This window comes from Atractosteus spatula, chromosome 2 (genome assembly GCF_055471065.1).
Source record: "Atractosteus spatula isolate fAtrSpa1 chromosome 2, fAtrSpa1.hap1, whole genome shotgun sequence".
Lineage (NCBI taxonomy): Eukaryota > Metazoa > Chordata > Actinopteri > Semionotiformes > Lepisosteidae > Atractosteus > Atractosteus spatula.
Window position 1 is genome coordinate 1918024 of NC_142707.1, and position 124746 is coordinate 2042769.

General features: G+C 47.5%; 4 protein-coding genes across 7 annotated transcripts; all 4 read left to right on the forward strand.

The window, feature by feature from the left end:
• Window positions 1-15738: 15738 nt before the first annotated feature.
• Window positions 15739-21466, forward strand: LOC148838966 (leucine-rich repeat neuronal protein 1). Its single transcript, XM_088909587.1, has one exon. The coding sequence runs from the start codon at window positions 15755-15757 to the stop codon at window positions 17984-17986; it is 2232 nt and encodes a 743-aa protein (XP_088765713.1). The 5' UTR covers window positions 15739-15754; the 3' UTR covers window positions 17987-21466.
• Window positions 21467-24969: 3503 nt separating this feature from the next.
• Window positions 24970-84813, forward strand: otud5a (OTU deubiquitinase 5a). Of its 4 annotated transcripts, none has more exons than XM_088928789.1 (9): window positions 24970-25869; window positions 30114-30207; window positions 64983-65047; window positions 65287-65443; window positions 71422-71570; window positions 79064-79252; window positions 83001-83205; window positions 83829-83945; window positions 84371-84813. In XM_088928789.1, exons 1-9 carry the CDS (start codon window positions 25270-25272, stop codon window positions 84490-84492), a joined length of 1698 nt encoding a protein of 565 aa, XP_088784915.1. In that variant the 5' UTR covers window positions 24970-25269; the 3' UTR covers window positions 84493-84813. The 4 variants fall into 4 exon arrangements, with proteins under 4 accessions (XP_088784915.1, XP_088784926.1, XP_088784935.1 ...); XM_088928800.1 differs by having other exon boundaries at window positions 79067-79252; XM_088928809.1 differs by having other exon boundaries at window positions 30117-30207.
• Window positions 84814-89697: 4884 nt separating this feature from the next.
• Window positions 89698-95593, forward strand: pim2 (Pim-2 proto-oncogene, serine/threonine kinase). The gene is made up of 7 exons (XM_088928833.1): window positions 89698-90032; window positions 90487-90593; window positions 90951-91001; window positions 92182-92402; window positions 92501-92670; window positions 92761-92937; window positions 93503-95593. The coding sequence occupies exons 1-7, from the start codon at window positions 89969-89971 to the stop codon at window positions 93649-93651; spliced, it is 939 nt and encodes a 312-aa protein (XP_088784959.1). The 5' UTR covers window positions 89698-89968; the 3' UTR covers window positions 93652-95593.
• Window positions 95594-104097: 8504 nt separating this feature from the next.
• On the forward strand, window positions 104098-118921 carry slc35a2 (solute carrier family 35 member 2). The gene is made up of 4 exons (XM_088928847.1): window positions 104098-104441; window positions 107543-107725; window positions 108614-108765; window positions 111333-118921. Exons 1-4 carry the CDS (start codon window positions 104366-104368, stop codon window positions 112080-112082), a joined length of 1161 nt encoding a protein of 386 aa, XP_088784973.1. The 5' UTR covers window positions 104098-104365; the 3' UTR covers window positions 112083-118921.
• Window positions 118922-124746: the final 5825 nt, after the last annotated feature.

A 124746-nucleotide genomic window follows, 5' to 3' on the forward strand; every position in this document is an offset into this window, starting at 1 on the left:
CTCCCATCTCTCTGTCCACTCGGGGGAACACTGTGTCTCCCTTCTGTCCGTTTGCTCAGGAAAAATGCTGTGTCTCCTCTTTCTGTGCCCAGTCAGGAAAACACTGTGCCATGCACTGCAGGGTAATCCAGTCTCTCCATGGCCAGGGCAGTGGTCTCTGTTCGGTCTGCAGTTTTGGAAAAGGAGCAGCTGCAGTGCTGCCAACGTTTCACATGCAGACAGGGACAAGATCTCCTCTTCAGGACATGGCTGATGTATTCAACAAGCACGTACCCTGAGTGGAGCCACACACTTTCTGCAGATTAAAGTGCATAATGTCGCCTGGGAAGATGCATTATGCATTAATTTGTAGAGCTAACAAATGGACAGTGCAGAGAGTTTAGCATTCAGGGCGTCTGTAGGCGGAATGAGAGCTGGATATTTGTCATGTCCCAGTGAAAACACAGATCCAAGAGCCGAAAAGTCTGTCTTTGTGCAGAGCCTTTTAATTCTCAGATCATTGTGTTTGTACTTGTAACTATCCCAAAACACTTCGTCGTGCCTCCAGTGAGCCGTGCATGGAGAAGGAAACTTGAGGTTGCAGGGAGAAGTGAAGCAGTTCACAAAATCCACTGCTGTCGTTATTTTCTACAATTTTTTTTACAAATGGAATAATGCACCAAAAAGTAGAAATAATAATAAATAAAGTAAAAATAAATAATACTGTCGTATGTAAAATGACATCAGAAACTGTTCATTAGTTTTATTGTAATTCACTTAACAGTAATTGTTCTGTGCTAATAATAACTTATCAGCACTGCGGGAACTGAGGAGGTGTTTCATGCAAGTCTTCAAGGAACTGCTGAAAAAAGTCACTTTTCCTGATCCGAACGAGTGAAACTCAAGTTTTTTTCTATCCATCCATTTCCTAACCACATCTTCCAGTTCAGGGTTGTGGTGGAACCAGAGCCGAGCAGTCATGGCAAGCAACCCGCACAAGGCAGGATACACCCTGGACAGGACGCCAGTCCATCACAGGACACACGCAGACGCACACACCCCACACTCAAGCCACCCCAGGACCAGTTTTCCCCGGAGCCAGTTAATCTGCTAGCATGTCGAGGGGAGAACATGCACACTCCACACAGACAGCACCCCAGGTCTGGACCTGAAGGCAAGGCAGCAATGCTGACCCCTGCCCCACTGTGCCACTGGACTGAGAACCAGTTACATCATTGAAAAGGACAGAAAGCCTGTAGCACCTTCTGAGAGGCCACGGCAGACAGAGTGAACTGACATGTGAGTTGGAGGATTAAGAGTGAAGGGAACGTTGGTAAATAGATCAGGCACCCAATGCTGTGCTGTTTGATCCAGGTTAGGGTTGACAAACTATCCACTCAGGTTCAACCCTTCTATAAGGGCAAAAAAGCTGTAGACTAAATATCCTTATAATTTTGTGTTCTGTGGTAACAGATTCACTCAAGGCACCAAGTTTGAAAAATCTGCCACTGGATTACATGCATACAAAAGAGCCACTATCTGGTAAAATCTGAAATGGATCGGACTGCTCTGCAACTGGAGCGTTGTTTCTTTCTTCTTGCCAGAGTTCAGTAGCCCTGGAAAATGTGTTTGACATCACCTGTAACGTGCTTTTTAACAGTGCATATAGCCCCAGTTCTGCAGTTTGAACATTGCTCTCATTTTGTGATTGGGAGGCACTGCTTTCTGTATTTGAGTGACAGAACAAAGACAGCATCTCCACAGCTTCAGTGTGAAGAACACCTCTCCACCCTCCTGCTTCTCCAGGGGCTTGGATTGCTGTGGCTAAGTAGCTCAATTGATGCTGCTGCATCGTTCAGGCGGGGCCGATGAATTGCTGTCAAGTGTGGCCTTTAGATAGTCCTCCAACAAAGCACTAATCAATAGGCCACTCGATATTTCCTGCTCGGGGGTACTCAGTGCTGTTTGTGGATAGCGCCTATGAATTTACAGTTTTGCTTTTCAGGCTAAACACACAGACATTAATTTAATTAGAGATACTGCTGTCTCTCTGCTTTAACAGAAGCCCCAGGGGCCCGTGGCAGGGGGTGCTGCCGTGTTCAAACAGCATTCATTTTCCATCAGTTTCCCGAGAAGCGGGGTGTGGAAGCAAGCAGTTTCCTCTGAAATAGCAGGGTGTGAAGTTCTGTTTTCCCTGCTTGACTTGAATCACACCTCGTGTCTGTTGCTTTGGCTTCTGGTGGCGTTGGGGTAAAAAAAGCCACAAACACAGCCCGGAGCGCAGGCTGGGCTGCCGCAGATGGGAGTCGGGAGGCGATTTCGAAAGGTGTTGATGAACACCTGTTACCTTCCTGACCTCCAGCCGTGCTTTTAACGAGCTCGCTGCAGACGCCAATTAAGAGCTTCCCCTTGTAAGGCTTAAACGAACAAAACAGCAGCTCTCTTCATAATTAATAAATCACCCATGAATTTTTAATTCCCTTCTACACAGCTGAAGATGTGGGGATGATTCATGCAGAGCAGTGAGAATCCAGTGACAGAGTCTCACGAAGAGGGTTAAGGACCGCTGCCGGCATGCGAGGGTGAGGCTACTGTTGCTGTCAGGGATTGTGCCTAAACTCCAGCGCTCATGAAAGCAAGGCCATCCGGAACTGAGTCTGCACTTTGCTAGCCTCTCCCCTGCCAGCTCACGGAGGCTCCAGTAGGTGTTTGTTGTGCATCTCGAGCGCTGCTCAATATTTCCTGAGGGCAACTGTTTCTGGGCTCGGAGCCCAGTTGGAGCCCTCTTGGAAAACACAGGCAGCTACTCTGTTAGAGCTCTCCTCACTGAGGTCTCTCAGTTCTTCCCCATCAGCACATTTTTTATGTACTGCAGTTCAGGATGGGTCTTTAAAGTGTGTCCTACACTGGCATAGGAATTGCCAGTGACATTAAGTGGGAGTCGTTGGAAGTAAAGAGAGACAGGCCTTATGGCTTGAAAATACCTGAGATACCAGCCAGAGGAAGCCATTTTGGCTGTCCTGCTTCTTTGGTGGATACAGGTTTTGTGATCCTGGAATTTGATTCCAGGCTCCTGCAGCCCTCTGTACAGACGTCTCTCCGGATTTCTGTCCTGAATGTTCCTGCTCTTGATTTCCACTTGGAGATGGTTTGCCAGTGGCACTGGGGCTCTGGGTTCAGTTCCGGACCTGGAGAGCTGTCTGCGTGGAGTTTGTGTGCTGTCCTCGTGCTTGTGTGGGTTTCCTCCCACAGTCCAGTGACATGCTTGTAGGCTATTTGGCTTGTGGTGCGGGAAAACTGGCGCTGGCGCGAGTGTGTCTGTGTCTGTGTGTGCCCTGCGATGGACAGGCGTCCCGCCCAGGGTGTACCCTGCCCTGTGCCTGTTGCTTGCGGGGACAGACTCCAGCTGTCCCGCGGCCCTGTACTGGATGAAGCGGTTGGAAGATGGATGAGTATTTTGTCTGTTTTTCAGATCTGTGCACCGGGCTGTGGGGGTGGCTCTGCCAGATCTTATGCAGAGTGTCCCGGTATCTCGAACCTGCGGCAATGACAGGATCCGGGTTTTGAAGGCCGGGCTCAAGGAGTCCCGGTGAACGAGAGAACATGAGCCTTATTTGAGATGTCCTTGTTCTCTCCACTGGAGCGGAAACCAGGAGTTTCCCCTTTGGTGCAGTGCTCACTCAGAACTTCGGACATTAAAAGGCCAGAGGCTGAAATCTCGAAATTCCACAGCCTGCGTGTGAGCCCAGCCTCGGTCCCGGCTCCAGAAGCACAGATCGGGTGGGCGGTTTTCAAAGAAAGGCTCTGGGGAGCCTGCTGTGCGTCCTGAGCCGTCAGATTATGCAACTTTAATTGGAAAATCTTAAAAGAATTCATCCTTGATCTTTGAGCCAAATTATTCCTTTGTTCGACAAATAAAAAAAAAACAGAGGAGAAAGCCAGAAAACGTCATTAGTTACTTCTTTCAAAGGGGACACGGGCATTTCATTCTGCTGAACTGCGAACCTCCTGGTCTGCACCATATCGAATCCCAGACCTGTGACAATTCATTCAAACCAACAAGCACTAGACAACAGCCGGAGCTACAGAAGCTCCGTACGGAAGCCAGTATCCTGGGTTCCTTCAGGAAAAGCTGGATGAGCCGTGTGATCTTTGCTCTATCACCCTGCACCTCACAGCTGGCAGCCCCCTGAAGCTCTGCAGCTGTGAGCCTGGCCAGTACCTGGATGAGAGACCTGCAGGGGGGGCTCAGGCTGCTGCTGAAAGAGGTGTCAGTGGGGTCAGCAGGGGGCACTCACCCTACAGTCTGAGTGGGTCCTAATGCCCCAGTATAGCGATGGGGACACTACACTGTAAAAAGACACCGTCCTGACTCTCTGTGCTCATTAGAAATCCCAGGGTGTTTCTCGAAAAGAGTAGGGGTGGTACCCTAGCATCCTGGCCATATTCCCCCCTGACCTTTACCAATCATGGCCTCCTGATAACCTCAATCTCTGAACTGGCTTCACCACTCTGCTCTCCTCCCCACTGAGAGCTGGTGTGTGGGGAGCAGACTGGAACATCATCCAGGTGGGGCTGCACACTGGTGGTGGAAGGGAGTCCTCTCTTTGAGTGAAGTGTCCATTATTATTATTACTATTATTATTATGCAGTGCAGTGCAGTGAAATAACGCACAGTGCACTAGGAGTTCCCAGCAAATCCAGGGCTAAATAAAGAAGGGGGCTGTCTGAATTAGTCCAGGAAGCTTGCCTGGCTCTTGGATCGCTTGCCGAGGTGGCTGAGCTCTGTGGCGTGGTGGTCTTGAACTCCAGCGGAGCTGTGTGACCGCAGGCCTGTCCAGTGCTTTCAGCTGGGCTTCCTAACGGCTCGAGGCGCGATGTCAGGCGTTCAGTGAGCACGTGCTTGTTCTTTTTGAATATTTCATTCCTTCTTCAGCCCTGCTCAAAGCGTCAGGGGATGGGAGGAGGAGGAGGCCAGGCGGCGGCGCTGGGACTCTTGAATTTTGCAAGGAGGGAATCAAATTTTAAAGACGTGGGGCGGAGCTGAAAGAGAAAGTGCTTAGTGGAGACGGGGGTTTCGTTTACCAGCCTGAAGATCTGAACGTTGCCTTGACTCAGCACCCCCCCCTCCCCGGTGCCCCGAGAATTTCTGATCCTGACCCCCCCCAGGCGTGAGGCTGGCACGAGTCCCTCGGCGTTGTTCTGTACCGCAAACGCACGTGCCAGTCTCAGGCTTCCGACAAATCAAACCAGCATCAAACCTTCGACTGAATATCGTCCTGCAAGCACAACAGCAGTCAGGTCGAAAGCCATATAAGAGTTCATCTGTCCCCTGTTACTCTGGATCTGCAGTTCCCGTCATGACTGAATAAACTCATCTCTGACCCAGCTCTGACCCTTACAGAAGCGACACTGAGCAGCGCTGCACTGTTTCACAAGGCACGTTGTGGCATGGGTGGGCTGCCCTGATGCATACAGTAGAGGGCTTCATTTCACCGGACCTGTCAGTCCTTCCTCTCCCAGATCTCCACTTCATTCCATCTGCTGATCTGCTGTTTTCACCGTCCGCTCCTGGTTTTGTAGTTGAGTTTGTGCTCAAAACCTCAGAGTGCCAGGAGCTGTAGAACCCAGGGTGAAGCTGGAGTGATCATTTTAGTTGTTTTCCCATGCAAATGCCAAATAAACCTGTTAATTACTGCATGACTCATTAACGGTAAACATATGACTGTAAAGAGCCCGCACTGCTGCTTCTGAGCCAGCTGACAAGGGCTGGCTTTGAAGGACATCCATCAGCGCTGAATGACTGTGCGTGCTGGTCTTTTGAATGCACAAATGGTGTTTTTCATTGCAGCAGAGGCAGGCCTGCTATTATCACAGATCTCCACAGCACAAGACTGATGCCTTGCGGAGACAGAGAAGCTGTGAAACAAACCTCATCACAAGCTGTGAGCCCCTGTCACAAGTGCAAACATAGGATGTCATTTACAGAGCAGGGGGAAGAGTGGGGGGCCTGATTACAGGGTTTATTTCTCCTCCTTTACTGAATGTCCAGTAGCAAAAAAAAGCATCCTAGCTTCTTCAGTGTCATTTGCAATGAGCTGAAGCCACTTTAACACGCTTGTGGGCAGCGCTATACACTTGCAAATTTTCCTGCGTGTGTGAGAGAGAGATAACCTTGTCCCTTGAAGCACAAAACATCATTGCTGTCATATAAAAACACTGGCCAGCTGTTCTTGCATAATGAAAGCAATGTAACACAAGGACGTTGCAAATGAGAGGAGGCCAGTCTTGTGGTTAGTAGCTAATTGATCTGAGGAATCGTCCTGAAAGAAACCAAGGTATCACCCTCCGCAACATGTTCCAGCCACCTACCACCCTTTGCGTAAAGTGCCGCCTCTTCTCAGTTCCAGAATCAGTTCCTCCTCATTTCCATTGGTGTTCCCTGGCTTGTGCTTTGATAATCATTTAGAAAGTATTATTAGTCATATAGCGGATTAGGTCTTTTAATGTCCCTTTCGATGTCTCAGCTGTTTTTTCCCCCTAGGGGACAATAAAAGTATTTCTTATCTTTTGCCTTTGAGGATGTTGAACACTTCAGTCACATCCCCAGTAGTTTTCTCTGTTCAAGATAAATGTTCTCTTTGTTTAGACTGCCAGGAAGGGACAAGCCTTTGAGTGCGGGACGTGGTTCTCCAGTTGATCTCCTCTATCGGCTTCAAAAACGAGTGCATTGTTCAATTGTCAACACCACTCCCCGATTTCAATCTGACACTTTGATCTGTATATCCTAACAGTTCAAAATTCATTTTGCCTTTTTTAATGGCTTCCCCGCCTTGTTTAGAAGGTCGTGGTGATTTAGTGATATTTCAGCCCAAGACTGCTTAATCACAGAATCATCAGTGATTTACATTCCATATCTGCAGTTAGGAAAAAAACAAACTATAGACAACCTGCACTTGTCTGCATTCAAGGTTATTTACCAGGTATTGTTACCCAGTCCTGAAGTTGTTTTGAATTTCATTTGCTGTTTTACAGCGTTGGCTAAACCTGCTAATTGGGTATCACCTGTCATCTTGGTGAGTTTACTAACTGTACCATAATCTAGATTATTGCTGCAATTCAGGAAGAGCAGTGGTTCTCATACAGACCCCTGTAGTACTCCACTAATTACATCACTCCAACTCTTCACTTGTCTTTTCTGGTTTTTGTCCATTAACCAGTTTTCAGTTCACGTTTCCTTCAATGCCTACTGCCCATAATTTGGGAATTAATTTGTTTAGGATGGACTTTATTACAAGCTTTCTAAAAATGTATGTAACAGGGCAGCTGGATCTGGAGTATCAGTTAAAGGGCTGAACCACCCGAGGGCAGTAGTGAGACACTCCGGACACAGGGGAGAAAGGATATTCGCTCGAGGACATGAGCGGATTGGCGTCACCTGTGTCTCCCTGTACAAGGGTTTAGTGGGTGAATGGCTCAGGCTGCGGTCATGCCCTCTCTGTCAGGGGAACAGCGAGGAAGAGAGTCACACGGGTTAGACTCCTGACAGCATGAAGGATCAGCTCGGAAAGGGGGCGGAGAAATCAGCACACAGTCTGTTACAGTGGAGCTCCATTCATCCATCCATTTTCTGACTGCTTTATCCAGTAGAAAGTCACTTGGGAGCTGGAGCCTTTTCCCAGCAGGCAACGGGATGTCAGCAGATCACAGGGCACACACAGACAGGGCAGTTTTCCCAGAAGCCAGTTAACCCACCTTTGGACTGTGGGAGGAAACCCACACGAACATGTGGAGAACATGCAGACTCCACACAGACAGCACCCCGGGTCTGGAACTGAAGTCCAGGCCCCAGCATTGCGAGGCAGCGATGCTAAACTCTGCGCCACCGTGCCAGTGAGGCAATTTCCACTGCTGCTTTTTCTTAAGTTACAACAGAGTTAAGGAAGGCGTGCAGTCACAGACTGAATTGGGGTTAAAGATGGTTAAAATAAAATCAGTCTGAGCGTTGCCATATTGCCATAAAGGATTGAAGATTTGGGGATTTAAGGTATGGAATTAGCATCCGAACTTTCCAGAAGTAAATGTGAACATCTGGCTCCGTAATCCCTAGTGCCGGCATTAGAACAGGACGGATCACCGGACAGGAAATGCAGCTTAAACCCTTTGTTAAAGAACCGAGGAGAACATCTGTCTGTGCTTTCTGCTCTAATGTGTTTGAGTGCTTTTGGTTTTGTGTTGCTTTTTGCTTACTGATTTTTTTTATTTTTATTTCTGGAGTTCAGTTTTTCCAAACCCTGCGATGGACTGGTGTCCCGTCCGGGGGGTACCCTGTCTTGCGCCGGTTGCTTCCCCGGCTGCCCCCGCGACCCTGTGCTGGATACAGCAGTGGGCATTTCCAAAACTGGCCTGTACCCCCGCGTGCCCCCCAGCCACAGTCCCGTTGAAAAGCCCTCTCTGAGTGCTCAGCGCGATGATGACCGAGCACGCAGTCCGTGTTTGGAGAGCGGGTCAGGCCCGGGCGCTTGACAGCGTCGCCGGAGTTTGTGCCAGGAGAGGGAGAGGAATGGAAATGGGCTTCTGGGACAGCAGGGGCTGGGAGAGACCGGAGAGTGGAGTGGGTTGTTCTGTGCCGGGCTGTGGGAGGGAAGAACGAGGACTGGAAGCAAGGGCCTGCGGCTGTGGGCCTGATCTCGGCGGAGTGGTGCGCTGTCCTGGCCGTGTGTGACACAGGTGGGAGGACCCTCTTCTGGGAGAGAGCAAAGGGACGGGGCGGGCGGGTGGGCTGGGTACGTGCGTGTCTGTGCGTGCGCGGTGTGGAAGCAGAGACCGGGCCTGCCCCGTGTGTGCAGGGGGACAGAGCAGTACAGCAGCAGTGCCCGGCCTCTCGCCAAGCGTACTGAGCGCCCCAGCAGGGGTATCTGGGAGACAGACCAGGGGCAGCTGAAGGGCGGGGGGGGGGCACTCTGCCATGCTGTTGCTGCCGGAGGTCCCTGCAGATGCTGCCCAGGCCCGGGGGGCACTTCTGCCTGCAAGTACGAGCCATCAGTTGCCGTGGTTACAAAATTGTATTGACAAGGTGACAGAGCACACTGTGGTTTGGTACAGTAGCCTGGAATGCCAGGCCTGTCAGATATCATAGCTCGGCAGCAATGCACTGCGAGGAAATGCTCGCCCCCAGATGACACAGGTCTCTGTCTTCATTGTTCTACTTATTGTCAAAATAAAAACCTATAACCCTGCTGAAGAAACGTAAATACGACATGGAGGAATGGAGGCCAGTGTGTTTCTCTGTGCCGCTATCATTTTGTCTGAGAGTCCCATTTCTGTCTGTATTTTTCGTGGACAGGAATAAAGATACCTCCCCTCCCAGTGTGATGTTGTCACTTCGAGTTAAACACATGACCGAAGAGTGCAGGACGCGTCGCATTGGCTGCCTGACTTAAAAACAGGCCTGTAAGGAGGGAATAGCAAGGGCTACCAGCATGAAATTCAACTAGAAGCTTAAAGAGTTTAAACAATAACAATAAAAGATTTTTGGCAAAATCATAGCTTCATACACAGGGCAAAAGAACGGGTGTCTGTTTGAGGGTTCATTAGGCTGAATGCTAGCCCCCTGTGTTCTCTTACATTTAGAATTTTTTGAAAGTTTTGAAATTCATTTTATTTTATAGGTTTATAATTTACCTCTATTTCTCCCTCTCCCTGAAACATGTGAGGTCTGAACGCCCAGCAGGCCACACACGGCACACCTGGGGACTGAGTGTTAGTGGGCTCGCCCCCTCTTACCTTGTGGCCCCTGTGTCCACTGGCTTAAACCTCAGAGCCACCATGCACGAGACCATCAGAAAGGTCACAGACAAGAATAATTAGTAGTTAATTGATCTGAGGATCCCATACAACGCTTTCATGAGCGAAACCAGGGTACCGACTTCAGCAACATGGCTGGGCAGCTTGTTCCACACTCCCACAAACCTCTGTGTACAGGAAGCTCCCCCTGTTCTTAGTTGCGATTTCACTTCCACAGAGTTTCCGCTGGTATCCCAAGCATCCCCTTACCCAGCACCCTCCTCTCAGCGGGGCCTTGACGTTGTGTTGTAACGAACTGCAGGCGCCGTGTCGGCAGAGGTGCTCAATAGGGAGGCAGACAGGGAGAATGCGGGGAGTCACTGGACGCAGAGGGCGGATTCAAGCTGATTCCTGTACTTTTGTGACAACTGTTCGACTTATTCAATCAGTGCTGTTTAAAATAATTTAAAGCCAGTCCATTACTGCTTTAATTATCATATAAAGGAGAGTTAGTTCAGTCTTTTAGTCCTACATGCTGTATACTGCAGTACTTTGTGCGAAGCCTTTGGGAAGGACATGGTTATGTGCGACTTTGGCTCTTCGTGATGGTTCTCTGCCCTGAACCCCTGCACATGTCGAGACCCTGTTGTGCCTGGATCAGGCCCCATTCTCATCTTCTCTGTGCCAGACTAAACATCCTGCCAGTGTGGCCTGTTGCTTTGTATCTGTACTCTCCGCTCTGGACCGATCCCAGACCAGAAGCACCCTTATTGTAACATGGCCACCAAAATTGCACGCAGTATTCTAAGTGAGGTACAGTATTAGTGGGCCATTGTATCATTTTAACATGACTTCACTTGATTTATCCTCCACTTTTAGTTGTATATCCTAGAATGGTGCTTGCCTTTCTCATTGCCTTGCCTCATCGTGCACTGTATCACAAATACAGTTCGACGCAGGAAGTTTAAAGACATTGGGAAGCCAGCTGCTTTCAGCACATGGCAGCCGCAATTCTGCTGGCAGGCGATCTGCTGGAATGGAGCGGAGGAGCCAGGGGTTTGGGGCACAGTCCCTCCCTTGCAGCCCTGGGGCAGGAGGATGAACAGTTTCGCCTCTGGGAGTCCTGTCCCAGAATGAGCTACCAGGGCCGGAAACCTGAGCATCGTTTTTCAGGAGATCGAAATATGTATTAGATCTACTTCCTACATACTTGTACCTTCAAAATGTGTCCTAATGTGAGTTTTCCAGAGGTGTGGACATGTGTGGACGTGTGTTCAATGTGAGCAGAATGAACAGAAACCTGCCACGCAGCCCAGGACAGTCCTATGCTCATCTGGCCTGGATGCTTCTGATATAAATAGTCTGGTAATAGAGATGGCTGCTGTTCGCTGTCTTCGTCGCACAGGAGTGCTCTGTCTCATCAGGGTTATTTCCATCCATCAGCACGCAGACAGATCTCCTGCCGCTGATTTAGCCCATCTCCCACTCACTATGCTGTCTTAAAAGCAGCAGGACATGCTAATCCAAAACAGCATCTGTTTTGTTTTTTTATGTGTTTCGAACAATGGGAGTTTTTTTTAAACGTTGCCCGTGCCACGCCATGGACGCGGTAGGCGTAGGCTAAGCCCTTTCTGAGCGGCGAGTTCAGCCTGCGCTGGAAGGGCCCAGCCAGGCCTTCAAGGCGTGTCTGTTTCCCCGAGCCTGGGGGGCAGGTCCCGTGCTTCCCCGGTGGTTGCCATGGCAGCCTGGCGAGGTGGCCCCGTTTCCTGCTGTGCTGAAGGCCCCTGGGGGGCGCCTGTCTCTGCTCGCGCTCGTTAACTAAATCAGACAAGCGTGGCGGGACTGTCGCACTCCCTGGCAGCCTGGCGCTGAAAGGGCTGAGAGAGAGAGGGCAGGGGCATGCTGGGATAGAGCGAATGTGTGTGTGTCTGTGGGTGAGTGTGCGCTGTGGTTAGAGAGCTCATTCCCCCCAGAAAGGCCCAAGAATAAGGATAAGAATTCCTTACACTTATATAGCGCTTTTCTGGACTCTCCACTCAAAGTGCACCAGTCGGCTCCCCACACACCAGTGGGGAGGAGAGCAGAGTGATGGAGCCAGTTCAGAGATGGAGGTTATTAGGAGGCCATGACTGGTAAAAGGCCCACGGGGAAATTTGGCCAGGACACCGGGGGTAACACCCCTTCAAAGATCAAAATAATAATAAAGATCAGAAACACGTATATGAGAAGTCTTGCGAAATTAATACAGCTAATCTCAGAATCCAAAATGTGCAAAGTCTAGAATACAGTTAAAAGGAGCACAGAGTCTTGGAGCCAGACAGACTCCCATCTCATTGCAATACCCTTCTCAATGCAGGCACCTTCGAAAGTCCAGCCCGGTCAGTCTGTCCTGGGGGAAATCCTTCTCACCTACTGCACTGCACTGAGGCTGCTGCGGGCTAGGACCTCATGGCTGGTCTTTCTGTGCTGTTCTGCATTTCCACTCAGTTGATTCCAGGTGCTTTTCTGGTCTGTTGGTATTTGCTATTCCAGGAATGTGTGAACTTGTAATAATAATAATAAGAAGAAGAAGGTTCTCTCTGTGAGTTTTTCTCAATTCATGGTTGCAGGGGAGTCAGAGCCTATCCCAGCAAGCAACAGGTGCAAGGCAGGATACACCCTGGACAGGACACCAGACCACCACGGGCATGCACAGACACACACACACACACTCACACCAGGGCCAGTCTCCCATAAAGCCCAGCAAACCACCGGCATGTCTGTGGACTGTAGGAGGAAGCCCACGGAAAACAAGGAGAGATCTAACAAACTGAGAGCAGAGAGCACCCCAGGACTCAACCCCAGGCCCGCAGCGCTGAGAAGCACTAGTGCTGACTGGTGTGACTGGTGTGACTGGTGTGCCGTCTCGACATACAGGGAACAAAAAAAGGATCAGAAGAGGCAGAACTGGACATTCTCGCGGGAAGCCTGTTGAGCGGATCTATTGAGCCGTATCTAGCAGTACTTTCCCACTCCGTGTCGCCACCATGGGGGATTCCAGTGTTGTCCTGGTCCCCTAACCTGTGTTGGAAGGTGGGCTACTGACGGCTCTTCAGAGTAGGTCCGTGATCCAGGAGCTCCTGAGATGACGCTCCTGCAGTGTCCGGGGTATGAAGTGAGACGCTGGTCTCTGAAACTCTGTGTGGCAAGGGGCTCTGCCTGTACTCAGGTGTACTTAACGTTATTGGAGGTGATTCACTCGCCTTATTGGAAGCAAGCCGTCCTGCAGGACTGCGATGAGGAAATGTTGTACCTGGTGAATGTGGTCTGTGGAATGAGTGAATCTCCGGGTGTCTTGGAGGTTTTGTGTCTGTTGCTCAGTGTTACGGACTTTAGGTGTGATGGGAATTTTTACCAGGCAAAGAGGTAGAGTTTACATCTTTAAAAGGCACTAGGGACACACGGTCAGTTGTGTGGATTGCTGGAAACTGGTACTGTCACTCCTGAACTCTGGTTGTGATCGATTGTGTTTAAACAATTAAGCGTTTTCACTTATTTTTTGAGTAAAGACTTTGACATATGCTGTTAGTTTGCTTGGGTTCAGAGGGAGCAGGAAGCTGTGGAAGAGAACGTTCTGCCCACAGCTCTGTTTCTCTGAGTGAAGCAACATGTCACAAAGATCAAAAAGCTTTGAACTTCAGTTGACTTCACACCTTTAATGCTCCAACATCTGTTCCTACTCGTCCCTGTTGGTTCATTGTCAAGTACCTTCAGATGATATATCATGAACTGTATTACATCAAATAAATATTGTTATAAAATTGCAAGCAGTAAATTAAAAATAAAATTATCATGATGATCATGCTGAAGTTACTATTGTTGATAATCTTATTATTTTATCTGATAAAGTGATGCTAATAATTATATTAAGTAATCAATACCATTAATGATATTAATAGGAATAATAATAATGATATTTGTAGAAATATATTCATACTCTAATTCAGAATGTCTGACATTTAAATTTAATTCACAGTATTGCAATATTTCAGTCAAAAGATATTCATGAGGCTATACAGTACTTTTCTACGAGCCTTAAGATACTAGATACTAATTAATGACACTCAGTTGATTAAAAAGTTGTGGACCAGAATCCTCCTCTTTATAAAATGTGCAAACCTATACTGTAAACAATGTAGCAGTTGCCAGGATGATAGCACTGGAAAGAAGAATGTACGGACATATTGTAAGTAAAAACAGTAATTTTGAGGGAAAAAAGGTGCTCAAGTGATTATAATATAATTCCTCTGAACATAAATTATCCAATGTGTAAATCCATACAGGACTCTGTTTTTAAATCATCCCTCAACTTGGGGACTAAACTTTCAGAACCTTGTCTTCTGAATCCATACATTCAAAATTGCAGCACTTAATTCTGACAGTCTCGTACATTTCCCTGCATGACTGGTCCACAATTACTGACCATAGTCCGTGAAGGAACAGTCTTTACAAAATGATCAGTAATTTGGAGCAAACATGCTTGTAGCTTTGACTGCATAAATTTGCACAATGAAATGAAGAGTAATATCTCAGTGTCAGAGGGCTGGGCTGCAGTGTGTTCAGGAGCTCAGTGTCAGGGTGCTGGGCTGCAGTGTGTTTAGGAGTTCAGTGTCAGAGTGCTGGGCTGCAGTGTGCTCAGTGCTACAATATTGGGCAGCAGTGTGCTCAGTAGCTCAGTGTTACAGTGCTGGCCTGCAGTGTGCTCAGTAGCTCAGTGCTGCAATGCTGGGCTGCAGTGTGTTCAGTAGCTCAGTGCTACAGTGCTGGGCTGCAGTATATCTGTTGTTTTGGTGGATATTGGAACTCGGTGCATTCTTGAAGGGACATGTGAAGTGAGAATTGGGCACTTTGTTCTTGCTCTGAGTGGGCTGGCGGGGGTGCGTGACTGATTTTAACCCTGAGCTCCAGCTCACTGCGCCCCCCATACTAGACTCAGCTGTTGTTGAAAACGGATGTGTGCTTATTGTAATGGAGAGGCCATGTAATGGAATTGTTTTAATGGATATGGAAAGAAAATACTGAGCTCTAGTGGTGGCAGGGTGTAATGGCACCATGGATGTTGTCTTTCTTGGAAAGCTTCGGGAGATGTGAACTTTACTTATACAAACACATTGAATACATGACTATCCATCCTTTTTCAAACTACTTCATCCAATTCAGAGTCGCAGGAGAACTAGAGCCAATCCCATCAAGCAATGGGCTCAAGGCAGGGTAGACCTGGACGCGATGCCAGTGCAGAACAGGACACACACATGCGCACCAGGGCTTCTGCCAGTTAACCTGCTGTACCAGCATGTTTCTAGGTTCTGGACGGAAACAAGTCCTCTCGGAGGAAACGCACGTGAACACAGGGAGAATCCAGGGCGCCAGCGCTGTGAGGCAGCAGTGCTAACCACTGCGGCACTGTGCTGCCCTTACTTAATGATTGATTACTTAATTAATACAATTAGAAAATAAATTAATGGCAGTTTTGTACTCTTTCAAGTCTGTAATCAGTGTGCCTTGTTCTTTAGAATTTATCATTCACATGCTGCGCTCTTTAGAATCAGTATTCAGTGCACTGTGGTTTTTAGAACTGTTAGCTGCCATCAGACATACCAAAGTCACTGTTAAACGTAAGGTGTCTCCTGTAGTTATATGCCAAAAGGTCTACAGAATCATCGTTTTGATGATTAAACTTAGGAAACTGCAAGAACACCTGACAATGAATATTTCCGTAGGCTAAGAGTGGTGGGATAATTTAAAAAGTCAGGGAAAAGGAATGGCCAGGAACAAAGTTCAAAGTTAATTGTGCGGCTGTAGAGCCGCAAGTCTGTATTAACAGGAAAGAAGCAAGGTTAGCGCGGGACAGTAACATGACTTTTCTTACTCCAGCAGGTCCTGAGTGCTAGAAAGCCGTGCTGCTGTGCAATCCGAGGAAGAAAGGACTGTCCCGGTGCTGCCCGCTGCCATGGGAAGACCTGAGGACAGTGTGCGGCTGGTGGCAGCCTGCCTCCTGCTCTCTCTGTGCCTCTCCTCCCCCGCCAGCCCCCACTGCCCCCCGCAGTGCATCTGTGAGACCCGACCCTGGTACACCCCCCAGTCCGTGTTCCACCAGGCCAAGACCGTGGACTGCAATGAGCTGCAGCTGAGCAGCATCCCCTGGAACATCTCGGGGGACACCCAGGTGTTGCTCCTGCAGAGCAACAACATCTCCAAGGTGACCACGGAGCTTCAGAGCCTGATCAACCTGACCGAGCTGGACCTGTCCCAGAACCACTTTGCCCGGATGCAGGACATCGGCCTCTCCAACCTGACCCAGCTCATCACGCTCTACCTGGAGGAGAACCAGGTGAAGGAGCTGCCGGATTTTTGCCTGAAGGACCTTGTCAGCTTGGAGGAGCTCTACATTAACCACAACCAGATCTCCACCATCGGCCCCAAGGCGTTCGCCGGGCTGGGCAACCTGCTGAGGCTGCACCTCAACTCCAACAAGTTGGCAGCCATCGACAGTCGCTGGTTTGAGTTCCTCCCCAACCTCGAGATCCTCATGATTGGGGAGAACCCCATCCGGGGGCTGCAGGGCATGAACTTCCACCCTCTGTCCAAGCTGCACAGCCTGGTGCTGGCTGGCATGGGGCTAAAGAATGTGCCAGCCAACACTTTTGAAGGCCTGTCCTACCTGGAGAGTCTCTCCTTCTTTGACAACCAGCTCACCGCTGTCCCCAAGCAGGCCCTGCGGGGCTTGCCAAACCTCAAGTTTCTGGACCTGAACAAGAACCCCATCAGCCGGGTGCAGGAGGGGGACTTCAGTCACTTCCCCCACCTGGAGGAGCTCAGCCTGAACAACATGGACGAGCTGGTGGCCATCGAGCGAGGGGCCTTCGCCCACCTCCCTGACATGGCCAAGTTAGAGATCCGCAACAACCCCCGGCTCTCCTACATCGACCGGGGAGCGTTCCTGGATGTGGCCGGGCTGCGCACGCTGCTGGTCAGCAACAACGACCTCAGCCTGCTGCCCCGCGAGCTCCTGGCCTCCTTCCCCATCCTAGACGAGATCAGCCTGCACAGCAACCCCTTGCGCTGCGATTGCCTCTCCAACTGGGGCGCCATCCTGGGGAACCAGTCCACCTTACGCCTGCTGGAAACCCAGATAACCCTCTGTGCCACCCCACCACAGCTGAGCGGCCGTCTGCTTCAGGAGGTGGTCACGACAGGCTTCAGCCTTGCCAGCAACACCTGCCTGCCCCTCATCTCCCTGCACACGTTCCCAGCACAGCTCAACGCCACCGCTGGACAGCGCCTCACTCTGAACTGCTGGGCAATGGCTGACCCGGCGCCCCAGTTCTATTGGGTGACCCCAGCGGGAGACAAGGTCACCTCCGGCCCCACCTCTGCTGCGCTTGCCCCCTCCTCCAGCAGCCGGAAGCACAGGGTGCAAGGACAGGGCGCCCTGGAGATCCTTCGCGTCGAACCCGAGGACGCGGGGCTCTACACCTGCGTGGCGTGGAACTCCGAGGGGGCGGACACGCGCAGCGTGAGCCTGCACGTGTCCGGGGGCGGGGGGGCGGCGCCCGAGGGCGGAGAGCCGGGGGCAGGGAACGCCACCGGGGGCCTGGTGATCCTGGCCAAGGTTGTCCACTCCCGCTCGGTGGTGCTGGCGTGGAGGCTGGCCCCGTCCGTCACGGCCTCCGGCCGCGAGGCCCCGCCACCCCGGTGGGCCACCGCCACCATGAAGATCGACAACCCGCAGGTCAGCTACACGGCCAAGGTGCCCGTGGACATCCAGGAGTACAACCTCACCCACCTGCTGCCCTCCACCGAGTACGAAGTCTGCCTGACCGTCTCCTCCTCCACCGAGCGCCAGACCCAGCGCTCCTGCGTCAACGTGACCACCAAGGAGGCCACCTTCGCCGTGGAGATGGTGGCCCAGCCCTCCAGTGTGGCCCTGGCCGCCGTGATGGGCTCCATGTTCGCCATCTGCATCATGGCCCTGCTGGTCTTCTACATGGGCCGCCGGATGAAGCAGAAGGCCTGCCACCACTCGCTGAAGAAGTACATGCAGCACGCCACCGCCATCCCCCTGAACGAGCTGTACCCCCCCCTCATCAACCTGTGGGAGTGCGAGGCGGAGAAGGAGAAGGAGTGCACCCTGGATGCACAGGCCCCGCAGATAGACACCTCCAAGACCTACCTGTGGTAGCCGGTCGCAGCGAGGGGCGAGGGAAAGCTGGACGTGTGTTGGCGTGACCATGGCGGTGTACGTGTGTGCACACATGCGTGCGCGGTTTCCATCACACGTTAAGTTTAACTTAACTTATTTTGCCACCTAACCACGCTCTTCCTCCCAAAATGACGCGGCTGCTTTTCCCCTCAGCACTTGTGAAAGTCTCTGGATGGCCTATTTATTTTATTTATTTTTTCCAGGGGGTGCGACACAACCCCCAAATTCCCCACTCTGGGATTTTATTTTTATATGAGAAGGGGGAGATGCTCACAAGAAATGTTTTAATAATCCCTTGGTGAAACACACATTATCTCCAAAGTGTGCATTTGTGTATCAGTAGACATAGAACAGTAGTCGTAGCACTGAGGAGTTTGCAACAGGCATTTTGAAGAACGCAGCAGGGCGAAAGACCGGGGACAGTCGACAGCCGACCGGCCGGCCTCGCTGACACACTTGATGTCAAACTAGACCTTACACCTCGATGCCTGCAGGAATTGGTAGCTGTGTTTACTCCGAGACAAGTTCTACCCTGCGCAATGTGATCATGCCTCTTGAGGGGTTTTTCTAAATTGAAATTTGTTTTGCAGAGGAGCTAAAAGTAGCCTCACAACCCACAAAGATGTGTTTCTTAAGACCTGAACTTCTTCTGTCATAAGGAACTATGCAGAAGTAATAATAATAATAATAATAATAATAATAACTGATGAAGCACAGAATAAAAAGCTGAATATCTCAGAGGCTGTGTTCTGCATTTACAGTATTTTTTGTAAATAGACTTTGTGTTCCAAAATGCCTGGCTGGTCCACTATCAGAGTTCAGGAACCCCTCGACAACGAACTTCCAGCACTAGTGCTGCAGTGACAGCCTCACTCTCCAGCTTGCAGACTTGCAGACATGATCTCCTGAGGCTCGTGTTAAACCCTCCACTGAAGATGTCAGAGCTACCAATACCCCACATGATGCTCTTTATTTTTAAACAAATTGTCAGAATGTTGTTTCTTTAACTTGGTCCCTGACACCGTGGTCTCCTGCCACAACTGCTTCGCCCATCAGTCTCTTGAAGTGAGACACGGCTGGGAACTTGCCTACTTTCTCCCGGTACCTTCAGCCATAAAAGAGATTTTAAATGCTTTCGGCTTCTGCTCCACCCCAGTGCCCATTCTAACCTTGTGCTAAAACACTCGGCAACATAACGAGAATGATAAAGTGTTGTTCTGGAGCATACAGAAGAACAGAAGTGATATGAAACATTAGTAGTCACGTCAGAGACCATGGGCTGCTAAAGCACTCAAGTTATCTGCCAGCCGTGCGAACCTCCTACTCGTTTTCAGGCTGAATGGTCCCCCCCTCTTCCTGGGACGATGGTGAAAGAGCAGGAACCTACAGCGTTCATTCAGCCAAACACTGCATCAATACCAAAGCTGAACACTAATGTGCACATGAGAACAGGAGCTTGGATTATGCGTCCGCCTGCCGAGTCACTTTATCGCATACATTTCTACATACAAATCGGCACACAATGCTGTCTGCTCATGTTGATGCTTTCTGATTTTCTGTGGTTTACCTTATCTGCCGAATACCACTTACTTGTCATTACAGAAAGGAGGCAGCAAAAATGAAAGTGCACAAAAGGGGACACAGCTACTGTATATTCCGAGTGATGGGATACTCCCAGACTCTGTATTACTGGGTTTCTTACAACAGCTAGTTACGAATCCCATGGAAAGAAAGAAACTATTTGTGGTATAGTAAGCTATTTTTTTATTGTAGCATTTCTGAAACCCTATCCGGACGAAAGTCTGCTGTTTCATGTTTCGCTCTTTCTGTCCAACCCTCTCCCGAATCTTGATTGTTCAGTCATATGTCTTATGTCTATCAGTCGATCTGCATCTATACCCATCATCCCCTATTTTTCTAACCAAGCATACATGCAGTCTATATTGTTTTGTTCATTGGACAAACTGTTCTCATATTTATGTGTATATTGTGTTCTGATGTTGCATCACCTTCCCCGGGTTATTCTTTTTGAAGATTAATGAACTAATTTTTCAAATCCCATGTTCATTGCCCCATTTATTAGCATTAAGATTAGTAGAATCATAATAACCTAAGGCATTGAACACATCCCAAAATAAAAAAGAACATTAAGAATCAAGATCCAGGGGGAATTATGCCTGTTTTATTTTTCCAGTGGGTGAGGGAGTGGTAATCTTAATATTTATTATTGGAATTTACCACACATTCTATTAAGCTTTTTCCTGCTCCTTGTAAATTGGAATGACACTTTCTGTCATTTCTTCTGCCAGCACTGCAGCAGCTGTGGAGTACGCAGGGAGAACAGAATATCTGCTGCAGAGCTCTCACCACATAGCCCAGGACACACAGCGGCTACAGCAGGTTTAGTGGATGATCAGCACCTTGAAGATGTGGTGGAAGAAAATGTTAATGAATAAGCAGGTTTTGACCACTTTAGGCCTATTTAGAAATTATTATTTTTTTAAATCTTTTGGTTTGTGTTTCTTTACTGGCGTAGCTCAGTCAAACTTTAGAGCCCAGATGTGCATTTTAAACACGCTGTAACACTGAGGACAGTTTGGATCACAGAACAAGATGTGTTTTGTCCATCTTCAGGTGTCAAGGAAAGCATTTTCTAAATGAAGAAACAGAAATACTTTCTCCTGATTTTTTTCTTTTCCATAATAAAGTAGGAGTATTGAGAAAGCTCTCATAAGCCTCAGATCTCATGGAGGAGCTGATGGGGATTATTAGTCATGTCTTCGCTACAGCTGGATTACGATGGGGCAATGCAACTTTAAAGTAAATAGGCACCGCAGTAGGTTGGCAGTGATACACATATCGTTCAAACAATAGCAGGGTATTTTTGGAAATGCTGTATAAGATTGAGGCTAAAAACTACCATCAAAACTCCTTCACAAACAATACACAACACGATCAAACAACAAACATCACAGAAAAAAATAAATTTCACAGTTATACCAGGACCACTGCGTCTGCAGAACATCCTTGTCAGCTCTCAATTCTTAATTCCATCATTTTCACCTGACTTCTCTCTACCTGGAGACCTGCTCTTAGCATTCGGCTGAAACGACTGTATGTTGCGATCTGAACTACTATGAACAGCTGAGTGCAGGTAATGTCGTTTGCACGAATGGTTGTAAAAGATTGTACGTGTTGTTATAACATGTAGTGTAGTGTTCATGAAGGAGTAGTGGCAGTGATTTTTAGCCTCGGTGGAGTAAAATGTTATTGTATTTTTTGATAAAGCTAAAATAACACATTCCTGTAATATTTGTACGTGAATAATCGAATGTGCAGTGCAGTTCTGTATTTCAGAGCAAATAATGAACAGATGAAGATGAAGCACAGTGTCACTTGTAAACAGAAATGCAGTTTTTGTCAGGATGATAATAAACATTAGAAGACGAAATCTCAAAAGTGTGTTTTCTCCGTATATTATGTGCTATCGTATATTGGCAGGGACAACATTTAAGACAGTGTCCTCACATACACAGTCTCTCAGGGGTCCTTCACTGGATTAAAGAATTCCAGCAGGCACAACCTTATTGGAATGGAAATTTTTAAGTTGACATTATATATCGACGATCTGATATGTCTGTTGAGCCTTTTAGCCTGCATGGACAGGCTGAAAAAACTCAACCTTTTTAGACAGAGAAGACTACAAGAGAACCTCGGGCCCGTATTCCTATAAGGCACGGACAAAGTCACTCTGGGGGATTTCTTCAACATCAACGGTCAAACACAAACCAGAGGACACAAGTGGGAAATATGTGGAAGAGCATATTACATTGAGAGCAGGAGGCACTTCTTTACATAAAAGGTTGTGGGAGTGGGGAACAACTTGCCCGGTCTTTCTGTTGAAGCTGGTAAATGATTTCACAGGAAATTTGGAAGTGACTTCAGAGGCATAATAATATTCACAAAAAAAAGGTTGTCCATAACTGCTAATTATGTTTGATTTACAGACAAGATATTACACCCCCTCTACTGAACATATACTTTATTTTCCTGATATAAGACATCTTAACAAGAGGACAGAGCAAACAAAAGAATTACCATCTAATTACATGCAAAACCAAATGCAATCTCTTTCCATCTCGAGAGCAAGAGTTCACACGATAGCACATTAAATCCAAGATTTTTTTTTCCCCAAGAAATTTCTATTGTGGGACAAATATTCAAGAAGCCGCTAGAAATTATCATCTGCCATCTTAAATAAATAGATACAGATTATTTCCTTGTCTTATAAACCATCATATCTCTATTATTATGTACTGGATATCTCTTGAAATTGCTCAATCTACACTACTAGAAGCTTAAGCATTATTTTATACATCAACATCAATTTTTATCATGACATACCAAGCTATAAATTTAATTCCAATAGAATAATTTATTGGTCGTGTCCAAAAAAAAAAAACTTGGCAGAGAAATCCAAAAATGATAATGGAATTACTACTCATATAGCCTGTATATTTTTTGTAAATAGGCTACAGGCAGTTTTGATATTCTTCAAAACTTAGGTCGTGCAACATTTACCGATGTAATCATTCTTGCGAGGCAAGACTCTTCTGTTATTGAGGCGTAGGTAGAATGTAGCCGAAGGAAATGAGTTTTTTTATGCCCATTTACCTGTCCGTCTGCCGCTAGTTGTGACCCAGTTGTGAAGCGATGTGCTCCCTTCAGCTGCCTCCCTAAATTTTCTTCTTCTATTTTCTGAAGACATACTCTCCTGTTTCTGTGACTGAAACATATATATATACACGACAAAGAATATGCATGTTAGAGGTTTATATCAAATACAAAAAGACTGGGTTGTCTACTCAGTTAACTACATTTTCTTCAGGACATCTCAACTCTAGCTAGCTAAGCCACAGGTGAATGCAAATAGTCTTTCTTAAACAAACAGTGCTCAATATGACACCCTTGGTGTGTTACTTTTGTACAGTCCTTCTGAAAAATCCGTGTTATCTTCTCGCCATTCACGTTTAACGTTTAACAAGACCCCTACAGGTGGAGTAGCCTACAGTACGTTGCTTATCGCTGCTTTTTTCCTCCGCTTTTTGCAACGAACTGGAGGCGGGCATTGGCGCTCCGATGAGATCAATTAGGTCCAACGTTTTTTTCTTTCGTAAATAAATACAGAAGCAGAATCGTCAAGAGGCGAAAAAAAAAAAAGAAAATTGGTTGGACTCTTTATCTACAAGCACAAAAGGACACTTGGGCAAATGAGGGCAAAGGGGCAGGGGCAGCAACCCCGCTGTCTACGTCTCTGCATTAGATGTTGCTCTGCAGGAGGGTGGGTTCCTGTGTGTCTCCCTGGTTGTTTTTTTAAAAAAATGTATTAAACGTATAAAGAATTTACAAATACAAATACAACCAGAGGATCAGAAACGTTATCAGAATCAAAATCAGAAATTGTTAACACAATTGTTAACACAATTAACTGGCAGAGATATTGAAGTAAATGATGTGATCAAATTGTATTTTGCACATATATCAAATGTTTTCTTTGCTTTAACATTTTTCAAAATTTTTAATAGAATTTAGTGTTTCAACTCCACCTCAAAAGTATTAAAAAGGGGAGATTAGACCCTTTTGATTTATGAATGTGAAATTTACCCAGAATGACTAATAAATTTACTATAAATAAATGCTCTTTTTCCAAATTTTCTATTAAACAGTACAATAAAATATCGAAATCCTTACATCTAAAAAGCACCTTTAACTGTCTGCAAACAAAACTCTGTAAGTCCGTCCAAAACAGCTTCACAAACCTACAGCTAACAAATAACTCCACTAGATTCCCTTTCAGCCCGACAAAAAACACACACAAACCATCCTGCTCATGCTTAGATTTAGAGAGCACTAATTTAACCGGATTAAATTAATGAACAATTTATAAAGATATCTGTTTAACTTTATTTGTAATGCAATATCTATCAGGAGTTGTCCAAACTCATTACTCGATATTTTATTGTACCTGTGACTCTCGCCCTGAGCGAGTAACCGAACCGCAGGACCTACGTGCTTCGGGTGAGACCCGAAAGGTACACGTCCAGACCCACAGCCCGCCCCAGACTGAAAACCGCTAATTGTAACTGGCTAGTCCACAGTTTAACCTGATAGGTGCTGTACTTCCAAAAGCACCCCAGACACGAGAAGCTTAGATAAAAAAAATGCAATTCCTTTCATAACTACAAGATAATGTTTATTTCATTAAAAAAGTTATTTTTCTATAATAATCGACTGTGGTAAACGTGTTTAGTAGGCTTGAGAATCTGAGTAAGAACAAGAAGAAATGCTGTCCGTTTAATCTAAAGGTGTTGTGAAATATTCTGTGATTATGAGATACTAAAATTGAATGTAAACCCATTTATTATACAGGAGCTTTCCATAATGCTCATTATAATTACCAAGCACACGGTGATTTGATTGTAGTTACGGTATAAATAATTGCGTTTTGATAATAACCCCCATAGTGTATGCAATGATAAAATTCCTTTCTATAGATACAAGGATCGGTTTCTAAATCCTCGAACTACAGTACGGATTCTACAAAGGACATTGTACTGACACGAAATTTCCTTCTGGAAGAAAAACGTTGTTTTTTTTAAAACAACAACTAAACTCATTACTACTAATACGATATTCAGGAAGGGCCACGTGGACGGTTCAATCCCAAAAGTCACGAAATCTAAACACCTAGTAGATTACAGAAAATGTAGCCGGGGGAGATATAAACATATATTTATAAAACCCCGTAGCTGTTTGTTTTGTGCAGGTACTGTCCCCTTGACAGCGGCTCCGCGCCACTCGCGCGGGGGCTGCTGGTCCCTGGTTGCTAGGCAGGGTGACGGACGGGTGCGGAAGGGGAGCTGTCAGCGGCTGCGGGAAGTGACGTCGGCGTGTCGTCAGCAGTGTGTGTGTGTGTGTTGATGTTTTGTGGAAGGCTGGAGGACGGAAGGAGGGCCGGCTTGTTTTTGTTCTCCGAGCGAGAAAGCTCCCGGGGTTGGACTGGGGTTTCATTTTTTTTTTTTAAAGGAAAAAAAGACAGAGATAAAACGACGCTTTTGGAAATCGCGAAGGGGCTACGCGCGGTCCTCAGACAGGGGGGGGGGTGCTGCTACTGCAGCTGCACAACACAGCGCACGTTAACGGCAACCGCTTGAAAGGAGGAATCGTCGTTCCCCAGCTCCCCCCTGCGAAAGCAGACAACCATGACGATTCTTCCGAAGAAGAAACCCAGCTCGACAGTCGGGGTGCCTGACCACCCGGACGAGAGTGACCGGCGGAGCGGTCCGGACTCCCACCCCCACTCGCACCAGCACCCTCATCCCCACACACACGGCGGCCGGGCCGGCGCCAGACCCAGGGCCTCCCCGCCGCGCTGGCCCTACCAGGCCGCGCCGCCCTCGTCCAGGGAGGACCGGAGAGGCGAGGCGAGCTCCCGGCCGCAGCAGGCCTCCCCGCCGCCCGTGGGGTCGGGATCCCCCGTGGGGCCGGCGGACGGCAGCGGGGCGGGCGGGGTGTCGTGCGGGGCCGGCGGCCGCGGGGAACTGTCAGGCGGCGTGGGGTGCGGCGCGGGGGTCGGGGTGGGCGCCGGAGTCGGGAGCTGTTGCTCTGGGCCCGGCCTCAGCAAGAGGCGGAGGCAGGCGGCCTGTGCCGGCGGTGTCGCCGGCGGAGGGGTTGTCGGAGTGGCCGGGGGAGGCGGAGGGGGACCCAGCCCGGACCCGGAGGAAGGAGCGGGATACAACAGCGAGGACGAGTACGAGAACGCGGCCAGGCTGCAGTCCCTGGACCCAGCGACCGTCGAGCAGGTACGGCGGTGCAGAAAGCGAGTTGTCGATTGCTCGTCCCTGCCCGGGGAGAACCCTCTGGGTGGCGGCGTGGACAAGCTGACAGGTCTCGGACACGAGCGTTGTCAACACGCGTGGCGTGTGATTGCGAGTATCGGGATCTCCGTGACTGACGAAACGGATGCTTTGCTTTATCCTGTGATTCGCTTCTGCACTCGTACATCATGGCCGGTGTTATATGTCACTTAATGAATTCAGCATATTTAAATGTTAAAGCCCGAAATACCCAGCCAGATACAAGCTTTTATTGTCACCTCCTGTTTGCAACGAGTTTTCGCGAATTTAAGGCAGCCTTGTTTTTTCGGTGGCCCTCGTTTAAAAGTGACCTCTTGGAGGTTCAGACATGACGTTTGTCTTATGGTTAAGGTTTGTGTAGAATGAATTTACATCTCTTAAGTGCTAAAACTTATTTCCCATAATTACAGACTTTGTGTAGAAATAAGCATTCCACTTTTATCCCAGTCCGGAGTAACACGTTAGGAACCTTCAGTCACCCTGGCTAGAATGAGTGTCAAACCTATCATATCCCTGTGTATAGAGATGACATCCTGCTGTATGTCTGAGCAGCCCACGTTTAGTGTATTTAATAAATGAGAGAACCAGCTGGAATGGAGATAGAGGGTGTCAATGCTCCTGTGAGTCTGTCGTATTGCAGCTGTCATGACAGATAATCATTTAATAATAAGAAACTTTTTGCAGCTGCTCTGTTAGAAGCCGATTCATACAGGTGCTGTGGCCTGGCAGAGCTTTAGAAAGCGCTGAGGCTGGGCTCTGTGTGGGAAACGGCTCTACAGCCGCTGCTTGAGTCGGACCCGGTGGTGGGGTTAAAGGCAGCACTCGGACATCAGGCTCCCCCTCCTCCGTGTTGTTTTTTGCGATCGCGTGTACTGGGGTGCAGAGCAGGGGTGTGCGGGTGTTGGGTGTGTGAGATGCCCTCATCCGCACCCTGACCTCTGGGCACAACAGCTCTCTGCACCAAGCCAGTTTTACGGCATCCATCTGCTTTCACGCACGCACCTTGGGGTGCATTTTTTTCACCGGGCGCCAATCACCGCCTGGCTTTCAGCTCCGGCGAGCAGTCGCTCCCCACCCCATTGCACCCACATCTCCCAGTACTGGGGTGCGGCCTTCGGTGTGCCTCCTTAACAACAGGCACCCTGGTCACAGCGAGGGCTGCTGCTGTCTGTCTGCACCCCCGTGGGCTCCCCTTGATCGCTGAAGAAGCCGGTCAGACTGCTCCCTGGCTGGTTCGTGTTTCCCTGCCCCGCAGCCCGGCTCCCGGTCTCTGCTGACCGCGTGGGAATGTGAGGGCTCTCCCCGGGGAACAGACCCGGGCCTCTCCTTGGTCTCGTTTGCAGCCGGACGTGCGCGTTGAGCCGTGATCTCCGGAGGGGGCAGGGGAGGCCATCAACCCGTCTTGTGTGTCAGGCCTGGGCAGGCCGCATCGGGCCGGGAAAGCGAGTGTGTTTCAGAGGAGCGTTGCCCCATGAGAGGACGTTAACTTCCCTGTCTCCTGCAGCACAGAGCCCCGTGTGCTCATCCCAGGGGAGAGTCCGATCCCTGACTCCTCAACATTTTCAGAGGCGCTGTCCTGCAGGGGCAGTCAGGGTCGAAACTCTGAAGAGCTCATTCTCCGGATGTGACTCCCAGTAATATCCCAGTCTTCTTTAATCCCAAGCCGTTGCCCTTGAAGATCGGGACTTGGAGGTGTCCGCAGTGCCGCGCCTCTGCTCGCGGGTGGGGTAATCGAAGCGCTGCAGAAAAAACGGAAGCTTCGCATGAGGCTTCTGAGCCTCTGTGAGTTTGGTCAATGTAGCCGTAGTCCTACGTGTTTGTTTTGGCTGTGTCTGTCGGAAAGCGAATTAGAATTAGAATCATTATTAAACTAACCGCGGAGAGGACATCGCACGTGCCTCACAGCGCTCTGAGTGAGCCGCTCTGTGGGATAGCCAGCGCTTCAATCGCTGCCAGCTTCCTGTTGGAAAGCGGGGAGCAGCCAGGGGAGCCGCTCATGGCTTCCTGCGGTCCTCTGGACAGTCGGAGCCGATCCCCAGGGCCGAAGGTGTTGTCGCGTGTGGCCCAGGAGGAGAGGAGGAGAGAGGACGGGACGAGACCAAGCTGAAGCCATTGTCCTGGTCTCTGGATTGAGTTCTCTCTGTGCCTTGTTTCCACTGCGCCACCGCCGGCCCCGTGGCTGTGGTCTGTGCAGCGAGCGCAGCCCTGCCTTGCCATCTAACAGCAACACACGAGGCCGGAGCTCCACCCGTCATGGAAATGTCATCAGGCCGATGCCAGTGTCCGATTACTCATCACTGAATAGGCTGGACGAGCATCTGATTAATCGCAAAGTCCATATTTTTACAGCTTCAGGGGTCTCATCACTCTCTAAACAGGTTTAGTTTATTTGATGCCACTTTTGTGGTGTGAAAATGATTTCCTAGGTGCACAATAAATGTGTGTCAAAAGCAGTCTGAGATTGTTGATCATATGAGATTGGAAATCAGATAGTTCTGGTGTCCCTGTGTTGTGTTTGGGAAGCATCAGTTATTGCAAGAAGAAGTTTGTCTTAGCAATGTATAGGATATTTGACTGTGGCTGTGCAGAGTTATTGTCCATGCATTTTGTCAAAATCCCGACAATATTAGAATATTATTGTCATGATTCTGTTTCTGGACTGATAGAAAGAAATCCTGTGCCTGTCAGTTGGTGTAGTAGGCTGACTGCCTGTGCCTTTGAGGTCCTGAGCACTCTCAGAAGGCTCTAGCTGTGTCTGCGTTGTGCTTTAGAGGCCCTGGGCAGACTGGCAGAGAGACCTGACTCAGACACCAGTGACCCACACCTTGGAAGCCAGAGACATTTTTTAAAGGCACCGAGTTAAATCACCCTTATTTGCTCATCAGACCCAGGATCTCTACCCATGATCCAGCTCTCTATCCCTCTGTTTATCAGCTGTCTTTAATAGCAGAGAACCCTTGCAAACCAGTGTGATGTCATTTACAGCCATATTCACTATGTGTGGCTTCAAAACAGTTGTAGAGCTGGCCTAGAAGGCTTGCCGTTTTGCTGGAAGAATGTTAGTAACTGGATGTTTCTTCTCCAGGAGTTCAGGGACGTGTTTTTGAGGCTGTGTACCACTGATTAACCTCAGTCTGTAATGGTAATAGTGTGATTTTGAGTTTTTACAGCTCCACAGAGAACTGATAGAAGACAAAGGGGAAGTTCTGGCCTTTTGACGTTTTTAAGGATCTAATTAAAACTTTTACAACTTTGCAAAAATAAAATCTAAAAATTCACTTGATATCAATGATTGCAGTCTTTGTTGATTTCTGTTCTTCAGCTTTAGAATTAGTTGTACTGTGTTAAGTGATGGGTGGGTGTTTGTGTAGTGTTTGCTGTTACACTAAGTGCTGCGGTGATGGGCTGTGCTTCAGGCTTTTTAGAAGCATGCATGTTCCCAGTGGCTCACATTCTAGAATCTATTCACCTTGCCTTATGTATTAATTAATTTGTTCATTCAAGTCATTGAGAGCCTGACTAGAACAGCTGTAGCTCTCTAGGTTCTCCGCTCAAGTCATCCAATGCAGATTGTGGTGCTTCTTACAGAACTGTGGTTGTGAGGCACTTGCAGCATTTGTTACCCGTTTAAACTATTATTAAAGACGCTGGGGCTTTTCTTAAATGAAATACATCATTTGCAAACGTGCAGGCGCCATCTTGTATATCAGGCGGATGCTTCCTGTTACAGTTAAAAAAATGAAACGATAAGTCAAAGAATCTGTTGAATCTTGTTTTTATTTAGCCAACTTTACATTTAAAGCCGTTTAAAGAACTTGCCTTCATTTTCAGTCTTCAGCTTCGGAATGACTTTAAAAAAGGTGTTACACTGCTTTTCATATTTGAACTCTTCAGGTTTCTGTCAGAAAATAGTGTTTGCAAATTTGAATTAAAGTGTTTTACTCCCGTTCGAGTCTTTACAGCTCTGTTATTTACTCGGAGATGTCAAACGTAATTAAAGAAAAGCGTATTACTTTGATATGACTTCTTAGGTCAGAGTTGCGTTCTCGAAGCAGATGCGGTCAGGAACCCAGGCTGTCCAGCGGGAAGGACTGGAGACACGAGTCGGCACGTGTCTCGTCTCGGGCGGATGCGACGAGCCCTCCTCTATCTTCCTTCTGTCTTTTCAAGCGAGTTTCTCTTTCTCGCAGCAGGAACACCGCTTCGAGAAAGCGCTGGGGGAAAAGAAAGGATTCGTCATTAAAAAAATGAAGGAAGACGGAGCGTGCCTCTTCAGAGCGGTTGGTAGGTTGGCGTCTCTTTCAGTTGACACCCAAGTCAGGGAGAGGGGGCGCGCTGCAGGGGGCCCCAGTAGGTCTGCCTGCAGGAGCCCCTCTCAGCGTGGACAGTCATGGCGGTTTTGTTAAAATACCCCAGTAACATGTTAGGGCCCTCAATCAACCCATCTCACTTTCTGATTCCTTAGGAATCCGGCCCTCCTCATTTAAAAACCCCTTTTTAATCGGGGCCAGGGTCGTGCAGTGTAGCAGACTGCTTGTAAAGTTAGAAAAGGTGCAAAACCACTTCTGTGCCACCTCTAGGGTTTCGGACTTTCCCAGAGCTCTTCAGACCCTTGTCATTTCTGTGTTGTCCAGAAAGACTGCTCAGTCCTATTCACATTCCTAAGCAGAACCAAATAAAGAGTGTTTTGTCCATTTGAGTATGGGTGGAATTAACTATATTAAGGTGTTTTTATGTCTTTTTTTTGTGATTATGATAATGTGGTGTTTTGTGTAAAACCCGAGGAAAAACAGATATCAACAGTTTTGTATCAAATTCCTCTGACCCATTGATCTCAATCAATTGTCCTCTTACGTATTGTTTGTGAATTGTTCATAAAGGAAATCCTCAAAGCCTGCAGAGCTCATGTTGAGTTGAAAATTATTTTTCTGTTGTTTGGTTGATACAAGTACAGTGGACTTCGTGCTGTTCCAATACCAAGTAGTTTCAGGAATTAAACAATTCTCACAAGACGACACGAGAGGGCGCTGTTCACTGAAAATTTCTTTGATGTTATTGCCTTTGACGTCTAGAAATCTCAGGGTAGATTTCTAACCTGGGGTTTTAGGCTTTTACAATTATGGTGACTCTCACTGCATTAGTTTCACACATGAATCCACCCTTGAATAATTTATTTAAATGTATCTAAGATTTTATTGAGAGCTAGAATAAGTCATGGGAAATGTTTTAGGTAATGTTGCGGCAAATTAAAAGTGTGTAAGAACATTTTAAGAAAGAATACAAATAAGAGGAGGCCTTTCATCTTTCATTGCATCTAGGTTTTATGGTCATTAGTAGCTAATTGATCCAAGGATCTCACCCAGCTGTTTCCTGAAAGGAGCCAGGATATAAGCTTCAGCTATATAGCGGCTTGTTCCACGCCTCTGTCCCCCGAGCTGTGGAGTGTTTTGTTTTTGCAAATGAGAACTCTTTATGTAGGCCATCAGCTGCTTCTCCCTTGGGCACCACAGGTGTCTGAACCGTTGCCGAGGAAGGGCAAATCCGAACTTCATGCCCCCAGACTGGGGGTTTCTCCTATTATAGGTCCCTAGTCTTTTCTCACGGGCTCTAATCAGGAGCCTTCAGAGGAGCAGTGGACAGCTCGTTAATCTGTATGACTAAGGCAGTGGCGCGGAGCAGTTCTCTGGACGCTGGACTGGACGATGGGCAGGCCTGTTCTGCCCTGAGTGCTGTGTGCTCCAGAAGTTGCCTCAATAGAGGCCCTCCTGTGCAGTATGAATGGGCCTCCAGGTCATCCCTGTGACTGTGAATAGCGTTTTTCTCGATTGACCGATGAGGTAAAATAAGGAAATAAAAAAAATGCTCTTCCAGGCTGGCCGTATTGTGATTTGCCGGAACAAAGGAAACTTATTCTTTGGCGAGAGCGCTGAAGATCTTGGCTTCAGAAGAGACATGTCTCTCAGACAGATGGATAAGACTTTATTGATCCCGGAGCTAAAATTGAGGTGTTACAGCAGCCCAGCCCAAGCAAAAACAGACATCGGAATAGACTAAAAATTAAAATAAGTACAGCAGTACAAAATAAAATAAATAGTTAGGTGTGTGCAAAATATGCCAGTAGTCAATGTAAAACAATAAAATATGTGCAAAATGCGCATAGGTATATACAGATTGAAAGTACCACAGTATAAACAGTATATTAATGCAGTGTCCAAAAAGTACATTAGTGCAACATGCTGTCCATAGAGGAGCAGATGAAGGGTAGCAGTCCTAGCCTAGGGCAGCGTTATACACCCTGACAGCCGCCGGGAGGAAGGACCTGTGGAAACGTTCCCCTGAGCACCGTAGCTGGAGCAGTCCGTTGCTAAAAGTGCTCTGCTGTCTAATAACAGAAGAGTGGTGCCAAAGTGCACAAATGCACTACGCTGCTCCTAAGCCCCGTTACACGAGATTCCTATGAAGAGTTCCCTTTCTTCCCTCATTTCATTTTTTAAGAAAAAGTTTAAAGGAAGAGTTCATCATGGAGATGTGTGACTTTTACTTCTCTGTCGTTCATTCACATGAGAGCTTTGCCCCCTCAGCGCTCTGTATAAATGCAGCATTTTAATAGGCTCTTGTCTTGATTGGGCTGTTAGATGCTAGTAAAAGAAAATGCATGCCTGTGTTTAAAGTATCAGAAGTCTGTTTTCTCAGGGCTTGGCTGTCACGGATAGAGCTCAAAACCCTTTTTTTTTCCTCTTAATGCTTTGTCTGAATCGTTCTGAGCCCCTGGTTTTTCTTGCAGAAACAAGAACCTGTTCTTCTGGCCTGTGGGTGCTCTTTGGGGGGGAAAAATAAATGCATGATGGTTTTTGTAGAAAGGGGCCATTATTTTAAGACATTCCCGTCAGTGATGTCGCTTCAGAAACTAGAAAACTAATTTTACTTTGCTGAAGAAAGGCTGTGCTTGTGGTCAGGGGAGGGGGGTAGCGTATCAGATTGACAGAGCTCACGCTTGGTTCCAGTAAGACCCTCGTATCGGATCTGCCCTGCGGTTTAGTCGAGTTTCTAAGAAGTGAGCTCTGATGTGGCTTCGCTGGTGGCGGCCACTTATCAGGCGTTACACTTACTCTGTTCCGTTCTCTGGATTCCGTCCAGAATGGAGCAGCCAGACACAGTCCCTGGCAGGGTAAAGAGTGGGCTGGTGGAACTGACGCGCTTTTTGAACGGGGAAGACCAAGAGGGAGACCTGGGTCAATCAGTCAGAACCCTCTATTGGGCATCGACTAAATCAGCCCAGTGGACTTCTTCAGTCCACAGCAGGGAAAGCTGAGTCTGGGCCCACAAGTGGGAACTAGATGGACATGCGGACAGGGCTCAGTTCTATACGCAAAGAGTAATTGGAGTGTAAAACAAAACAAATTCAACTGTGTTGCCAAAGCTGATACTCTGGTTTCTTTCATAAAACAGATGAATGAGATCCTTCAGTCACTCAGCTGCTAGCAACCAAAAGGGTTGGGATAGGGCTTCCTTGGTGCTGTTCATTTCTCTCCTTCCATGTCCCTTTACAGTGAAGAGCCTCATTTATGTTCCTGGTGTAGTTTATTAATGCTTGATTTCCGTTTTATGAATGGCATTTTAAAGATGAGTTCTGGTCGTATTTTTTTTTATTTTGTTTTGTTACTGTTATTGTACCTGCTTAAGATTGCTGTGCTTGTGCTTGTCATATCATCTAATGACTCTCATTGCCTGCATCTTAGCTTCTAAAATGAGATTTTTGACATTGATGGATCCTTAAACCTCTGTAAGTCCCATAATTCTTTGAGAAGAGAATACCACTGCTTGATTTGGTCTAAAAACACCTTTCTTTCTTTTGTGTTGAACAGACGGGTGGCTTTAATGTTGTAAAATGAAATATATCAAATTTATCTTCCAAGAACTGGGCAGGATCTGCTTCTCAATCCCGTCTGTTCCTGACGGGCAAAGATCGATTTTCCTGCTCTTGCAGTTTCACTGCGGAGCTGTCTCTATGGCTTCGGCTGACCAAGGCGGAGTAGAATATAAATATTAAAAACTATTAATTTGGTCTTTTAGGCACTTCCCCTGCCCTTAAACAGAAAATTAATACATGAGCAAATAAACATTGTGACAATTTTGCTTTCTACAATGAAGCACCAGACAAAAGCTGAACACTACATTTCCAGCTCTCAGGCTGTATTCCTCAGCTGTGAAAAGTTAGCTTGGGTGAGAAAATTTCAGCTTCCTGTTTCTGATATTTACCCACATGGTTTCAACCAGGTGCGCCAGAAGGTTAGATTTCTTCGGAATTTCCCAAAGCAATCATGCATACAAAGACGAGAAGCACAACACCTTTTGTTTATTTCTCCCTGCCAGTGTCCAGCGTATTTCTGAAAGCCCTGGGGTTTTCCTCCATGGACTGAAGGACAGTGGTGCTTCCTGGTTTCTTTCATGGCTTGGATTCTGCGCCTTGTTCTGTGGAGTGTGTGTGGGGGGGGTGTTACAAGGTGCACTGCTGACAGTGGGGGTGAGCACAGTGGAATCCTAGCCAATGCCTGAAGCTCTTGTGGAGTTATAATTGGCATCCTAAAGCTCTGCTTAATCCACTTTGCGCTTGGCTTAATCATATACACCAAGGCCTTGAAGCCCCTGGGGCGTTTCTAATTAATCTTGTGTGAGCCTAAAGGAGCTGATGAGCGAAGCCTGACTTGCTTTATTTCAACTGTATATGTATATTTCAGTGAATGCCTGATGCTCTGCTTCACTCCCTTCATAGCATAAACCTCCCTCCCTTTGAAACCAAAGTCTTAGGACTTGGTGAATGATAGTAAGCATATCTCCTAGATTGCAAACAGACAAACAGGAAATAACTGGCTTTGTGGTTGGCGTCCGAGCAGTGCGCATGAATGAAGGAGCCACTAGAGGGAGTGGTAATAACCCTCTTTCTTCAGCTTGCTCTTCTCTGTCAGGCTGCTTTGTAATACTCAGGGGGTACGAGTTGCAGGTGCATGCATTCCACTTTTCCTGTGTAAATAATTTTCAATGCAAATCAATACTAATTTGGTAGAGACACACAACCCATTTCTTCTTGAGGTCACTGACACACACACACACTCACGTGCCTTGTGTATATAAGGTTTGCCGAAGTCTAAGGTTTAAATGGGTCAGATCTAAAGTTACTACTGACACAGCAGTGACATCAGCAAACTTGAATAAATAGTAGTAGTGCAAATCATCATTATTGTTAGTTGGTGGTGTTAATGTAGTATTTGTTACAAAGGGAGGATCTTTGCTTTCATCATAGTACAAATCAGTTTAACACCGTACAAATGATCTGATGTAGCCATTAATACCCAGTGAGGCTGGCATGAAAACAGCGCACACAGCAGCCCTCCAGGGCTTGGCATTGGAGACTCTTGGCCTAGTGGATCGTTTAGAGCAGTTCCTTAGCAGAAAAGCCCAGGCCAGTTATCAGTGGTGCCGATTGGTAGTGGGTCCTGGATGGCAGAGCTTTGCAAAGGCCCCTGAGGGCTGGACAGGAACACGCGGAGTGGGGCGGCAGCGTGCAGGAAGCTGAAAGCGCTGGTTTATTTCTGGGCCTGCAGAGGAGGAAATGCGCATCTGTAGGGTCTTTCCCTGCGTATTTTTTCATTTTCATGGAATCCAGGCAGGGGAACTTGCAGCTGCGGAGTATGCAAACTGCCTCAACTGTTCTATAAACAAAACAAACACGAGAAAGAATGAATTATTTCCTACGGTTCTATTTTTGCACGTTCGACCCATGTGACCACCCTGGGCGAAATTACGTTACACTAAAACCTCAGCTTTCAGCTTATCCCACGGTTTTCCAGTCAGGGTCATTGTAAAGGGTCATCTCGCACGTGCTTGCACGTAATTTAAGTTTTTTGTTTGTGCGTATAAATAAGTATTTATATGCTTTCTGCTAAGTAAAAAGGGGTGGTTGGGGGTCGAGTAACAGAACATTTGTAATAGATGTCACAGTCATGGGTGAGAAGGTGCGTTTTTGATAGCATCATGTGAGGAGGAGTCGCTGTCAGAATAGAGCAAAGTAACTGCGGAATATGCAGAGTTGAATCTCAGAGAGCTGTCCCTCCCTGAACACCGGCTGGGTATCTTTTCAGTTTCATGGAATGAAAATAACAAGAAGCTGCGCGGTGGTGTGTGCAGGCTGTCTTGGGCGGAGGGGTGGCTCTGTGGCTCAGGATCTGCGCCTGTGGCTGGAAGGTTGCCGGTTCAAATCCAGCAGCCGGCAGAGGACTCCTACTCTGTTGGGCCCCTGAGCAAGGCCCTTCACCCCAACTGCTCCAGGGGCGCCATATAAATGGCTGACCCTGCGCTCTGACCCCCAGCTTCTCTCCCTGTCTGTGTCTCATGGAGAGCAAGCTGGGGTCTGTGAAAAGACAGATTAATACTGCAAGAATTAGTCCCCAGATAAATCTGAAATATCTCTCAAAAGCAGCCGGTACCTGAACATCTGACTCAGATCGGAATATTTCAGTTTGGTTTTACGTTTTAGATTTTTTTTCTTGCCCTGAAATTGAAGGTGTTTCCCGGTTCTTGTTTGCCACCACTTGCTTTGTACTTTCTAACGTACTTTCTGGGTGAGGTAGTCATTTGTTTTCAGCCTGCCTGAATAAAATTTTGTAAAAAAGTTTTAGGACTTTCTGTTGCCCCAAACCATGAACCGAGTTCTGTAGAGTTTTACATTACATATATGAGACCTTTTCAGAGACTGACCAGCAGTACCTGTGAGCCCCAAAAGCAGCATAATATTGGAGGGGTGTAATGCAGATCGGATGTTGGCAGAGTTTCCAGAGCTGTTAGTGCTCGAAACTAAAGCTGTCTGAATTGTTTGAACTGCTGTGGCTTGCCAGAGAGTGCTCAGGCTCCAGTGTTATCAGTGAGCTCTGTACCCACCCTATATCCAGCTGTTAGCTGCCTTGTGACCAGCTGTTGTGATTGCTGTGTGAAAAGAAGCAGTGATTCCAAAAGTTAGGCGGGGAATGCAGAAAGGAACCACCTATTTGTTTTTAAATTTTGAAACGAAAAGCATTGTGGTAGGTTAATATTTTGACCTCCCCCCTTCCAACCACAATAGACGTTACACCTCTGCGTGCCTGAAAACACAAAAACGCCCTGTTTACAACCTTATGGTTTCACATAAGCCTTAAAGTCTCTTCTTGTACTCCAAACACAGGGGCCAAGAGTGTTTGGAAAATGTGGAGGTGTAGCTTATTGCGTTCACCATCAGATCCTAAACTGATCAAATTTCCAGGGAATCATAGACTTTTTAACACCTGTGTTTTAATGAAAACTTGCAATTAAGGACCTGTCTGATGGCGATTAAGTGTAACAGGAGGAGCTGGCGCATTCTTTTGTGTTTCCCACACTTGTGAGCATGCATGCAAAATACGTTCCCAGTGAGTCAGAATGGAGATCAGCCCGATATGCAAAGTGTGTCCCTGTTGTAGGAGCTGGGTTACATATCTTCTTTCATGCTTATTTTTTACCTGCTGCAATGAGAAATTCACACTTCACAGTCTTGCATAGAACATAGATGAGGTTACAGATGGGAGGCGGCCATTCAGCCGACGCTGCTCCTTGGAATGTCAGGGAGTGATTGATTCAGGGATCTCATCCCGCCGTACCTTGAGAGAAGCTAATATATTGGCCTTGACGACATGGCTGGATTCTTTGTTCCATACTCCCACGACCCTTTGTGTAAAGAAGAGTTTCTTCTGCTCATGTTTAATGGCTCTTCCACATAGTTTCCACTTGTGTCATAGTTCGTGTTTTGCTGTTGATTCTGGAGAACTCGTTGACTGTCAGTGCTTTTGAGAGTATTGATTCCTTGGATCAGGGCTTTTCTTTTAGTGTTGACAGTAATTGCTAATTACATTAACGCAGGAACTTCATGCTGATTTAGTAGAACCTAGACAACTCAATGTGTATGTGTACTGCAGTATCTTTATTCATCTGTAAAAAGATATATTAAGCCTTTTTATATTAACAATATGCTATCAAGTCTTTTGGTTTGTTTTTCAGGACATCTTTACCTGTAGGTAGTGGACAGAAAAATGGGAACACTTGGATAAATGAGGCACAGCAAGTATATTGAAAGCAAGGGCTTTGACACAGGTGTGGCTCATGCATTGATTAACCAGATCAAATCCCAGCATTCTTAGGGTCATGTGTAAACATGCCGGACAGGCCTGCCTGCCTAAAAGGTTGGCTACGATGGCTGCAAGAGGTGGTTTTTGTTGGGGTGCGAGTGGCAGGATCAACTTGCTGATTCGGAAATCTGCTTCACGTGTGAATGGTGGGCGTCTATGGGTGATGTCAGCACGCAGCTCTGAAGGAAATCTGTTATCTGCAAAGGGCGACCGTGGGAGGAGGCTGACACTGCGGGATCGTGATATCGGTGCATGAATTACAAGTTCGAGGCACGGCAGGTGGGCGACCGCGGATCCGTCGGCAATTTGCGAATGGAAAATTTCACCCGGGGGGGGGGGGGAGCGAGCAGCCTGAGGTGATCCACCGAGACCCCCCACACAGAGCAGGAGACCCTAGTTGGCTGCGGTGCACAAGCTCCTGATCACACGTGGGGGGGGGGGGGGGGCTTCTTGGAGTCCACTGATGCAAGGAGCAGAGGCAGCGGACTGCTGCGCAGTGGAGAAATGCGATCTGGTCGGGTGAATCGCCCTTCATCGTGATCTCGACAGGCGATACGAGTGCACGCGTGGCACCAACCTGCACAACTCTGCAGCTTTGAGTAGCCCTTAGTAGGCAAAAGCAGTACTGATCGCCATGTAATGCTATAGAGCTATCATTTTCAGCCCATGTTGCGACATGCGTTTGCTTCTGTGGGAGGTGGGGTGGCTTTCAACATGACAGTTCCCCTCCCCAGCATCAGAGCACTTGTGGTTGCCCTGTGGTTGGATGACCATGAAATTGATGTTATCCATATGTCGTGGCCTCCTTCCCCAGAACTCAGCCCAGTCTAGCATTTGTGTGATATTCTGGAAAGATGCCTGGTACCAGGCGTGAGTTGACTGGCTTTCTTGTGGAAGAATGGTGCCACAGCCCTCCTCTGTCACGGTGCACAGGGGCTGCACTGGCTGCATGTGCTGAACTGTAGCCTTATTAAGTGACGTTAAGTCAGCCAGTAAGAGTATTGAAAAGGTTTGAACGTGAAAAATATGTAGACAGTTTTCTGCCCCATCTAGTCAGAATTTGCATTTTGATTCTAAGACATCAATCTTATTGGTGCTGAGATTAACGTCACTTAAAAGAGCAGTTTGGCTATGCTGTCAAGTGATGTCTCTCTGTGCATCCTGTGCATATACTGTATTAATTCAAGTTGGTAGCTGCGTCAGCATGCGTAGGCTGCAAAGGAACAAGTGAAAGGTTTATTCCACGATGAAAAGAGAAGAAAGAAAACCCAACGTTTCAGCTGTGGAGCCTTCTTCAGGTGAAGGCTCCACGGCCGAAATCATCATCTTTCTTCTCTTTTCAGCCTGGAATAAACCTATTACTTGTTCCTTTGCATATACTGTATTAATGCAGCTTATATGCAAATAATTTACAGTGAATATCCCCTTTTTCAGAGCATTTAAAAATCCTGTATAAACTTAATTTAATGCTCTGGAAAATCAGTACATTTGCACACCAGTTATCTTAATTATTAGCAAAACGTTACATAACTTGATTACATCAGGTCCTAGGCTACACAAAGTATCAAGGACACTTTTGTGAAGATAGCCTCATCAGCTTTGATGTTTAAAACCACAAAACCCAAAAGGACACAGTTGACACCACTAAAATCAGTTTGAGACAGCACTCCAGTACACACTAATTATGCTCCTAATATGTTTGTGTGAGCCTCTACACCTCCCAAAGGAAAATATTTGCTTTGCTGTGTCTATAATCCTAATATTATATAGATTATTATAATCTTGTAATAAGTTGGCAGCATCAGCAACCAATATGTTGCTCTAAAGCTCTATCTGGCCTATATAAAAAATAGCTTTTCTCTTGAAGAAAAAAAACGGATTCGTTTATTAGATGAGGGATGAATTACGTATTTATTACGGCACAGGTCCTGAATGTGCGTGTAGGGCTCATTTCTTTTCTCGTGAGGGTGTGTGGTGTCTTTAAGGATGTGGCAGCTGCTCCAGCCCTGGAGTTGTTGATTTGTTGATTTAGCGGTGCTTTTCTCATCCACCGTGTGTTTGTACCTTAACCGTAAGCCGCAGGGTGCAAGCGTAACATCGAGCTATTAATCATGGAAAAGACGCTTTGCTCCATTGTTTGGCGTTGTTTTCACTGTTCATTCATGCCACTTACTTAACTCCTGTGGTAAAAGCATGTTATGACTTCTCCGTCTTGTTTCCTAATGGACGGGTCTCTCGTGGCTCTGTGCCTGCAGAGCTGTCCCACCAGGTTCCCTTTCTGAAGGAGGAAAGTAAAAGGCTTGACTGTCAGTTTTGTGTCCACGCTTGTTTCTTCTCTGTGTCGCAGACGCTTTAAACTGGGGAAGCAGGATCACTTTGTTGGGGCAGCACAGTGCCCGGGACCTGGGGTGCTGTCTGTGTGGAGTTTGCAGGTTTCTTCCAGGTGCTCCGGTTTCCTCTTGCAGTCCAGAGGCGCGATGGGAGCTTAAATGACTGCTGGGAAAATTGACCCTTGTCGGAGTGTGTGCGTCTGCTGGCGATGCAGCGGTGTCCTGTCCAGGGTGCACCCTGCCTTGTGCCCAGTGCTCACTGGGATAGGCTCTTGCCGCCCCACGACCCTAAAACGGCGGGGTGGATCACTTTGTTGGTCAGAGCCTTGGCCTTCCTGCGGGCCCGGCGGAGCGGGCTGGGCTAGGAGGCTGCAAGCATGAGGACAGGTTCTGATCCGCTGTCTTCAGCGATGCGGGCTCCTCCGCGTGAGCCGATGCGGTCTGCCCAGACTGCCTGTTTTGCTGTCTGCCGCGCTAACGAGGACCATTCCCCCCCGGGCCCTGCGGTGCGCCTTTCTTCCTCTGCCAGCCTGCCCGCCTGCTGAACATGCCAGAAAAGCACGGGGCTGCCTGCCAGAGCTTTGTACTCAACCCTTCTCTCACTCCTCTCAGCTGCTTCCCTCCCTTCTTTCTCTGCTTTGCAAAAAGTCTCCTGTCTTTGGTGCTTTTTAAGTCTTCTCAGATAAGCCGTCTCCTAAAAGCAGTCTTATATGAACTCTTTCTTGCGGTATTGAAAGCAGATGCAGTGCCTTTGCCAGAGTCTTCAGACCCTTGCACGGGTCAGGACGCTTTGAAGTAGGAATTAATATCCGTTACATACACCCCCTTCACAATGCACTCAAGGCATTAAAAATGTAGATGATATAAAAGAAACACATGGGGAATGTCATGATTCCATAAATATTCAATACCTTCGTTGTTCCATTAGTTTAGGTGCACAGAATTACTTTAGTGAGCCACACAATTAGTTCAGTGTGTGCAATAATAGTTGTTCACATAAATTTTAGAATAAATACATTGGTCTCTGTAGAGTCCCTCAGTGAGAAACTGAATTTCAAGCAGTGTTTAAATTGAAGACCAGGGAGCTTTCAAAACAACTTGGGGGCAAACCTCTATTAAGTCACAGATCAGGAGAAAGTCATAAAACAATTTCAGAGACCTCTAATATCTCTTTTAGCATATTAATTCAAAATCAGTTCTTAGTGAGGCAAAAGTCAGACACCAAGAAGTGGAAGGAAGAAGCACCCAGATACTGCCGAGATCAGGCTACCCCTCCAGTTCTGTTTCAGTGGTCATTTTCTAATTCATTTCTTTTGTCCATTCAGCAATCTCTAAGGTTTTAATGACTTTTTACGAGTTCCTGTTGAGCTGGGGCAAGTTACTTTACTGAGCCAAGGTAGTGAGCAGTTGGTGAAGGAGCCAAGTGGTTAAATATTCCACGGTTAGGTGCACTATGAGTTCAGTGGCTGAGAAATGACAGAGAAAATGTCAGAATGTCCCTGGGTCAACAATATCCTGGTCACTCCACAAAGGGGACTTGTAAAGAACTGGAAAAAAACAAATCTCATTTGGGCTTTGCAACAAAGCACCTACAGTAAGTGATACTGCCAACATGTAGCAAACTGTTTTGTAAAAAACGATCGGAACACAGATTGTGCAATGTTCTGGCAATCTTGGAGGAAAAACTGCTTCAGACCTCAACCCAAGACAAGAGATTCCTCTTTCGGCAGGACAGTGATTCACATCACAAGGCCAAAGCTGCACTGGAGTGGCTCAGGAATAAGAAAGCGAATGTCTTTGAGTGGCCCGGTCAAGTCACGTTGTCCCGACTAGAATCCTATTGAGAATCTGTGGATAGACTTGCAGACGGCTGTCAGTTAGGGATCCCCAAACAACTTGAGAGTACTTGAACAAATCTAGATGGAAGAATGAGCACAGATTCCCTAAAAGACTAATTACAAAGTGTCATATGCTCATGCAATCAATATGTTTCAGTTTTCATTTTTTTCTCTTGAGTTTTCAATAACATTTATTGTACATTATCTTGTTGGCCTTTAGAAGTCTTTAGTTTTAGCGTTCTTTTAGATAATTAATTTAAAAAAATGTATTAATTTCACAAAATGGAACACCATAGGAAGACTCTGAATACCTTTGCAAGTTTAAGAACGTGAGAAAGGTTACAAACGAGAGGGGACCGTTCGGTCCGTTTAGTGTGGTCGTTAGTAGCTGATCGATCCGATGATCTCACTGTGCTGCCTATTGAAAGAAGTCAGCTTTTCACCTTCGGCAACGTGGTGGGCCAGCTTGTTCCACGCTGCCTCAGCCTCTGATGATGGAGTGAGTGTTATACTGGGCAGAAAGATCCTGTCACCACTCGCAAAATCATCGCCAAACTGCCAGTCATAACCACCCGTGTAACCAAATGAAGTCTTCAGACAGACACTTGATGTTCTTGAGGCTTGGAAAACACCGGCGTCCTTGTTTTTCAGTGTGGGCTGAGCACCCAAAAAAGCTCTGTAAGGGAATTAGGTATTTATTTCAACCACGGGCTGGCCGCGGTCAGACATCGCTGTTGTGCGTCTCCCTATAAGAAAAGGGAGTTGTGGGAGAGCCAGATTTCATATCCATATAACCTCTCTGGCACTTGTAGAATAAATAAACCTCAAGGTGGAATCTTGACTGCTGAAAAGTGACTTATGTGTTCTTGTTGGACTTTTTTTTTCCAGTGCATAATTACAGCAGAGACAGCCGGGCAGCAGGAGCTACCTGAGCGTCTGTTCTCCTTGACGCTTGCTCCACCCTCCTATTCGTGGAGAGGCCTTTCTATGGAAAGCGGGCTCTGAAGGGAAGCCCTGTGTTGGCCGCTTTAAAAAAATAAATACTGTAATTATTGTAATAACTCCTCAGCACAGGCGCATACTACACACAGATGCAGTGAGGGAGCCCGTGAGCTGTGGTTGTGAAGAAAACCTAGCTTATGCACCAAGGCTAGGTGGATAGACTGACATCGGAGAGCCTGTTCACATAGACCTCTCTTTGTCTCCAGGAGCTCCAGGCTTGGTTTGCTCACTGCGGTTGAGATTGAGGACACTGGGCATTTAAAATTACCCCACCACCACCAATGCACTGTTTTCTACCCCCTCTTTGAGTTTGGCTCAGCGAGGGGACTGAGCATCTCAATGTACAAAGCAGCGGAGGGATGTTTATTCCCCCCTTCGCGGTGCTGTAATAGAGGCTGAAGGTGCGGCTCACTGCAGACGCTGTAGTCGTAGCTGCCCGTACTGGACACTGCGATGCCTGGGAAGAAGCCGTGGATGGGGGGGTCATGCTTACAGCTCTGTGTTCGGCTTGCGTGTGGTGCGCGCTGCCCTTGGGAAAACCAGTAGATATGAAGAAGAGAAGGGAGCAAAAAGGGAATCGTTTTTGGGTGAACGTGGGGCATCATGTTTATTATTGTATGAGAAAGGTGATACCCCTGCAGCTGGTGACAGAGGTAGTGGATAGGGACGCATCTGCTGGGGTTTCACCCCGTCTTGGCACAGAATTCCCAAACAGTCTCTCGCTGGATTCTGGTCGGCACGTGTTGTCCTTGGGATTCCCTGGCCATGTTTTCCACGGGCTTTCCCAGTGCCCTTCCTGTGGGACAACCAAGTTTTTGTTCCCAACCACAACCCAGTCGTTTCACTGTGTTCACTTCTTCATTTTGCTTTTTTTGCATTTCTTTTAAAATCTGGGATATTGGGTTCCTTTCTACTTAAAACAATGCAGATTTTGCTATAAGTGACAAGGTTACTTACTGGCCTGAATAAATATACTTGGGCTTCCGGGCAAACCTTATTCTGATCTAGAAAAGGGTCCCAGTCAAGCATGCGGAGGCCTCCCCAGGTGACATGTTCATTGGTCCTCGCTGACACTGGAGGCGGAGGAGGGTATTCCTGTGGCAGGTGACATCTTGACACGCTGTCTCCCACTCAGGGTGGTGAAAGACTCGGGCGCCTCCAAGACGTGCTCCTTCCAGCGCTTGGCGAGTTCTCGGCTGTGTGGATCGGTCACTGTGGGTGGGCGTTGCCCTGGAGATATGCGCAGGGACGCAAATCCACAGGGAGAGCAGAATTCTCACTTCCACTTTCCCTGGAAAGAGGAAACGGGAGGAGAGGGACTTACCTGCTCCCTCCTGGCCTGTGGAGCAGTTTTCACTGAGCGGTGTGCACCAGGTGGTGCAGAGGTTTCTAGAGAAAAGGGAAGAGTGATACACAGTGCATGACCCATTGTTATTACTTTCAGAGTAGCTTTACTGGGCATGTCTTTTTTCAAAATTCACATAGTACATTAATAGTTAAAGCTTTAAAGCTTGCAGTCATGACAGTTTGAAGTAGCAACTGATATCTGTTACAGTATATACACATCTCCTACCTGCACCATTCAAAGCAATATAATTTTAAAAAGTAAATGGATAATATGGTAGAAAATGGAAAAATGCCTTGGACTTGGAAAGGGTTAAAGTCAATCCCAGCTTTTTTTTGTGTTCTGGATATTTTTCTGACTTTTTTTTTAGTATGTGCAGTCCCAACCACTACTTTACATTGAAGTGTCTTGCCTGGGCAGACAGTGGCGGCCGGTGGGATGTAGCTGCTGACTTCACAGCTGGAGCGTGACGGCTGTCATAACCCTGTGCAGGCAGGCTGTGGCTGGAGGCTAAAGCTCTCCAGTGACTTGCAGTGTTTCTGGGCCCCTGTGGAAATTCCTGCTGTTTGTTTCTTTTATCTCTGTTGGGCAGAGACTTGACCAACACTGCAGCGAGTGTGTCTGGACAGCGCATGTGGCTTTGTTTCGTGTCCAAGATGATTGCTGTTGGAATTCCCGTATCAGGGCGGCAGGAAGAGAAATGTTTCGGAGGGGGGCGCAGTGTCAGTGGCCAGTATGGCTGTGTTAACATGAAGACATCCTCACATGCTGTGGTCTGTGGTAACTTTGTGAAATGCAGCAAAAGGCATCAGACACCATGAGGTGCAAAAATCCTCAATAGCAGTAAAATTAAATTCTAGAAATTAGCTTCAAGAGTTTAAGACTTAAAACCTTTCTCTTTTATATTCCCTCTTTGAATTTAAATGGCAGATTGACTTGCAGAAAGGGGAAAATGTGTTGGCATTATTTCTTATTGTGAAGTGTCCCCTGGAAATTTATTTCCAGTCAAACTGGAATTCGCCCTGTGTGTATTTACACTAGTAAATATTCCGGCTGTATTAATATTCCAAAATATGTTTTCTTGTCCTGAATGTTCAAGAACAGTTTGAACTAGGGTGAACCCACTAAAAATTGCCCTTCTTCTTTGAGATCTTGTACTCTTGCCTGAATTGTACTGGAGTTTACATTAGGTACCCTTAGCATTAAATATTAATCTGTCTGTATAAAAAGCCATTTTCAGTAAATTAAGAAAATAACAGCTCACACAAATGTTGCCTGTGTGTGTATTTTGTGATAGACTGTGCCAGACAGACTTATTGTTAATGAATGGACAACAAAATTGAAATACGTATCCTGCACTTGATGACTTTTCACAATGTTTCAGAACGGCAGGCCAGTGTAGTGTGGGTCTGAGTCTGTCATGGGGGAATGTGTATTGCAGTAACGCAACAGCCAGCAGCCAGCAATAAAACTGATAAACTGCGCAAGACGGTATCCTGTTCTCCTTTGACCCAGACAGGCTGCTTCTGTTTCCTCTGTGCATAGGAAGTTGTATCTGTGCCGTAACCCAGCAAAGCCTTTGCAAAACGATCGGAAAAGACTGGTGCAAACCAGTGTCCGCTCCACTGGTTGAGAGCTGGCTCGTGAGATGGGGTGAAAGGCCGTTGTGAAACTCCAGATGAACGACCCTTCACCTGTTTTCTTTGGTGACCCCCTCCCCCCGGTTAGGGTCTGACAGAACATGCTGAAGCACAGCCTCAAGGATTTCTTGGCCTTTTGATTTAATGGTGATTATACTGAACACATGGTGTTGTCTAACACTTATGAGCACAATATGCTACTTCTGCATTACCATTGCAGTGCCAGATTCCTACACTGGACATTGCCACCCTAGGCTCGCAAGCATATCATTTCAGGCGCTAATGCATGTTCGCTGCTATTCCAAGCAATGTCTGCAAAGAATCATCTTGCAGCGCTGGTTTTCCACATGACAAAAGTGACTCATGGAGTACTTTTACTATGTAATGTGACACCTGCTTTTATTTTTATTTCTGATGCAGCTAAACCATATATTGGAAATTAAACATTGTCTTTGTGGCTGAACAGTTCTGCTAAAGAAGAAATGAAGTAAAGCATTCAAACAAAATGAAAACTGTGAGAATTTGTAAAGTTTGAATACTGAGTCATAATGTTTCTTCCTCTTGACAGTTATATCATTACAGACTGTCTAGTTGGCATTGCATATGAGCCTTTTCATTGTATGGATCCCAGTCTGAATCGGCACTTATACAGCTTAACTGACCTCTGTCAGTTCAGGAGAAGCAGAGACTGGCGCCCCAGTGCCAGCTCTAGAGAGGTGCAGGCTGGCGCCCCAGTGCCAGCTCTAGAGAGGTGCAGGCTGGCGCCCCCAGTGCCAGCTCTAGAGAGGTGCAGGCTGGCGCCCCCAGTGCCAGCTCTAGAGAGGTGCAGGCTGGCACCCCAGTGCCAGCTCTAGAGAGGTGCAGGCTGGCGCCCCAGTGCCAGCTCTAGAGAGGTGCAGGCTGGCACCCCAGTGCCAGCTCTAGAGAGGTGCAGGCTGGCGCCCCAGTGCCAGCTCTAGAGAGGTGCCGGCTACATGTGAGACTATTAAAGTGTGGAGCTGTTAGCATCATCTTTTTGGACTTCAGGCTCCTTAATGCCAAGTTACAGAGTCAACCTTCTAGTGGAGAACCGACTCCTCTCTCACTGAAAATTCTGCGAGACTTTAGGTCCCTTACAAGTCATGGAGTTGTAAGGCTATCTTCGTCAGCTATAAACCTGCTAAATCCTGATGGCCTTCAGGCAGTTGTCACTACTTACCTGGGAAATACTGGTCACCGGGCTGGCTGAATTCAGAAGCATCAAGACAGTTGGACCCTTGTTAATGGGTAATTATGAGTCCTGCATGCCATGCTAAAACATTCAGCTATTGAACGTTGGTACTTTGAAAGAGACATATTTGAAAATACAGATATGCACAATCTCTCATGAGGTTTAATAAAGAAACAGCTCCTGTCCTTTCTTGTCTAAAACAGAGGGCTGTGCCTTGTAAAAAGTAGCCTTATAGGGCCTCCAGTGAATGATTGGATGTTGTTTGGGAGCCAGTGGAGAGTACATGAACTCCAGTCTTTCTTACTGAGTAGTTACTGTTGACTTCTTGCCATTTTTGTCCACAGGGTGTTGCATAGTGTTTCAGTAACTTTCTGAAGAAAGCTGCAGTAGCGACGGAGACTGTCTGTCTGGGGCAAAGGGGACTGGGCCAGGTCTCGCTGAAGAAGAAAAAAAATTGTAATCAATAAGAGCAGAGAGCGGCCAGCAGGGTGCTTGTTTGGACATTATTTTAGCTGCTGTCTGCTTTGGTAAAATCAACTGAAAAGATAACAGAAAAACAACATATCTCTTGTGATGCATCAGGGAATTTCCACTGTTGAACAGACTGGCAATGAGCTCTGTGAGACGGATAACTTCTAACATTTTGCAGATAAAGTCAGGTGTTAATACATCAAAATGAATGCGTCTCTAAGCTGTGTGGAGACGTTGTGAGCTTGAGCTGCTGGATGTAAATCCGGTCCTCATGGTGTAACCCTTCAGGATTAAACCTTGGACAGCTCTAAGTCTTGCCAGCGTTTCAGGGTGTAGATGATGAGTCAATGTTAACAGGTCACCCAGAGCCCTGTCCTGCAGGACGTCCTGTGGGCAGGAGAAGTTGGTCTGTGCCTTAAAGGTCATCCTCCTGCCGGGAAGCAAACTGGAGACCTCAGGCAGGGCTGAGCTGGAGCTGCCGATGGGATTGTCAGGGCTGTGGTCAGCGAACGGGAGGAGAGGTTGGGCTGCCACTTAGTCTTCATCACTGAGACGTTGTGCGGCGTCGGGGGGCCGTGAGCCCCTGGGTGCTTCACTTGACCGAAAACAAGACAGCCTTGGGGTTTACCATATTGGAGCGCAACTTGAAGGGAATTTCATTCAAAACGCATCTTCAGAAACATGTGCCCTTACTGCAGCTGGCTGGTCAGAGCACTGTAGATGGCCAGTCGAAAGCACAGCAGGAGTTTATTCTGTACAGTTAGCTCTGTAATTGTGATAGGGGGTTCTATTGAATAATGAGGCTTTATTTACCAAGCTGAGACAGTGCCAGCCTGACCAAGAGGCTCTCTCTATTGCTGCAGAGAGAGAAAAGAGCAATCGGCAAGATGTAAATAACAGGACAGGGCAGTGCTCACTAGTGCAAGTGTCAGGTGGAAAAGATTTAATCACCCTGAGGATACTGTCAGACGCAAAGGTGAGCAGTCCCTTCTCACCCTTAAGATTGTTCAAGCCGTTGGCAGCAGCAAACGGAAATAACGTGCTCCCCAAGTCAGTTTAGGAGGTTTAGTTTGATGGAAGTAAATGCATCTTAAATTGTATGACGGCACAGAGAAGAACTGCGATAAATCATGTGGAGAGGAAGGGGAGTTCGTAATTACAGATTGTCAGTTTAAACCAGGCTCGTTATTGTCTTGTGCTCAGAGAGGCCAGGCCAGAATCATTTATTTTATGGTACCTTTTGTGGTACATCATCACAAGGCGCCGTGATGGCGCCACAAATTATTACAGCAACGCTCTTTTCATATCTTGGAGTTGGAGAAAAATCAGCATTGATGAGTGCATTTCAAACCCCAATAAAAGTAAAATGTGCACAGTAACTTGTGAAATCTCCAATTTGTATCTCAAAATAGATGAAATTTCCAGGTATGCAATTCAGAACACGGCAGCAATACTTCCGGTGACTTATTGCGGTCCCATGATTGTTAACAAGCAGGCTTGTGAATACATCTCTTTTAATCCAATAGAGATATTACTCTCGACTTCAAGACCGTTTTGGCTACTTACTTGTTAACTCTGCAGGTTACATTGGAACATTTCTGCAGTGAAACATTTCATTGCAGTGGACATTTCTGCTGCACAACCTGTATTTACTTGCTTGTACATCACGTTACTTTAATCATTATGGTGACTAGTGAGCAGGAAGGGCTGCTTCACATCACAATTTTGTGAGATCTTGAATGCCAGTTTGTGACAGCATGGCGACTTACAGCACTTTCACAAAGTTCAGGATTTCATGCTTAATTAGAAATTTGTCATTTTTCTTCTATAGCGTCCGTTAACTTATTTTGGTACCAAGATTTAAAAACCGGTCTGAGAAATTGGGACTGCAGTTCCCCTTTGAAGCAGTAAACTAAACAATTAAAAGCTAGAGTATAAATGAATTTTAAGATTTAAAATTTGGGCTGACGTGCAAGACCTGGGCTGATCTGGTCCGAGAGATCATTCCACAGCCTTGGAGTAAGAAAGCAAAAGGTCCGGCCCCCCCATGTCTCCCAAGGATGTTCCAGGGCTCAGGGACTCCTATTGGGAACTGAAAGAAGACCAGTAAGGAAGGGAAGAAGGGAGAGAGATTGAGCGACAGCGCCTAATGGTTCTCAGTGAAGTAGGTTAAAGGTGATCAAGCACTGCTCTGAATCTCGATGAGTGTGGAAGGGGCGCCAGCAGCCAGTCCTGTGGCAGAACGATTCCCAAGAGCAGTGTCAAGAGTCCACCCTGTACGCAACATCACTGGAGTTCAGGATGGGGAATCGAGATATTGGGACTAGTGTTCACCTGGAGCAGCGTCTGACAAGACCGGCTGTGATTAGGAAAAACAAGTCTGCATTGATTTTAGCGTCTAATATTATCAATATGCATTTTGAAAGTTAGAGGACTTTCCAGCCAGGTGCCTAGATAGTTATAAACCTCGACTTGCTCCACCTTTATTTTAAAGAGAAAATGTTAAGATCATTGCTCAGGCAGCTGTTTAATTTTTTAAATGAACAGAACAGAAGAAACAGTTTGCAGAGCGGTTCTTATTAAGGACATAGTGGGTCTGTTTTCTGTGTCTTTATCAAGTATTCAGACCCTTGTACACTTTTCACATTTTGTTGCTTTACATTTTGAGCACATGTTAGATGTGTAGAAGGTTTTTGAAAAAATGGTTTAATATCACTGTGACCACCAGACTTGCTCCTGTCAGTTATGCGAAGTTCAGCTATCATTTCTGTTTAAGTAAATGGTTATATCAAAAAAACTGAAGGAAGGGTCTTTGGAACTTGACCACCTTAAAGTCAGCTTGCGGTCATGACAATTTGAAGCAACATTTGACATCTGTTATATACACAACGTACATACACCTCACATTCAAAAATAGCAAAAAAGTAAATAGAAACAATGGAAAATCGTGATTGCAAAAGTATGCAGGTACTTTGCTTGCAACCACTTAAAGTCAGCTGTATTTTTAGAAGTTACTGAAACTGGAAAATGAGACGGCAATGATATGTTCTCCATATATTTAACTATCTTCCAAAATCACTTAGGATCATTTGAAAGGTTAGGAAATTTATGGTTGTAATAGCTCATGTTGGTCAGCTTTCTAATAGTTTGCGTGAGTTTTTCTGACAGAACATCAGTCAGATGTTTTGTTAGAGGCCAGGCTAGAATCGTTTGCTCAGTTAAAGTGGGGGCTTTTCTTGCCAGACAGCACATCAACAGCTTTAAGGCTGTCTTGACTGTTGGCTGTAGCTTGCTGTATGTCTGTGTGGTGTGGCAGCGTCTTTCAGCTTGTTTGATGAGTAACAAGACACCAGGTCACTGTGATCTGAGGTCATTGCTTATCACAGGTGAGCCTGACCTTGGCACTGTAAACTCTTCAAAGGGTGGCTTTCTCTGCTGTCTGTATACATTATCCATGTAGCAACTTTAATGCATGCGTGTCTGAGGGTTAGCAAATTAGGAGTGGCGTCACGGTATCTACGTTTTTGTAGGGAATGTACGGGTTCCAGGACTCCTGTAAGAAATGCAAGTGAGCTGTTCCGGGACACATGGGTTTCCTGGTCTCATGTCCTAAGCACCATGATTGTCAAAGGCTGCCTTTTCTTATTGTTACTTCCTGCATCTGTCCGTCCCATTTCAGGTTAAAACCTCCCAAAGCTGAGATTACTTTGTTGGATCTCCATTTTCTCTGTGCTAGAGATGATTAATCCTGGAACTCGTCGGGGAGAAAAGGCCTCCCTCAGTCCCGGGATTCATTGCCGAACCACAGCAGCCCTGAGATCAGCATGGTAGCAGTGCCTGAGCTGATTTGACCTTAACCTTTCCCTCAGGATGAGCTCGGCGTGCTTTCACATGGCCTAGAAACCCTGCCAGATTGTGCTCCCCGACGAGCAGAGCTGGGAATCTGCTTTAAGCAGTCTACGAGTCAGTGTGTATGTAATCTACATGTGGCTTAAATAACCAGAAGTGGAATTTGTAAGGTCTCTAAGCACTGGGAAAGAGTTCAAATGACTGCCTGGTGACATGTGGCGGGTGAAATTCCAAACTATTCAAAGCTTTTCCTCTTTTATCTTGAAGAAGTATGAGGAAATATGGAGCAGTCTTGAGTCTGCTGTGCTCTGGTTGTAAATGATCCAAACCAGCTTCTTTGAAAGGCCGTGATGAATGTGGCGGTCTGTATCGATGGACAGCACAACTTTTGTGTCTGCTTTCACTTCTTGCCAAAGTTTGGAAGTGCACCAAACATAGTGACTCATTCTTTCTGTGTAGAGCTGCGTATACGTGGATTTATACACAGTCATCTTATTGAAGAACACTAATACAAGGCCTGGGCTTCTTTGTGGCCTTGCGCTGTGTTTATTATTGTGCTTGCAGATGTGTCAGTTTTAATAACAAATCGGTCTTACTAAAACCCTCAAACCACAGGTTCTGAACAAGTAGTCTTGCTCTAATGCAGGGTTTTTCGTGCTGCTGGTTATTGCTCAATTTAAATTACAAGAAAACCTCTAAATGCTCCACCGTATACCAGTGAGACGTGTCGTTTTCCCCTGACCCACCATTGCAATTTCACTCCAGTAGCTACTGCAGACAAGATGTGTGCTATGAGGCTCAGTGCGTTCACGCTTGCATGGAGAATACCCGACTGTGTTTTAATGCCGGCGATGACCTGGCCTTTCTCCTCCAGTGGCCCTTGCGAACGCGCGCTGAGCCGCACGGCTCGGCGGTCCAGCCGGGAGCCCGCCCTGTGCTGCAGGCAGCTGTGCGGTCTGCGCTGCCGCGATAAGCTTTATCAGCACAGGCCAGACCGGCCTCCAGGCCCATGGTTTCGCGTCAGTTCCAGGGATCTGCCCCGTAGCCCAACCCCTTTTCTTAGAAATCGACCCACTGGCGCGCAGAGTCAGAGGCGCGATCTCTTCCATGCTTGGGTGTGTCTTGTGGTGAATTCTTCTAAGAAATGGTGACTACTCTTCCTTCTTCTTTCTTGCTAATTCTTCCTTGCGTGCGGCGTATTCTTGGGTCTTGCATGTGAGGTTCTTTTTGCAGCCCTGCTTGGATAGCTGGCCTCTGAGCCTCTGGTGTGAAGTGCAGATCAGCATGTAATTTAAGGCTGTCCATGCTTCACGCCTGCCATGTACTGACTGCACTAGTGAAGGCCATGCCAATAATTCAGGCAGGCAGTATGGTTGAGATGGTAGATACTGCTCATAGCAGCCTCTCTTTGTGTGACTCTTGAGTGACAACAGCTAGAGTTCCCCTTGGACTGGTGAAGTTTTTCTGATCTTTTTCCAGTTTTGTTTTTTTCTGCCGATTACTAACAGACGAGCTACCACAGATTTCAAAAGAAGTGAAGTGACAGTGTGTAGTTATTTGCAACAAAATTTTCTCTCTCTTGCAAAATGCTTACTAACCCTACTACTGTTGTGTCAACTTTTATTTTGTCTTTTTTTTAAATATGTAAATGTGGAGTTAAAAGAGCAGGTGTACCGCATGCATGTTTTTTGAAAGCTCCAGAATTGAAATGTGTGCCTTGAGGAGTGGAATTTGTTTTCTGTGACTGCTTGCCCAGTACTTTGAGATCCTGCTGTAGAGTGATCATCCTTTGTATCAGTACACTTAATAATAATTGCTTCCACTTATATAGCGCTTTTCTGGACACTCCACTCAAAGCGCTTTACAGGTAATGGGGATCACCAGTGATATGGCTGCTGGCATGGAAGTATTCCTTTCGCACAATTCCGCAGGCATGTCTTCTTTATTTATATTATTTAAAAAATAAAAGGGTTTCCTTTATGGAATTCAGTTGTCTTTTCATTTTTCATATTATTATTATCGACCAGCAGCCATATCACCCTGCACCTCACAGCTGGCAGCCCCCTGAAGCTCAGCAGGTGTGAGCCTGGCCAGTACCTGGATGGGAGACTCCTGGGAAACTAAGGCTGCTGCTGGGAGAGGTGTTAGTGGGGCCAGCAGGGGGCACTCACCCTGCGGTCTGTGTGGGTCCTAATGCCCCAGTATAGTGACGGGGACACTATACTGTAAAATGGCGCCATTCTTCTGATGAGATGTAAAACTGAGGTCCTGACTCTCTGTGGTCATTAAAAATCCCAGGGCGTTTCTCGAAAAGAGTAGGGGTGTTACCCCGGCGTCCTGGCCAGATTTCTCATTGGCCCTTACCAATCATGGCCTCCTCTTAATCCCCATCTCTGAACTGGCTTCATCACTCTGCTCTCCTCCTCACTGAGAGCTGATGTGTGGGGAAAGTACTGGTGCACTCTGACTGCCATCATATCATCCAGGTGGGGCTGCACACTGGTGGGGGTGGAGGGGATCCCCATTACCTGTAAAGTGCTTTGAGTGGAGTGTCCAGAAAAGCACTATATAAATGTAAGCAATTACTATTAATTAAAAATATAAATACTTTGCTTTTTGTCAGTAGTAGGTCTGTCCCCACATATTGTAAATTTAATTAGGGATGTTGCTTAACCAGGCTTGTGAACAGGTTGCATACCAAATCATCCGAAACGTTAAATTGAATACGATCAATACTGGGAATACAACATTTGAGGCGATGAACTCTGAAGTATGCGGCGTTTCGTTTGATCGTGTTCTGTGTGTAGTTCTTGTGTATTAAAGACGGAAAACAGCCTGAGCGCAGTGCAGAGTTTTAGCTGGCCCTGTGGTGTGGCGCGGCGCAGAGAGAGGCGGACGCTGCCGTGCCAGCCTGAGCCCGAGTGATGAGCGTCACTGTGCCTGAGCTGGGATCCGCTCACGGGTCACTCCGGGATCAGAGCCACACCGCCCCGCCCCCTAGACGCTGGAGAACTGGGCTACACGTCATACTGCAGGAGAGCCCTCCGGCGGCCGGGTCACATGAGGATGGAGTCGCCTTCTGCTTCTGCACCTACAGTAGTAGAGCACAGGATGTTTAGACGTGTATAAACGTTTTCACACGAGCACACCCACCTCCAGACAGGGTTGTAGTAGCTGCTGCCAATAAAACGATCCAAAAGATTTGAATTTCTTGTGTGGTTGCAAAGGTGGCACAGGGCCTTGTTTACAGAAGAAAGCTTGGAGTCGTCCATTTCTGAGTCCATGGCCCTCACTAACACTCTTCCTCTTGACCGATGTACAACATCTTCTCGATCTTCTCAAGATCTTCTCGATCTTCTGGACTACGATAGCCGATAGCTGACCGGCAAAGATAAAATACGTTGATTTTGCATATTTTACATGTTTGTGATTTGTAACGGGGGGAAAGTGATTTTCAGTCTCTCTCCGGCAGTTTGTTTAGTTTGATAAAGATCCCTGCCAGCTATGTCTTTGGGGAACGGCTCTCTTGGTCTTTGCAGTTCCTTCTGATAGCCCCCTGGATACATTCTGGAGAAACAGTGTGGTCGGCTCCCGCAGAGAGCGCGCAAGGCTGGCTGCTGCTGACGTATATGTTTTTTAACGTTTCTTTAAAAGGCCGCTGCGCCCTTAAGTTCCTTCTCATCACACATCTTCTCTTGCTCCTTTTTGCGTATTAGAGCATCATATGACAACTGGCCTTGTTTCATCGCATTCACAAATACAATACTCAGACCGGGAGAGAGAAACGAGTGTGTGAAAAATGATTAAAGACAGGGGGGGGGTCTTTTAGACCTGTCTCCGGAGGGGTAAATATTCGTTAGGCAAATGTGCGAGCAGCTGAGTGAGTAGTGTTTTCTGTAAGGAGCTCTTGTTATGCGTCAGTGTTTTTTTTCCTGCTTGCATGTGGCCAAGGGGAGAAGGCAGGCTGTGTGCTGGTGAATGCTCCTTTGTGTCTGCCAGAGGGGCTCCTTGGGAGAGGGGGGCAGTATTTTTCAGGAGGAACGAGGTGCGCCTGTTGTGAGTGCAGGAGCCCGTGGAGGGGTGCTGTGCAAGAGAGGGGACGCGGGGAGAGGGGTTCATTCCTGGTGGAATGAGACTCGGAGCAGTTGGCTGTGCGGCAGAGAATTATTCCCCAAACATTGTCCAAACTCTGTGTTTCCGAGCTGCGTGGTTTGCCGTGTGCCTAGTCCTGGGATATAAAATAGAGGCTGACAACCTCCGTTTTCCGTGGTCCAAGTGTGGAGCGGTTGTTGAAAATCATTTTTTTCCCCTCTTCCGTATGGATCTGAGGTAGTAACTCAGAGGTAATGCACACAACACCATCGTTAACCGCTGCCTCTCTGCCGCTGCAGATGGTGGCCTGTGAGGTGCCCTGGATTTGTCTCTGGACCGTTCGGTCAAGAGGTGTGGTACGGCTGCAGCTGCCTGGGTCGCCCCCCGGGTCAAGATCAGAAGAGCCAGGGAAAGGCCTGTGCTTCCTCGGCGCCGTGACAGCCGTTGAATGAGTGCTAATGCCACTGAGGATTTATGAGCCCTACGCCGCTGTGCAGCCTGCATTGAGGAAGCAGAATAGCATCGATATTTAATATCCAGTGTCGGCCCGCTTATGGAAAAAGGTTTGCTGGCTGCCGAAATGGATCAAGCGGCTAGGCCATATCAGCGTTGCTTTTCCCCCTCCAGTTTCCTCATGTTACCTGTCCAAACCAGGAGAACATGAACTGCGTGTCCACTGCTTTTCAACAGAAACCGCTGGTTCTTGTAGTCCGTCATCGGTAGATCAGCAGTGATCATCCCAGCCGTTCGAGCGCCGTGACGGGTGCGGTGTTGGGAGCGTTCGGTTGTTGCCGGGGTGATTTGGCCGTGCCTAAATCCCGCGCGGAGCGGCTTCGTGGGGCAGCGTTTCTGAGCAGGGTCCAGGGGAAGGGTTAATCCAGGTGCCTCCTCTGCGCTGAGGAGGCGGGAGCGCGTGGGAGGCCCCGGTGGTGGAGATCTGAGCTCAGATGAGTCAGTGGTGCCTGCGAGAGTGAAGGGGAAATTCTGCCTCAGTCAGACTTTCCCATCGGGTCCTGCCGCCGAGCTCACAAGGCCGAAGCAGGCAGACGCTTGATCCGGGGCTTCGGGGGACTCGGGAGCCACATGGGGGCCGCGGCACCTTGTTTACTGATTTAAGAAGGGAAGAACCGCGATGACTCGCTGTGGTACGGTGACATTTCGAAACCCGCATAACTTTCGATCAAAACAATGATTAATCTAAAAACACCCAGTTTGATTAAAGACCCCAGCTTATGGTAAAAGCACAGTCGAAACTCCACTGACCTGTTTGAATGGGAATTAAAAGTTATTTTAATGAGCGAATGAATAAAGTTGTCTGGTTTCAAGCTTTACTGTCCCCAGGTACTTGAGCAAGATGAGTATCTGTATGGCTGCCGTTCTTATTTTCTAATATCTAACTAAATTGTTCACCTGACAGTCTACACAGCACTCTGTGACCGGAATTTCAACATTAAGCACAATTTATGTGTCAACACATTTAATCTGTCCAGTTAATAAATACTGTCTGACTGTTTCGGGGAACGTGTCAGAGCAGTGAACGTGTCAGGGATGACAGAGCAGTGTCATCTCCGAGCCTGTGCCTCTCCCAGCCATGATCACTCCATCTGTCGGAGGGATACCAGGGATATTTCTCTAGAAGGACATTAGGAGCCCAAATGATCATTTAACTGGGATCACACCTAAGCCCTGCTCTCGGGGCTCGACCAAACTATTTTTCATTTCAAACCTCCTTGTCGATTTGCGGATTTCAGCCTTTCACATGTGTCCTGGAGCTCCTCCCTCAGATCTCCGTGCTTTTGGGCTCCGGTTCTCTTTCCGTTCCTCTGGTCACCTGACCCATCTGTTTGCTTTAGTTCCCAACACCCTCCCATCGTTGCTTTTTCTTTATTCCCGCTTTTCGCTGTGGGATTAACCCTTGCCTGTTCCCAAGGGGGGTACGCAGGGGATGTCATGAGCTGTGGAAGATCCTGAATGAAGCTGCCAGTTTTCCAGTTTAGCAAGTGCAGTCTCCTAGCTACCTTTAGCACCAAGTGACTCCTGGTACACACACAACCTGCACTTCAGGGCTCCTGGATCCTGGTCCTGAGGGACGCCTGTGTCTGTTAGTTTTTAAGGATTGAGTGCACATAAAAGATGAATGGAGGAGCAATTAGTACAGGATGTTAAAGATCACTTTAGCTATAAACAGTTTCTTGCATTAGGAATTGGTCTTTTCACAGACCCCAGCTTGCTCTCCATGAGACACACAGACAGGGAGAGAAGCTGGGGGTCAGAGCGCAGGGTCAGCCATTTACACGGCGCCCCTGGAGCAGTTGGGGTGAAGGGCCTTGCTCAGGGGCCCAACGGAGTAGGATTCCTCTGCCGGCCACGGATTTGAACCGGCAACCTCCCAGCTACAGGCACAGATCCACAGAGCCACAGAGGCACCGCACCGTCCGGGTGGACCCAGGTAGAACAAAAGTGAGCAGACACAGGGTCACTCCAAGACCAAGACTGCGCACAGCTGATCTTGTTCATGCAGACCGTGCTACATCTTGCAATTTATATTATTCTTTATATATTAGTAGCCGTCAATGCAGCTTGTCTGTGTTTTACAAAACGTCGTAGTCTGTTCCCAACAGTGAAGGGGCTCTTCTGTGTACTAAGACTGGCACAGTAAGGCAACCCCTTGTGGGGGGGGGGGGGGGGCTGTTACATGGAGTTAAAGATGCAGAGCTCCCGTCGTCAGTACAGCTGCGCTGCAGCTCGTCTGCACAGATGCGTGTCCCTGTCTTGTATTCTCCTGCATGGAATTTCATTGAATTTGGATGACAAACTGTGTTTAGCCTCCTGCAGAGCCAGGAGGTTTCTCATGTTGACCACTTTTGCAAGACCTTTCAGGCCAATTTACTAGGTACCTGATATCTAGGAACTAGGAATCTTGCACAAAGTTTCGTTTTCATCGCATGTTTCATCTGCCCGTCTGTGAAAGCGTTTAAAGACGTTTAAAGTCGGTGTGATCACAGACCACAGATCAAGGTTGGAAGGCTCCTTGTAGCTCCATCCTGCATGATATGACAGAAATAAGTTATTTGTCTGAAATAATGTAATCCAGTTGAACTCGGGTCCTGCCAGTTGTGATGGGAAGTGGCTGAGAGTTGGTCATTGGTCACAGTTTCACGTTATGATATGTTGGCATAATACCCCATGATCAGCACAGCTTTCTGAAAGTGAGTTGTTTTTGCGAAGAAATGATTTGTGCAGTTAAAACTATTTGATTCACCCTCATTTTTATTATGTTTTTTGTTTTATTTTTCCTCTTTGAGAGTGGATCAGATTTAAGGGTGTGTGAATATATTGAAAGGTCTGCACTTTCCTCACATCATTGTTTTTATTTTTTGTGAGTATTCCTCCGTCTTCTTATTCCTTTGTTCCTCTCAGTCCTCATATCTTCCTTAGTATTAAAGGAGCAGCAAACCCCCATTATTGAAACCTCTTCCACATCCAGGTCTCTTTCAATTCAGTTAATTCCCTTTGCAACAGTTTGTGTTGAGAATTAATTTAGGAAGCAAAAATGACCACCAGCTTTTGTAAATACGGGAGCTATAAACACAAGCAGGCAAGTTGTAACTGTCTATAAATGATGACTGTGTAAGTTCAACATAAATGTACAATTTAAACATAGCATGTTATTGACATGGAGGTGAATGTGTATAATGTATAAAACATTTGTGCACCTTTGACTTAAAGGTGCTGTATGTGCAGACTGCTATCAGCTGCCTGTGGTTCATATCTGGGTCAGAAAGTAGTGAGTGCAAGAGGTAAATATTGACAAACTCGAGCTCTTGCTACACTTAGTGCTTCCTCTTTACTAAGAAAGGGCCAGAGCAACTTCCTGCCTGTCGACGCCCTCTTAAAGCATCATGTCTGATGTGGGCTCTTTGTGCTTACAAACACGCACACATTCATGGGAATGGTTTCCCAGCTGGGTCATTCCAGCTGGGAGAGTGAGGCTGGCCAGCCTGTAGGCCTGCCTGGCATGTCTGCTGTCCCCCAGGGGAGAGTCTCTGCAGGCTGCAGGATGGCAGATATGGTGTCTTTATTTTTGGGATATAAAGTGGCGGTTTGGCAGGGTGACCCTAAGACACACTTGCCACATGTTCAGTTTCTGAGCAGATGAAACTCAGTCCCCGTCCCAGTTGGCGCCATTAACAGGGCCATCTTTTCCTCAAGATGAAAATGAAATCAAATCGGAATATGAGAGGTGCTTAAGGAACATAGAACAACACGAGAAAGAGGTCATTTGGGCCCGTTTAGCTTGTTCCGAGGATTAGCAGCCGCGTTTGCATCCACCCCCTGCCAAAACATAGACGTGCCGTTGGGAAGTGTGCTTGTATTTCTTGTTGACAAAGGCAGGAGTGACCCAAATGTCAACGAATCGGGTTTGTGCAGATGGAACTGGGGGCCGAAGTCAACCTGCTTTCAGCTCTCGAGGGAAGACCATGACCGCAGGACTCGGAAGCTCACTCATCCCCGGAGAGAGGAGTGGCGCGGTGGCGCTGCGTGTTGCACACCTCACCCCTGAGCTCCCCGATCCATCAGCTGAAGGCCAGGCCCTTGCCATAACCCTAACCCATCCTCCCCTGGTAGCAGAGTTACTTAGACACGCCACCCTGAACCCCAGGAGTTTCACAGTTTAATAATGCAATTTAATGCACTCTAATGCGGATCCTGTGCAGCTGTGCAGCATTAAATATATGACTGCAGTGTCATTGGTATGAGCCTTCAACATTACTATCCATCAGACCCCTGACCCAGCTTGTCTATCGAGATAACGTATTTTAGGCTCTTTCTTGGATGCGGTTTCTTAAAAACTTTGATGGCGGTGCTACGTCTTTTCAGTTATTATTAAACACAACAGCAGCCCGAGAAGACGACCGAAAAGGGAAAAAAACAAGTGTTGTGGTTTTGCACCTCTTGGGGGGGGGGGATGGTTTTTTTTTGGTATCTGAAGTTCGCTCGGCACTGCTTCTGTCACTGCGTGGCCTTAACGTGGGGTGAGACCGCGGAAGAGGAAATTGACTCAGAGTTTCTCAGAAACGTGGCTGCACCATGTGACTTGCTGGAATGAGAGCCCGAGCTGGGGCTCATTTACATATTGGGTCTTCGTGGTGCGAGGAGGAGGGTGCAATGTCAGAGCCGAAACCCCTTCGCAAGGTCTTGTTTACATCTGTGGCGCTCTGTGACTCAACGCCGAGAGCCCGCCAAAATGTCAAAAACCGCCTTCTGGCTGCGAGCGCCATTTCTTCCCCTTCTGTGCGCGGGGTGTGCGTTGTGAACGAGCGAGGTGCGTTTTTCGGTCATGGGCGCCACGGATCGGCGGATCCTCCTCCCGTGTTCCTGGCTGACAGGAAGGCAGCGGCACGGCGGATTCCCAGAATATTTTGAAAGGCTCCCTTTTTGGGGGGTGTTCAGCGTTTCTTCCCCGTCGCTGCTTCTGCAGTGTCTTCAGCGTATGGTTTGAAGTGGAAAGTGAAATTGTGCCTTCCATCTCGCTGATGTGGAGCAGAGTTCCTCCTCCTTGTCCGACCCATGGCAAATATAAAACACTCCCCCCCCCCCCCCCTCCCCACACACACACACACCACACACACCACACACACACACCACAGGCGGAGGAGCGCACTGTTATTAATATTGTAAACAGAACTTATTTCACTGCTCATTCTCGCACAGTTGTGCCATCCAGGCAGGACCTCATGGCAGTGACACGCAGAGCTCGTGCTCGGCTGCGCTCGGACCTTCTCCATTCCCGTTTTTATTCCTGTCGGACTTGAAAATCCGAACCTGAGTTTCCCGAGACCGACCCGTTCGTGTCTGAAGGCACGCCGGTTAAGAAACACTGACCTAAAGCAGACAACACGGGTGCTCGTGCCTGGGTCACGGTCACACATAACACTAATAAAATCGCCATTTCATTTACTCTGACTACCGTTTGCAGTTCAGCAGTTAGACCCCCCGATTCCCATTGTACGTTTTGGGTCGTGCTGGCTTCAGAATCCTAAATTCTGTGTTTTTGAATCGCCGTGTGACAGAAGGCATTTGTCAGAATTTTTATTTTAGTTCCCATTAATTATTCTTCATTTTGCCTGGTCCGTTATTTGGTCTGGGCCAGCACAGAACCCTCCTGCAGGACTCCTGAGATGTCAGTCAGAGCTGGGTCACAAAAACAGCAATTCAGCAACGGTTTGCTTCTCCTCGGTAGACAGGTCTTCTGCAGAGGCTGGAAAGGTTCGTGTGCGCGTACCAGTGTAAGCAGGTGCTCTTTTTTGTAAACACAGCGTGCCCATCAAGAGGAATAATTCACTTTGTTCCCTTTTAATCGCCAAGTGCAGTGAAGGGCTTCTCCTGGAAACACAAGAGTTAATGTCAAACACAAAAAGGCGTTTCTGATACTGGGGAAAACCCTAAAATTCCCCGTCCCTTATTTGACTAGCACTCCTGGTTTCATTCGCATCCTGTTAGAGAAGCCTGCCACCACCTCTCCTAGCCTGCCTCTCTGCTGAGCTGTCTTATTTGCAGAAACTGGCCAATGCACTGCCAGGTGGGGGGTTCTTCCTTTTCCTGATCTCACGAGCATAAGATTAGATTACAGTGGATGTCTCGTGTGGCTCACCTCAATGCTCTAATACCACTGACAGGGTAAGAAATCTGTGTCATTACTACAGAAGCCAAAGACCTGAGGCAACCATGTCTAGTTACCTGTACAAGAAAAGATGTGGTTCTTGAATGAAGGAGCTAATAACTGGGATCGTTTGTACAGAAGTATGCAATATTCCCAGTTCCCCTATGAAAAGCCAAACATCACCTTTACATAAATTCACATCTTTCAGATGAGACAAACATGGCCATTATTTGTCTATATGCAAATGATGGCTACTTCCGCATTGCTTTATTGGTAATATCTTTCCTTTGCAATGTGTCCCTGACTCCTACTGTGAAATTCGGTATCTTGTTCCAGCTACACATTCCTGTGAAGTTCACTCCAGCCTTGCTGAACTAGTAGGCAAATTTGTAAGAACTGAACCCTGAGCTGGAAGTTTGCATATTTAGCTCTTTCCTCCAGTGAGTCACTGTGAATTTTCCTGCATGTCCCATTTTTGTTTTATTTCAGGTGCTACGATGTAGTCAAAGCTGAAACGTGAGGGCCACAAAATGCCTCCAGTTTTCTGCCACATTGCAGAAGAGATCACCCAAGGTGGTCCTCATGGTAGAGTCTGTGCAGCACAGATGGGAGTTTTTGTAGATGGTTTTTATTTGGTTGTTTTCCCTACTTGAAATTCCATGGTTGCTTTAAGTAGGTTGAAGTGCGTTGTAAAAAAGCAGTAGGGAAACTCTTTTAAAACAGCCACACGTCAAGGTCTGCTGAGGCCTTGTAACAGCACAGCAGGCTGCATCAAATCTTCATAAAGATCCAGGAACGTGAATTCACACAGTCACACGAACGTGCGAGAAGCTCCACTTTGTATAATTATCAGCTAAATTCTTGCTGTTTTTATAAGGTTTATTGCAGAATTTATTCCTCACCTTTGTTTTTGTTTTTTTTCCTCAAAGAGGCCGGTTTGGAAGAACTGGCCAAACCCTCACAACGCAACCTGGATTTGAAACTTTGAAAATCAAAGGGCTGTTGCAAATTTACTTACTATTCATAAAGCCCTTTGGTAAATTTTGCTTAAAACAGTAATATCACCTATACAAATGAATTATTTTTCTTCTAAGAATTAAAGTATTTAAAAATAAACAAAAAAGGGGTTCAAATAAAATTCTTGTCTCTTATCCTTCCTGTTGGACTGGTTCTGACCCGATGGTGAAGCTCTGCTCCTGGCCTCCCCTTCTGAGGTGACAGTGTCACGGCAAGAGCATTTCTGCGTTCCTCTGCACAAGTTAGCCTTACACCTGCTGCGAGATTGACTTGTGTTATCTCTGCACCGCAGGGTCGAAAACAATTTAAAGCATCACAGCATCTCATGTGACTGTTTGCTTTTCGAGATTTGAGTTACCAGTCCTTTTTGCTCTCCCTCGTGTGACGCAGCCAATCCTGGGTCCGCTGGACTTTGCCTGTACAGCTCTCACGCCAGCATGAGTAGGGCTGTTGCCGGCTAAACATGTGCTTTTGTTCCACGGTACGAGGTGGCTCTGGGCTCATGGGTACCTGGGCAAGCTGACTAAAACTCAGCACTCAGGCCTGTTGTGTGCCACTGCTGTGGCTGTCCCTGCACAGTGTCCTGTAGCCCCAGCTCAAGTCAGGGCTGTCTACCACCTTGTTGCCTGATCTCATCAGGTCTCAGAGGCTCTGCAGGGCTGGGTCTGCTCAGTACTGGAAAGGGGTGGGAGAGACCTCCAGGGAAAACCAGCTTGCTGCTGTGAGTGGTGCTGGTAGCCCAATAGGTATCACTCTCCCCTCTGGATGAGAATTTCACACCCCAGTGTGGCGGCGTGGTGGCAGGGGAACACTGTGCCGCAGGAGGTGCCATCGTTCGAATGTGCCGTTAAACCGAGGTCAAACTGCTTGGTCGTTAAAGATTCCATGGCTGTTTTTAGGGGCAGTTCGTAACCTGGGTGTCCTGGGTATCCTCCACCCTGGGCTTGTACATCCAGGCCTCCCTAAGGTTCCCTTTCATTCAGCTGGTGCAGTAATGTCTCACTTCTCTACCTGAGCTGCTGTGTGGTGGGCTGTCACATGTCATTCAGACATGAATGAAGTGGGTCTCCGCCTGTGTGTAAAGTACCTGGGGATGGAAACACAAGCTAAATGATGCTTATTAAGTAAGTGGGCAGAGCCTTACTGTGTGAGCTGCTTGGTAGCCCACACTAAAATGGATAGCTGAGCCTGAGATTCTGTCTGAATGTTCCTCCTGCCCATGTGGTCAGTTTAAGTCATTTAAAACGCAAACTGCCAGCCAAATCTGCTTGCGTGAAAATTGTCAAATACTATGAACTAGAGTAGAATAAAGGTATTCACCCTGTCTGCACACACACATAGCTGCCTGAGGGTGAAGGTCATTCCTTTAGAGGACAGTGTGTAACTTCATGATTCTGTATCTGTTTGCAGCTGATCAAGTATATGGGGACCAAGATATGCACGATGTGGTCCGAAAACACTGTATGGACTACTTGGTGAGTCATTTCTACCTTCCCCTTTCATTAAATGATCGTTTCTATATATCAAGCTCAGTTATTGGAGCTTCGGTCCTCTTTGGTTACGTGTGGAAGCCTGGCTGTGGCCATACCGGGAGGGCAGAGGGGTATGAAAATGTTGTTACGGGGATTGTGTTGACTAGCTTTGATGTGGAGGACTAATAAAAATCTGTATTGTGCAAAGATGTCATTCTTCTCTCTTATCCCCTGTGTGGCAGATGAAGAACGCCGACTACTTCTCCAATTACGTGACAGAAGACTTCACTACGTACATCAACAGAAAGAGGAAAAACAACTGTCACGGGAACCACATAGAGATGCAGGCGATGGCGGAGATGTACAACCGGCCTGTGGAGGTCTATCAGTACGGCACAGGTGTGTTTCCGTGCTGTGGCACAAAGCGACGGTCTGGTTATCTGGACTGGGGTCCAGCAGGTTAGGAGCGTCCATGTCCCTGGGGGGAGGGTTCAGGCATCTGTCTTCCTGTCTGCCTGCTCATTCTGACGGTGCAGGCAGGTGCAAATGATTACTTTTAAAATTCTCAACGCCTTTGTGCTGTTTTATTGTCCATCCAAAAGGGTGGACATTTCTCTTCGGCATGATCGTACAAAACTACAAAAAAAAAACAACCAACAACTCTCAACCTAAAATAATTGCACATTAAAAATTAAAACAGCAGTCATAGACGTGCAACAGCGCATCTACACACATCTCCCTCTGCTCCTATTGCACCTCTTATGTCCAGCAAATGAAACCTGAAAGCTTGGGGGTCCAGGTGAAGGACTGCCCTCTGCGGGCTGCTGGATCGGTTTCCCCGAAGTCTCGCTGCTGAGTGCTCGGTTCCGGGGGCGACTCGTCTCCGCTGGTCACGGGCTACGGCACGAGTCCTGGGGAATCCGGCCGGGCCGCTGGTCAGGCTGCCGCGGAGCGCCAGGGGATTGCGGGCTCCGCGCGGGGTCCTATCCACCTCACCAGGGTAGAGCCCGGAGGCTTCCCCCTGGAAGTAAAACTGGCATGTCACGTTCCCCTTCTGAGCACGCCCCCGTGCCAGACCTTCCAAATTATCTTCCGGTTTTTGATGGGCTTGTTAAACATGGTAACGCACTTGCTCTGGGGACTGCCATTGGCCAGGCTGCTGCAGTGGGATGCCGCTTAACCCTTTAACAGTCTTTCAGAACTGTGAATTGTGGGATGCACGTGCTGCGCTAACATGATGCGGGGTTCAGTGACACAAGTTCACATCGATCTCTGTAGTTATTTTCCCCTGGAAGTAGCCATTGGAAATCAGTCGGCTGTTTGCATGGCAGGCTTTAGAGAAGTGCAGGGCCCGCACCTGACACCGGCCTAGGAGGCCCACGTTGTACCAGCAGACGGAGAGAATTGCTGAAGAAAAATGAGAGAAGTCGTGTGGTTACTTCGCCATGTGCTGGAAAGATCTCAGGCAAGGGCACCGTGCTCAGTTTAGTCCGGGTGTTAAGATGGGACTGTAATCAACTTTGTTTGATGTTGAAAGGATGACGCTGGAATGCCACTTTGAGTGGACAGAATTTGTAGTCATCTCTTGCTTTTCAGTATGCAACATTAGAAAAATCCTGAATTCAGATGTAAGTTTAGAGGTTCTGAGATTAGTTCTTAGCCTTTCTGTTTTGTGTTTTGTAAAACTGTAGCAGTCCCGGCACTTTGTGTTGTCATGGTTTGTATGTGTAAGTAATATGTTTAAAATTGTAGGGTGATGGTACAGAAGGCCTAATTTAATTTTCATGTCTTTGGGTTCATTCACACAGACTTGGTATTGGTATTTTTTTTCCATTGTCTATTGTGTATTTCATGCTGAAAGCGGCACAGGTGTCTCAGAAATTAATTTTCTTGTGAAGCGAAGCTTTTGTTTGCCTCTTCACAGTCGGTAAGAATCGGATAAAACAGGTAATTATCAGACTACTGGATCAAATTGCACCTGCCTGCCCCTCCCAGCTCACAGACGCATTCTCACAGATGAGAGTCAGGCGGAGGGTGAACACTGAGAAAACACCTGGATTTTGGTGTGTGACAATCTGAGATTTGCAGGTATAATCTTGATCTTGTGTATTGAGAAACCTTGTTCTGTCCAAAACAATCAGTGTATAGTTTCGCTTGCACTCCGAATTGAATAAAGCAAAAAAAAACAATGTCACGTGTTGAGTTGGAGTTGTGCTGTGTTGTGGGATTGTTCAGACCGCTTGCTTATCCTGTTCAAAAAACACGCCATTTGATTTATGATATGAAAGGATACAGTAACTCCTGTACAGTACATAATGCTTACAGATGTTACAGTACCATTCCTTGCTTAAATTCTATACAACTCTTCCACTGGAGCAAGGAAAGACTTCTCATCAGCCGGTGCCGAAAAGAACAGCTCTGAATGGCTGAGCACCAGGAAGTGTTGTGTCTCCTGGCTGAGTTGTGCTGGTTTGGCAGCATGTTAATTCACTGGAAATACATGCAAAACGCTATAGTGACAGTTCTTGCTATCTAAGCTACGGAGAAGGGGTAACCTTTGGTATAATCAGCGGCTGGTCTGAGCTGCTGTTGTGTGCCATCTGGCCTTTCTTTGTTTTAGGAAAACTGCAGCTATTTTCGTACAGCGCTGCTTCTCAGCGTTGTGCTGAAGTGTGATTGCGTTGTGTTATGTCATCATTTTGCATTTCTGACATACATTTTCCTTGTGTCAGATTATTTCCCTTTCCTTACACAGTGTTTAGTTTTGGAACGTTTGATAACATCTACAGCGAGCGAGAAAGGACAGCCTTCCTTGCTTTTGTGTATTCTTCGGAGTGAACGACTTGCTGCGAGTGTGCAAAAGCCCACGCAACCTCTCGAAGCTCATGCAGCGTTCCTCCTTGAGCAACAGAAGAAGGCCTGTGTGACAGCTGGCGCTGCCTTCGGTGTGAACGCGGAGAACCCTCCGGCGGAGTGGAGTGGAGAGGAGAGGAGAGCCGCACCAGTATGACCGTACCCATAGCCTGTGTGTCTGAGCGACGCCGACTGCGTTCTCAAACAGCTTGTTCTCTGAAAGCTCGTTTGGAGATCTCGGATTGTTTCTGGAACAGCCTACGTCACCGAGTAAATAATCCCCTCCAAATCCAAAACCGGAGGCAGTGGTATCGACCGCCGTCCCAGATGCTTGACTCAACGTGCAGCCCCATCTCTTTTAAAGCAGGTTCTCACTTTCGAATCGCTGTTCCTTTAACCTCTTGGAGGTTTTCAAAGAAACAGGATGCTTCTCTTCACTGGAGGATACTGAAACCACATGGCACCAGATCTACCTCTCTCTTTTCGGAACAGAAAGCAGTGAATTAACAAGGAGTTGCGTAACGCTGTCGGGATTAGAAGTCCACAGTGCTTATAGTACTCCCCTTATAGTTCCATGTGCTGTTTTGAAACCAGGTGTGGAAAGAGATGGACCTGGTGTGGGTTCCACTAAATTTGTGAGTGTTGAACCAGTGGACACAAAACTTGTACATTTAAAACTGAGAACAGGCGGCACTTCTTTACACAAATGGTTGTGGGAGTGTGGCACAGGGCCCTTTTATTGACGCCCATACCCTGGGTTCTTTCAAGAAATAGCTGGACGAGATCTTAGGATCAGTAAGCAACTAACTACAAAATGGACTAGATGTCTTGTTCTTTCATTTGTAACCTGTGATTTTAAACATTAAGAAATAAGCAGCAATAAAAATGCCTGACGCTAGTACCTTTATATCACTTGTTGTGGATTAGACAGCAGGTATTGCTGTTCCAAAATGCCTTGTATTTTATTTTATATTTTTAAGTATTCACTTTTTCGAACAGGTTCCTTTTCATGTTAATTAAGCAGATGTATAGTCTGTCTGTGAGCTGTCCAGTCTGTTTATTGCACGGCAACACAAAATAATAGAAATGTTAATTTTTTTCCAACAAGAAATGTTTTGGTATACTTTGGTGTAATAAGCTTTATCACGTAAGGCACCAGAAGGTTTGCTGTGGTCCTTTGTCATTCTGATTTATGAGTGACAGATCTAAGGCCAAGGCTCGTTGAACTCAGTGCTCAGAAGTTTGGCAGGAATGCTGTGGGCGGTTTGAATCTTTCTATTTGTGATTCTTTGGCGCTCTTCTTCTTGGGGATACAAGGAATGGACCAGATTTCCTCTCCCAGCCTGTTAGCCATTCCATGAAAAGATCAATTGACCTAGTCAGGCACAGCGGTTTTGGAATGGGAACCACAGTGTCCGGACTGGGTATATCTGTGTATACTGGGTATAGCTGGTTCAGGTTGAATGGAGGAGTGTGGCTGTGAGATCAATGTGCATTCCAGTCAGTGTAATCAGGTAATGAGCAGTGCTTTCCCAGCAGGACTGACGGAGCACGGGTGACAGGTTTGTGCATGTACTGAGTGCCAGCTGAGCTTCGCTGGTGAGGCCGTTTTCCGGCTGCCTCAGGATCAGGGGTGTGGGTTTTGCTGAAGCCCTCTGTATGCCACTGGTCTGTACCCTGCGGAGTCTTAATGCAGCAATGTGCTTAATCCTGAAATATTTCCTGCACCTTTGAGCTTTGCATATTATTGCATAGTTTGCATATTGCCCTTATAGTAGAATTTGGCTTCTGTCCAGGAAAACCTCCCTTTGAAGTTTAATGACAGAAGCAGCTTACTCACTGCGAGACTCAGCTAATTTCCTTTGCTGTTCTGGCAGGCAAATTAAAACAAATTTCAGGAAGTCACAGTTCTTTTAAGCCATTTGTTAGTCTTTGTTGGCGGAAGAGATGAAAACGTCTTGTGGGGCTGTGTTGAGTGACCGCGCTGATGCTCTTCTCCTGTGGGAAGGCTGTAAAAAATGTCTTACACTGGGTATAAATACTGTGAAGCCCTGCCCTGACCCATTACTGCATAGCAATCACTTGATTCATCAGAATCTGGACCTTTAAGATGTCAGTGTCCTGTGCTGTGAAAATAGTTTTGATGATGATGTTTTTCTGTTGGCCATGCCTTTCAGTTTTCATGCACAAGCTTGTTTTATTTTTTTAATGCTTTTCTTCCTTGTCTCTGGGAAGGGCTGGGAAAAATGGTCTATTAAAAAATAAGCAGTGTGAGGAAGGTCTGTATCACACAGAACAAGGACAAGAAGAGTCTGGGCCAGTTCCAGCATGCTGTCCACCCTCTCGTGCTCATGGCGTCATCATCTAGGTCCACGGTCTTGGTCCTGGAAAACCCGTCTGGTCAGCTGATTTTTGTTCCAGCTGGTCCATTAATCACCAGTGCTAACTGGTACCTATACCTGCTATGCTTGCTTATTTAGACTTTTATTTCTGAGCACAAGTCCTTTGTTTTAAAAAAAATACCCCATGAAAAGCGTATTATTTCAATAACTTTAGCACACAGAAAACAATGCAGTAATCTCCTCAACCTGCTAAGAATTTGTTCTCTAATTCCTCAAAAAATAGCTCTTCAAGAGTGATCATTTGATGACCAGACCCAGGTGGGAGTGAGCCTGTATTAGTCAGCTCTCTCAGGGTGTCTGTCCTTCTGCTCAAGTGCAGTTGGTTATATATCAGCCGGCACACCTGGATGAGGGCAGCACAGGGTTCACATCAAATACACATCTCATTCAGCTGTTTAAGAGATTCAAACCATTTTTAAGTATAGTAAATTTCCCTGTGATTAGGGATTCTACTGGTGCAAAACCAGTAGATGTAAGTGTTGCCCAGGACCAGGATTGAGAACCATGATGTTGTGGCATTTTTGAAACCTTGAAATGAGAACGGTAAAAATCCCTTAACAAGCACACATATACATATAAATGAAAAGGAGCAGTTAGCAGTGGTGGTGGAGAGCCCTGGAACAAAAACCAGCATAGGGGTACTGCAAGACCAGGGCTGAGGTCCACTATTCTAGTTGATTCTCCTCGGTTTTGCGCTGAGAGTTATTTTTACAGAATGAGATCACGGTGATGCAAGAGCAGTTTTAACCAGGACTTCCTTTCAGAGAAGCTACATGAATGTTTTCGCAGAATACCGGTATGTCCAAAATCAGCATTTTCTGAAGCACAGAGCTCCATAGTGTGACCTAGTTGGCTGGAAATATATATATATTGTTGCTTAGTATTGCTTTCTTTTTTTACAGTCTGTATATTTTATGTACTCTTTCATTTAGGAGGCACAGCTAAAGTAACTTTATTCTTGGGCTGTAGTGGGAAACTGTCTTTAGGGCACATTTCACATGGGTCAGTGTGATTGTGCAGCTCTGCCCTTTTGAGAGTTAATGTCCACACTGGTCACAGGGATGTGTCCGTCTTACTCACCTCTTGCTCTCCCCCCTCTCTTTCTGCTCTCTCTGGACACAGAGCCGATCAACACGTTCCACGGCATCCATCAGAACAACGACGAGCCGATCCGAGTCAGCTACCATCGCAACATTCACTACAACTCTGTGGTGAACCCCAACAAGGCCACGATCGGAGTGGGACTGGGGTTGCCGGCCTTCAAACCAGGGGTGGGTACCATGAGGCTGCCTTCGGAGCTGCGCCCAGCGACATGCTTGTGGTCACCCCCTTTCAGTATGCACTGAACTGGGGCTGCAGGGACCGGAGCAGTAAACCTGTTCTTGTGTCCTTACAAACAAGCGTTATGTGATGGGCAATGCCAGGTTAAAAGGTGTTTTAAACAATGTCCTGAGAGAACACCTACAGTATATTTAGATACCTTTTAGTGAAGCAGTACTTGAGATTTGAGTAGTTCTTGTAACCTTTCGCTAAGCATGCTTGTAGCATAAGGGTGACAGAAAATTGCCTTTTTTGGGGGGAGTTGGAATGCTGCCCTATGACTCTATAGCTTGAATGACTGAACATTGCGAGATGCTGCTAACCAGAGTGTGGGACAGACACACCTCCTAGAGCTTCTTAGCAGTAATCCGTTTCTGTTACAGCTCCCAAGCTCTTAAATCTCTGCATTGTCTTTGCCTGTTGGGAATTGGAGTCGTACCAGAGTCTCTATAGTTTGAACCAACAATCACATTTTCAATTTTTACCTTGTTGCTCCCTGGGCATTATGACAGACATTTAACATATCGCTGTGGGCTGTTGTATAAAACCTCAATGATTTCTCCTTTATAAGGGAAGTTCATCTTGGTCAGTTGTAAAATGTGAGAGAAAGACACTCCACCAAAGCTCCACCAAAAAAATCAGTGGTCTGTCTGTTCGGCTTGCCAGTGAAACATGAATATATGAAGTTATGTTTTTGAATATAGGATTGAGTTTGGACGGGGTAGTAAAATAACTTGGTTTCAGCACCTTTTTATCTGGAATTGTTTAGTTGTAACAGCATTTGCATGATTGAGATTAGGGAACAATACTAGATGGTTCAATATAATACAATTAAATTATTTTGTGTAATGTGTGTTTTTATCTTTAATAGGTAATCTTAGGCGGATACCAAGGGTTTAGGAGATGAATTTAGGAAAACACATTTTTTACCAAGAGTGAAACAGTTTAACATGTCACCCTCTTTCCTTATAAGGATCATGGGCTTCATCAAAAGAGAGAAACGGGGACACAGAGTCCGTGTTTGAAACCAGATTCATCTCCCTGTTACTGAAACAACAGACACTTAACACTAATCTGCATACCTCAGCAAAAACATGTTTATACCAGAGTTTGCAGTGTTGACCTATAAGAAAAACTATTCAATGGCTTAAATGCAGTTTTTCTTTCAGTCCACAGCTAGTGAAATGTTTTTTTTTTACTGGTATTTCTCGCCTCCATCAAACTTTTCATAAGTGTATCCTGAGTATTCCTTCACATCTTTTGTTCTTTGGTCTTATTGGAAAGTGAAGTGAATTCATGACTTGGCAATAAACCACATCAGGATTAAAACGCAGAGCTTTTAACAGTGACACTGTGGTGGCCTAATAAAAGCAGGTTTTACTTAAAAAGTGAACTTATGAATAAGTCCAAATAGGCAACTCTTTTTAGCATTCTTTACCTGTTTATAATTGTATTACAGCTTTGTTCTTTATTCTATTAATAGCTAAAGTTTATAACAAAGGTTGATATTGTAAGGAGCACACTTCTCAGCCTGCTGTGGTTAAATACCCAATTAAGTCAATTGAAATCTCCTTTGTTTGCTGCTTTTACATGCGTCATTATATGGTTCATATGTGCTGTGTTTCATATTTTTATTGTGTTGCGGGTTTGAGCCAGCAAAAGCTCTGATGTTTGCTCTCGGACTGCGAGAGCCCCCTTCCAGAGGGGTGCAGCGACGTGGACAGCCCTCCCCCCACTACTGGGCCTCTGAGTTAAAGTACCACCCTGTGTGCACATGGCGGCTTCTTAGTTGTTTGTGTTTGGCTTTGCCAAAATAGCAGCGTGTAATTAAAAGCCTGTTGGAACGCAGGCAGTTCTCTCTGCGTCACCAAGCACACTACAGTACAGTGCAGTTTTCTGGGTCACTGGAAGGGGGCTCTCACACAGTCTAAACCTGCTGATTCCAGATGCAGAGCCCCGAGGCTCTAAGAGCTGGGGAGTGGGGGGCATGCTGTCCGCAGTGGAAACCCACCTGAGCTCACACTGCCCATACAGTAAAGTGCACAAACCAAGGCAAAGCTTTTCAGCTCTGCCTTCTATCGGTGTGACTCTCTGGATGTTTGATGTGACTCACAATGCGTTTGTCCGTCCATCTGTGGGATAACAGAAAGTGAAAAACAAACCGACGTGGCCTTTCAGCCTGTTTCTATCATATTGTCGTGTTAAGTCCCATTTTATTTTTACGAGTCACGAGCCAGCTGGTGTGTTACTTTGTTTGTCATGCCACTCATATGTCATCGATTGGGTGCGTACGCACACAAACACTCAGAGTTGCATGAGAGGTTTAAGGCTGCCTGATGCCCAAGGGTGATTTGAATTTTGTGTCACCTCCATTGTTCACAGGGCTGCATCCCAGAAACTAAAGGGCATTTTTAAAACTAGATTGGTTATTCCTATTGTGCAGCTCTGGACAGGGCTGTGACTCAGCCCCTGGGGAGGGGTTGCAGGAGTGTGGCCGATGTTTACAAAGAAACAAGGAGCCACAAAGTAGCAGCTGGGTGTGACTCTTTAGATAATCAGGACTGCTAAAACAAAGAAAGCTTGTACAGGATTGTTCTTTTTCCTGAGCACACAGACATCAAAGAGCTGGAGATTGAACTCATTGAAGAGCCACATTCCACACTGTGGAGTGGCAGGACAGGCTCCTCTGAGGGACCGTACGGCGGCACACTGTCTTGTTTGTGTCAAAGCTGTGCCTAGTGATCAGACTCAAAGAGCTTCTAAATCGGCAAACCATACCATCTACATCCCAGGAGCTGTCACATGGGAAGCACATGTGTGCCCATTACAGGACTCATTCTGACCTGTGCTGATTTTGGTAAGAGGCAGTGTAGTTAGTGCCTGGACTTCAAGGCTATTCTGCAGTCTTCTTTCATATGAATAATGAAGGGACTAGCCAGGTCGGGCGTGCCTTTTAAAAGAAAGCATGGGGAAGCAAATCTTAGTCCCCTTTTTACGAGTGAAAAACAACACACTGAATTTTTACTCAAAAGCAAATGAAATGCTTCCATTTTCTGCAGTAAGTATTTCTGTAGTATTTTGCATAGCTCATTGGGTACTCGATGAGTAACACTGCATAAGCCCTATTTTGTTCAGTTATGCTGTATGTGAGTCAAGAAGAATTAGGTTTTGTTCGGTCAAAATAAGTCAACAGTAGGTCAGCAGGGTTCAAACCGCAATTTTATCTGTCTCCTGACTTCCAGCCCCCCGCCCCGCCACACACACAAACTTACTGACCCTCCCTCTTCTTCAGTCAAGACTGGTTAACAGTACAGTGCTACCCCAGGGGCTGCAGCCTATCGAGCTTTTTGTTACAGCTGTTTGTGTTCAGCGTTGCCATTCCATTGCTTCTCAGACGAGACCCGCAATTACTGTGCCTACGTGATGTCCCAGGGAGGCGTCAGGGGAGCAGTGCGCCCAGCGCACGTAGCTCACGGCCCAGAAGGACAGGGCATGTTTTCGAGGAAGTGTTTTCCACCCCACCGCCACCCATGGCTCAGGCTCCATCCCATTATCCTTCGCCTTCGCTCGAGAGCTGAGGAAGGAAATGCCCCAGAGGGCGCTGGGAAGAATGTTCCCGCGGCTTCAGCAGATAGCATATCATGGTCCCGGACAAATCCTGGGCACCCGGTTTGAAAACCGCAGGACAATATTGGAATTTGGCAAAGTTACTAGTGTGCTATAGGGATGTCAGTGAAGAAACGGCAGTTTGGGGACAAATTAAACGAGCAGCTCAACAGAGGTCTCATTGCGTAATTTTGTGTTTCTGAAAGAGAAGCGGCCTCGGCAGGCGGTGGGCCATAGCCGCGCGCGGAAATAATTCTGAATCTTGCATCCTGTTCGTACGCATTAATACAAGACCACCTTTTTCACCCTGGAGTTCCTCATCCCTACAAAAGTTAAAATGTGACAAATATTCATGCTAGGGTTTTAATGCTTTTTCTTAGAAGAAAACGTTCTAGGTGTTCTAGGTTACTTCAATGTGTTTTTAAATTTGACTTTCGTGCCTCAAACATATTTGCCAGGGAAGGGCCTTTTTGACACTTGTACAGTCTTGAGTGTGTCTGGACTCGGATTTGCTAGCTCTCTCCCCAGTGTTACAAGAAGCACAGTGTGAGCTTTTCCAGCACAGCAGGCATATGATATGCAAAATACTGGTTCAGCTTCTACAGTTTTAGTACTACTTCTGCCTGTGTCGTACAATTCCTGATACTATCGGCAAATTCTGAGTATTCTCGGGTCAGCAGAATTCACAACCAAACTGTCGTGCTCAGTCATCTCTCTCCAGTCATCTACTTCATGTAACATCTTGATTTAATTTGAATATGTTCACAGCTGCTTCAGTTTGCTTCAGTCTTTTTTTTGATGAGAAAGAGTGAAAGACTTTATGACTTGGCTTTTTTTTTGACAGGAGGTTAAGGTTTATAAACCTACTGCTCTTGCAGTATAGTCACACGTTGCATTTCTTCCAAACCTGAATTAAATGGGCAGACGTAGGGACTGTACTATTGTATCTGCCACAACTGAGTAGCAAGGTCCAGCTCTCCTCTCTCTGATATAACAACACCAACACATAGCATATGGGACACAAAGTGCACTGCAAAGTCTCGTGCTGTAGTGTCCGGGGTCCATGCCGCACGGTTCACTGACCCAGGAATACACACTTCTACCCAGGCTCCAAACCATTTTACAAGTTGCACCTTTAATGAAGGGAGTATTTCGAATGATCAACTGCTGATTCTATGTGACTAACTGTAAGAAAGTAATCAGATTGACTTCTCGGTCACCAAATACGTGGAACATTCAGGGTTTAGCTAGTGTCCCTTAGAGCAGCCGTGCGGTGGAGTGAGCGGTCGGGACTCTGATCTCAGAATGAGAAGGTTGTAGGTTCGACTTCCAGGTGGAGCACTGCTGTTGCCCCCTTTGAGGGAAATGCCCAGCTGTCTGAATCAGTAGAAATGTAAGCTGTCGGCCAGATCGTAAAGAAATGGGAGGCCGCGTGTGGCCTGGGCTGGCCAGCACTGCAGCGGCCTGTGCCGCAGGTGAGGGCAGCGTGTGGACCCAGGACCGCACACGCGTTCAGCCCGGGTCTCCGCTGCAGAGCAAGCTGCCATCGTGGTCACGCAGCCCTGCCCTGCTGGCCGCCCGCCAGACAACACAGTAGCACTGAGCACACAGCATGAGCCAAGCGGCACACTCCGCAGGAATCCGGCAGTGCCGTTCGAGGGAAGCCCAGTCAGAAGCACTTTTGCAGCTGATGCTTTTGTTATTAAATGACATCACTGTGGCAGGAGTGATTTTTGGCTTCCTTTGGGCACCGTAGTTTTTTGTAGATTTTCTCACTTCGGCCGGCTTGTCACCCCCGCAGTCAGATTCCTTGCCACCCTAAGGAGAAGCACATGTTCCTGCCGCCAGGCAGAGAAGTTCCTGCCATGGGAACAGAGCACAGCGGCCGAAGCTAACGGGCTCCCTAGAGCTTGGCGATTTATGATTTGAACGGCTGGGGGAGGAGGGGGGGTGTCCAAGCTCTGCTGTTTACGTGCAGGTTGGCCACTCTTGCGCAGGCTTGTTACTGTGAGCTCGTCTCTCCTCTCCGCCTCATCTGTGGCGGATCGTGTTACAGGCGTGCGAAATTGCTTGCACACTAGCTGCATCCTGCTAAAGCGAAGCAGCTAGGGAAGATCTTCAAAGCCCCTGCTGCCCAGCAGAGAGAGATCACAGTTTTCTCAGCTTTTCTGCTGCTTGAAGTCTGTTGTCTAGTTGTTCACCATAGGTGGGCTTTGTTCTTAATTGTTAGGGACAGTGAAAGATGGCACTGATGTTCTAGATTTTTAATTTCCCTACCAATAAACACCTGCCAGATTGAACATTATTAGTCCGATGTAGATACATTGGGAAGAACAAGAGAGGTTTTTTTTTAACTATTTTGTGTTCCGAAACTGATAATATCAAAATGTGTATATTCTATATTAATAAGGGTAAAGCCTAAAGTTTTGGAACCAATGCCATTTGTGATTCTCAGAATGGTTCTCTGTGCTTTCACAGTATTTTGAGAGTATTTCCTTAATTAAGAACTGCACTCCCTGGAAACATGATGTGTCACACTGAGCCTACAAATGCAATGCATGCATGCACCTCTCCCTGTCCCAGCTGGGATTCGATCCTAGTTGCTCACGGGCTCCCGAAAAAGCAGATAATACTGCCACACCAAGTTATAGCAGGGAGCTCTCTATATGTCAGGCTGCAGAGTGGACTCAGTGGATCCCAGTGAAGCTAAGTGGAGAGGCGAGAGCTAGGGATGCACTGTGCAGTCGGATGGAAGACAAACAAAACAGGGATTTGTTGTGCAGGTAGGAGGAGGACAGACAAAGCAGGTATGCGCTGTGCAGGTAGGAGGAGGACAGACAAAGCAGGTATGCGCTGTGCAGGTAGGAGGAGGACAGACAAAGCAGGTATGCGCTGTGCAGGTAGGAGGAGGACAGACAAAGCAGGTATGCGCTGTGCAGGTAGGTGGAGGACAGACAAAGCAGGTATGCGCTGTGCAGGTAGGAGCAGGACAGACAAAGCAGGTATGCGCTGTGCAGGTAGGAGCAGGACAGACAAAGCAGGTATGCGCTGTGCAGGTAGGAGCAGGACAGACAAAGCAGGTATGCGCTGTGCAGGTAGGTGGAGGACAGACAACGCAGGTATGCGCTGTGCAGGTAGGAGGAGGACAGACAAAGCAGGTATGCGCTGTGCAGGTAGGTGGAGGACAGACAACGCAGGTATGCGCTGTGCAGGTAGGAGCAGGACAGACAACGCAGGTATGCGCTGTGCAGCCGGACTGAATAAGTCAGGGACGGTACAGCACAGCAGAACAGAGCAGGACAGGGAAGCTGTGCTGAGAGCCAACCTGATAAACAGGGATGCTGCTCAGTCCTGCGGGTCCGATTGGTTGCTAAGGTGTTGTGGTAAGAACGGGGCTGACGGATCCGGCTGGCCCTGCAGTTCCTGCTTTCAAGTTGGGATCATGTAGTCAAACTGAATCAGACAGATTTCTGCTCTTTCTTTTGGGCTGGTTAGTGCCAAGAGAACTTGCCTATATCAATAGGAAGCCCAATGATGGACTGCCTGACCGTGGGCAGGGCAGGGTGTAAGTAACCTGGAGTTGATGAGATAATTACCTGTTAAGTGGGGACAGGTGGTACAGACGGCCTTCCTGGACATGTTCTCACGGCACCGGGAGGCGTTTGACTCCATGTGTAAACACGGCCGATTGCCATGGAGACAGAGGGCTGCGAGATCTGGCTCCTCCAAACGTAGCACCTGGATTTTGGGGGGACCTTCTGTGAGCCCTGTTCCGCCAATAAGCTCCGGAAACGGCTCCGGCCACTGCAACCTGACGCCTCCCCCTTCTCTTTCCCAGCAGTACGCAGACCAGTCCCTCATGAAGAACGCCATCAAGACGTCCGAGGAGTCGTGGATTGAGCAGCAGATGCTGGAGGACAAGAAGAGGGCCACTGACTGGGAGGCCACCAACGAGGCCATCGAGGAGCAGGTGGCCCGCGAGTCCTACCTGCAGTGGCTGCAAGACCAGGAGAAGCAGGCACGGCAGGTGAGAGGGCACAGGAGTGCTGGCATGGCTTACGATCTCCTGGCATGCGTGCAGAGATCATGTGCTATAACCAGGATTTCTCAAGCCCCGGCTGATGTCTAGTATGTTTTTTTTGAGGAGTCTCTTTGAATCTCTTTTTTTAGGGGTTCAGGGGGGGAGAAAATGGTCTCATTTAAGTGAAAAGACTTTCCTGTTGCTCCAGGACTGGAACTGAAGAATCCTATTTTGTACTCACTGGTGTCAGCAGTTCAGTATGGTCGAGTGATTGATGACGGCTAATGTGAGCCTGGGTAATCGTCTAGCTTTACCCCCCTCTGTGTGACTGCACGAGCTAGTACCATCTGCACCAAAGCTGTCTGCTGCTCAGTAGTCCGCAGTGAAAAGTAGGCAGTCTTGCACAAACAAGACCGTGTCCTAACAAATGGGACCAAATCCAACTGATTTTAGGTGACAGGCAGCCCGTAAACTTTCAGAAGTAGAATATTTATTTTGTTCTGGTGTTACCGATGTCAAAATTGTCTAATCCTAATTGTCTAATCCGCTGACTGTTCATATGAATGCTTATGTGGGTGTATCTTGGTTTTCAAGTCTCATCTTCTAAAACCCAAAGAACAATAAAGGTAATAAAGAAAATATCTTGCATTGTAACTGCCCTTTTAGCTTTGATCCTTTCTGGTTTAGTAGAATTAGGGTAACGACTGGAGCTCATGATTGCTGGACTGAACACTGATGCACTGAAGGATCCTGTCAAAAGAGGTCTTTTTCACGAAAATTGTTACTACTTTTGGGACCCTGATCTCAAGAGAAAAATCACAAAATGCTTGCAAAGAGTAGGTTGGATATCAAACAAAGGAACATCAGAAGTGGTCTGATAAAAATGACCAATGATCAATGAGCTTATTGATTAGAAGCCCAAGGCTTTCTTGGCAGGGCACGATATTCCAAGCAGATGCAGCTATTCTTCACCAACAAGCAAAGAAAATAGTTCAAAGAACAACTTGTGATGTGGACATACACAGGAGTGGCCAATGGACATACCAGGCCAAGGAAGGACAAAATGTTAAAGACAAATTATATCAGTGGTGTCTTCAGTCTCAAAGGGACTGTTTATGACCAGAGTACCCAAGGACCAACTTACCTTTGAGTTCTAAAATCAGGGGAGATTTAAGTCAAAGAAAAGGGAAAGCAAGCCAACAGCTCATATTGGTCTTATCTTTCACTTTAGGGTTCATGGAAGACAAAGGGCCTCCTGAGGGATAGCCAGTGCATGAATAATGTTCTTCTAGTTTGCACTGATAATTTAATGACTCACTTTCAGGCATTACAAACAGAGAAGCCATGATTAGACCAGGATGAAAGTGTCTCTGACACTCACATGACAGAACTCATGAAGCTTCTTACCGTGATGCTATTAAGGCATCTTGCTACATTGCATGAGTTGCTTAAATGAACCTTGTAACCCTGGGAAATAGTTGCAACAGATCGTATCCTTTGTGCTCTTTAAATCTGTTCTGTGTAATGTCTTTGTTTTGTTTTTAATATATAAGAACTTGATTGATTCAGGGAAGCTAAGAAAACAGGATTCCCTCGACGCTCGAGACGGAAGGTTGCAGCTCGTAGCCCCCACACCGTCACCTTGACCCCCGTTTTTCACAGACAGTCTTCGTGAAACACCAGGCTTTCCCGTAAATACACAGTTCATAATGAGCTCTACAGGAGCTGATCTGAATTTGTTTTAAAGGGTAGTGAGCAACAGTGTGGATTTATTGTAGGTCCACATGCCCAATTAGAGCAGGCAGGGAGGCATGAACTTATTGAGAAACAGCATTCAGTGTATTTTTTTTATAATGCTAGGTGAAAATTAAAGAACCTTTAAGTGTTAGAAATGCAAACTACTTTGCTCTTCTCATTAGCAAGGTATCACAGTGCCAGTGCTCTGTGAACTCTTACAAATGATCTCTCTTACAATCCTGAAAGCACAGCAAAATTCTTTTAACTCCTTCAGACAGAGGCGCTCCCCAGCAATGTCCACCGCTGTCACATTCTTTTCAAAAGCTGAACATTTCATTTACAGCAGGATGAGAAGGAAGCAAGAATTAGCAAGAAAAAGACTTGAATTTGATTTACAATTCTGTTAAAGGCTACTTTATGCTAATACATAGTGCATATTTTCCACACAGTTGTAGTTAGTGAAGTTAGGACTTTGGTTGCAATCCATTCAGTGATCCACTAGAAGTCCAAGAAGCATCTCTAGGTGCAAGTATAGTTTCTCGACATGTAGAGCACCTGTCTGCCAAAAGACTTTCTCTTGTCAGTCACTGTGGTTCACTGGGAAGTACTGGAGAAAGCTATCATGTTCCTCTACTGACTGAGGATTTTACCCACAGCAGTTTACCTGACGGCAGAATCAGGTGCGGTTTGGGTATTTAATGTTAAAATAACATTTCTTCCAGTATAGGCAGATTTAGTTAGGGTGTTACCTTGTCCAGTGGATGATGTGCTAATATTAAATGTGTGTATGACTTAGTTGTTCATGCTATCTTTGGATAGTCTTCCAACAACTTGATGGTTACAAAGCGAGTTCAAAAGAACCCTGTAATCCTGTCCAGTTGTCGACAAAAATTGTATTGTTTGGTACGTCTCAAGAGGTGTCTGTTTAAACCTGCTCTCTGTAAGTACATCGGCCCTTGCGTTTACGAGAAACCAGTTGATTCAAAGAAGGTGAAAAAGAAAAACCTAAGAATAGCATGAAGCCGCAGGTGCGATCTCACAGGATTCTCTCGACGCTCGAGACGGGAGGTTGTACTAAACCAGCTCGTACCCCCCACACCGCCACCTTGACCACCATTATTTTCAGACAGTCTTCAGTGAAACACCAGGCTTTCCCGTAAATACTGAGTTCAAAATGAGCTCTACAGGAGCTGATCTGAATTCATTTTAAAGGACTGTGAGCAACAGTGTGGATTTATTGTAGGCCCACATGTCCAATCAGAGCAGGCAGGGAGCCTGGAAAATTATTGAGGAAGAGCTTTCAGTGCATATGATTTTTATAATGCACTAGTGAAATTAAAGAATCTTCAAAAGTTTTCTTGTCTGTAATGTGACAGCACGTTAAGTGCAAAACCATAAACACCCATCAGCTTGTTTTAGATATTACGGCATTTACTTTGTGCAAGAAAGAAAGTATCGTCCTTGAATTTTATGGTGGATAAGATTTGAAAAATGAAAAGACAGACATGGGAAGGGTTTGATATGACAGGATTCTGTTGTATAATATTATGTTTTTCCTGTTTTTATTTTTGATAACTTGCATTTCAAAAAGCTATGCCCCCCTCCTTCACACCTTGAGCTGCTGTTGTGAAAACGTGCTAACCAGGTTGAGAAGCTGTGATCTTTTGAAGATGTAGTGCAACTCAAGGGTTGTGAAGCCTCTTGGTCACGCCAGCCCTGTGATTTTGGAAATGAGTCTGCGTAGCTACAGAACAGCGGTGGTGACACCTTGAAACTGTGGCCTCGCTGCGAAAGGGCTCAGATGTCTTTATCTTAAGCAGAGGGTTTCTCGTAAATGCAGTCTGCCCTGCAGCAGAGTTACTCAAGGGATAGGCATTTCAGTCATCCCTTATTTCAGCCTGAGCGCACAGCGGCCTTAAGGTGAAACCGTGGAGCGCGGGGGGGGGGGGGGGCGTGCTTCTGATGGAGTCTCAACCCCCCCTCACTCTCTGTCCTGTCCGTCTCTCTCCTCTTGCAGCCCCGGAAGGCCAGCGCCACCTGCAGCTCGGCGACCGCGGCGGCGTCCAGCGGGCTGGAGGAGTGGAGCGGGCGGTCCCCCCGGCAGCGCAGCTCCGCGCCCTCGCCGGAGCACCCCGACCCCCACCCCGACGCCGCGGCCAAGCCCCCCTCCCCCGCGGGCGCCGCCCTCATGCTGCCCAAGCCCCCCTCGCCCTGCGCGCCAGGTCAGCCCCTCCTGTCAGCACCCCACGGCCCTGCGCCTCGGTGGGACGTCGTAGAAATAGGATTTCCAACCCCGGCCCTGAAAAGAGCTGTGCATTTGGTCTTCAATAAATCTGGGAGTTATACAAGAGTGTGGACAAAAGCACCATGAGCCAGAAGGACCTCTCATGCTACGTAGTGCATTGCCATGCCCAGCGTCTCGACAGTCTGCGCGGTTTTCGTCCACGTATAGTGGGGAAACTTTCCAGAAGGGCAGGGCCTGTGTAGGTGCAGGCCCACCTGTTCAAAGTTCCAGTCTGGTGCCCCACATTGGAAGTCAGGGTCTCCCACTTCTTATCAGGCATAATAAAACTGTGCAGGCGGGTGCCCGAAGACGGCTCCACAGCCAAACGTTGTGTTTTCTTTCTTCTCTTTTCAGGATGGAATAAACCTATTACTTGTTCCTTTGCATAATAATTTTTTTTTTTTAATAAACTGACTGTGTACCTGTGCTGTTGTCTTCCTTAAAGATCTAGGTTCGGCACAACCCGTCTCTCTTTCCTCCTAGACCTGGGCGCGACCCGGCTGTGTCCTGCCCCCTACTGACCTTGTCCTTGTCTCCCTGTCTCCTCCCCCTGCCACCCAGGTCCCAGCAGCCAGTCGTGTGTGGGGGCGGACAGGGCCACCCCGTCGCCTCTCGTGTCCCTCTACCCCGCCCTGGAATACCGGGCCATCATGCAGGAAATGTCACCCACCGCCTTCGGTAAGGAGAGGACCGGCCCGGGCTGGCACTGGGGCGTGGACACTGGGCACGGGCCCACCTCGCGGGTTTAGAAGCAGGATGAGTGAACACATTCCACTCTTTCCTCAGAGCTGTTGGGTCCTCCATTGTCACTTTGGAAATGTTTAAAAAGACACGATATAAGTATGTAGTACTTACACCATCACTCAATTGTGCGTTGAGCATGAAAGTGCGTGGATTCACTAGAAAACCTTTTCTTTTATTTTGACCCTCATGAATTTAAATGGGAGCTTGAGCAAGGAACTTCCTAACCTGCAGCTCTACGAGAGGTTAATTGCAATGTTCTGCTCCGATTAAAAAAAAATACAACGCTGTCCCGGTGTCTCAGTTTTAAAGAGTACGCGCCGAGTAGTGGCGTCCATCTTCATCTCTTCTCCCGCCCTCAGGACTAACGGACTGGGAGGACGACGAGATCTTGGCCTCGGTTTTGGCCGTGTCGCAACAAGAGTACCTCGACAGCATGAAGAAGAACAGCATGCACAGAGAGCCCTCCCCGGACAGCAGTTGATAATCGAGGCCTCCGCAGCTGCAGCAGGAACGGAGTCGCCCATCTCGATCGTCTCCTGGTCTTCGCTTCCCCGCCCCCGCCCCCCACACGCCTCCACATTATCGAACCCAGCCCCCGGCCCTTTCTAATGCCTAGACACCATCGGACTTATTTAGGTGCATGTTTAAATAAACAGACATCAAGGAGGAAAAAAAAAAGAAAATTGTAATAATGTCATACTTATCTTCTTAATGATTAATATAATTTTTGTTTTATTTTCTCTTTTTTGGGATGAAAAAATACACTTGTTTTTTTCTTGGAATAAAAAAGAAAAGAAAACCTGTATGAATAAAACGTATCATTATTTACTGATGACCGCACAGGTTATGGGGTTTTCAGATGGCTTTACAGGACTGTCGAATGCCCCCTTCCCGTGTAAAGTTCCCTCTTGCGTTAGTCACACAGCCTCTAGAGCAGTGGCTCCCAATCCTGGTCCTGGTGACACACACACCTGTTGGTGTTCATTCCAGCCGAACCCTCAGTCACGCCAGCAAACCCCTCATTGACCTAATAAAAATGAGATGAATGTGAACTGTTTGTTCCCAGCTCTTAAGCATGTTGGACCTTTAACCATTGTGTTTTGTAAGTGAAATAAATCCCAAACTTCTGACTAGAAACAAAAGGCAAAGATTCCATTGAGGTGAATTAAGTTAAGATCAAGTAAGGCTTAGATCATCTAATGAGCGTGGGCTGGAATGAAACCCAGCAGCTATGTGGGTCACCAGGATTGGGAACCACTGCTCCGGACGCAGAGGTCAGAGGGCAGATGTTTTGTAAAGTCCAGCACGAACCCTGCCCTGGAGTTGCCGTCTTGCTGCTCCATGCTGTAATCTCTAGTCCTTCGAGAGTCTCCAACCTCTCAACAACAGCCAGACTACAGAAACGAAGGGGGAAAAAATGGTTTACAATTTTGTTTCACAAGCGGTTAGAAGGCTGGTGGGTCAAGAGGTTGTCCGAGTGTAAAGAATGGTACAAGGGAAGGGCTGGAAGAAACTAGTAAATTGTCTGATCTAGACGACAATCAGTTGATGTAGGTTAAGAGCCGAGCCGACACACTGGCCCCACCTGGAAAAGGACTGAACACCCTTGAATTACAACCTGCCTGTGTTCTTTGCCAAGAGGAGAATTTTTCCACATCTTGGAAGCTTCCCACCTTCGCCCTCTGAGACTGCACTATAGTGGCTTCCTGGTATATTAGAAATAAGGCTATGAGCTTCCAAAGTTAATCAGTTCCTCTGAGACCCAGGTGCGATAACATTTGAAAATTCCTTCTTGTTGGGAGAGTGAAATCTGAGGGCATCTCTGAACTGGACAGGTAGGCAAGGCTGCAAAGCCCGTGTCAGGGGGTGACGTGTTCCCTTGTTCCAGGCTTCGGAAACCCAGGAATGTGTGTGATTGGGGAGGTGTCAGCTGGGGCGCACAGGTGCCCTTGTAGTGGCTGAGCCCAGAGCCCTCCATCAACTGCTATAAGTAGTACTTCATTTTCTTAACCACAAAACCACAGGATTTCCTTAACATTTTGTGTTCAGCATATCCTTCTGCCTCAACGTTACTGGGTGAAAGGTAACACAATTGGATTTTTTTTTTTGTGAATGCATGCAACTTCTATAAAGCAGGACAGGACATGCTCCCAGTTCATAGTGTATTCGCCTACAACAATCTCTCTGCACCTCATCAGAAGTACTTCCGGGTCGCCCTGTTCTCGAGGCTGAATGGAGTCTCCCGGCCCAGCCCAGGTATGTGACTTCAATGTGTGCATGATGCGCAAGCTCACCTGGGTGCTGTAATGCTCTTCATTTGTGCTTCTTGGGGTTTAGATTTAACTTACATCATTGTGTTAATGGGGTAATGTCAAGGAAGAGCTGGGTTTGTGTTTCCAGGGCAACAGAAACCTTTCTTCACGTTGTGTTTTGTTTGTTCTTCCCTCAGCTCATCGTGTTGAGGCATCCAAGCCGCCCTGCCACTCGCTCCGGGCCGCAGGAGGCTGCAGCCCGCACCTGTCTCGTCGGGACAGCGAGGGGGGGAGAGCCGGCACGGTGCTCCTCAGCCTTTGGATCGCTTTTCCTTTTATGCTGCAGCGCTTTGTTGAGGTGCTCAAATTGTGTGAAGTGAAAGAGTCCCTTTCATCCGCTCAGGACTCCACTGCCCCGCCCTGCACCCCCCTGACACTCCACTGCCCCGCCCTGCACCCCCCCGACACTCCACTGCCCCGCCCTGCACCTCCCTGACACTCCACTGCCCCGCCCTGCACCTCCCTGACACTCCACTGCCCTGCCCTGCACCCCCCCCAGACTCCACTGCCCCGCCCTGCACCTCCCTGACACTCCACTGCCCCGCCCTGCACCTCCCTGACACTCCACTGCCCCGCCCTGCACCCCCCTGACACTCCACTGCCCCCCCCTGCACCCCCCTGACACTCCACTGCCCCGCCCTGCACCCCCCCCCGACACTCCACTGCCCCGCCCTGCACCCCCCTGACACTCCACTGCCCCGCCCTGCACCCCCCTCAGACTCCACTGCCCCGCCCTGCACCCCCCTGACACTCCACTGCCCCGCCCCGCCCTGCACCCCCCTGACACTCCACTGCCCCGCCCTGCACCCCCCCCAGACTCCACTGCCCCGCCCTGCACCCCCCCCCGACACTCCACTGCCCCGCCCTGCACCCCCCCCAGACTCCACTGCCCTGCCCTGCACCCCCCTGACACTCCACTGCCCCGCCCTGCACCCCCCCAGACTCCACTGCCCCTCCCTGCACCCCCCCCCGACACTCCACTGCCCCGCCCTGCACCCCCCCCAGACTCCACTGCCCTGCCCTGCACCCCCCTGACACTCCACTGCCCCGCCCTGCACCCCCCCCAGACTCCACTGCCCTGCCCTGCACCTCCCTGACACTCCACTGCCCCGCCCTGCACCCCCCCCGACACTCCACTGCCCTGCCCTGCACCCCCCCCAGACTCCACTGCCCTGCCCTGCACCTCCCTGACACTCCACTGCCCCGCCCTGCACCCCCCCCAGACTCCACTGCCCTGCCCTGCACCCCCCTGACACTCCACTGCCCCTCCCTGCACCCCCCCCGACACTCCACTGCCCCGCCCCGCCCTGCACCCCCCCCAGACTCCACTGCCCCTCCCTGCACCCCCCCCCCGACACTCCACTGCCCCGCCCTGCACCCCCCCCAGACTCCACTGCCCTGCCCTGCACCCCCCCCGACACTCCACTGCCCCGCCCTGCACCCCCCCCAGACTCCACTGCCCCTCCCTGCACCCCCCCCAGACTCCACTGCCCTGCCCGTCACACCTCCTGAGACTCCATTGCCCCACCCATTATGTAACTGGAAGTCAGCATTGCTGGCTGTGGTTTTCTGCAGATCTTAGATCTTAGCCAGAAACGAGAACAGCAGGCCAGGCGCTGACTGATCCCGAGACCTGGGCTGTCTTCGTCAGCCTGGCCCTCTCGGCAGGAAGGGACGGCCCCACACGCTGCAGCGCTGACTCGGGGGCCTGGGAAATCAAATCAGCGATTTTAATCTCAATGTGGATATGATAAGAGTTTCATTTTGACTCATGTTGTTTTTCTTATGATCTGTTGTTGTTTCTGCCAGGAGAGCTCGCTGAAGCGGTTAATCCGAGTTGCAGGCCGACCTCCACATACGGCAACCACTAGGGGGCGCTGCACACAGACGCGCTCAAGTGTTGCCCTCGTCGCACAAGACTAATCTATTTTCCTTTAGGATATTTTCCGCACTTAACTCCCAGTATGGGTGTTTCTCAAAGACTTATTTGTAACCTGAATTTTCTTTTTATTAATAGAGTATTTTGATCCATAAAATCTACTTTACTTTCGAGTTGGAAGTTAGGTAATATTTGAAGATAATTCCACATATTATCATTAATAGCAATTGGAAAATGTCGCAGTGTTAAAGCCATGCGTGCATTATTTTGTTCACATTGAATAAAACGTTCTTCTTTATCTTCTGCCCAGCAGAGTTAATTGTAAAAATACTACTAAGGGAAGCAACAACAGTGCGTTTTACTCTGAAGGGCTAGCAGGAGACTTGAAGTTTAAAACTTGGTGTTTAGTGGTAAACTTAGCTCGGGGTCCTTGAGTCGTTTTTATCTCGACATTCAAGCAGGTGCAAATCTTGTGTTAACCCTTTCCCCGCCTCTGTGGCGGGAAACCGGTTTTGAAACGAAAACAGCTGTTTCACTCTCTAGTAGCCTGACGTGCCTTATTAACCAATAAAAACAACGCTAACAGCCAGAAACACGGTCGTTCAACAGGCTGGGAGCAGGGGGTGGATTGAGGTTTATGGGTTGGGGAAGACAAAGTTAATGTTTCATTTTGTTGATGTGAGCTGGATTAACCACTGGATAAAAAATGATAAACCATCCTTTTTGTTGATGGTTTATTTTACTTTAAAGAACGTCACGTTTGGTTGCCAGTCTGATAAAAGAAATGTTACGTGAACTGTAGGTAACCGGAGGCAGGTCAGGATAGAGAATGTGTATTTAAAAGCTGGAAAGCTTGGAGGGGGCTGCAGCGAGACAAACTGCTTAATTCCAGGCTGCATATTGGGGGAAAAAAACAAACGACTCGGTTCTTGTGCCCTTTTTAGGCATAAACACTCTGAAAATGGCATTCTTTAAAATGTGCTGTGCGTGCAATGAGTCCTAATTACCCCTTAAAGTGAAAAGCAACAGGCGGCTACACCTCCCGCCTTACAAATGGCTAAATTAATGCAATAAATGGGGAAAAGGATATTTCAACAAGGTTTTTGCAAAAACTTTTCAGCTTCATTGCAAAAGCGTAAAACAAATATTTTATGGCGCGTTAGCAAACGTAGAGGTATACTGAGGAGTTTTACAAGGAAGCAAACGTGGAAGGGGAGGGAAAAAGAAGCATAATCATTTTTATCAAAACCGCAAGCCTTCGCACCGCACGGCGGTCGCTTACCGGAACTCGAGCTGGACGGTTGGGTTCTAAGAACGTCTCTTCGGGGTACCTGTTCGGCTCTTTCATGAATATTCAAATATTCAAATCACGCCCGCCTCCGATTGGCCGGCGATTCAAAAGCCCCCCCGAAGGCGGCGGTGATTGGAGGGACGGCGCGGTAGGGGCGTGGCGACAAATGTAAACTTACTAAAAAAAAACAGCAACACGAGCCGAGGAGTCATTTCAGGTTGGAGGAGGCTGGAGCTGTTCGGCGTGTGTTTGCTCGGCGGCCAGCGATTTGAACTTCTTTCTGCTCACAGCTGGGAGTTTTCTGGCGGTGGAATATACCTCTCATTGGATCTATCCTCCCTTCCATTATCCGGATTTGCGTGTGTGTCTAGATTACGGACAACTGCCCTTGAACTGGAAAGCAAGACCTGGGTGTTTCTACTGGGACGGTATTAAATAATCACCCGCGGCGTCTCGCTCTCGGAGAATTTCCAAAATGCTGGATAAATGCATCGAAGAGATCTTCGTCCACAAGGGTGATGAACTCGCAGCCAAACAAGGTATGGGATGCAGCTTGTATCGCCGCTGGACGCTTTTTTAAAAATATGAAAATCAGTTTTAATGCTATTGGCTGCGGGGGGTTTATGTGAACATGTCAACAACAACAACCTTGTTGCACGTTTTCGCAATAGGTTTATACAATTAGGTGTTAGCATAGAAGATAATACCTTGTGCATCTCTTCGGTTTTTGTTAACGTGTGCGCAGTAACGTTTGGACCGTCACCCTTTCGCAGTAAAACGCTACGACAGCTGCTGCCGGCTGTCATAACATTACTCCCGAGTAGCTTAGCTAGGCTCTCTGGCAGGAAACACTCGTGTGAAAAAACGAAAATAGTTTGGGGTGTCGCTATAACCGTGCATCCGAAGAAGATTTAGTGGGCTTTTTGTATCTGGGGTGACTCGAGTGACTGGTGTACTGTACTGGGTTGACCCGAGTCCTGCTCTGCTCTCCAGTTGCACCGAAGGAGCCCTTTGAGAAGCTCTATCAGGTCGGTCCGCTGCTGGGAAGCGGCGGGTTCGGTTCCGTCTTCGCGGGACAGCGCCTTTCGGACGGGCTGCAGGTGAGTCCACTTTCTGCTGAGCTGCACAAGCTACACGTCCTTATTTCCACGGCTCAGCTGTTGGCGCAGTGTGCGCAGCGGGCTTTGCATATGTAAATGGGAAAAGTTGGAGCTGGAAGGGGGAAGCGAACAGCTGTTTTCTTTGGCACTGAGGTTCGTGAACTTGTAATTGCAGATGCTCGGTGCCTCTTTTGTAGTAAATATAATCTCGTATGTTGATGCGATTAAGAAGTCGAGTAAACTTTGTTCGCGCTGCAGTACAATCCTCATACAATGGCGTCTGCTTTGCAGCTTCTTATCTTACATTTTCTATCGATCAAGCTTTCTGCATGACTAAATTCCCTTTTCCTTCTCTAGGTGGCCATAAAACAGATTTCAAGTGACAGAGTTCAGCAGTGGGCCCGGCTGGTAAGGACATTTAAGATGCTTAACACTGCTTTTTCAGCCGTTGATTACCAGGCTAATCCTTTTAGCTCCCCCATGCCGGGAATGTTTGCTGGCCGCCCGGGGCGTCGAAACTAAACCTGTTCCCTTCAATTGCGAGGTTTCGGATGAAGCGAGCTGACTTGTATTCATAGGCGGGTCCTGCAACTCGGTGACATACCGTTTGCCTAGGCTTTCGCAATTCCTATAGCCTGAATGAAACATGAATGGAAATCTAGAACAGGTCGAGAGCGAGCAAAGGGAGGCGTTTCTGTTTTTGTTAATGGAAAACGTTTTGTTTTCCTTTTTTTTTTTAGAAAAAGTTTTACCTGTGCTGAGGTACGGTGTTAGACTGCCGCCAAACCGCAGCTAACTAAGTCGTTGTCAGTCGAAAAGCGCATGGTAGCACGTTTAAGCTGAAGTCCTAAACGTCTGCAGAACGGGTTCGGACGGACTGGTCCGGGCCCGGCTCGGGAATACCTGGCCGCTGACGTAGTTTTCTGGGAGTCGGGAGGAAGTTCCGTCGCCGGACTCCCCCTGCTGGAAACTTCCGAGCAGCAGCCTTCTCGGCAGTGACGTCACAGTGACGCGCCGGGGGTGTCCGATAACAAAACAAAGCCATGTGGAAACTCTGCGTGTGCGAGAAGTGAGACGGAATCCCCCCCCCCCCCTTACCCCGCCCCCACAGGCACTCCTACGAGCGGACAGACTCTCAAAACAACGCGTCAGACCTTGTTTTGAAGATCAATGGGGCTTCTCAGGCTAAATAAAGCCGCTGATTGTTACCTTTCTGAATCCTGCTTGCCAACGTCAGTGGTTAGATCAGGTGAAGGCATGGTTTTTCAGTCTGGAGTACAGCTGCAACATTCCTCAGTCACCTAATACTACACTCGATCAATTACGTCTCAATTTTGTAGAAATGATAAACATATCATTTGTGCTTCTTCTAATACCCCGGGCTTACTCAAGTCAGGTCATTTTAATTAATCTATGATTTAGCCTATAATAAATGACAACTAGTCTAGAAGCCTAAGGAAAGGTAACCCTAGCCTCTTTAGAAGAACAAGCCTGTTGATTTGAGCAATGATCGCTGTTTGCTGGCACCTGATTTTGCCCAGTTTTCAGACAGAGCCTGGACACTAACCAGCAGTGCTCTGCTCCACAGCCCAACGAGCCCCACCTCGTTCCCATGGAGATCGCCCTGCTGCTGCGGCTGGGGGGCAGTCCCGGGTCCGGCCCAGCCCACCGGGGCGTGATCAGGATGCTGGACTGGTTCGAGAAGCCGGGGCAGGGCTTCCTCATCGTGTTCGAGAGACCCCAGCCCTGCCAGGACCTGTTCGACTTCATCACGGAGCGGGGGGCCCTGGAGGAGCCCCTGGCGCAAAGGTACGCGCCCCCCCCCCCCCCCCCGTCCGACCCCCGCACGCGGGGAAGGGAGAGTCGCCCCCGGCGGTTCCTCGTGTGACCGTGCACTGTTCCGGCAGGTTCCTGCGGCAGATCGTGGAGGCCCTGCGGTTCTGCCACGCGCGGGGCGTCGTGCACCGCGACGTGAAGGACGAGAACGTGCTGGTGGACACGCGCACCGGCGACGTCAAGCTCATCGACTTCGGCTCGGGGGCGCTGCTCAAGGACACGCTCTACACCGACTTCGAAGGTGAGCGCCGGCTCGGCCTCCCCCCGGCTCCTCCGCGCACCCGCATGGTGGGGCGCTCCGAGGTGTGACCCCAGTGTCCCGTCCCCCCAGGCACTCGGGTGTACAGCCCCCCGGAGTGGGTCCTGCACCAGCGCTACCACGCGCGGCCGCTGACCGTCTGGTCCCTGGGCGTGCTGCTGTTCGACATGGTGTGCGGCGACATTCCCTTCGAGCGGGACCGCGAGATCGTCGACGCCCAGCCCCACTTCACCCGGCGCATCTCCAAAGGTGAGGCCCCCCCCGGCGCGAGACCAGAGGTGTGACTGGCACCACGATCTGGGGCCCAGGCCAGGGTCATGTGGGACTTTTTGCTCAAAACAAAAAAAAAAGGATTTGAATGCTGTTCTGACACCGCCTCGGTCTTGTGATTAAACCTCTCCCGGTGCATTAACAACAAACATCATCTTGCGTTTCTGTCCACAATGAGACTGGCGGCAGTTTCATTCAGCTGATCATATGATGGAGCTGCTGCTGTTGAGGGAGAGATTGCGCTGTGGTTTGATGTTGGATGAAAATGACCTCGTATTAGAGGCAGCACTTATTCTGGTGATTGTGACCAGCACTGCTTAGGTGCATTGCTCAGTGATTTGCAACCCCACCCTGCCTTTTAGCTGCTGTTGCTGTAGGTGATGGTTGTTTCGCAGGCTCTTCGGGGTTTGAGTGACCAGTGCTGAGGGACAGGGGTGCGCTGCTCTGACCTGACCTCCTCCTCTTCGGGGTTTGAGTGACCAGTGCTGAGGGACAGGGGTGCGCTGCTCTGACCTGACCTCCTCCTCCTCTCCCTCCCCCATAGAATGCCAGTCCCTGATCCGCTGGTGCCTGGCCTTCCGGCCTGAGGATCGGCCAACCCTGGAGCAGATCCTGCTCCACCCCTGGATGGAGTCCTCGGAGGAGTACAGTGACCTGCAGGGGGCAGAATTGCCTACCCAGTCCAGCCTGTGAGCTGGGACGCGCGCTGTTGGAGTGGGAGAAGGATGCTGGACGTGCCTGATTCTGTGGTCCTCACTCCGGTTGAGTCCACCCATCCCACTACGAATCACACCCTTATTTATTTTTTGGGGATTTTGAGAAGCGTATTTATTTGCAACAGAGCCACTCAGGCTGAAACACTGTGGCTAGTATCCAGGAATCTTCTCCCACAGAGCGACATCCCAGCCAAAGGGACACTGTTCAGGGTTTGCAATCAGAGAGGAGGGGAGTATTTACAATCATCACAGACTAGAGATACTGAATGTTACAACTGTTTACAAAATGCACAGCCCAGTCGGATCTGTTAATGGCCGTGTGACCACAGATTATTATGGCTGTAGTGCTTGTTTTTTTTTGTAACTTATTAATATTTATTCAAGTATTTTGGGGAGGTAAGGGGTGTATTTGCTTTGTTTGTGGTGGTGAATCGCATGTCCAGATCCTTCCTCCTTGAATCGGACTCTGAGAATCGACTGTTCAGAAGCTGTATGTGACTTTGCGTACGTTGTGACACGACCTGGTTCTACAGGTAACTACAGGCTGCGGCTCCGGTACCTCGTTTTAAGAGGAGACGTCTACTTCCTGTGTCCTCTTCCCACCCCTGCTGGGTAATGGGTGGGAGCTCCAAAGACTTTGGAAGAAGAGAGGTTTTTTCGGGACTTCATTGACCTTCAGTTTGAATTCTGAGTATCTGGACTGCCCTCGTCCCCAGGGAAGTGCTTGGGATGGCTGAAGAGGAGGAAAACGGCAGTCACACAAGGACTAGTACACTGCTGGCTTCTCCCTGTTGCTGTGCAGTCCGTCCTCCCCACCTGCAGTTCTTCCCAAACTCGGAGAGAGAGAGTGCCTCTTTGTTCAGACATTATTGCCAAATCAATCTGACTTTTGTATCCCCTGTTGCCCTTTTAAATTCCTTAAAAGTACGATTAGTGGGTAACCAAGAATATTTTTTAAATAATTCTGGGGGGGGTTTTTTTGGCAGTTTTGAATATTTGTGATTCTGAATTTTCACTCCAAGGACCTCTAACTCTGGCTTTGAGTTCCACATTTTTTAAATTTATTTTAACGTTTAAGGAAATAAAACCCCTTCAGTCCTTCTCTCCTTCTGGAGTGGGGGGTGGGTGGGGGGGGGGAAATCATTCTGTTGTCAAACCCCCCCCCCCAGACACATAGCTGGGAATGTTACGGAGCAAGAGCTGAAAGCAGGTGTGTAGATGGAATTTAGTTGTTGTTGTGTTTTTGGTGCCAAGTATCACTCAGGATTGTGTTTGAATATCGTAACATGTGAGTGTGCTGATGTTTGTGCACCGAACAGGCAGCTGTGCCAAGTGCGCCCTATAATTCCAGACTCCGCCTCTGTTTGTGAACTGGCTGCGCTGTGCCACAGTGGTGAGGTTAAGGCACGGAGGGGCCTCGTGTGCACGGAAGCGTGCCGCAGGTTAGATCTAGGAGTACTGGAGAAGCACTGCTGGCTGTTGTGCAGTAGTTTTCACTCTGGTCTGCTTTGTGCTGCCTGAGGCACTTGCCAGGCAGTTTATGCATCATTGTCGTTCCAACATATTTAGCACAAGTAACCTCCTGATTTCTAAAAAACAGGAAAATAAACTGTTTGTGGTTCAATTCCCAAAGTCCTCATTGGTTCTACACCTTATATTGCTTTGGGATTGAATGAGAAAAGGCATTTTGAAAAACCCATATGAATTTTTAATCTTAGTTTAAATACTGGGGTTAGTGATCTATTGTTTCTTGTAAATACTTGTGTATTGTCATGATGTAATGTGACATTTGTCACTTGTTCATTAAATTAAAGGGCGGGTTTTGGAGCTTTCAGAAATGTTTTTTTATTTATTTTTAAAAATGTCAGGGAGAATTTGTTTCTCCATCTGATGAATAAAGACACCTTTTTTTAAAAAAATCTACAAGATGGATGTGTGCATATCATTTCTGACTCATCTTTTGTTGACCTAACTCGTACTATTCGTAACTGTGTGCCACGCTGGAACAATTTCACGCCCAGGAGATATGATTGAACTCCTCTGTTTTTGGTGCTCACTGTCAAGGCCTATTGCACCTCTTTACTTCCAGCGGTGAGGTGAGGGGTCAGAGATGACGCTGGTCCCCAGCACAGGCGCTGATAACAGACCTACCAGTCGGCACAAAACCGGCTTGTTTATGATTCCATGCTGCTGCACGGTACCATTTATGACCAAAAAGACACGCATTTAAGGGCTGTGTGATTAAGGCACGCTGTCTGAGCGTGTTGGGAAAATGTTTTGCGCCGGGATGGCCGGCGTGGAGCCTACAGCAGGGTGAGGTGGCAGCAGGCAAGGAGGAAACAGTCCATTATTCTCCAGCCTGCCACCCCCCCCTCCACGCCCACGCTCTGGTCTGGGCAGGGCAGGCCGGGAGCTCCTGCTGCCACTCCCGGGCACGGCAGCCCTGCCAGCTGGCACCCGTGCACGCCGCGCCTCCACCGGAAAGGGGAAACGGGCGGGGTGGGTGGGTGTGTGCTCACAGTCACACCTCGGCACGATTCCGGCCTCTGGCAGGAAAGCACTGTCTCACGAGGACAGGACGGGGATCAGTGGTGCTGTCATTCTGCCGGGGGAGATTCTCTCTGTCTCTGTCTCTCTCTCTCTGTCTCTCTCTCTCTCTAGACAAGGGAGTTCTGCGCCGGGGTCGGTCAGTTTTTAGATTGGCAGTTTTCAGTCTGCTTGTCAAGTCGATTCTCTCAGCTCCGCGCGCCCGAGGAAGCAGGCAGACTGGGGTGGGTCAGCACCTTACTAGCTGGGGGCTGCCCAGCTTGAGGTGGGCGGTAGCTGACCCATGGGAGATCCAATGATCCCTCCCACCGTCGGAGGCAACCCTTGTGGGCTGCTCGGTCGTGCCCGCTGCCGCCTGTGTTGTTCTGTCGCTGTATTCGGCGGCACTGGAGCGACCTCTCGCGGGCGCGAGACCCTGGGTTGCCCAGTCGTCGGAGTCCCCCGCTCAGCCTCGTGCGTGGGGCCCGAAGGAGTGCAGAGCTGCAGGAGCGGCCGGAGAGATGACTAGCGGTCGAAGCGAGTGCCTTCGGGGCACCCCTCCAGGTTCTCTGTCGGGGCTCCCTCCCTTAGCCTGGCCTTTCCCAGGGCTCTCACAAGGCAGCGAGGCTGTTCAGCCCTCGCTGGGGGTCTGCTTCGTGGGCACCAGGGCGTAACCACACGCCGGTGGGCCACGCGTGCCGCACGTCTGGGGGCCAAACCACCTCCGAGTCCCTTGCAGTCAAACCAGGGGCCTTGCGGTACCCAGTTACCATCTGTCGCCACAAGGAGGCGCTGCATCGGGCTTGGTGTGCAGAGGCTATGGACTGGCAGGAGAGACGGGCGCACCCTCTGCGGGCAGCATGGCTAGCCAGCGGGGAGGCTGACAGTGAGAGGTTGGCAAGCACACACACACTTCGCCAGCACGCTAGACGCATCACACAGCCATTCGACAGACTGCGGGCGATTACTATTGATATTGATAACCGAGATCGAGAAGCCTTCATGCTTGCTGTTTAAGCGCGTCACCCCCTCGGTGCAGTGCCACAGAGCTCTACAAGGCCACAGGAATGATCCTGCCCGCTAGAAATCCTGCCCAGTTTGGCCAGCGGAGCCCCAGTGAAACACACCAAGGGCTGTCGTTTAACGCCAGGAGCCTCCTCTGGTCATGTTCTTGGACAACAGCCGTTTCTAGAGCGCGCCCACGAAATCTCCCATCTCTAAGGGCTTGGGGAGATGTCTGTGTTCGTCTGTAGGTGAGATTGTTAAGTGAAGTACCTTGCACAGGGTTTGAAACTCAAAGCCCCGTGTTCCCTTCATTGAACAATCGCTTGCCTCACATCCATCGATTCTGGGGAGTTATGTCATATTATTTTCACTTCGATACCAGGGTAACTCTCCCCCCAGATTGCCACTTCAATTACTTATGACATCATTTAGATTCCGAATTCCTCACTTCTTGTCCAAGAAATATATTTCTCCACTTCATTTGCTCCTAAGCTCTGCTCAGCGCCTCGCCATTATAATCCTTTTACTTGTGAAACGTGACGCTTCGCTGGTTGATACCCGTTATCTTCACTGTTCTGAAGAACTAAGCTTTCAGTCGTTTAGAAGCGTCCTAAACTGTGTACACTCCCACACGGGGTACACTGTGGATGTGGGATGTTGACTTTGACACAAAACCCGAACGGATCGCGTGAAATGCAAGACTCCCGCAGGACTCACCTTCCAAACCGCACAGGAGTGAAACCAGTCCAGAGACCACACGTCCGGTCTGTCCCAGGCCCAACACAACAGGAAGGCAGGAGGCAAGCCGCACTTGTCCAGCGAGGACAGGACGTTTCACTGGGCTCCACTCTGTGGATACAGTATTCACCTGTAGCTCACGCTGCACACACCAGACACTCTCGCAGGTTCTGTTTAACACAAAAAAACCACACCCTGGAGTGCATGTTCTCTCTTTCAAGCTCTTCTTGAAGCTTACCGCAACACGCAGAGTTAGTTAACTCTCAGCGTTAAATAGTTTTTTTTTAGGGTAGCGTGATCTTACAGGTGTGTGTCACCCCTCTGAGTGAAGAATAATAATAATAATTTACTTACACTTATAAAGCGCTTTTCTGGACACTCCACTCAAAGAGCTTTACAGGTCCTGGGGATCCCCTCCACCCCCCACCAGTGTGCAGCCCCACCTGGATGATGCGCCAGTCCTCTCCCCACACACCAGCTCTCAGTGGGGAGGAGAACAGAGTGATGAAGCCAGCTCAGAGAGGGGGGTTATCAGGAGGCCATGATTGGTAAGGGCCAATGGGAAATTTGGCCAGGACTTTGTGGTTACACCCCTACTCTTTTCGAGAAACGCCCTGGGATTTTTAATGACCACGGAGAGTCAGGACCTCGGTTTTACATCTTATCCGAAGGACGGTGCCTGTTTACGGTATAGTGTCCCAGTCACTATACTGGGGCATTAGGACCCACACAGACTGCAGGGTGAGCGCTCCCTACTGGCCTCACTAACACCTCTTCCAGCGGCAGCCTTAGTTTTTCCCAGGAGGTCTCCCACCCAGGTACTGGCCAGGCTCACACCTGCTGAGCTCCAGTGGGGCTGCCAGTTGTGAGTTGCAGGGTGATATGCCTGCTGACAAATATTAATTAATATTTAAATAAAAAATTAAAATAAATAATAATGTTTTACTGTAAAAAGTCTGTAGATGTTGTGTTGTTTCTGCTTTGCCCAAACTGCAGTTCGTCTGCGATGGGTTGGAATTTGAATTGGAGAGGAGGGAGGGCGCAGGACATTGGAGAGGAAGGTTATTTGTAAGCAAACACTACCGCTGCTCACCAGCCACGCGGGGTTCTGTTTTAGGTGTAAGGGGTCACCGCCCTCGTCGCTTTTGATATAGGCGACCTTTGCGTTTGGATTCAGCGCTTTACAACGCAAATGCATTTGAATTCGAATTGCGCGAGAAGACTAGTTACCACCTCACGCAGACACACATTTCAATTTTAAATTAAATAACGTCGACTCCCCGCAAAGGAGAACAAAAACAAGCACGCTTTACAACCTCGTGGACCTAAAACGTTATACTTTATATATACCCGATATACTTACATGCCTATATTACCCGTATACTTTATAGGTAGTAGTTCAGGTGGGAGCTGCGTCAGCATGCGTAGGCTGCAAAGGAACAAGTAACTAGGTGCGAGATGGTGGACCTTAGATCAATTTTGATCAACGTCAGTTTGCTAAACGAGCGTTCAGCACTGGCCAGAGCAACTGGAATTGTTAAAAACACTTGACATGCTATCACTGTGTTTGGAAACGTTTTCTAATGGTCTTTTCTGGTTCGCTTTCATGTTGCACACCAACGAACACAGCTTAGCTAAGCGTAAGCGTGTCTGGTGCCCCGCCTTGCCGGGGACCAGGTGGCGTTCTCCAGTTCTACTGATTCCGGAACCAATTGCAAACCATCCGCACAGCCGTGTTTTCCAATAGATCATTGTGTTTGATTGGGAAAAAATGCCAGACTAATATCGCCATTGGGTAATACACCGCATTCCCCGCCGCTGACATACGAACTCTCGTGGGTTTATTTTACGGATGGTCTTTTCTAAAAAAAAACTCGGATGGTCATTAAAAAAAACGTCATTTTAATGACGTGAGCAACAGGGCCCCCTTACATCTGGGCAGCCATTGCGCCCCCCCCCTCCCCGTAGGGCTGGCCCTGCAGAGCTGTGTGTGACACTTAACTATGACATAACATACCCGAGCGTCTTCGGCAATTGAACGTGTCTCTTCTTCCACGTCCGTGCGTACGGGTAAGGACCGGTTGATTGCATCAGTCCGTGCTTCTACAGATCTACAGATCGTGGTCCTGCAGGGCGTGGCTCAGCCACTCGGAAAGAGTCAATAAACGAGTCAATGTCCAGCGCCTCGGTTCTTGACACACTGGCGCTTCTCACCTGAATGGCGTGCGATCCGTACCCGCCTGGAGGAGCGCGGCTCCTCGCACATGGACCGCCGTGTGCACGGAGGGAGTTCGACGCGCGGGTTTCCTTGCTTGATTTTAAACGGTAGGGCATCTTAGAATTAAAATAAAACTTTAAACGACTTCGTAATAACAGTATTGTCATCAGCATCGCAAAATCACAAAATGAAAATCACAGTTTCCCAGCCCATTCTTCTCCAGTTTTCTAGAGCCATTGTTAAGGGCTTACTCACAGCTTCTGTAAGTGTTTGGTTTGGTAACGCGTCTGTCCACTCTGAAGACTGCAGACTGCAGCGCATGAGCCGCTGTGCAGAGAGACTCGCTGGCCGCCATTTGCCACCTATCGAAGACCCGCATGAACTCAGACTGAAGAAGGGAGCAGAAAACATTGTGAATGACTCCTCTCGTCCAGGACACCATCTGTTTCAAACCTTCAGCTGGGTGAGACGTTGCCAGGTGATAAAAAAGACGCACAGCAACTGTACAGCGTCTTCCCCATTTATCCAGCAGCTCTGTCACAGCGCAACTCACAGCTAGCAGCCCCCTGAAGCTCAGCAGGTGTGGGCCTGGTCAGTACCTGGATGGGAGACCTCCTGGGGAAAAAACTAAGGCTGCTGCTGGAAGAGGTGTTAGTTGGGCCAGCAGGGGGCGCTCATCCTGTGGTCTGTGTGGGTCCTAATGTTCCAGTATAGTGACGGGGACACTAGACTGTAAACAGGCACTGTCCTTTGGATGAGATGTAAAAGTGAGGTCCTGATTCTCTGTGGTCATTAAAAATCCCAGGGCATTTCTTAAAAACTATAATAGTATTAGCCTGGTGTCCAGGCCAAATTTCCCCCTGGCCTTTACAATTCCTGACCTAATAATCCTCATCTCTGAACTGGATTAATCAGTCTTTTCTCCTCCCCACTGAGAGTTGATGTGTGGTGAGCATACTGGTGTATTTTGGTGGAGGGGAGTCCCTATTACTTTGAGTGGAGTGGCCTGAAAAGTGCCATATAAGGATTATTATTATAGCCTCACCCTGCTTAACCAGAACACATGTACATAGGATGCAGCGTGTATATAACTGTGGACCTGTGCATGATCTCTGTGAAGAGTACATGTATTATTGATATGTTTCTATGTTTTTGACAGCAGATCAAATTCCTTGTATATGCTATGGTCTTGACCAATAAAGCAATTCTGATTTGAGACGGTCACTTAAGTGCCTCTCAACAACTACAGCTGTTGCTGTAAATCTTCAACTCTGTTAAATGATACTCTCAGCGTGAGGCACACGTTTTTTACAAAAAAACACGGACTTAGAAGCATGCAAGAATGCACCCCACTGTCCTAACCAGTGAATTTACCTGCGATTGAGGACACGAATGTGTTTGAGGTTGTATTTTGGCGCCCTCTAGTGGCGGAGATGAGGTCAATATAGAACGTTCACTGATGGGCACGTGGTCTCTTCGTTGAGACCACCGGAGTGACAAAACATCGGATCACGAACATCCATCTGACGCTGGCAACGTGCTAACCTGCGAACGTGTTAAAAGAAATGAGCGGAATGCTGCTATTTTATTCCTGAGTTCGAGTAAACTGCTCTGCTTTACTAGGTATCCAAATCAACATGGTAAATGAGGACTGGTTTTCAGTTGACACGCCTGGTAAAATAAAGATTTAAATAACTTTGTGACGATATTTTATATAGGTTACTTTACGGTTTCTGCACTATAAATGCGTCCGATATTTGCTCTAGATTATTAGATTTTATATGCTGTGGCACTGTGGCCAAGGATCTGCGCCTGTGGCTGGGAGGTTGCCGGTTCAAACCCCGCGGCCGGCAGAGGAATCCTACTCTGTTGGGCCCCTGAGCAAGGCCCTTCACCCCAACTGCTCCAGGGGGTGCTGTATGAATGGCTGACCCTGCGCTCTGACCCCCAGCTTCTCTACCTGTCTGTGAGTCTCATGGAGAGCAAGCTGGGGTCTGCGAAAAGACACATTCCTACTACAAGGAATTGTATATGGCCAATAAAGTGATCTTATCTTAAGTAAGACTCTGGAATCAGATTCGATTTTTCTCTGTCTGCAGCTCCTCCAAATAGTGGTGGTTTGTGCTATTATGCAGTCTTCGAGATTCTTAAAAAAAATCTCTTGTAACAAAATATGTATTACTTAAGACTTTCTTAACTATCATTCCGAATTGACCACCATTCATCGAAAAAGGTGTGCCAAGCGATTGACTGTTTTAGCGTGAGAGGCGGTGTCAATGCCCCGACAGAGGGTGTCTGTTCCATCAAAACTTCGTGGAATTTGCTGTACGTACTAAAGAAGGAATGTCGCCAGCCCGCGCTTGCTGACTGCAACTGTTTTATAAATTCTAAAACTGGTCACGTGGGATTATAGAACCAGGATGCTGGAAATAATACTTAAGATTAAACTAAAACACCTAGTTTTGCAATGCCTTCAAAGCCATCGCTTAAATGAAATGCATCCAAAAATGATTTTTTTTACACAACTCAAAGGAGACAAACACACAGCTACAGAGCTATATGTAATAAAATACACATATACAGATTTCTCCTAGTAGAAATGGACAAATATCCTCCTCTATCTCAGAACGAGAGCAGGGCCGGGCCTGATCAGTGTGGGGTGGGAGGCCTCCAAAGGAAACCAGATTTTTGCGGTAGGTGGCGCTCTTGCTTCTGGACGGCAATTTGCAATCCCACGCTCTAGTGTGGTGGCCGGAAACTCGGTGCACAAGGTGCCGTCCTTCAGACGAGACGGTTCTGACCGAGATCGCGGCAGTCTGTCCGATCATTCATTTTCTAACAGCTTTATCCAGGGCATGATCTCGGGGGCAGGCCAGGCAGGCCACACACAGTCCATCACAGGCCACACACAGTCCATCACAGGCCACACGCGGATACACCTGTATGAGAAAGGCCACCTTTCAGCTTGAAAAGCGCTACAAAAAATACAAATGTATTATTATCCTAATTAACATACTACCATTGCAAATTTAATGTTCTAAATTGCTCAGTTTCTCGTCTGGGTTTCGCCTTATGTTGTGAAGGTTTAAAGACTAAAAGGGATTTACCTCCGTCGGCCAATTAAAAGCATTTGTGAACAATTGATGTTATTTTGAAAAACGCCTCTCCTGCTTTTCCCCGGTGTGACACCGTCGCCTTAAGAGCATCAGATGCTTTCCGGCTAGACCCTGGCCAAGTGTTAATGATGAAACCCGCACCTCCACGATACCACATAGAAGAGCGTCGCTGAATTATACGTGCTTTAGGCAGCAGCCATATCACCCTGCACCTCACAACTGGCAGCCCACTGAAGCTCAGCAGGTGTGAGCCTGGTCAGTAGCTGGGTGGGAGACCTCCTGGGAAAAACTAAGGCTGCTGCTGGAAGAGCTGTTAGTGGGGCCAGTAGGGGGTGCTCACCCTGCAGTCTGTGTGGGTCCTAATGCCCCAGTATAGTGATGGGGACACTATACTGTAAACAGGCACCGTCCTGACTCTGTGGTTATTAAAAATCCCAGGGTGTCTCTCAAAAAGAGTAGGGGTTTGCCCTTATCAATCATGGCTTCTTAATAATCCGCATCTATGGATTGGCTTCATCACTCCGCTCTCCTCCCCACTGAGAGGAGAGTGGGGAGTGTTCTGGTGCACTCTGGCTGCCGTCACATCATGCAGGTGGGGCTGCACACTGGTGGTGGTGGAAGGGATCCCCACGACCTGTAAAGTGCTTTGAGTGGAGTGCCACTCGAGTGTATATAAGTGTAAGCAATTATTATTAATACTGGGCTGGTCTTGAATCCGCGAACCAAATGCAAGAGCTCTGGAAGTTGAAACCGCGCTTGAACTCCTCCTCCAGCCCGACAGGGGGCGCCGCTGCGGAGGCGGGGGGCACTCGAGCGGCGAGGCGGCCGTTCTCTATGGTAGGATGAGGAAGTGACAGCTGGCAGGCAGGCAGGCAGGGAGCGGGGACGCCCCAGCCTTACCGGAATGGTGTAAAGAACAAGGGGAAGGGGTGGGGAAAAAAAAGGATAAGACGCAGGAAACAAGGTGCAGCCGGAGGCCCGGGTTCGGGGCGGGGGGGGCAGTGTAGTTCCGTGTGTGACGGGGAGCGGGCAGGCCGGGAGTCGGGGAGCGGAGGGCGCGTCACGCACAGGCCCACGGCAGTGCCACCATGGCAGCGAGCGGAGACGGGCCGGGGGCTGGCGTCGCGGCAGACAAGGGGATCGGCTCACGGAGGCACAGCGAAGGTAACAGGCAGCAGCTCCTTCTCGCCGTGGACTGATTCATTAAAAAAACAACAAGAACACAGCTGAGCTCGTCCTGCTCAGAACCTAGAAACTAGAAACCGACGGTGGGGAAAAGCGCGATTTCGCTCTGACGATCGAGTTGACCCAACTTGTCCGGGATAAGTTTCGCTGCATGAACGGACCCCTTCCTTTCCGTCGGGTGCCGTTCGTGTGTCTGGCTTCCAGTCGCGTATTTGCGAGTTGGACTATCGCGCTCAGGGTGCGTTACCGAAAGACAGGATTTGGGAAACCAGAAGCCCGTCTTCTGGGAGAGCGTTGCTAGGCGTGTGGACCGGCAGCGCTGCTGATATTTCCCAGGTTGGCAACTTCTCCGGCGAAACTAAGCGCACTTGAACCAAGCGCCTGTCTGTGCTGTGTGTGTGCGCGATCTCTTACTTTTCCCATCTGAATCTGGCTTAACTGCTGTCGCTGTTAACTCTTCATAGGGACGCCTAATAGATGTAGAAAGGTACTGTATATCTTGGAAAGCACTTAGTCAGTAATGGCTCTGTGCCTCTTCCTGCTGTGTTACAAGCCCGGGCTGAAAAGAGAGTTATAGCAAGGTCTAGGCGTGTGTAAGTGTTGTGTTTGTAATTAAGTGTTGTTGGATTCAACCTGGGAGCTGCTGAACCTTAAATTAATATCTAGGCTAATTGTTGCGGACGCTGGATACACTGGAGAAAGACGAGATAGTCTTTGAAGTGAGATTTTTGTGAATGCTGCTTAGTCTGATGTCTGGTGTAACTGAAGATCTCTTAACTGTATTTGCCCAATGTCCTAAATCTTATATACGTATTTCTATGTGTACGTACATTTTATATATACAGTGTAATAGAGAATAAAAATCGCTTTTTTTAAAAATTAAAGTTGATTGTCAGTAGTCCTCACAAATCAGCTATAACTCGGAGTAGATTTCTGGACATATGCATAGTTTTACCAGCAATTAGAGTGAGACTGCATTTAGGGTTTAGTTTTTTGCAGTATAAGATAGTGCCTCCCATTGTACCACAGCACACAATAGGGTCTTATTCTATTCAGTTGTCTCCTGTCAATAACAAAGGGAAATACCATAACAATCCCTTCAGTCTGCTGGACTTCCCTTAGATTTTCTCCAAGAAAAGGCTAAAAACTCTGGCTTGACCGTGGCTAGGACAACGCCCCTGTGAGCTAAGGTCACCAATGCTGACTGCTTTTGACATATTCAAATACTGGTCTCAAGACGCGCAACATTTCCTGAAGGTTTAGTTAAGGTTTGTGGAATTGTAGCGGAGCTAGTTTGGATACGGTGACGTCATCGCCCTCCCTGTGCGTAGCGGGGACCCCAGCTGCCTGGGCTGGGGGGGGTCTCCTTTAGCTCATGCGGCTGGTTCCCTGTGGCGTTACGCCGGAGACCTGGGTTCGCGCCCCAGGTGCTGTGGGACGGAACGGGCGACGGTGGGCACGAGCCCGCGCAGAACCACGACGGTCACAGAATGTTAGTGTCCATGTTGTGATATAGTTTATAATACGACACTGTGTGTGTTGGTGCATTATAACATGTAGATGGCATGATCTAAACCAGGGGTGGGCTGTCCTGGGCTTGGAAGGAGACTGTGTCATAACTCAGCTCATTATTGGTTTAATTGGACCAATTTAATTTAATAGCTTTACCAGGCCTGTAAGTGTTGGTGTTTTGAAGACACCAGGAAACCTGCAGAAACACCAGCCCTCAAGGACCAGGACTGGACAGCCCTGTTGTAAAAACATTGACTAGCCCTCCAGAACCAGGACTGGACAGCCCTGGTGTAAAAACACTGACCGGCCCTCCAGAACCAGGACTGGACAGCCCTGCTGCAGACACACTGACTGCCCCTTCAAGACCAGGACTGGACACCCTGCCTCAGACACACTGACCAGCCCTCCAGGACCAGGACTGGACAGCCCTGTTGTAAAAACATTGACTAGCCCTCCAGGACCAGGACTGGACAGCCTTGGTGTAAAAACACTGACCGGCCCTCCAGAACCAGGACTGGACAGCCCTGCTGCAGACACACTGACCGGCCCTCCAGGACCAGGACTGGACAGCCCTGCTGCAGACACACTGACCGGCCCTCCAGGACCAGGACTGGACACCCTGCTGCAGACACACTGACCGGCCCTCCAGGACCAGGACTGGACACCCTGCCTCAGACACACTGACCGGCCCTCCAGGACCAGGACTGGACAGCCCTTTTCTAAACAAACTGCGGTGTGATCCTGATGCAGCAGCTGTCGTCTGACAGTAGGAAAGGTGAAAGGAAGGGACCTGGAATGGGCCTGGCAAGGAGCAGTAGATCCAGTCAGGCAACTTTCTGCTCCATTCAGAGTCTTTTGTGTATTAAGCGTGCATGTAAACCCTATCCTGCAATTAAGTGCGTAAGTGTTATTAATTAGTGGCGTCCAGAGTGGCTTGCTGCTGTCATGTTAAAATGGCAGCCAGTCTGTGAGAAACTTAATTTGATTGGGAAGCAGTTAACCTTTTACTTCTAAAATCTTACAGATAACAGACAAGAAGAGAAACACAGGCTCTGGGACTGCAGGGCACCTGTGGAAAGTAAGAGGATGACACAAACGTCCTGTTTTTATCAATATCTGGCACTCAGCCCTGCTTCCTTATTGTCCCAGCTGCACCAGGTCTTATCGGGTTTGTTTCAGTGTGTTGCACTTTGGAAAGAAATTGGATCGATTAAGCAATTGTGATCACAGGTGGAACATGAACCAGGACACCCCGACAGCTCTGCAAGAGTAACCCTGCATGTGGGGTATTACCTTGCATGCTGGGTTTGAGGAGCCACCCTAGAGATCTGAATGTTTTCTTGAGAAAGAAGGGTACAGCGGCTTCAAGTCTGTATCGGCTGGTGAAGTGACAAAGTAGAAAATGTGCTTTGTAGCTCAGATCTTTTATACGTGTAAAAAAGCCCTCAGATCTTGACAGAGACCCCTGACAAGCAGGTGTCTGGGTGTGTTTTCAAGCTCCTCTGGCTGCTGTTGCTGAGGACGGCTCCATGCTTTTGTGATGCACAGTCGTTCCTCCGCCCCTCCAGGTAACAGGAAGCTCAAGTACATCAGCCTGGCGATCCTGGTGGTCCAGAATGCCTCGCTCATCCTCAGCATCCGCTACGTGCGCACGTTGCCAGGCGACCGCTTCTTCTCCACGTCCGCGGTCGTCATGGCAGAGGTCCTCAAGGTCCTCACCTGCCTGCTCATCATTCTGTTTCAGAAGAGAGGTAAGATACGTCCTGCAGCTCTTCCTGTTGATCGCTGCAGGACGGCGGCCCTCAGGCAGGCACGCCTTGAGGCATCGATGGTCTCAAGCAGAACCTACAAACCTATTTTTCCTGTACTGCAAGCCATCAGTATTGCTTCCCCCCCCCCCAGCGATTTTCATCTTTAGAAGCCCCCGCTTTGCTCTAGCAGGGGGTTCAGTATCTGCTGACGGTCAGGTTCCGCTGAGCGCAAGCGATTTGAAACTGGATGATACCTTAAAATGAAGAAAGGAAAAGACACCGAAGATACAAAAGGTTACAACTAACTTTTGCAGCACGAGATAAACCCCATCAGACATGGAAGCTCTTTTATTCCTGCAGCTATAATATTGTACAATAACACTGTACTGTGTTGTACAGTAGCTGTACTGTATTGTACAGTGGCACTCCTGTTGTATTTACAGTCCCATAATTGTTAAAAAGTACTGAATCACTGTAATATTGTATGATGAATCTATGTTGGATTTATTGTATTTGTATGTGTTGGTCTTTTTCTTGATATTGTGATGCAGTATTGCCAAGTGAGTATATTGCTCAAGTTTGGGGTTAATAAAGGTCTTCTAAAGGTCAGAAGGGAGGATGCAGTTCAGCTTATCTGGCCTGTTAGGTAGTAGTAGCTAAGGGATCCGTAGATCCCAGCTGTACCTTGAAAGAAGGGAGGTATCGACTTGCTTGCTTGTTCCACACTCCCACAACTCTTTGTGTAATGTAGCACTTCCTGCCCTTGGTTTTAAATGCACATCCCTGTAGATTTCAGTGGCGATTCCTCCAGCCCCTCTGATCAGAGCCGTGCTCTGAGTGCAGCTGTCTTCCTTGCCCTCGATCTTGATCTCGCTGTGTCTGGCGCAGGGAGCCTGCGGGATTTCGCCCTGCTGCTGTACGACTCCATCGTCGTCCAGCACCGGGACACGCTGAAGCTCGCCGTGCCCTCGCTCATCTACACCCTGCAGAACAACCTGCAGTACATCGCCATCTCCAACCTGCCCGCTGCCACCTTCCAGGTGAGTGCCGCAGCTGCCCGCTGGCGCCAGGTGCGGGAGCCTCTTGTGATTTTCTGTACTGTGCCCGCCCAGCGAGACTGGTGCCTGTTGGAATCCCACAGTGCTTTCGTTTCATTTCGTTTCCATCTCGTGCTTTTTAACATGATACGAGGTCCAGTAAATCTGTATAGTGTACACCCCTAGGGTTTAGCGTTAAAAGAAGTTCAGGGGCTTAAAAAAGTAAGCAGGGTTCCGAACGAGAAGAGGCCACTTGGCCCATCTGACCAGTTTAGTAGTCAGCAGCTAAATAATCCCGGGATCTCATCCACTGGACTTAGCTTATACAAACATCCGTGAGGCAAACAAGGCTGTTCCCCGCCCCTACCTGGGCTACTCTGACCACATCTCTGTTATGCTAATCCCAGCATACAGACCACTGCTCAAACGTGCAGTTCTAAAAAGCAGATCAGGGTATGGCCAGATGGAACCACTCAGCATTACAGGACTGCTTTGAGCACACAGACTGGAGTATGTTCAGGGAAGCTGCTACCTATGAGCATCTCATCAACTTATATGCAGCCTCCGTGACGGGCTGCGTCAGTAAGTGTACAGATGACCTCACTTGGTCCCTCAGTACCACCTCCCTAGCCAAGAAAGCACAGCAGCGTCTCTATTTCCTGCGGCGACTGAGGAGGGCAAACCTTCCCCCACCTCTCTACAGAAGCACCATTGAGAGCACCTTGACCAGCTGTGTCACTATCTGGTTTGGGAATTGCAGCGCTTCAGACCACAAGACCCTGCAGCGAATTGTGGTAACAGCTGAAAAGATCATTGGAGCCTCCCCCCCTTCCATTTCTGTCACCTATCACAAACGCTGCTTACACAGGGCTTCCAGTATAATAGATGACCCCTCCCATAAACTCTTTGCCCTCCTACCCTCTGGGAAAAGATATCGCAGTGTACGGGCTAGCTCCCCCAGACTCTGGAACTGCTTGTTCCCGCAGACTGTCGGGCTCCTCAACACCCTGCAATCTACTTGTACCCACCCCAATTCCAGAAACAGGGTTTAAATCCCCCCAGTGTGTTGTGTAGATTGTATTATGTATTTGCCTTGTAATTTGCACTACCTGCACTTTGCACTATGTGTATCCCGTCTACAACGTCTGTCAGTGTCCTGTCAGTCCTGTCTGTATTTCGTTCCACTGTATACTTGTATATGGCTGGAATGACAAATAAACGTGAACTTGAACTTGAGGTGCTTCTTGAAAAAAAAAAACAGGGTACCGCCTTCAACAACATGGCCAGGTATCTTGTTCCAGACTCTCATAACCCTTTGTGTAAAAAATAAATAAAGTGCCTCCTGTTCTCGGCTTTAAAAGCTTCTACATAGTTTCCACTTGTGTCCTGTGGTTCGTGTTTCCCTGTCCATTGTGAAAAAGTCCTCTGGCTTGGTCTTGGGCCTTGTTGATGCCTTTGAGGGTTTTGAATACTTGTATCAGGATACAGGTGTCTCCACCTTCCCTATTCAGGACTCAGAAGGTTCAGTTCCTTCAGCCCGTCCGTGTACAACATTCCCTTACGCCCTGGAGTGTATCTGGTTGCACTTGTTAGGACGAATTCCAGAGGAGCCCTGTCTTATCTACAATCATGTCAGTCGTTTCTGCTTTTTGCGGTGTCGCTGTGTTCCATTTGAGTTCCATTCTGACTTTATTGACAGCTGTGTTTCTTTTCTCATTGCTTTGCCAAGACCTTCAAAACTGCTCCTGATTCAAAACTCAATAGCAAGTCTGAACCGGGACTCGGGCAACAGACTGCTGGTCTTAAATACTGCTGGTCTTAAATACTGGCACAGGCACCCTGCTTTCTTTTTTTATTCATCTTTACTTTGTTTTTTCTGCCATTATAAGTATTAGAGATCTTTATCTCCTTAAGTGTCATTCTTACAAGTCAATACAATATTGACTAAGTGTAATAAATATTGTTAAACCCTGCTAGTCAGTGATATCACTTCTAAACTTAATGAACACTCTTGCATCCCAGCTGGAGGTGGTCCAGGCTTCTAGTGAATTAGCAGAGTGAATGACGTGGGCGTTGAGTGTTTATTTTTGCAGTTCCAGATCGCAGATAGATTGTCGGGCCACATTTTGGGATCAGCTGACTTTGAAACTCAGCTTGGAGCAGCACTTTACTTTATTGTCCCCGATGGTTAATTTGCTTTGCAGGCAGGTAAAAAAAAACCACACACAACACAGTGCCTTTATTTGTCAATGGGATCACATTATGTGAAGAGGCCGACATGTGTGACGAGGAAGAAAATAAATATGTATAAAGTAAATTATATAGTGAGTTGTCCAAATTGAGCAGGTTAATAGCTGTGGGGTTAAAAGGTGATGTAGTTTAATGCTCTTGAGTCCAGGCTGTCTGAACTGATGCCCTGATGGAAGGAGGTGAATTCACTGCGCAGGCGGTGGTCATGAGTGTGATGTAGAATGTAGGAAGAAGCAAACTCCAGTGTGTGACGTGGCTCATGGTCCCGTTCTAGGATTTGATGTTCCTTTCAGTTTCTGTGTGTTTTTTCCACCCCCAAGGTGACGTACCAGCTGAAGATCCTGACCACGGCCGTTTTCTCGGTGCTGATGCTGCAGAAGAGCCTGTCGCGGCTGCAGTGGGTGTCGCTGGTCCTGCTGTTCGCCGGCGTGGCCATCGTGCAGGTCGAGCAGGAGGGGGGGCGGAAGGAGACGTCCGTGGTCAGCGAGAGCCAGAACTACGCCAAGGGGCTGGTGGCGGTGGTGGTGTCCTGCCTGTCGTCGGGCTTCGCCGGCGTCTACTTCGAGAAGATCCTGAAGGGCAGCGCGGCCTCGGTGTGGATGAGGAACGTGCAGCTGGGGATCTTCGGCACCTTGCTGGGCCTGCTGGGCCTGTGGTGGAACGATGGGGCGGCCATCGCCGAGAGGGGCTTCCTGTTCGGCTACACCCCGCTGGTGTGGGCCGTCATCTTCAACCAGGCCTTCGGGGGCCTGCTGGTAGCGGTGGTGGTGAAGTACGCGGACAACATCCTCAAGGGCTTCGCCACCTCCTTCTCCATCGTTGTCTCCACGGTGACCTCCGTCTACCTCTTCGGCTTTCACGTGGACCTCCTGTTCACGCTGGGCGCCAGCCTGGTCATCGGCGCCGTCTACATGTACAGTCTGCCCAGGGCCCCGGCTGCCCCCTCGGCCTCCTCCTCTTCCTCCGCCTCCTCCTCCTCCTCCTTGGTGTCTCACTCCAGGAACCACATGGGCGACGGCAGAGACCCGGAGTCCGACCCTTTCCTCCCCAAGTCAGTCCTGGTGAAATGAGGTTCCCCCCCTTCCGAAACGACCGCCATCTCACCCCCGTGCTCCTCTCCCCCTGCCCTCCTCCTCCCTCTCTGAGAGCCCGTCTCTTCTAACACGCCGCCTCCTTCCTGTCCTCCTTCGTTTCGTTTTGTTTTTAAAAACCGCTCTTCACCGCGGCCGTGCGTGTGCTCACTTGTGCGTTTCACTCAACTGGTTCTGGCTCGTTTTCTTTTCACGGAAGGGAAAAGAAAACAAGGAAAGGTGCAGCATCCCTGTTTTTTAGCTCTGTGCAGCTTTCATCTCCCTGCACCCCTCAAGCTCCGGGAGTTTTCCCCTGCGGCGTCTCTGGCCTGGGAGCGTCGGCTTCCGAGCGGAGCGATCCGGCCGACAGAGACGCACGTGGAAACTCTGCACGAGTGTGATCCCTGACAGCTGCTGAAACAGCGTCCTTCTTATTATGTCTGAAAGCTGCTGAAATCGCACTTCATAGTGCTTTGTGGAGTTTTATGTGCTCATAGTTCACACTTCTGATTTGTCTTCTCTCGCTTTGAGCTTGAACGGCCGATTGAATTTTTCAAAACCCCTGTGTCAGGTGCTTGTGCAAACAGGGATTCACAGCACGGTAAGCTCCAGGGGCATTGTGGCAGCTCTGGGACTGGGCAGTGCAGTCTGATCTCAAACAGGCCTTTTGCCTTAATTCTTACACGTCTAAAAAATGTCATTTCATTTCTTCCCCAGAAATATATATTGGAAAAAAAATTGAAAAACTAAGATGAACTCAGTTGCTCTTGTGCCAATTGCTGCAGTTTTTTTACAGGTCTGTATTTAGCAAAGCTGTCCTTTCTGAATAAAAGAGAAACACAAGTGACCGTTTGGAAAATGATAGCAGAGCTAGTCGGCCTATGGAGCACTGCTAGTTTGTGGCAGAGTCCTTGGGCTCTGTGTGTGAACCTGCTGCTGGACAGGACCACCCTGAGCTGCGGCTGTGCTCCACCAGACAAGCAGGTTGTGTTGCTTGCATTTCATTTGCAGTTTGAGTTTTGAGGTTGTGTTCAGGCTCTGTTCGGGCTGGGTTACCTAAGACTTATCATTCTGTCTGTATCAAGGGCTGAATGATAGACTTGAAATCCCTAGTTTTAAGCAAGGTGGCATGCATTTTTTCTTTTTTAGTTCACTCGTCTAGTGTTGAATAGGAATGTTGATGGTGCCATGGTGTGGAGTATGCTTTCTTTTTCATTTGAAATATGTCAGCACTAAATCTAATCCAGAACAACAATTTGCGGAAGACAGAAAATGTCTTCCTCGTATATTCTTCATGGGAGACCCCTGACAGGGGTGATCATTAAACTGCAGTAAACAGCAAACGAGCACTGAGATCTTGCAAAACGGAGCACATATAAAACGGAAGTCCCATGATGAGCTAATTTAGCTTATTCAATTGAAAATTTTTCATATTAAGGCAAAAACATGATGAGTCAAGATGCATTTTAGTGAAAGAGCTTTTTCTGTCTTTGGTGTCTGAACTGTGAATTTGGGGTCAGAAGAGCATGCTGTGGCCATGTGACCCCCCCAGGAGTGCAGGGGCTCCAAACATCACAGCTACACTCATGAGCAAAGGCACCCGTTTCTAATACGGCTCGACTTTCGGTGAGTGTCAGATGCTCCTTTTAGATGGAATTCCACTGAATCGGGAATTCAACCAAAAATTATTTTGCTTTTCAGCTGAAAGCCCGTTGATACCTTGTACCTTGAGCATTTTCTCCTTTGACACAAGATGCTGTCGTGCCCTTGAAGTACCTGAGCTAAAAAACGAATGCTGTGCCTTTTCTGGAACCTCAATGATATGTATAGTACTAATCATTGTTAATATAATAACATGGAGAATATATACTGTATATGGAAAAAAATACTGGGTTAAAGGTCAAGTGTGCTGGACTAAAGTGGATTTTTCATCTTTTTTCTTCCACATATGGGGGAGGGAGTATTTTTCTATGCAGGAATATTTTAAACTTATATTCAGAATCAATTTAGGGAGATTACTGTATTATCTACATATCTTTACATGTCTGTAAATGCTGTTAAGAGTTGCTTATCGAAATGCGTTTTAAACTGGAAGTTGCAGTGATAAAGAGGTAAAGAAGGCAGAACACAACCTACAGAAATATCCTGCAGCAAAGGCATCCATTATGGATACATGCAGGAAAACACAAGTTTGTGATTCTGCAGCATTTGTGAAGGTGAAATATAGTATTTTCACTATTAATTGTGAAATACAGTCCCTTGTATAAGCCTGTATAAGCTAATACAGGCTATACTCAGTGATGGCATATTTTTGAACACAAGCTGCTGTGTTTTTAAATTTATATAGTACTGTTATTTCTAATATCGGAACCATTCTTCACAGTGGGACAGCACTGCCCCCAAACTGTCTTTCAGCGCGAGCTGCTGATGGCTTTGTTGTCCAGCCTCAGAAATCTTGTAGCATTGCCTTTCAGAGCGAAGACACCCTTTTTTTTCATTAAGTGGAAAGTGGGGCCTGCTTCTGGAAATGCTGGGTAAAAAAAAACTAGTCTTTAGGCAGGCTATTCTGTGAAGATCTTGTTTATTTCTTTGTATATCTCTCTGAGTCACAGTAATAATAAAAAAAAATAAACCTAGAATTTATGTAGTACGAACCAAAAGCACTTTATAGGAAGTAATCTTCCCTCTGAAGGATCAGCACCAGCAACTGAATGAGCCATCCAGTAAAACAGAACCACAGTAGGCCAGCTTGATGGTGGAGTAGACTGGGAAGTGTGTGAAAGGCTGGGCCATCTGATCAGTTTGTGCTTCAGAGCTGGTCAGTTTTTGCAGAGCTCCCAGATGTACTTATGACAAACTAGCTCTTTGCTTTCCTTCGTCCACCCATTACACACTTCTCTTCTACACAGCCAGGTTCACTTTAGGTCCATTGTTTTGCACACTTGATCATTTTAGTTTGATTCAGTTTTAAGGAAGTACACTACTGCTCTTGTTGGGGAAGACAAGAATAATACCGGATCATCAGATTCAATGGATATAATTATAGACCTTTTTTGCTTTACACCAATTTGTTTTCCTGATGTGCATGTGATTTTTTTTTTAAAAAAGGTGCAAAACTCTTGCTTTCCTCCCCTCCTTCTCTCTTGGTTTGCTGTTTCGGTCTTGGGTTGTGTGTTTGCTTCTGTTTCTGAGCTTGCCTCTTGAACTGAGTGAAGATGTGACCGGTCTGGGAAGATGAGCTGTATGAAATGGACTTGAGATGGTTCCCTGGATGGGCTCTTCCTCAGTCCGTTCCCCGGTTAAACTGCAGATTAAGACAGAGCTCTATCCCGCTTGCCATTGATAAAATTCCCAGAAGTGCCAGTTGGTGCCAGTGAGCTTTCCTCCACACTCTGGGATTCGTGTTCGCTGGGCCTGTGCTTTCTGCCCCGTGTTCCAGACGAGGGGTTCATTCGCTAAATTTAAATGAACAACCAGTTTAATCAGAACTGGAACTCCAGTTATAACTGGGTTTGGATTTGGTTTGGTTACAGCCACCTCTGGCAGAGCAGAAGATTTGTTTTTCCCAAAATTGTTCTAATTAAGTGGAATAATGTTTGTAATTAAGCAAGCTAGACGTGGGACGTTTCACCTTTTATGATGTAAGAACACATTTGTGCTGTGAATGAACGCAGTGCACAAGTTTATCCAGCTCCCACTCAGATCTTAATGATTTAGATCAGCTCTTCTCAGTACAGTTCCACCCGATGAGCGCTTTGCACACTGTTCTGCACTTCTGAATTTGCAAACAATGTGTGATTTGACCTTAGAGATTCAGAGCACAATGCTCTGTGGCTCCATCTCCCTCCTTCTGATGTTCTGGTTTTCCAGGTTTAAAATTCCAAACTTTTACACACATGTTAGACAAGTACCAGTGGTCAGTCTTGTCTTTCTTGGTAGACTACAAATTCTGTTTTCTTTGTAAGAAAGATGATCATGGCATTAACTGGTGCTTGTTAAGTGGAGGAATTATCCACAACTGCAGATACTATGTTTTTAAGAGAGAAAAGATTCTGATTAATGGGTTGTATTAGAGCACTGAAGAGATTTAGCCGACAGTAAGTACTTTATGGGAGCAAAGACGGTATGTGAGACGGGTGTGGATCTTGAACTCTCTTGACAACAGCCTGTTTATTCTGCAGCAGGAAGTGCAGCCAAGCTCTGGCTGCAGCTGTCAGTTAAGAATCCAAACCGCCTGTAAGCCCGACCACAGCAGAAACTGGATCAGGACTGCAGCTTGTGAACGGTGACTTGTACATGTGTTTTGCTTCTGTTCCTGAAAATGTGGAAAGGAGGGTTTATTCATTTTTAGTCCTGACCAGGTAGTGTGTTTGTGCTCTGTGATGACATGGTGTTCAGACCAGGATGGGTGTGTGTGTGTGTGCGCAACTTGTGGTTGCCTGGTGTCCTGTCTGGGGTATGCCTGTGCTCTGTGGTAGCCTGGTGTCCTGTCTGGGGTATGCCTGTGCTCTGTGGTTGCCTGGTGTCCTGTCTGGGGTATGCCTGTGCTCTGTGGTTGCCTGGTGTCCTGTCTGGGGTGTGTCTGCTCTGTGGTTGCCTGGTGTCCTGTCTGGGGTGTGTCTGCTCTGTGATTGCCTGGTGTCCTGTCTGGGGTGTGTCTGCTCTGTGGTAGCCTGGTGTCCTGTCTGGGGTATGCCTGTGCTCTGTGGTTGCCTGGTGTCCTGTCTGGGGTATGCCTGTGCTCTGTGATTGCCTGGTGTCCTGTCTGTGGTGTGTCTGCTCTGTGGTTGCCTGGTGTCCTGTCTGGGGTATGCCTGTGCTCTGTGGTTGCCTGGTGTCCTGTCTGGGGTATGCCTGTGCTCTGTGGTTGCCTGGTGTCCTGTCTGGGGTATGCCTGTGCTCTGTGGTTGCCTGGTGTCCTGTCTGGGGTATGCCTGTGCTCTGTGGTTGCCTGGTGTCCTGTCTGGGGTATGCCTGTGCTCTGTGGTTGCCTGGTGTCCTGTCTGGGGTATGCCTGTGCTCTGTGGTTGCCTGGTGTCCTGTCTGGGGTGTGCCTGTGCTCTGTGGTTGCCTGGTGTCCAGTCCGGGGTGTGTCTGCTCTGTGATTGCCTGCTGCAATGGCAGCTTCCTGGTAATGGATGGATAGAAATTATTAGGAGTTTGGTTGGACTGGAAACTATCTGACTCTCCAGTATCAGAAGTCTCCTTTTCTGTCTAAATAAAATACAAATTCTAAACCGATTGTGTAGAAGTTACAGTGTAAGTCAGCCTTTTTAATGAGCTTCGTCTTCGTCAAAGTAAAGCAAAATAATCGTCCTTTAGTGAACATCAACTAACTACCGAATGCTACAGATGACATCCAGAATTGTTTTGCCTGCTACAGTATGAAACGGGCACCGCTCGTGGGGTGATCTTTCGCCCTGGTGAAGGAACGTGCGCTCAGGGCAGAGCTGCTTTCCTTCGCCCTCTCCCAGAGCTGGGGTCTGGACCTGTGGTAGGAAGCACTTCTTTGCAATAGGAATCTCATGTTCTTGAAATACTATAACTGCTTCACAGGAGCCTCAGTCTTAAATGGGTCTGGTAATGGAGGTGTCATAGTTAGAATGAGCATTCAAGTGCTGTGCTGCCGTTCTGGCAGTGGTGCTCGTTGTGTCATTAAATTAATCATCTTTTTCCTGGCAGCTCTGTTGCACTGAGTGCTGCTGGTCCAAAAAGAGCTGGTATTGTAATGTCCTCTAGGGAGAAAAACAAGCAAAGTCAGAACGTCCAAATCGGTGCAGCTCATAGATGAGCTTAGATTTTCCACATTGGCAAAGGATGAGCATCACAGCTTTCTTGCTCCTGGGGGAAACATTGCGCCTCCTTTTCCAGAATGAATTGGGTATGCATACATGTTCAGATTTTGCAAAGAGACAGGAGGCGTCTGTCTTTTTGCAGTCAAGCATGTGGCATGAACTCTAGAAAACCAAAAGGTCTGAAAGTTGGAGAATTTAGTAATCCTGAATGTTGCAGGCAGTGCACTAGTTTTCAAGACGCCGTCTGTCAGATTTAATTTTAAATCCATTCTACGCCAGCTTGAATTGACTGCTCTTCGTGATGCACCTTGGTATTAAAAGTACAAAATGGTTTGTAGAACAGACAGGATCCTGACCAAGAGGAGGTTCTCCTCTAATTTGGAAACTTTTTTATAATGAAGATATACAGCTCAAATTCAGCTTGAACTCAAAAGAGCTGTGATTATCTGTGGGGAGAAAAGCATTTTTGCTTGCCATCGCTATGCTTTATGACATAAATACAAGTAGGGTAAAGAATAGGGGACCGGAGGTATCACCTTCTGGGATCAATGGTTAAGCACAAGTTTCTAGATTCACATCTTCCTCTCCTTCTTTGTCTTGATATGGAGGTCTGTGTTTGAACAAGTAAAACGAGCTACAGCAAACATCTGGATGAGGATTTGTGTTCTTTAGCACCCTAGCAGCCACATGTGCTAAAGATGATCCCTGCCACATTTACTACATTTCTCTTTCTGGGTCTATTTTTGTAGCTTATTTGTGTGTTTTTGTGAAAAAGATGCATGTTCATGTGTGGAAGAGGCAAGCAATTTTTTTATGTGTTCAGAGTAACTGGGTTTCACTTTTTATTTGAAATACTTTGTGTGTAATTTATGTAAAAAGATGATGTTGATTATATTTTTTGTTAAAACTGGGAGATAATGAAGTGTTTTTATTTTTACTTGAAAAAGAAAAGAAATGCTTGTGCCTTGTAATATTGAGAATTCATTTGCATTATATAATGAAAAGCAATGAAACCAAAAGAAAAGAGAGAGAAAACAACATCAACAGCATCGTGTGCTTGTTTTATTTCATTACCACTCAAAATGGGCGAAAACGAGCATTCTGGGCTTCTCTGTACCAAATCGGACCTTTCTCTCGCCGCCTGACATCAGACAAGATAGGGGAAATTACATCTGGGAAGAATTACACCTTACAATAAATCTTCAGACTTTAAGAAGTTCTGCTGTATCTGCTGTCATTTCCCCAAAACTCCTAACGTCTGAAAGGTTTCTTCATGCTCTTTAGATTGAAATTGCTGAAGTTCTGATTTGATTTAAGAAATGCGACAGCTGGTTAGTCAGGATTTCAAACCAAGAGCACGTTACATCCTCACGCTCCACTCCTCCACTGTGGTAGCGTGAGCTCGTCGGACACACTGTCTCGTGGTCATGGACTTTAAAGAGACTGAGGAAGATCTCTCTTATTTCCTCTTTGCTCTCCTTTAATCTTTATAGGATGGGGCTGTAAACGCCCTCTGGGTTTGTCTGTAAAAGGTTAATCAGTTGGTGGGTCACAAGCCGTAATTCAAGGTTGTGATTCTTCACACCTGGGAAAACTAGTCTTTCAACTCCCTTTCCTGTGATTTCTAGAGCCCTACAAAATCCTAGGTCGATGAAATAGTCCCGGACACGTAAATAAAGATGTAAGTACAATAAACAGTTTTTTCCAGGTCTCTTCACAGTTGAGATCTTTCACGGTGTCCTGAAATTACAGAGGATCTAATGAGTGATAATGTAGGGGGAATTTAGACAAAACCCTTAAAATTCTGCTAGAAAATTGCTGACAGGCTTCAAAGGTGACAGGTTCATAGGAGATGACTTAAAGACACCCAGTACGCCCATTGCCCAGCAGCGTGGGCTACTGCGTGTGATTTATCAACTGCTGGTATGTGGTCATTCAGGTCTGTTACTGAGAAATTGTTTACTGCCTCAGCAGTGCAGCCCGTGCACCAGTGATTAAGGCATGAAGGATCAAGGATGTATGTGTGCTCTGGGGGTGTTATCTGTGTCTCTGGAAGAGGAGGCCTGATGCAAGCACAGCTGAGGAAGAATTTCTTGTTCTAGCTGTTTGACCTGGGCTGCTTGTGTCGGAATTTCCCAACTTTAAGCACTGTAAGGAACACAAATTCAAGGAAATCTCCTTTCATATCCATTGATTTCACAAAGGATCTGCTGTCCTATAACAAAGCACTTTCAAACATAATTTTAGTGTGTGAACAGTTGGCTGGCACAGCTTTGCCATTAGTAAAAATGACTTAAAATGACCTGATCCTGTCTTTCTGCAGGGTCCTTGTGTGCATTATACTTGCTCTGTGAGAGCTGAATGACATTTTAACGTGTTAGCTGAGCACCGTCCACAGAGAACACAGCTGGAGGATACTTGTACGGGTTTATATGAAGTCTGTAAGTCTGCTTTTTTAAGATCTGGAAACAAAATGTAATTCAAAAGATTTATAGGAGCAAGGCAGTCTTTTCATTTTGTGGTTGTCCATCTCCCTCTATTGACTCCACATGACTCATTGAGCCATGAACGTTTCCACTGCAGGGTCACCCTCAGTCAGAAACGGGATGATGGAAATGTTCACCTTGCAAATCTAAACTAACTTCTCATTCCTTAAGTCCCTAGCACTTAAATCCCCACTTCTTTTAATGATTTAACTTCATTTCTAAATCACTGTGACCCTGTTTAATCTTTTGCATGATTCCTCTTGGATGTGATGAAGTGTTTTTCTTTTGGTAAATGTATTGTTCAGTGTTACATGTTTTCAGTAAACAAGGTAATTGGATTGTCTTACTGTCAGACCAGTATATGACATAGAACAGGTTATGACAAAAACTGTGACTGATGTCTATACACAGGTCTGCATGGATGGGATCAGGCAGCACAGCCTTTCATTCGAAACAATGTGGCAGTCTTAATGCCATGTGTTCAACACATCTTGTGTGGCATGTTCCAGTCGGACCTGTTGAACTGGACGTGGCTTCCTGACGAGTGTGTCTTCTCCTCTGCTCACAGGCACAACCTGGGAAAGGAAAAAGGCTGCTGATGATTGGTCAGAGTTCTGAGGAGTGGGGCGGGGCCGCTACCCGAACAGTCCCCCCCCCGATCACGTGACACAGGGAGCTGCCGGAGGGGAGATTTTGAAATCACATGTGCCTTCAACTCAGCACTGATTGTTGGCTCAGATCACTGGGCTGCGAAGCCTTCCTGGTTGAAGAAGAAGGTGAGTCTTTCAGGAGGGTAAAGAAGCACCTCCCATGTGATGCCTTAATGAAAAGAAAAACTCACACTGATGCCACCAGACGTGTTCATTGTTTATTTTTCTCATCAAGATTCCATGTATTCTTAAATCCTGCTTTTGGCTTGCACTCTAAACTCCAGCTGATATCCAAAGGGTCATCTCTGAAATATCCACGTGTACTGGACAATGTATGTCAGGGAGGGTCTGTCAGTTCGGCTCTGGAAATTTAGAAGCCCTGCCTAAATTTTATTGCCATTTCTAAGCAACTACTGCATTCACAAAAGCTAAAACAGACAGGTCAGGGGTTCAGGGGTTGCAAGTGTGCAATGGAATGGCCAGTTGTGTGTTTTTCACATCTCCACTTCAAAAACGGTCAACTGGGACAGTTTTCATGTGGCTTCCAAACTGTCAAGCGCTGTGGCGTGCTCCTTGTGGAAGTGGTGTGGTACTGTCTCGTTTGTCAGGGTTTGTATGACTCCAGAACAGTGGAAGGGTTGTAAAAGACAGGAGGCCATTTTAGCTTAAACTACTGGGTTGGCCTCACCCAGCCACTCCTCGAATGGCCCTGCCTTTAATGCCTTAGCCTGGCGGTTGGTCCCAGGGGCAGTGGGGAAAGTCAGCATGAAGACGTGCCACCTGTTCTCTGTCCTGAAGGCAGACCCAGTGCATGCAATTTGTTTTTGTATCTGATTCAAATCCCCCAGCGATCTCCTTTATTCAGAACAAAAGAGATGTGGTTGCTTTAACTTGTCTGTGTCCTGCTATATCACTGGCACCAGCTGTATCACGGACAGTATAAGGCTGTTGCACCTCTGCATCTCTGTTACCGGAGAATGCACTTTGCCCATTCGACAGTGTTATGGGTCAACGAAACAGCTGTCGCTTTGTAAAGCTATGGAGTGAACATGGGTGTCCACTCTACTACATCAAGTGTATGTTTTTAATAATAATGGCTTATAATCTGAACAAATCAACAAAGAACAGTTTTGTTGCCTAAACCATCTCAAAGTCACCTATGCAAAATCTTTATTGTAAAAACTAGCTCTCATTTCAAACACTCCGGACCTGAACTCCCCAGGTGAACTTTTCTAGCAGGCTTGGAGATGGTGGGCTAAGTGCTCTGGCTGGAATGACCTTTATGCTGATGTACAAATTCTGAAAAAAAAAAAGAATTCATCACCAGTAATGTTCAGCATTGTAAAGCACTCCAAAAATTCCTTTTCTGGCTCTCATTTCTATTTATTGATGTGTTGTATCTGCTCCTCCAAGAACGAGAGAGAGCAAAGACGTTTGACCACAGCTCTAGTCTTGTGGTTTGGGTACATACAGCTACAGTGTTGTAAGACTAGTTCTTGTATTTATTTGAAGTTTTATACTAAAAAAAATCCATATATGAAATACTTATGTCTTAACTATTGCAACAGCGCTAGTACCTCAGACTGATGCTTTCCAGTGTACCACTTCACGCTCTGTTTAAAGAGCGTGTCCGCAGTGTTTCGTAGTGAAGTAGCTTTTTACAGACGCTCACATGTAATTGGCCAATTTGACCAGCAGAGGTCTCTATTTTACTACATTCGTTCCTATACACTAAAGGCCATTTTCGTTTGGGTGTTACTGAATAACTTAAATTACTTTGGATTTAATAATTAAAAGTTAAGAATTGCTTACACTTATATAGCTTTTTTCTGGACACTCCACTCAAAGCGCTTTACCCCCTCTTAACACCACCAACGTGCAGCCCCACCTGGATGATGCGACGGCAGCCATAGTGCACCAGAACGCTCACCACACATCAGCTCTCAGTGGGGAGGAGAGCAGAGTAATGAAGCCAGTTCATAGATGGGGATTATTAGGAGGCCATTATTGGTACAGGCCAGTGGGAAATTTGGCCAGGACGCTGGGGTTACACCCCTACTCTTTTCAAGAAACGCCTTGGGATCTTTAATGACCACAGACAGTCAGGACCTCGGTGTTATATCTCATCCGAAGGACGGCGCCTGTTTACAGTATAGTGTCCCCATCACTATACTGGGGCTTTAGGAACCACATGGACCACAGGGTGAGCGCCCCCTGCTGGCCCCACTAACACCTCTTCCAGCAGCAACCTTAGTTTTTCCCAGGAGGTCTCCCATCCAGGTACTGACTAGGCTCACACCTGCTGAGCTTCAGTGGGGCTGCCAGCTGTGAGTTTATGGCTGCTGGCTGGTTTGACTTGTTCTGCTGACATGAGAAAAAGACAGTTGCATGCACACAGCTTTCCAGACTGTAAGCTGCACAATGTCATGTGATGCACGAAGGAGAAATATATATTTTCAGTACACTACTGTCACAGTTTCTGATGCCATTATAAGAAAAGTGATCTATATACTATGTATATATTTACACAAAATTAACTGTTCAGTACTCTTCTAGTCAAATTATATTTTTTACTTAAGAGGGTATACAACCGAAATGACGTCGTCAACACAAATGAGTGTTAAAATGGTCTTTTTCTAACTGTTTTATTAACTCTATATTATTAACTCAAATGCAATGCAAGACAATTGTTTTTTTCCGCTGGATTTCACCTCTGTTGTATTGTACTTAGCAATTTTGCAATGACGTTTTTTTATGCAAACTTACTCATTTCAGGTACAAGAAATAACACAGCACAAAATTCGTCAGATAAATCCCTTGCTTTTGTGGACGCTTATTCAAACAGACACAGTTTTGCAGATTGTGTTGAAGGAAGATTGTTTTACTTGGTGAACCAACACAGGGTTTACTATGTCTGTTACAAATGGCACCAAAGACATTTAACATTCAGTTTCCTTGACAGTGTTTCTGGGTAGTGGCCTCTCCTCATTTTTCAAATGACTGGCTTGGAAGAGCTGTGACAGAGCAGCCTTCTAATCGTTTATATTTAACATTAATATATATTATATTCTGTAAACTGTATATTCGTAGAGCCCAGTGAACACATTTTGTAGCTGCCAGTATTTAATCTTAGACTGAATAAGCAACTTTTAGAAAAGTATTTTAAGTGAATCCTTGAATATTTATTGACTAGGGTCACTTGACATTTCCAGGATGCTGGCCTTTTTTGCAAGGTCTGCAGTATTAGGTCTCTTTAGTGGTGCTTACAATTTTACTGACAGTATTTGTCTCTGATTTGTCCTTATTTGTTTATGTCAAGACTTGGAACTGTTTCTGGAGTGAAGGAAACAGCTGTTCTGTAACTGTTATCATTGTTAATTTTTTTTTCTGTATTGCTGCATGTAGGGTTAGAACTCAGTGCTTCTGTCAGATCACTGGGATGCAAACATACTGTATGCTTCACTGACACACAGAGACTTTAAAACCCTTTTCAGAACTTGCATTTGAAGGAGTCTTGTAAGAAAGCCTTTAATAAAAGCTTATTTATTAAACAGCTTGTTGTGTCAAACATGTTTTGTGTAATATGTTTATTATCAGATTGTCTACCCCTATTACATCTTAGCAAAGGGAAGGCCATTTCTATCAAGGTGACAAAGTATCAGAATCCTGGCCAGAGGACGAGGAGGCTGGTACCCCCTGCGGACTGAGGGGGGGCCCAGGGGCAGCTGCAGGG

Excerpts from the sequence above, each read along its gene's own strand:
- LOC148838966 (XM_088909587.1), top strand. The coding sequence starts at position 15,755 with ATGGGAAGACCTGAGGACAGTGTGCGGCTGGTGGCAGCCTGCCTCCTG.
- otud5a (XM_088928789.1), top strand. The coding sequence starts at position 25,270 with ATGACGATTCTTCCGAAGAAGAAACCCAGCTCGACAGTCGGGGTGCCT. Across the intron at positions 65,048-65,286 it reads AACACTGTATGGACTACTTG|ATGAAGAACGCCGACTACTT; the intron begins GTGAGTCATTTC and ends CCTGTGTGGCAG. Across the intron at positions 83,206-83,828 it reads CCCCTCGCCCTGCGCGCCAG|GTCCCAGCAGCCAGTCGTGT; the intron begins GTCAGCCCCTCC and ends CCTGCCACCCAG.
- pim2 (XM_088928833.1), top strand. The coding sequence starts at position 89,969 with ATGCTGGATAAATGCATCGAAGAGATCTTCGTCCACAAGGGTGATGAA. Across the intron at positions 92,403-92,500 it reads GAGGAGCCCCTGGCGCAAAG|GTTCCTGCGGCAGATCGTGG; the intron begins GTACGCGCCCCC and ends CTGTTCCGGCAG. Across the intron at positions 92,671-92,760 it reads GCTCTACACCGACTTCGAAG|GCACTCGGGTGTACAGCCCC; the intron begins GTGAGCGCCGGC and ends CCGTCCCCCCAG.
- slc35a2 (XM_088928847.1), top strand. The coding sequence starts at position 104,366 with ATGGCAGCGAGCGGAGACGGGCCGGGGGCTGGCGTCGCGGCAGACAAG. Across the intron at positions 104,442-107,542 it reads CTCACGGAGGCACAGCGAAG|GTAACAGGAAGCTCAAGTAC; the intron begins GTAACAGGCAGC and ends CCGCCCCTCCAG. Across the intron at positions 108,766-111,332 it reads TGCCCGCTGCCACCTTCCAG|GTGACGTACCAGCTGAAGAT; the intron begins GTGAGTGCCGCA and ends TCCACCCCCAAG.